The 121,896-nt window shown below is 37.0% G+C and overlaps 1 protein-coding gene across 2 annotated transcripts; it reads right to left on the minus strand.

Annotated features, from left to right (window-relative positions):
* Window positions 1-19,349: 19,349 nt before the first annotated feature.
* LOC101597401 (complement factor H) lies at window positions 19,350-115,538 on the minus strand. Of its 2 annotated transcripts, XM_045154141.1 has the most exons (22): window positions 115,397-115,538; window positions 95,881-96,066; window positions 95,456-95,561; window positions 92,185-92,261; window positions 90,540-90,731; window positions 87,763-87,933; window positions 84,720-84,890; window positions 82,741-82,935; window positions 82,006-82,185; window positions 44,562-44,744; window positions 43,129-43,305; window positions 41,107-41,283; window positions 40,196-40,378; window positions 39,912-40,091; window positions 37,117-37,293; window positions 33,506-33,688; window positions 33,146-33,355; window positions 32,136-32,309; window positions 30,931-31,107; window positions 29,524-29,700; window positions 22,219-22,401; window positions 19,350-19,730 (listed from the first exon to the last, which is right to left on the minus strand). In XM_045154141.1, the coding sequence occupies exons 1-22, from the start codon at window positions 115,452-115,454 to the stop codon at window positions 19,537-19,539; spliced, it is 3,711 nt and encodes a 1,236-aa protein (XP_045010076.1). In that variant the 5' UTR covers window positions 115,455-115,538; the 3' UTR covers window positions 19,350-19,536. The 2 variants fall into 2 exon arrangements, with proteins under 2 accessions (XP_045010076.1, XP_045010086.1); XM_045154151.1 differs by lacking the exon at window positions 43,129-43,305.
* Between the last annotated feature and the right edge of the window lie 6,358 nt (window positions 115,539-121,896).

The following is a 121,896-nucleotide window of genomic DNA, read 5'->3' on the forward strand; positions in this document are numbered from 1 at the left end:
CCTTCCTGAGACCTCCAGGAGAGTCAACTTGTTTTCGGTCCCCCATGAACACTGGCTATTATGTTCTTTAGTCATATTAAACTCTCCCATAGTTGCCATCCCCTCATAGTAGGGTGGTCCTGAGGATAAACAAAGCCAGCAGGCAGAGGTAACGTTGGGGTTGGTGGCATTTATGGCGAGGAAGGCCCCTTGGATAAGGTTAAAAAGTCTCTGTCTTGTCCCGTGTGGGGCTTCCGAGAGTGGGCTAGTCAAAGGGGTTCTAGCAGTCGTTATGCGACGGGTCTTGGCTGCCACTGTGGGTGGGAGCTTGGGTAATGCCACTTTAGGGGGTCCCTGTTCTACTAGAACTTTATTAGGTCCTACTGGTCTTGGGGTGGGAGGCTCTATCTTAAGTTGTATAGTAAAGGTTAGGCCCTTATCCCATCCTGTCATATAAAAGCTGAGTCCCCAAGTTTTTCCTTTTATCCAGTCTTGGGACTCTCGACCTTGGGTGGTGAAAGAGATGCTGAGAGGAACTGCTTTTTTTCCATCTAATCATTCCTACACAGTAATCAGGTCCCAGGAGGAAACTGGGTGCCAGTAGGTATTGCCTGTAGTCTCACAACCCCAGTATTTACAGTAGAACTGTTTTATCTCTCCACAACTTCATTTAGAAGTTCGGGGGCAGACATAAAATGGAGTATGCTGCATCTTACTTTGGGCTGGCCCAGAGCTGCACCCCGGTTGTCTGCCATGTATTGGCCTTGGGAGATGACCCCTTGTGTGAGTGCCTGCTTAGCCACATGAGAGTGGACTTCTCTAGGGACCTCCTCCTGGGTGAGCTCTGGGATATCCCAAAATTCTTCCCTGGCTACCAGGGCACATACATCTGGGGTCAGGACAAGCCACCAAGTCCAGGGGGGTGCTTCCCTAGTTGCAGTCCATATTATATCCCCCGTTTGAGAAAGCACTTGCCAAGTCAACTTTTGGGGGGCATGGGGATTGGAGGCATCACCTAGCTGGAGAAGGAGAAGCCACACGGTGAAGCCTAAGTTTAAGGGGATTGTCTGTCCTCTCGGCTTGCCATTCGGGGCCCGGTGGCGGAGCGGGCTTGACGTGAGATGCATGGATCCAGGCGGGTATTCCTTCAACTTTCATGGCCGTTGGAGTGGTCAGTAGGACGAGGTAGGGGCCCTTCCATCGAGTCTCAAGATTTCCTGCTCGGTGGCGTCTGACATAGACCAAATCTCCCACCTGGAAGTGATGTGGGACCTGTAAGTCTCCTTCTCCTGAGTAAGCCTCCCGGAGTCGCATCCATGCTCGTTGTCTCACCCACTCGAGTGCTTGAGCCTAGAGAACAGAGGCTGGGAAAGCGGCACATCAGTACTATGTATAGAGGTTATTTCTACCAGTGGAGGAGGCCCCCCTTTATAGCAATTCATAGGGGGTCAGTCCAAATTGTCTGGGTGTGTTTCTGACCCTAAGGAGCACAAGGGGTAGGAGAGCTATCCAATCATTAGCGCCGGTCTCTGCGGTCAATTTGGTGAGGGTCTCTTTAATGGTTCTATTCATCCTTTCTACCGGTCCTGAATTTTGGGGTCTGTATGCACAATGTGAAAGACCCAAGAAATCAGAAGCCCAGAAATACTATCACGCTCCAAAGGGAGCTTAAGCGGGCCCCTGCATACCTCAAACTCCAGGCTTTACTCTCTGTTGGAAGCAAGTAAAGAATCCTTCTTCTCATTATATCAGAGCCCGCTCCTAATATAAAACTAGGTAAAAGGGGCATGAGATAGCCCTCAAGGATGGGAAATGAGTAATAAAGTGAACCACTTATTTGGTTTCTGTAAATAGCCTGCACCATAAGCCTTAATAGCCCACACTGTAAGCCTTAGTAGCCCGCACCATAAGCCGTAGCAGCCTGCCTCAGACCACCAAGGTCATAGGAGACTGATACCACACTCTGCTACTCCCACCCAAGGACCTGCGCAAATGCTGACCACCAAGGTCATAGGAGACTGACTGGTCCATGAGGGGCTTGAACAAGTTAAACTAATTGGCTTAGAAAGTATGGAGTGGCACAAACTGACTGGCTTGCACCCCGCGGGCTCCTGATATCAAAAAAAATGATTGGTCTAATGCACAGGCTTTGTTAGAAACCCTATAAAAACAGTCCCATTCCTACATTTGGGGCTCTGCAGTCCTCTACCCCTGTGTGGTGTATGACTGTGGGCCCCAGCGCGCTTGGAATAAAAATCCTCTTGCTGTTTGCATCAAGACCATTTCTCGTGTGTGATTTGGGGTGTCGCCATTTCCGGGCAGAGCGTGGGGTCCTCGTTCTGGGGGTCTTACACTGCTACAGGGGGCCATGTCACTGGGCATGTACTTTAATTCTAACCTATATATATATGGAGAGAAGTTTGACTTTGGGCTGTGCTTCCTTATTGTCTTGGATTTTTGGTGGTGGCTCACTGCTTTTTTTTAATGAATGGGAGTAAGCTTCTTCCACCACTTGATGGAACTTTCCCTGGATCTGTAAGCTTCAAATAAATCCATTCACATAAACCATGTCTCGTTTGGATGTTCATCTCAGCAATGTGCAGCTGAATATAGCACAAAATTAGGACTGAGAAGTGTAGTTGTACTGAGGTAAATATGACCATATGAATTTTTGTCGTTTGGAACTGAAAGGCCCAAGAATTCAGAAGCCCCGAAATACTATCATGCACCAAAGGGTGCTTAAGCGGGCCCCTACATACCTCAAACTTCAGGCTTTACTCTCTGTTGGAAGCAAGTAAAGAATCCTTCTTCTCATTATATCAGAGCCCGCTCCTAATATAAAACTAGGTAAAAAGGGCATGAGATAGCCCTCAAGGATGGGAAATGAGTAATGAAATGAACCACTTATTTGGTTTCTGTAAATAGCCTGCACCATAAGCCTTAATAGCCTGCACCATAAACCTTAATAGCCCACACCGTAAGCCTTAATAGCCCGCACCATAAGCCATAGCAGCCTGCCTCAGACCACCAAGGTCATAGGAGACTGATACCACACACTGCTATCCCCACCCAAGGACCTGTGCAAATGCTGACCACCAAGGTCATAGGAGACTGATTGGTCCATGAGGGGCTTGAACAAATTAAACTAATTGGCTTAGAAACTATGGAGTGGCACAAACTGACTGGCTCACACTCCACGGGCTCCTGATGTTGTAAAAATTATTGGTCTAATGCACAGGCTTTGTTAGAAACCCTATAAAAACTGTCCCATTCCTGCATTCGGGGCTCTGCAGTCCTCTACCCCTGCGTGGTGTACGACTGCGGGCCCCAGTGCGCTTGGAATAAAATCTTCTTGCAGTTTGCATCAAGAACACTTCTCGTGAGTGATTTGGGGTGTCGCCATATCCGGGCAGAGCATGGCGTCCCCACGTTGGGATTCCTTCATTTGGGGCTCGTCCAGGATCTGAAGGCCCCCACACACCCCGAGAACTGACTTGGAGGTAAGGGGGACCCCTCTGGAGTGAATGTGTGCCAGCTGGTGTTATTTGTTCTGAGTATCTGGTTTCTAGGACGCGCGCTTTTGGCTTGGTTTGATTTGCAGCCATCCTCTAGGGCTGTAAAGGACCAGAGGGCCATGATCAGCAGACGTGCTAGGAGGATCACAGGCTGCCACCCTGGGGGACGCCCTGGGAGGTGAGGAGAGCCAGGGACACCTGGTGGTCTCCTACTGTCAGTCAGAGGACCGAGTTCTGTTGTTATAGTGGAAGCTTCCTCCTTCGCGGCCATCCAATTCTTTCACCTGCTTATGGAAGACGCGGATGGGAGTTGGTGTCTGGATTTGTTGGTCTCAGTTGTCTGTGTTGTTGTTCTTTGTGTTTTTGTCTATAGTTCTAAAATGGGACAGACGGTGACAATGCCCCTTAGCTTGACTCTTGACCATTGCACTGAAGTTAAGTCTAGGGCCCATAATTTGTCAGTTGAGGTTAGAAGGAGACCCTGGCAAATGTTTTGTGCCTCTGAGTGGCCAACTTATGAGGTTGGATGGCCATCAGAAGGAACCTTTAATTCCGAGACTATTCTGGCTGTTAAAGATATTATTTTTCAGAATGGACCAGGCTCCCGTCCCAACCAAGAGGCTTATATCCTCACATGGAAGGATTTGGTGGACAACCCCCCGCATTGGGTCAGGCCATGGTTGAATAAACCAAGGAACTCAAGCTCCAGAGTCCTGACTCTCGAAAATGAAAAAAAGCCCTCTCCTGAGGGAGCCAGACCTCCCTCTCACATCTATCCCAAGATTGAGGAGCCCCCGGCATGGCCGGAGACTCAGCCTGCCCCTCCCCACCTTACCTAGTCCCGGAAGCTGAGAGAGGGCCCCTCACCCTTCCTGAAACTCTGCCCTCCTCTCTTCCCAAACCTCCACCCCTCGCCCTTCCCGAAATTCCACCCTCCGCCCTTCCCAAACCTCTGCCCCTCACCCTTCCCGAAACTCTGCCCTCCGTCCTTCCCAAGCCTCCGCCCCCCCACCCTCCCCGAGCCTCTGCCTCCCAGCTTACCCAAGCTTCCTCCCTCTGCCCCTCCCGAGCCCCTGGAAATGGGAGGGCCGGCTGCAAGGGCGTGGAGCCGGAGAGACGCTACCCTGGAGGGAGCAGATGGAATTGTAACACTGCCACTATGCAAGGCAGGTCCTCCCATGCTGGCGGGCCAACTACAACCCCTTCAATATTGGCCTTTTTCCTCTACAGATCTTTATAATTGGAAAGCTAACCACCCCCCTTTTTCAGAGGAACCCCAACACCTCACAGAGCTGATGGAATCTCTTATGTTTTCTCATCAGCCTACTTGGGACGATTGCCAACAGCTGTTGCAGACACTCTTCACAACCGAGGAATGAGAGAGAATTTTAATAGAGGCCAGAAAAAATGTCCCTGGGGCCGATGGGTGGCCCATGCAGCTGCAGCACGAGATAGACATGGGGTTCTCTCTGACTCGCCCTGTTTGGGACCACAATATGGCTGAAGGTAGGGAGAGCTTAAAAATCTATCGCCAGGCTCTGATGGTGGGTCTCCGAGGTGCCTCCAGAAGGCCCACCAATTTGGCCAAGGTGAGAGAGGTGATGCAGGGGCCAACGGAGTCTCCCTCAATGTTTCTTCAGAGGCTCATGGAAGCATTTAGGAGGTTCACACCCTTTGACCCCACCTCTGAGATTCAAAAAGGCTCAGTAGCATTAGCTTTCATAGGACAGTCAGCTCCTGATATCAGAAAGAAAATTCAGAGATTGGAGGGATTACAGGAAGCTGAGCTGCATGATTTAGTAAAAGAGGCAGAAAAGGTATATTACAAAAGGGAGACAGAAGAGGAAAAGGAGCAAAGGAAAGAAAGAGAGAGTGAAGACACGAGGAGAGACATGAGAAAGAGAGATAGGAAAAGGAGGATAGGCGCAATAGATGACAAGAGAAAAATCTGACTAGGATCCTGGCCACAGTGGTAGAAAAAAAAGGAGAAAGAGAGAGAAATATTCAAAAATTTAGGACAGGCCCTAGGCAGATAGGGAACCTGGGCAACAGGACCCGACTTGATAGAGATCAATGTGCCTGTTGCAAGGAGAAAGGGCACTGGGAAAGAGACTGCCCTAAGAAGAACAGCAAAGGACCTAGGGTCCTAACTCTTGGAGAAGATGAAGACTAGGGAGGACGGGGCTCGGAGCCCCTCCCCGAGCCCAGGATAATTCTGAAGGTGGAGGGGAAACCAGTTGAGTTCCTCATGGACACTGGCACTGAACATTCAGTACTCTTGCAACCACTGGGAGGGCTAAAAGATAAAAATTCCTGGGTGCTGGGTGCTACTGGACAACAGCAATATTCATGGACTACCCAAAGAACCGTCATTCCTGAATGTCCAGCACCCCTCCTTGGTAGGGACCTATTAACCAAGCTGGGTGTTCAAATTTCCTTCAAATCAGAAAAACCAGAAATGTCTGCTGGAGGTCGACCCATCACCGTGTTGACGCTCCAACTAGAGGATGAGTATCGATTATACTCTCCCCCGGTAGAGCCTAATCAAGACCTAAAGCCCTAGTTAGAACAATTTCCCCAAGCCTGGGCAGAAACTGCGGGCATGGGCTTGGTGAAACAAGTACCCCCACAGGTCATTCAACTCAAAGCCAGTGCTACACCAGTATCAGTCAAACAATATCCCATGAGCCGAGAGGCCCAAGAAGGAATTCGGCCCCGTATCCTAAGACTGATTCAACAAGGTATTCTGGTACTTGTTCAGTCCCCCTGGAACACACCCTTACTGCCAGTTAGAAAACCAGGAACCAATGATTACCGCCCAGAACAGGACTTGAGAGAAGTCAATAAAAGAGTACAGGACATACATTCAACTGTCCCAAACCCTTACAACCTCCTTAGTGCCCTCCCACCTGAATGGATTTGGTATAAAGTGTTGGATCTAAAAGACGCTTTCTTCTGCCTAAGATTACATTTGGACAGCCAACCTCTTTTTGCCTTCGAATGGAGAGACCCAGACACAGGAAGGACTGGGCAGCTCACCTGGACTGTTTGCCCCAGGGATTCAAGAACTCCCCAACCATCTTTGATGAAGCCTTACACAGGGACCTAGCCAATTTTAGAGTTCAACACCCCAGGTAACCCTCCTTCAATATGTTGATAACTTACTCCTGGCAGGAGCTACCCAGCATGATTGTCTAAAAGGTACAAAAGCGTTACTACTGGAGCTGACTGACCTTGGTAGTCATTTATGTATAGGATCATGTCATCTGCAAATAGCACTACTTTGATTTCTTATTGTGTGGACTAGGATGTCTAATACTATGTTGAAGAGCAGTGGTGATAATGGGCACCTCTGTCTTGTTCCCAATATTAATTGAACCTTCCTGAGTCTTTCCTCATTACATATAATTTTGGGTTTAGGTGCTTTGCATATAGCCATTATTATGTTGTGATATAACCCCTCCATTGCTAGTCTCTCCAGTGCTTTTATCATGAAGTGGTACTGAAGTTTGTTGGAGGCCTTCTGCACTTCAATTGAAATGATCACATGATTTGGTGTTTAAGATTATTTATGTGATGTATTTATTGTGTTAATCACATTTTTACATGTTGAAATATCACTGCATGTCTGGGTATGAAGCTTGTATGATCCAGGTAGATAATGCGTTTGATCTGTTCTTGACTTCAGTTTGCAACGATTTTTGCATCTCAGTTCGTCAGACATATAGGACTATAGTTTTCTTGCTGATTTCTCTGGTTTTGCTATTAGTGTGATGCTAGCGTCATAGAAGGAGCACGTGGACCCACTGGCAGGTGGTTGCCAGAAATTCCTGTGCTCCCAGTGTGGGGCATGAATGATGTCCCAAGGGGGCACAGGCAGGTGGATACCATGAGTTGGGGGATGGGAGTAGGGTAGTGAGGGGAAAGGGAGCTGGGCACCAGGCTCCACAGACTAGGCTGGAGGTCAGGTAAAAAGAGTTAGCTGGTGTACAGATATTGGTGAGAGGAGGCAACCAGCAGTCGGCTTGGCCAGATCAGATGAGCTGGCCTAGTCCGAAAAGATCTGCTGATGCAGGAGGCTCAGGGTGGGCAGCGGGACCTGCTGGGGTACTGGTGGCACGGATTGGACACAGAGACCCCAAACATTCTGGGTCAATTACTGTCCTGAGCACACAGGCCCCTAACACGTTGTGCCCACCGCTCCCCCAAGCAGCCCACAGGCTCCAAACACTCTGGTATCAGACAGCCAGGCCCCAAACACATGCCACAGCCCTCACGCTCCAGAAGCTCACAGGCCTCAAAGACGCAGGCCCTACACATACAAAGAACCTCACCCACCTGGAACTTACAGGCCCCAGGGACACCCCACTCTCACTAACGCGGAGTAAAGAAACTGGTGCCCTGAACCCATAGTCCCCAAACATGCCGCACCCCCTTACCAGTCTGGAATGCACAAGCTGCGGCCACCTCGTTGGTGTCCCACACTCCCAGTTCTTCTGTGTATTTGGTGCTGTCCCATCGCCCACCCCCCAAGCTAGACTCGTGGGTGCCCCTGTGGCACGGCAAAGATAGGTAAACAGAGCAGCAGAGCCAGAAAAGCAGAGTGGAGCTGAGTGGGGTTGGGTGGAGCTAGTGATATAGAAGGAAGAGCCGCAGCCTTTACAAGCTAGGGGAAGACCAGGTTGCTTTGTAGATTTGGAGGCCAGATTCCAAAGCCAGCAACATAGGCTGTGGACAGCAGGGGGCACTATAGTCTTGATCAAATGTGAATTCCACTTCTGCCAAGAGTTCTAGTGCCAGGGCAACATGTTATGTGGGGTGGCAGCTTCTAGTTCTCCCTGGGCCTCAATATCTAACTAAAACTGCCTTTAGAAAGCTAGGTTTCTTCTTCTTATTCAATTTCAATGGGGACTTCCATTGTGAAAGTAGGAAACTTGGGTGGACATCTCTGTTGCCTTCTGTTTTTGTGGTTTTTTTTTTTTTTTTTTTTTTTTTTTTTTTTTTTTGCATTGGGTTCTGTCCATCTCCGGTAAGAATCTTACTTTGTAAAGGAGGAAACAGGTATTGGTCCTTGTAGGCACTTCAGAGTGTGCTCGGTTTTGAGCCAGATTGGAGTGGTATGGCGTTGTGTCCATGGATGCATATGTTGTGGAGGTTGCAAGTGCACTGGCAACTCTGGGTTGGTGGCTGACACAAAAGCCGTAGTAGGAGGTCAGGAATCCTTTGGCCTGGATCACAGTAGTGTCCTGCCTGTGGGGCTAAAGGGCAGTAGCAGTTGCCCCTGCTTCATACTGTACTCAGCACAGCAGGTTGCGGAGCACCCAATGGTTCCTCTGGGTGATTGCCAAATATTCCTGTGCTCCCCTGCTGTGGCAGAAGCAAGGCCCCAAGTAGTAGCTAGGATGGAGGGAGGGAGATACGGGGTGGGGGTTGTTGCCAGGCACTAAGGGCAAGGTACAACCTTTCCCGGTAGTTTGCCAGTGTGGGACACTTGATGTGCAGAGGCACCAGGAGTCAGTGGAGGAGGCCAAGGCCAGCACAATCTGCTAAGGCTATCATCAGGTTGGAGCTGGAAGGAGACTTATGAGGCACATGAGAAGTTAGGTCAGCACCTGCCAGAGAGGCCCAGGTTGGGGCAGAAGCATGGATCTTGGCTCCTGTTCTGTGTGTATCTGCTTTGTGGGTTGGTTTCTTATTTCCATTCAGGAACTGTTGGGAAAGTTGTTGGAAGCTCCCGGTATGTAGCCCCAAACATTCCTGTCATCAGCACCTCCTCTCCAACCCAGGGCTAGGCTCCAAACACTCTGACCATCCTCCTCAGGTCTGAGTTCACATGCCCCAAACAAGCCAGCTCCTCACTCAGTCAGAATGTGTATGCCCCAAACATGCCAGCACCTTTCCAGCCCTGAGGGCATAGGCACACTGACATCTCACCTGGTCTGGGCTCAGACCCCAAACACGCAGGCACCTCCTGTTCTGTATTTTCTTCAAAATGAATTTGTATTCTCAGTTACTTTTGTCTGGGTAGACTGCATGCACATCTGTCAGTTTTATGTTTTCAGAAGATCTATTCTTTTTGTATCCTTTGCCCTTTGTGTTGTGTCGGGAGCCATAGAGCAAAAGCCTCTCCATTTTGCCTGGGCCAGCTCATAGACTCATTACTCAGAAAGCTGGTCCATCCAGCTTTCTGTTAGGTACTTCTGGAACTGGTCAGCAGACTGCTTACAGAATCTTATCTTTTGCAAAAGGCCAGTTTATGGTCAGGATGTGAAACCTGGTGCAGTCAGGATGTTAAGCCAGTGAGGCAAGATTAGATGAACACCTAATTACACCCCCTCTAGGTTTCCTGACAACTCCTTTCCCTGGCCACGTCCCCTTCCCCCTACAAGTCCTTGCCCTGACCACGTCCCTTTCCCCCTACAACCCTATATAAACCTACATGTAAGAATAAACTCTCGAGGCCGTGGCAAACATCTAGCATGGTCTTCTTGTTTCTGTTTGCCTTTTTTCATTCAGGTTAATTTTCACCTCGCTTCCTTGTTCGCTTCCCCGCTGGCTGGGGCAGTGTTGTTATTTTGGTTTCTAGGTCTTTAAATTTAGTTCTGACCTTTATTATTTCTTTCATTCTACTAGTTTTAGGTTTGGCTAATGCATGTATGGGACTCTCTCATATACTCTTGTTTTGAATGCTTGGTCTTCTGCTGTGTCAGTTTGGAAAGTGGAGCCTTGCTGGAGAAGGTATGTTGTCAGGTAGGCTTTGGGGTGTTCTCGCCAGCTCCCCCTTAGCTCACTATCCTGTTGTAGTTTTCCACCTGCTGTTGTCCGGCTTCTTCTCTACCAACTTTTGACTGCCATCATGAAGCTCCCCCTTCTACCTGTAAGCCAAAATAAATCCATTCCTCCCATTAGCTGCTTCAGTTCACGTGCTTTGTTCCAGAAATGAGACAGTAACTATAGCATCATGTTTCTTTTAGAACTTGTGGGACATTATTAAGCTATTTATTTATGATGTCTCTGATTTTTTTACATTGGCATTCATAGCTCAAAACTTCCCTCTGTATACTTCGTATTTACTATAGGTTATGGTATGCTGTGCTTTTGCAGGGGGGGATATTTAACTTATGAATTGATTTTTTCAATGAATAAAGTAATTGTGCAAAACTCTATTATTCATGTCTATGAATCTGTATATTGTCTATGTTTTTTTCTTGGTTCTCCTTTCTAGTTTCATTCTCTTAGGATTTCATAACTTATATGAAATTAATTCAGTTACTTTGTGTTTGTTAATACCTAATTCATGACATAATGCCTGGTGTAATTTTGAGAAAGTTCCACACTGCTGAGATAAATGTGTATTCCATATGTAGTTGCTGCATGGTATTTCCCTCTGTTTTATGTTGAAATTTAACTCTGTACTGTCTTATTTTTTTCTTGGATGATGTGTCTATTGATTACTATGGAGTAAGAAAGTCTTTTATATTGTAGCTGGACACGTTTGTCCCTTTGTTACCAGTAGTCTTTGTTTTATGAAGTTATTTTCAACAATGTCTTTTGTGTATTATGCATCTTTACCTCTTCTGCATAATTTTTCCTTGAATTCTGCTTCATGAAGACAGCTACTCCCTGCTTTGAGGATCTATTGTTTAATATCACTTTTCATCTATTCGTTTTCAGGTTATGTGATCTTGCCAGTAAGTAGAATTGCTTGCAGAAAATAATCAGTTGAATCTTATTTTTAATCCAATCAGGCACACTTTTCATTGGATCATTAAAGTCTTTTAATTGGGAAGTTAAAGTTTTTTAATCTAGGTTTATTATTGAAATTGTTTATTATTTTCTCTTAATTGTGGTGGTTCACTATAAGTTTATTCTTCTTTTTCTCCCTGTATTGTTTACTGATTCAATGACAATTTGTTCTTATTTCTCGTATTCATCTATTTTATAGTGAGATTTTTTTCTCCAAGCTGTTGTGCTCATGTATATTTCCTCATTATTTATGTAGCAGTCTTTTAAATATCAATGGAAATGTTTGCTTAGTGAGAACAAATTACTTTAATTTTTCCTTATTTACCAGTTGACTTGAAGGACAGTTTTGTGGAATATAAAAATATTACTAAGAATTTAGATGCTTTCAAGGTTGAAAACAGTTAATTCTAACATCTATGTGAGCTTGTGGTTTCTGCTGTTTCAAAGATGTTTCTATCTTTTAAAAAATATTTATTTATCTATTAAATATTTTGAGAGGGCTGGAGAGATGGCTTAGTGGTTAAGTGCTTGCCTATGAAGCCTAAGGACCCCGGTTCGAGGCTCAGCTCCCCAGGTCCCATGTTAGCCAGATGCACAAGGGGGCACACGTGTCTGGAGTTCGTTTGCAGAGGCTGGAAGCCCTGGCGTGCCCATTCTCTCTCTCCCTCTATCTTTCTTTCTCTCTGTGTCTGTTGCTCTCAAATAAATAAATAAAAATAAAAAAAAAATATTTTGAGAGATAGAGATATGGGGTGGGGGAGAGAGAGAGAGAGAAAAGGAGGGAAGTAGAGGGAGAGAGACTGGGTATACCAAGGCCTGTACCTGCTGCAAATGAACTCCAGATACATGCACCACCTTGTGCACCTGGCTTACATGAGTTCTGGTGAATTGAACCTGGGTCCTTTGGCTTTGCAAGCAAGTGACTTAATTGCTAACCCGTTTCTTTAGCCCAAAGATGTTTTTATCTTTGTGAGTAAATTGGTACTTCTCTTAAATATTCTCTGCTTATTCTGTACTCTTGTCATTCTATCATATGTGGAGACATTATTTTCTGATCAAATATTTGGAAGACATTGAAAACGATCAATGTTAATTTTTTACTTAATATCCAGTTTTTATGAAACTTTTAAAAACATTCTCACATTTTTTATATTGAAGACTGAGTGTTTAAAAACAGGATATTTTAGGGCTGGAGAGATGGCTTAGTGGTTAGGCGCTTGCCTGTGAAGCCTAAGGACCCCAGTTCGAGGCTCGGTTCCCCAGGTCCCATGTTAGCCAGATGCACAAGGGGTGCACGCGTCTGGAGTTCGTTTGCAGAGGCTGGAAGCCCTGGCGCGCCCATTCTCTCTCTCTCCCTCTATCTGTCTTTCTCTCTGTGTCTGTCACTCTCAAATAAATAAAAGTAAATCTTTGGAAAGAAAAAACAGGATATTTTAAAACATCATTGATTGTATAAAAAACCTAAGTGAAATGGTGAACTGAAGGAGGTGAAGACCGTGAGTAAGAGGTCAATGGGAAGAAGTGATACTGGGTACAAGATAACACTTGGGACATAAGCATAGCTACACGAACTGATTGTGTATCCAGGATTCTTCTACTCTTCTTCTCTTTTTATTACACTTAAGTATCCTGCTGAAAGATACAGTTCAGGGAGGAGACGGAGGCCTGAGAGCTTGTTGAGAAGACACAATGACATACATTCAAACATCCATTATAGAAAATTTAGGAAATTCAGAAAAATACATAGAAAAATGACCACAGAAACATAGCACCACTTCTCCCAGCATAAATCTTTATGCTTTTATCTATAGATAGCCCTTTCATTTATTTTTTTCAAACTTTTTTTTTTTTTTTTTTGGTTTTTCGAGGTAAGGTTTCACTCTAGCCCAGGCTGACCTGGAATTCACTATGGAGTCTCAGGGTGGCCTCGAACTCACGGCAATCCTCTTACCTCTGCCTCCCAAATGCTGGGATTAAAGGCGTGCGCCACCACACCTGGCTATACTTATATTTGTCTATTTTTAAAATATTTTATTTATTAATTTATGAGACAGACAGGCACACAGAGAAAGAATGGGTACTCTAGGGCCTCTATCTATTGTAAACAAACCCCAGATGCATGAGCCACTTTTTGCATCTGTCTTATGTGGGACCTGGGCTGTTGAACCTGGGTCTTTTGTCATTGCAGGCAAGTGCCTTAAGTGCTAAGCCATCTCTCCAGCTCTTGTTACTTTTTAAAATATTATTTATTTATTTGAGAGATATGGAGGGAGGAGAGGAGAGAGAGAGAGAGAGAGGGAGAGAGAGAGAGAGAGACAGAATGAGGATACCAGGCCCTTCAGGAACTGCAAATGACCTCCAGATGCATGTACAGCCTTCTGCATCTGGCTTTATGTGGGTACTGGAGAATTGAATTTGGGCCATTTAACTTTGCAGGCAAGTGCCTTAACCAATAAACTAACTTTCCAGCCCATTCTTTAATATTTTTAAACATTAAAAATTATCATTGTAAAAGCATTTAAAATTTCTTGTTCATTTTTATTTATTTAGTTGAGAGTGATAGAGAGAGAAAGAGGCAGAGAGAGAGAGAGAGAGAGAGAGAATGGGCACTCCAGGCCTTGAGCCACTGCAAACGAACTCCAGACGCGTGCGCCCCCTTGCGCATCTGGCTAATGTGAGTCCTGGGGAATCAAGCCTCAAACTGGGGTCCTTAGGCTTCGCAGGCAAGTGCTTAACCACTAAGCCATCTCTCCAGCCCGTAAGAGCATTTAAGAAAAAATATTTTTCTTATATAGTAACACACAAAAATTTTAAGTTTACATCTTGGGTAAATTTTCATAAATTAAATCTTAGCTATTTTTTACACTATTTTGTAACATTTTATCTTTTGAAAAGAATCAGATATCCTTTGCTCTATATCTCTCCTTAGCAATGTGGTAAAGAGGATTTGTTCCTCCATTGTAACAATATTATGGCTACTGATAGGGTTTGAGGATGAGGGAGGGCCTCTGTCACAGAACCTCGCCTGGCAAAGCAGTACTCCCTTGAAAGAGAAGAGCAAGGAGCCATCAGAGTCTTCTCTAGGAATTCTTTGCCTATGCCTGGTACTTCACCTTGTGAGTCCTGCGTGTTTCATTTCGTTAGCTTTATTTATTACATTGTTTGATTTCATGATACTTTTGCAAATTCCTTAGGAATTATAGATAATTTTCACTCATTCTACAGGCTGTCTCTTGACTCAGTTGTTTCATTTGCTGTGCAGAGGATTTTCATTCTATGCATTCCCACCAATCAAAATTTTTTGGTTTTCAACAGACCCAGTTATACCCTTACTGAGCATCTACCCTAAAACCTTCAAAACACAGGGCAGAGAGATTTGCTCAATATGTTTGTAGCAGCTCAATTCATAATAGCTAAAAGCTGGAATCAACCCAGATGTCCATCATTAGAAGAATGGATAACAAAGATGTAGTATATCTACACAATGGAATTCTATACAGCAGTAAGAAAAAACGACACAAAGAAATTTGAGGAAAACTGGTTGAACCTGGAACAGATCATTCTCAGCCAACTTACCCAATCACAGAGAAAAAATCGACACATAGTCTCACTCATCTACAACACCTAACCTGAATCTACCCAAGATATCTTACATACCCAGCAAGCACCTCATAGACTAGACCATAGGATGGATGGGAGGGCGGGGAGGGCATCAAAGGGTGGAAAACAGTAATCTGGACTCAAACTGCAATGGTACCATAAAATTCTACTTCCTAAAAGACAGACCAAATGGCTGAACCTTCACTAGACCCTTACAGGAAACACCTGAACCACCAGACACTGGAGACGGTAGGATCAAGACTAACCTAAATCTTCTACATCTTCCCTCCCTCCCTCTCTCCCTCCCTCCCACCCCCCTCTCTCCTCTCTAACTCTTGTATATTACTTATGTTTTTCCTCAATTTCTCAGTGGACACTGACCTGTAACCCCCACTTCCAGCTTGGGGCTACCATCCACAATGAGCCTTTGATCAGAGAAACCTACAGGGTTTCCCAAAACAATGACAGACTTCTGTCAGAGTACTTGATGACCCACCAAAGGCCAGTGGTAAGACCCTATTGCTGAAGACTCCATACACAGCTGACGCGTAAAATGGAATGGCATGGCTGGAAGCCAGGAGAGAGTCAGTCCCCAGACAGTCAGCGTGTCTAGTGCCAGAAGGTGCTACATAGGCAACTGGGGGAAATGACCAATATCTGTCCAAGCAACTCATTGTCTAACCTAATTAGCAACAAATAACCTGATGTGATGCCCACACAAGTGCAATAGTGGCACACAGCCATGGTGAGGAACCAACTGCTCTTGATTTGGCTAACTGACCCACTCAGTGGTACTAAACCCATAGCTGGAGCTGGGAAACAAGTCAGAACCATACCCAAACACAAGCCCACTCTCCAATATCAAGCTACCATCAATCATGGGCTACAAGAGGGCCTACACCTATCAAACTGTCTATCAAAAAAGTAAGTGTTATCTCAATTTTCCGGGTGCTAACTTACTCTCCATTGGAGAATCTGCTTCTCTTTTTCAGATAGATGCAGATCCTAAGGCGAGAGCTGCCCCAACATACCTCAAAAGGGGCCCAACTGAAACTAAGGACAATTGGCGAAACAAGCAAGGGTGATGTTTTCCTGTGAACTGGATACCAGCACAAAGGGGAAGGAGACCAACACAGAGAAAAATCAACTCCTACCAAATCAGAGAGCCAGAGCCTCAGAGGCCCCCAACACCTCAGCATTGAAGCAGACCAAAAATGAACCCAACATGGTTCAGGGAAATTTTGTGGAAGAGGGGGCGGAAAGAATGTCAGAGTCACATGTTGGGTCATGATTTGCAGAGACATTTATCATACCAAAAACTGTGGGCTAACTCCACAATGCACGACCCATTTACATCAACAAGGGGGGGTCCAATGGGAGGGGGTAGATCATAGATGAGCCTAAACAATGGTACCAAACTGCCTGTATTTGCTGAAAAGAAAACTAGTAAATTAAATAAAAAAAAAATAAAAAAAAATAAAAAAATTTTTTTGGGGTTTTATTTCTCAAGCTATTGGAACGTTTTCAGGAAATCCTCACTAGGTCTATATCTTGAAGTGTTTTCTCCATGTATTTTTCTAACACTTTCAGAGTTTCTGGTCCTTTATTTAGAGTTTTGGTTAATTTTTAACAGTATTTGTTGCTATTTAGCAGAGAAGCCATCAAATCTTTGGCATTTCTTCCATGATAGATTTTTAGCTGTATATTTTCATGAGATTTTATATTTACTTATAATTCAGTATTGATAGGTTGAATGTGTTTATGAATAGTTCTAATATGCTATCCCAATCACTGGAATATGATTAATTATTTTGTATTTCTTGTTTATTAGTGTGTCTGTGCATGTGTGTGAGTATGGGCAAACTCTGGCCATCGCACATGTGTGGAGGTCAAAGTTCAGGTGTTGTTCTCGTTTTCCACATAGTTTGACTCAGAGTCTTTTGTTGTTCATCAACGTGTTTTCTAGGTGAGCTGGTCTGCTTGCTTTACCTCTACCTTTCTTCTCCTTATAGGTGTCATAGGATTAAGGGTACTCTTGCTTCATTGGCTAACTATTTTGTAGGTTTTGGGGATCCAAAGTCATGGACTCATGCTTGCAAAGAAAGTGCTTTTTGTATAGTGCCATTTCTCCAGCCCTGTCTTTTATATTTCTGTGCTATCAGCTAGATTGTCTCTCCTTTCATTTCCCATTTTTTAATCTCTCTTTTGAAAAGTTTAGTTAATGGTTTACCAATTTTGATTACCTGTTAAAATCATCTGCTTCTTTGATTGTTTTCTATTTCATATCTACTATGAGCTATTGCATAGCTTTTTTTTTTTTTTTTTTGATGGTCTCACTCTAGTTCAGGCTGTCCTGGAATTCACTATGTAGTCTCAGGGTGGCCTTGAACTCTCAGCGATCCTTCTACCTCTCTCTCCTGAGTGCTGGAGATTAAAGGCTTGTGCCACCATGTCTGGTCTTGCACTGCTATTTTTGTTTTACCTTGTTCTTTATTTCCTGGTACTTTGAGATATACAGTTAACTTGCTTATTTCTGATTTTTCTTTGTACTTTGTAGACTTTTGGAGGTATAAGCTTCCCTCTCAGGTCCACTTGTTCTAAATCTTGTAATTTTATTTTGTTTATTTTCTTTTATTTATGAGAGAGAGATAAGGAGAGTGCATATTGGTGCTTCAGTACCTCCAGCCACTGCAGACAGACTCCAGATGTGTGATCCACCTTGTGCGCATGTGCAAACTTGAGCACATGTGTCACCTTCTGCAGATGGCTTATGTGGGTTCTGAGTTGAACCTGGTCCTTAGGATTTGCAGGGAAGTGCCCTAACCCCTAAGCCATCTCTCTAACCCAAATACAGTAATGTTAAACAAGTCAAGGTTCAATATTTACTCAAAAAACTTTTAGTTTACTCATTAGCCTGTTTATTTTTCAGCAGTATGATGTTCAGTTTCCTTGAACTTGGGAGTATTTCATAGTTAGTACTAACATTTTATGCAGTTTCACATAATTACACTTATAAAATATAGCTAATCTTTCATTATTATGAAAAACAAAATGTCACTAATTTTTTTAAAATTTTATTTATTTATTTATTTGAAAGTGACAGAGAGATAAAAAGGCAGATAGAGACAGAGAGAGAATAGGCACACCAGGGCCTCCAGCCACTGCAAATGAACTCCAGATACGTACGCCCCCTTGTGCATCTGGCTAACGTGGGTCCTGGGGAATTGAGCCTTGAACCAGGGTCCTTAGGCTTCACAGGCAAGTGCTTAACCACTAAGCCATCTCTCCAGCCCAATGTCACTAATTTTTAAACTCAAAAATCATTTATATGTTATTTGACATGAATATCATTACCAATGAAGTCTTTACAATTCTTCACAGGTATTGCTGTGAAATTTTAGACATGTTTTGAAATAGATTATTGTTATTTATTTTTATTTTATTTTATTTTTTTTTTCAAGGTAGATTCTTACTCTAGTCCAGGCTGACCTGGTATTCACTATGAAGTCTCAGGGTGGTCCTGAACTCATGGTGATCCTCCTACCTCTGCCTTCCGAGTGCTGGGATTAAAGGATATGTCACCACATCTGGCTGAAATAGATTATTTTTATGATTCAAAGCTGATTATACTAAAAAATTGGTAACACATTCATGTATCAATATTCTTCAATTTACAACGGGGTTACCTTCTGATTAACCTTAATACAATGAAAATTGTCAGTTTTAAGCTCATTAAATATACCTATCATATCACTTTGGCAACACAGTACTTTTTAAGTATTGCCTGTTTCACTTTGTTTCCCTAGGACTCTTGGAAGTTGAGGTTAGTTGCTATTCCACATTTTCCCAAGGATACCATATCACTTATTTCTGCCCTCAAGAAAGTATGAAAATAAAGATACAGTTTTTGTATAATGCATTATGCTAAAATTAAAATATAACTGGAATGGCCATGAATAATAAAATCTCTTTAAATGAATTAACACTCCATAACAAATATATACAAATATTTTATTGCAGTTATTATGAACCTTTTAAAATATAACTACTACTTCGGGGCTCATAAACTTGTGACTTTCTGTTTGTGTTTATAACATATAGAAAATTTTTATCATAGGTTTTAATTTTAATAATATACTAGCAATAAAATTATTGCTCAACTGTACTTTGATACTTTTTATTATAGTTTATGAAATGTTATATTGACATATAAAAATTCACATTCAATATATTTTTATATTTATTATTATAAAACAAGTAGCATTTACTCATACTAATTTCTAATGTGTAGTATAATTTTGATTTTACATTTGTGAAAAATAAAATTTCAAAGATGGAGTTAAGATCTTTTTATTCTATGGGGAAACAGAGATTTGAGTTGGTTCAGGAACTGTTGACAGAGCTTTGAGAGAGATAAGCAAGTGAACAAAAGATATACTCACTGAAGTGGTTATCTCTAATTTTTTGGTATGGATTACCATGCTAAAAATTATATTGTAGTTGATCATGTTGGAATGAAGTGCATTTTTATTTGTACTGGCATTTTCCCATATTCCAATTTCATCATCAAACATCAACTCAGGTTTGTATTTACTAATACAAATGAGTGCTTCAAACAAAGTTGAGACATTGATTAATAATAAATTCTTAAAAAGATGTACACATTTAAATTATGCTAATAATTTTAGCCCCTTGATTATGTGCAAGTGGGATAGTTGAGTTGACCATCAGTACACCTTACTCGTAATGAGCTTCTTTTTTGTGTAGAATACCCATATTTACATGAAAATTCTACCCAATCTCCTGAAGGAGAATAAAGCTTTTGATCATTTACCCATGCTAACCTTATGTTATGTTTGTCCATAATTTGTTTTGATATTACACATGCATCTGAAATGAAAAGAAAATAGTAAATAGTTCATAGTACTTACACAAAGATTGTCAATATTGATTTAGAACATTTAACAACATACGAATATGAAGAATCAAACAACATGTTTCCTCCAAAAGTCTATCACCCCAGTAATAGATTCCCATTATACTCATGTGGATGAAATGCCAGAGGAAGAATTAAAAGGTATGATTTTTAAAGTATCAAGACATATGAAAAGAACAGTTAAAAATTAAAAATGAAAAGTGGAGTTTGTAAATGAAAATTTATGTAAGAGGTGGAGTGTGAAAATAAATCAAAGAGAAGCTTTAGAAAGAACAGATCCACAACTCAATGGAAAATCTGTGAAAATGTCAATATCAAAATAAAGAATTTAAGAACTTAAAAATAAGCACTTTGGATTATGCTAGTTGAGAGCAAAAGAGGAGGACAGGGAAAGACTATGAAGATAGGTTTCATGACTTCAGGTTGTTGGTAAACCTTTAAATAAACAAATGTGTGAATTTTTGATCTACCCTCAGAGATGAGAAAATATTTAAAGTAAAAAGTAGTAATAGAGTGACTTGTCAATGAAATAATAGCAAAAATTTTCCCAAAAGTTTAAAGTAATGTGGAATTACAGGTGTAAAAGTCTTATAGTACTGCAAATAGACATGCCAGAAATACTTTCACCATCCCTTGCTATAGTCAACTGTGAAAAGTAAGAAAACAAGGAAACAATATCGAAAGAAAAAAAAAAAACTAATCTGAAATAGTTTCTCAGTAAATATATATTTCAGAAATGAAGAAGAAATAAAAGATGAAGGGAGGGGGATGGAGGAATGGCTTAGTAGTTAAGGTACTGGCCTGAAAGCCAAAAGACCCAGGTTGAATTCCTTAGTATCCATGCAAAGCCAGTGTACAAGGTGGCACATGCGTCTAGAGTATGCTTGCTGTGGATAGAGGATCTGGTGTACCCATTTTTCTCTCTATTTCATGAATAAATAAATAAATAATTTTTTTTTTTTGAGATAGGGTTTCACTCTAGCTCAGGCTGACCTGGAATTCACTATGTAGTCTCAGGGTGGCCTGGAATTCATGGCGATCCTCCTACCTCTACCTCCCGAGTGCTGGGATTAAAGGCGTGCGCCACCATGCCCGGAAGTACTTTTTAAAAATCAGAGTGGTATGGATTACCCCAGTAATCTGAGCAATTGTACTGTGAAGGAAGATGTGAGTATGAATCCAGTCTGGGCTATACCACAAGACATTATCTAAATAACAAAGCATAGAAAAGAATAGAGAATAAGCCTGAGAAAATGAATCTCCAACAAACCAGTTTATATGAAGATGCTGTTAAGGGAGTCCTAATTTAGAAATGAAAGAAAACCAGCATCATTTTAAAAAATGTTTTATTTATTTATTTGAGAACAACAGAGAGAGAGAAAGAGGCAGAGAAAAAGAGAGAGAGAGATGGGTGAGCCAGGGCTTCCAAACACTGCAAATGAACTCTAGACATATGCACCCCTTTGTGCATCTGGCTAAAGTGGGTCCTGGGGAATTGAACCTTGAACCGGGGTCCTTAGGTTTCACAGACGAACATACAAATTGCACTGAACAAAAGATATAGAAAATAAGCACAGAGGAAATCATTTAACCAGAATGAGAGTAGAAGAACAAACAAACAAACAAACAAAATGTTAGGAACAGCTGAAAATAACAAAAAATATAACAGAGGCAGATACTTGCATCTTAATAATTACATTGAAGGGAAACTCATTAAATTCTTCAATTAAAAAATTCCGGGTGGGCTCTGCATAGTGATGTTATCTTTAGTTTTAGCATTTGGGGAGACATATGTAGGAGGATCTCTGTGTGTCGGCCTGGGTCTACAGCATGAGTTACAGGTCAGCCTGGGCTAGAGTGAGACCCCACATAGAAAAAAAACAAATAGGGGCTGGGGGGATGGCTTAGCAGTTAAGGCGTTTGCCTGCAAAGCCAAAGGACCCTGGTTCAATTCCCCAGGACCCATGTAAGCCAGATGCACAAGGGGGCACATGCATCTGGATTTTTTTTGCAGTGGCTGGAAGCCCTGGTGCACCCATTCTCTCTCTGTTTCTCTTTCTCTGATAAATAAATAAATAGAAGAAAACAAATAGAGCAGAAGGAAAAGAGTTCATGAGAGAGATCAGATTAATGCAAGGTGTGTATGTGTATGAAACTTTAACACTGACTTCCATATATATGAATACTTAATGTATGTTTATCAAGACATAAAAGAGTAACCATATAAAAATTTCACATTGTTACACAATGAATATGTATAATTTTTTTCAGTTAAAAATCTTTTCATCTGAAAATAATTCACTCATCCATTTCTTAATGTTATACTTAGCAGTCAGATATTCAGCAAAACATATTGGTTAATCTCTATAAGCTCTATTATAAGTTTAAAAATTTCTAATCCTTAACAGGATTTTCTAAGATACTTGAGAGTAAGGTACTTACTTAAACATTTGGGAGGTTCTGTCCACTCTCCATTTCTACATACTATTCGCTGGCTCCCCAGGAGTAAATACAAGGACTGACATTGGTATTCAACTGATGCACCTGGTGCGTACACTGGCTTTGGATATGAAGTGATGTCTCCATTATCAATTGGTGGAGGAGGCCCACATTTTCCTGTAACATCTACAAAATATCATTTAATTATTTTTAACACACTGGGTAATGTAAAACCAAAACAGAGAGTACTATTTGCAGTAGCAAGACTTTTGTAATTTTTAGCTTTAGAAAGAATTACTGGGCTTCCCCCATTCCTTTATCCTTACCATTTCTTACTACCCTTTCTTAGCTACCTTCCCAGATTTTAGGCTATGTATAAATAACACAATCCAGGTTCTGAAAATGAGGGACAAAGTTGTTTGAGCTTTCTGAATTCATCTTACCTAACTTAACATAGTTTTTCAGATTCACTTATTTTCTTGTAAATGTCACCATTTCAATTTTTTTGCTGATGAGTTAAATTCCAGTGTTGACATGTTCCACATTTTTGTTATGTGTTTATCTCTTATGGGCACTAGGATGTTTCTATTTCCTAGCTATTGTAAACAGTAAACCAATAAATATAGATATGCAAGTATCTGTGGTAAGGTATGGAATCTTAGGAGTGGAATATCTTAGTCACATGGCAAAACACCTGGGCAAAAGCAGCTTATGGGAGGAAAGGATTTATTTTGGTTTACAGTCTCTAGAGGAAGATTCATGATGGTAGGGGAAAGGAGAGCATGTGCAGAGGCAGTACATCACCTCTGCTACAGCAGGCAGAAAACAGCAGCAGGAGAGAGAGCCCAACCCTAATGAAGAGCTGCTGGCTATAAAACCTCAGTGAAACCTCCCAACAACATAACTCCTCCAGCAATGCAGCAAGGCTCCACCTCGCAAATTGTCACAAGCTGATGGATACCTAATTCAAAGCACTACTCTTGGGGTGGTTCCATTTTTTGTTTATTGTATATAGTGCAGAAATATGAATATACAAATATCTATAATAGGATATGGAGTGTTCTGGAGTAGAATATTTGGGTCATATGTTAATTTAATTTGTACGTTTTGAACATACTTCCCTATTGATTTGCATAATGCCTGTACTACTTTGCACTCATATTAACAGTGAATAAGACTTTCTTCTTCCTCACACCTACACTGCCATTTGTTTTCAATATTATGATTGCCATTCAGAGTGAGATGAGATCCCATTTCAAAGTGGCTTGCATTTTTCATTTTTCTGGTGGTTATGTATGTTGAACATATTTTAAAATAGTAAATTTTACATCTTCACAAATTTCACCATGTAAGTTTGCTACCCAGCATTTAAATGACTTATGTAAGTATTAGAGATAGCTAAGGAAAACAGAAAATTTACTGATTTTATAATATCCAATTGTGTTTATTTGGTTTCTAAACATTTGCGGTCAATTTTGTTTACTCTACAAAAGACCTATTTACTTGCTGAAAAAAAAGATCATAGTTGTATAGAAGATGAAGGGAAATTATGGGCTTTCCAATCTTATCAAGATAAGCAAAAATAAATTTCTACTTTTTCCTTTTGCTAAGTACAGCCTAAAACTCTACACAGTCTATTATGCAAAAACAACACAGAAAGAGAGCTCAGTCTGTCTAGGACCTTCATGACTTAAGAAGCAGCATGGTGTCACACTTTTGAGTTTTCTTGTGAACTTCTATTTATTCTTGAGAAAGTTCTGGAGATAACTACAACTGGAAATGTTATCAGATTACTGGTTTTTTAAGTATGATGATTATGTAAAAATAAAGCTATATAACTTAAGTTAGAATAAGACAAAACAGTCTGAAAATTGAGTGAAACCCTAACACTCAATGGAGCTCCAAAGTCTTTCAGATGAAAAACAAAGAGTTTAATACCTTGGGGGAACAAAGAAAGAAAACAGTGCCTTTGAAAAGAAAGATGAATCCCACCTGATCAAGGTGGATAATGCTTTTGATGTGTTGTTGGATTCAGTTTGCGAGGATTTTGTTCAATCTTTGCATCTAAGTTCATCAGGGAAATAGGTCTGTAGTTTTCTTGTGATATCTCTGCCTGGTTTTGGAATTAGGGTGATACTAGCTTCATAGAAGGAGTTGGGGAGCTTTCCCTGTTCTTCAAATGTGTGGCACAGTTTGAGAAAGATTGGTTGGAGTTCTTTCACTAAGGTTTGATAGAATTCAGCTGAATTTGGCCCTGGACTCTTCTTTTGGGGGAGGGTTTTTTTTTATTATTACTTTTTCAATCTCAATGAGTGTAATAAACTTGTTTAGGAGATTAATCTGCTTTGAGTTTAGCTTTGATAGATGGTATGTGTCCAGGAATTTATCCATCTCCTCCACATTATCCAGTTTTGTGGAGTAGAGGTTTTTGAAATAAGTCCTGATGATTCTCCCAATTTCACTTATGTCTGTTGTGATCTCCCCTTTTTCATTTTGAATTTTGTTAATTTGAAGCATCTTTTTTTTTTTTTTGCTTAATCAAATTGGCCAGGGGTTGTCAATCTTGTTTATTTTTCAAAGAACTAGCTCTTTGTTTTGTCAATTTTCTTGTTTTCTTAGTTTCCAATACATTAATTTCTGCTCTGATCTTAATTATTTCGTGCCTTCTGGAGCTTTCTGGGTTGGATTTTTCTTGCTTTTCCAGTGCCTTCAGGTGGATGGTTAGGTTATTGATTTGGGATCTCTCTGTCTTTATTATAAAGGCATTTAGTGCTATGAATTTTCCCCTGGGGACTGCCTTCACTGTCACCCATAAGTTTTGGTACAATGTGTTCTCATCGTCCTTCATTTCTAGAAATTTCACAATTCCATGTTTTATTTCATCCACTATCCATTTATTGTTTAAAAGTATGCTGCTCAGTTTCCAGACACCGATGGGATTATTGGTGGATCTTTTGTTGCTAATTTCTAGCAATATAGCATTGTAATCTGATATCATGCAGGGAACTATGTCAATCTTCCTAAATATGTGGAGGCAGGCTTTGTGACCCAGTATATGGTCTATTTTAGAGAATGTTCCATGGGCTGATGAGAAGAATGAGTAGTCTGTGGATTTGGGATGGAATGATCTGTAGATGTCCATTAGATCTAAGTGATATATAGTTTTGTTGAGCTCTCTTACTGCCCTGTTGAGTTTCTGTCTGGATGATCTGTCTATTACTGATAATGGTGTATTGAAGTCCCCAACTATGATGGTGTTGGTAGTTATTTATGTTTTGTTTTCAAGTAGGTTTTGTTTTATGAACTGTGTTGCCCCTGTGTTTGGTGCATACAGATTTATGATTGTAATATCCTCTTGATGGATCATTCCCTTGATAAGTAGGAAGTGGCCTTTTTTGTCTTTGATTATTTTTGATTTGAAGTCTATTTTATCCAATATTAATATAGCTATGCCTGCATGTTTGTTATTTCCATTTGCTTGGAATATTGTTTTCCACCCTTTCACCCTGAGGAGGTGTCTGTCTTTAGTGGTGAGATGGGTTTCTTTAAGACAACAGATTGAGGGGTCTAATTTTCTGATCCATCCTGTTAGCTTGTGTCTCTTGATGGGTGAATTAAGGCCATTAATATTTAGGGTTATGACTGTGAGATTTGATTTGATCCCTGCCATATTGTGTTGGTATATGTGGTTCAGTATTTTCATGGACTTTGAAGTTTTTTTTTTTTTTTTTAATTAACAGACACAGAGAGAAAGACAGATAGAGGGAGAGAGAGAGAATGGGCGCACCAGGGCTTCCAGCCTCCGCAAACGAACTCCAGACGCGTGTGCCCCCTTGTGCATCTGGCTAACGTGGGACCTGGGGAACCAAGCCTCGAACTGGGGTCCTTAGGCTTCACAGGCAAGCACTTAACCGCTAAGCCATCTCTCCAGCCTGACTTTGAAGTTTTTTTGTGCCTTCTCTGAGTTTGGTTATTGGGATCTGCTTCTTGTAGATACTTGAGGTTGATTATTTGATTCTTCTGTGAGGAGAATTTACTGAGATACTCTCTTGACATAATTTCAAAAATATGTATTGAATAAGGTGAGTGAACTCACAGAATATAGCTAAAGAAACTCTTCTTAAAACATGTTACAATGAAAGTGCTTTAAAAACACATTTTGAATAGTGTGGAATAGAAACAGTGCTTTAGCAACTGTGGACCAAGAGTAAACGAAAGTGGTCTCAACTTTCTCCCACTTTGAAAGCCATAGGAAGCCAAGGGAACTAAGTGTCAAACTCAGATTCTATATCCAGTCATGCTGTTCTTTAGGGTTCTTTATCTTTAGGATATCTTTAGTGTTCTTTATCTTTAGGATAAAGGCATAAAGGGAGACATTATAACACAAAGAAGGGAAATGAAGGCAGGCTATTTTCAACAAATATTAAGCACAAAGAAATAATAAGAAAATGAATTCTTTATATAGAAGGGAAAAAACACAAATTGAGACTTTAGGAATGAAAAAACACAATGTAACTGAGAAGAGAAGGTATACACAGTAGATAGCATTTCTGCTCATGGATCTGCTCCATTATGTTCTTTTTTTTTTTTTTAAATTTTTTATTTATTTATTTGAGAGCGACAGACACAGAGAGAAAGACAGATAGAGGGAGAGAGAGAGAATGGGCGCGCCAGGGCTTCCAGCCTCTGCAAACGAACTCCAGACACGTGCGCCCCCTTGTGCATCTGACTAACGTGGGACCTGGGGAACTGAGCCTCGAACCGGGGTCCTTAGGCTTCACAGGCAAGTGCTTAACCACTAAGCCATCTCTCCAGCCCTCCATTATGTTCTTGTTTGCAGTCAAATCACACCATTGAGTAATGCTTCTCCATGTTTGTAAAAAGAAATGGTACAGTTACTTTTATTTCAAATGTGGAAAAGCTAAATTAAGCTAAGGGAGTTTTCTATTTCAATTAAAATATAGCATATAATACTAGTAAAATACTAGTAAATGTGCAGTGATTATTTATACACATGTAGTCATACACATAATTAGTATACAGTGTGAGGTATATAATATAGTATTTAGATATATGTAATACAGAGTAATTACAGCAAAAGGGGATTGGGAACCTCTCAGAAATGTACACTACATTATATGGGCATACGAGGCATTTTCTGAATAGGATTACAGTTTCTCAGTAAATAACATCAAGAAATCAGACCACTTGAAATTGGAAGGCTTTGCCAACTGTGTGAGAGGCAGTGTACAGGAAGGGAAGGATCTTTGCCAGCTGTATATGTGACATAAGATTAATATCTTAAATAAACTAAGAACTCAATAAACTAACGGACAACCAATGCAAAAAATGGGCTATGGGGTAAACAAAGTGCTCAAAAGAAGAAATACAAATGGATAATAGATATATAAAAATGTTCATTATACTTAACTGACAGAGAAAATGAAAATTTAAACCACTCTGAGAGTTTTATCTCACTTTTGTAATGGTTAGCTTCAAAATTAAACAAGAGCAAAGAACAAATGATAGTGGTGATATTGGTATAAATGTGTTCATTCACTGTTGATGGGACTGCAAACTGGTATAGCCATTATGGAAATCAGTGTAGAGCTTTCTCCAAAAGCTAAAAACAGATCTACCAAATGGCCTAGATATACCATTAGGACATATAACCTAATGTCTTATACTCTACTTTAGAAATGCTTGCTCAGCCATACTTATTGCTGCTCTACTTACAAGAGCTAGGAAATAAAATCAGCCAAGGTACCTATCAATACATGAATGAATTAGAAAAATGTTGTACATTTTAAAAGTGGAGTTTTATTCTGCTACAAAGGAAAATGAAATCTGAAGGAAAATGGATGGTACTGACAAAGATCACAGTCCACAAGATAACCAATACTCAGAAATACACCATATTCTCTCTCAATTCAAGATCTTATCATCAAAATTAAAGATTACTTTATATAAGTCAAAATGAGTCTGTGTAGATGCCAAGAAGCTAGAAAAGCACCATGTGGTAGTTTTAATATATGTTTCCCATAGACTCAGGTGTTTTATTAAAGCTTGTAACTCAGTCTCCAGCCACCTGGCTGGAAGAGGTGTCACAGGGGGTGGGTCCTGGGGTCCAGTCCTAAGGTGTTACTGGGGGTTGATCAGAATTCCAGCCTAAAGGTAAGCAGAGCAATCTGAGCTTTCTTGGTCCCTGCTGCTTGCTGCAGTTCCCTACTGGTTTGCTAATGGTTTTGCACGTGTTTGTGGTGCTGACTGGTGGTGCCCCTCTGCTTGGATTTATGAATGGGAGCTTTCTCCAGCATTTGGTAAAACTCTCTTGGATATTCAAGTTTAAAAATAAACAAAAAACAACAACCTCCCTTCCATAAACTGTGTTTGGTTTGGCTGTTCATCCCAGCAAGATGGAGCTGTCTACAACAGACCATGAGGGTTTTATGTAGAGGGATAGTAGAGTATGCAGGGCACATCCGCAAAGGCAGGTAATCATGGGAGGGAATGTTCTACATAGAGATACGAGTGAAGTGATAAGGGAGGGATGGGTGGTAGGAAGATGCCATTATTTGCCTCCTTATAACTAGATAATTAGTCCTTATTGCTTAATCAGGATATAAAGAAAGAAATCAAGGTTGAATTGAGGGGCAGGTGAAATTTCTTCCTTGCAGGCTAGCTTTCTTTGTTCCAGAAATCCTATGCAAGCCTTTAGGGAAGAAAAAGTCATCAACAAGTGACTTGCAAGGCAGATGTGTTCAGTGGTGCAAGAGTGGTATGAAAAATATTGGAGTTACAAAATGTTCTGTATTTGGATTTGAGACTTGCTCCATAGGAGGAAAATCCTGCCTGGTACTTTAATTCTGGCCCAAGTCTGTGGCTAGGGCCTTATCTTCTAGGGGTGAACCAACTACTACGGTGATATTATTCAGACAACATATCAAATTATCTTCTAAATTATATACATTTGTTATTAAAATTTGTTCAGTTCTTACTTAGCCTTGGACATATGTAGACTCCTTATGAAAAGGGCAGAGGTTATATCAGAATGTCTAGAAAGCAAGGCACTAAGAATAAGCAAATAACTCAGCCATATTCTCCAAGTCTCAGAGAACTTTGCAGAAGAAGGGCAGGAAGAATATACTATATTTCTTCATCAAATTCACCTAAAGAATTAAATTTTTAGCTATATCAGCTCACTTGCATTTGAAAAAAATGCCCACAAGAGTTATTTCAGCTTACTTTTACTAATATATTTTATGCAAGAAATTTTCTCCAACAAAAATTGGGAGAATGATATACTACCTTTGCACTGAGGTGGTTCTGTCCAAGTTCCATTCAGACACATCACTTCTACTTCCCCAAACATTTCAAAAGGTTTGACACATTCATAACGTACTCTGTGACCAGATGGATACTTATCCAACTTCATTGATATCACAGTGGCATTTGTCACTTTTGGTGGATTCACACAGGAATTATCTAAATAGAAAGCAGGAGAAAGTATTTTATCTGGTGTTCGTTTTCAGTAGTCAATCAACAAAGTTTCAAATATATTTCAAAGAACTTGGAAATCAATATATAATCTCTCATAAAAGTATTTGCTAATATCAATTAATTCAAATGTAATATTGAATAAAAAGATATAAAAACATTATTTTAAAATAAATGTTCATGTCCCTCCCTAAATATCTTTGTCATTCTTTACTTGGAAACAAATAAACACTTTTTTTTTTTCATTTTGCTACCCAGGAGAAATGTGTTTTCCTTGAAATTATTTTGGATTTAGTAGTGTTAGTATAAAATCCTTAAATGCAACATAAAATAAAAATTAAAAATAGGGCTGGAGTGATTGCTTAAATGTTAAGGCACTTGCCAGTGAAGCCTAAGGACTCAGGTTCAATTCCCCAGTACCCATATATGCCAGATGCACAAGGTGGCATGTACGTCTATAGTATGCAGTGGCTAGAGGCCCTGGTATGCCCATTCTCTCTCTCTCTCTCTCAAATAAATAAAATAACATATTAAAACATAAGAATAAAGTGCATGGCATCAGTCTTTGCTTTGCAATCATTTTACTTTATAATTGTAAGTTTGCACTCATAAGAATAAATAAAGTGGAACACTTCCTTAGAGAAAAATTCCAGGTTTAAGAGCAGTTTTAAGAATAACATAACTATAATAAGTGATCATATCTTATATTCTAGTTGAAGATGTGAGAAAATAATGCATAGGTCAATAATTGAAAATCAGTTTAGTAATGTATTTATAGACGTTCAAAGATACTATGGTCAATAATCTGTAGTATATCAAACTGTAGATACACAGGTAGAAATGATAGGCATGACCATGTGCTTGAAACTGAAGTGTGCTAAAAACAAAAACTCCACTGAGGAACTTTATAAAGGGTTTCAAGGTCTTGCCTCTAGATTTTTTTCTATGTACTTGCTACAGCATGAGCTCTGCCTTTTTAATTTACATTTGTAAAACTTTGTTTATAAATATTAATGATGCCAATCCTAGGATCACACTCAGAGGACCACTGGGCTACAAGATGTACCATTAAATATTAAATTCCACTCTTTAAAAGAAAATACAATCCTACTTTATTTGTGGATTAGAAATTAATCTATCCCCCCTTTTAAGTGATGCTATAAAATCTTATATATCTATGGCACTTTAATAAACACATATCAAAAGTCTATCAATTACCTCTGCATACTGGTTTTCCAATCCACTTGCCATTAACGCATGTCACAGCATTGGGCCCATCCAATTGGTAGGATGCTGTACATTCGTAAGTCACTTGTTCTCCCGTTCTGTAGGAATGTTGTATTATTCCCATGGGTATGGCATGATCAAAGCTGGGTAAGTTGTCACAATCTGTTCCTGAAAGAAAAAGAATATGTCATTTTCAGTAAATCTTAAAATACTTATCTAAGATAATAGTTTGCTATGTATAGAGTCAATGAATACTGTACAATGTATTTCTTATAATTGTGCAGTATGTGTTCTCAGCTTTGATTTAAGTTATGTTGAGTTGTTCTAAGTTTATAAAACTATGCTGTAAGGGAATGTCAATTGATTCCTGGATACTAATGATGGTTGTTCCCAAGGCTACACATTTTTTAATTCAAATTATTTTCCTTCACATTTGCCACTTAGATAATATTTGTGTCATTGAATGTAAATAATTTGTGATGATTATTTCATTTTTGAACGTATATAGAAAGATTTATGATAGACTACATGGAAGATGAGCCATAAAGAGACTGAGAAGTGTCAGTGTGTCCCAGGAATGGAGATGAGAAGCCTGAGAAGGTGTAGCAGAAGACGTTGATAGTTCACACAGGTGATGTGAAAGTGAAGTTATCTGGCTAATAATGTCAAGTATATTTATAACTAAGAGTATACTTTTCCACCAAAATCATGGAAACCTAAAGAAATAATCTGTGCAATTCTAAAAGGATAGTTTAGGTTTGGCATTTTAATTTTTTACTACGTATACATGTATTTTGTGTATGACATGTGTGCAGGGACATGTGTGTCAGCCACAGAGTATTCATGGAGCTCTAAAGACATCCTCAGGGTGTTTTTGCTGTCATTCAACTGGCTTGAGACAGTCTCCCTTGTGTTACATATTGTGTATACTGACCCAGCCATTTCCATGGGATTCCCCTTGTTCCACTTCTCATTGCCACAGGTGTATTGGTTTTAGAGATGCATTGCTACTTTTTCTTTGCATTTTAAAGCACTTTCAAGTGAGTGCTAGGAAACTGGTTTCAGACTGGTAAGCTTGCAAGAAATCACTTTTAACTGCCAGGACATTTCCTTAGCAAATAACTTACTATCTTATTTGTACTAAATACAGCCTGAATTACATTATCATGTAAAGAATAAAACCAAATACACTATACTTATGCATTCTGGTGGGTGGGACCATCTTCCTCCTGTACATTTGATGAATGCAGGTCCATCAATTCCAAGACCTTCAGAGCAACTGTATGTAACTTCTTCTCCATGTTGATAACTGTCTCTCTCCTGAGACACAACACCATCAGGAATTGAAGGAGGAGCATCACAAGGCAGTCCTAAAAGTCATATGAGTGTCACATTGTGAAATGAATCTATGCTTTATAAACTTAGAAATCCATTTTTATGCCAGTTTTTTGTTAAAGCTTTTTAAAAGAAAGCACACAAAAGATATTCTACAGAATATTGAAGAGATATTGTGTTGAGGATACATGGATGCTTCTTGAGTCCAATCTGTCACCTTACATCTCTTACACTCTGACATTCTGAGAAAGAACTTGACTTGAAATAACAAATTAAGCTTCCTTCACCAATCATTAAAGATAAGGAGAAAAAAATATACCCAAGGATTAATAATCTCCAGATATATACCATATGTTTTAAAAAATCAGAAAGCATATTGTGGTGGTTTGAATCAGTTGTCCCCATATGCTCATGTGCTTTTAATGCTTGGACGCCAGGTGATGGCAATCTGTGACGGGAAGCCTAGCTGGAGTAGGGGTGCTGCCAGGCATGGCCTTTGAGGTTTATTAGCCCTAGCTTGCCAGTGTTAGTTGGGCTCACTGCCCTGGTGCTGTTGTCCACCTGCAGTTGGCAGGTTGATGATATCCAGCCTCTACTTGACCATACTTTCCCCTGGCATTATGAAGCTTCCCCTGGAGACTGTAAGCCAAAGTAAAAAACCTTTCCTGGCATCAGTGATTTTATAATGAAATAATAAAACTAAATTTTGACAGAAAAAAAAAGTGCAAAAAGAGCTTTACTCATGAAATATGTAAATGATTATATATAGTAAGTAATACAAATTATTTTTTTCTCCTAATTTTAGTAACAAATTATTTTTATTTGTAAGGACTTGTTCTAAGGCCAGACTGTTTTTTCGTAACATTCTTACCTATACATTGAGGTGGCGAACTCCATTTTCCCATGTGGCACATTGTCCCATGCGCATGAGATAGTGTGAAACCATGTTCACAAATATAACCAAGTTTTGTGCCATGTTCATAAATTCTAGAGCCAGTTGCATCTTTTTGTTCTTCTGGTGGTGAAGCTGATACAATGGTTCCATGGTCTATTTCAGGTGGCTGAGAGCATGCAATTTTTTCTACATTAAGAACAGAAATGAAATAGTCAACCTTAAATGAAACATTTAAATTGAAAAAAAAATCCATGAGGGTTCATGAGAGTTCTAATCATCATGTGGAGTAAAATATCCAATTGAAGTATGTTATAATGCATGTTATACACTACTGACCTATACAACGTGGTACTGTTTGCCATCTTTCATTTTGGCACACAAGTTCTTCTGTGTCTTGAGTTAGGTAGTTTTTCTGGCAAAGAACAGATATTTTTTCTCCATCCTGGTATTTCACAGTGGTTCTCATATCCTGAGCATTGGGAATCTGAGGTGGAGGTGGGCAGAATTTTTTTTCTATTTCTAGAAAATATTAAAAATTAGGCTTATTATTGATGAAAACAACAACTCAAAATAATCTGAGTAATTTTCAATATGTAGAGGATCATGAATTGCGACCATATTGTACTATTCCACTTATAATTACAATTTTTAACTTGAATAACAATTTTATTATGTATTAGTCTTTATAGGTTGTTCCATTTATTCTTTCTTTAAGCAGCCTTCAATAATGAATCAAATTAATTTTAGTTATTTCTGGCCTTTAAGCTATTTTAGCTGAAGCATACACTTCAAAAATCGTATTCTCAGACAGTACAATTAAATTTTAATCCAGTACTAATAAGTTATCTCCCAAATTTAAATATATGGAAATTATTCAACAAAATTATAAATAATTAATAATTGATGAGTTAAGGAAAGGGGTAAACATATTTCAAGTGGAATCAAATGAATTGTTTTCTGTGCAGGGTATTATATAGTCCAGTTTTGCCTCAAATTCAGTATTAACCAAGGATGACCTTGAATTTCTTATTCTCCTAACTTTACTTCCCAAAATATGGAAATTATATAGATATGACACACATTGCCTTGAAGTATTTATACATAGATATAAAATACATGTAATATATATATATATATACATAATTTTACTTTTAAGATTGAAACATAAATACCTGTGTATACATATAGCTTGGCAGGACAGAGTTCAAAATCAACTTTAATTTTTTTATTTTAAAAGTCTAATGATTTAAATCCACACTTTAGTTTTATACCTTAAGAAGTAGATTAGTAGGCAGTGGTGTAGCTTACTGGTAAGGAGTTTACCTATCAAGTGTCAAAGCCTCAATTTAATTTTGAGAATCAACACAAAAAAAAAGGTAAAGGGTAAAAAGAAAGAAAAAGTGTATTAAAATAAGCCCCAAAGCTTTACAAGGAAGAGATTAGTACAATTAAAGGAAAGTGAATTTTTCTTTTCTTTTCTTTTCTTTTCTTTTCTTTTCTTTTCTTTTCTTTTCTTTTCTTTTCTTTTCTTTTCTTTTCTTTTCTTTTCTTTTCTTCTCTTTTTTTCCTTCCTTCCTTCCTTCCTTCCTTCCTTCCTTCCTTCCTTTCTTTCTTTCTTTCTTTTTTTTTTTTTTTTTTTGAGGTAGGGTCTCACTCTAGCCCAGGCTGACCTGGAATTCACCATGTAGTCTCAGGGTGGCCTTGAACTCATGGCGATCCTCCTACCTCTGCCTCCCAAGTGCTGGGATTAAAGTAGTGCGCCACCATGCCTGGCTTGGAAAGTGAATTTTTATAATGAAAACAGAAGTAAAAGTGTAGTACCTTAAGAATGCTGAAAGTTATGAAACTTTATAAAGAAGAAAGGAAACAAGAGAGAAATATGGTGCCTTTTTAATAGAACAATGCAGCGTGAAAAATAATGGACAAAAAACCCCCTAGCACTTTTGTGAAAACAGTGACCAAAAGTAAGTTGAAAGCCTTAAGTGTAGAAGACACAATAGACTTGAAAACAACCAAATTCCTTTTCAATAACAACGAATTTACTCTAGAAATCAGTAACAGAAAGAACATTGTGAAATTCATAAATAAGTCTGTTAAAGAGAATACTTGCAAACTGCAACTATGCCAAAGCAGAGATCAGAGGAGTAATCAGAAAGCACCTTTCGCCAAATGGAAGGAAAAAATACTTACCAGAAATTATTGTATGTGGCCAGGTTATAGTTATTGGTAAGAAAGATTTACATAGTGAAAATAATCTACATAGAAAGAAACCATTCCAATAAATAGCCTTACTTTATGCCTCAAACCAGTTATAAAAAGAATACATTGAACACAGGGATAACAGAAGACACAGCAAAGAGCAGAAATAAATATGTTAAAAAACCAGAAAAACAAAAATAATCAATGAAGCTCAAGTAACTCTTTGAAAAGATGAATAAAATTGACAAATTATTACTATAAGAATTTGGAAAACTCATGTAAATACAATCAGAAAATAAAAATAATGAGACAGCACAAAATGTCAATGATTATAAAGTAACCATTATACACCAGGAAATTTAATAACCCAGAAGGGACAAATCCTTCCAAACAATTTGACTACCTCATAAAGAGCAGTTAATTTGAGCAGATCTAAGATTAGTAAGGAAATGGAAATAATGAGACAATTATTCAAGAAAGAAAAATCCCAGGAACAAATACTTTCAATGGTATATTCTGTTAAACATTTAAAATAATAATGGGGTTAGAGAGATGTCTCAGTGGTTAAGGTATGTCCCTGCAAAGCCTAACGACCTGTGTTCAATTCCCTAGTACTCGTGTAAAGGCACACGTACAAGGTGGTGTATGCATCTCGAGTTTGTTTCTAGGGGCTGGAGGCCCTGGCATGCTCAGTTTTTTCAGTCTGTATCTCTTCCCTCTATTTATCTTTACTTGCAAATAAATAAATAAATAAAAATTTAAAAACATAATGACATCCCCTTTAAAATTTTTATAGAATTTTTATAAAGGGATACAATTTATAATTTATAATAAAAACTACAACATGAAAATAAAATTATAAGCCCAAATGGCTGATGACTATAGATGTAGAGATAGTCAACATGGCAAACATACCTGAACTTCTTACTTTATGAACAGTTACATGGATCCCAGGCATGTAAAATTGTTCAATACATGCAAATCAGTATTATGCACTAACCATCATAACAAAGAGAAGGGTAAAATCACAAAATGATATCATCAATAGCTGCAAAGACTTTTGGCAATATTCAACATATTTTCTTTTGTAGGAGAACCCAACAAAGGAAATTGTTTCAATATCTTAAAGAATACATATGCAAAGCCCACAGCTGTCATCACAAACCAGTGTTAAAATATGGAAAACTTCTGATTTGAGATCAGGAAGGAACATAATAATTATGCCTATATCCACCATGTCTATCAAAATACTACTGAAATCCTAGCCAAAGCAATTATATAGAAAAGAGAAACAAAACATTAGCAGAAATATATAAAAAGTTATCTCCTTTCATGGATGATATTTAAAACAAATTGAAGTAATAAATTGAGGAAGGACAAGAAAGAGAAATACACAAGAGATTAAAGTCCAAGGTGGGGGGGACATTGGGGACAAACAGGAGTGTGGAAGGGTTCAGGGATATGGGATGGTGGGGGAGGAGCAAACAAAATAAGGCATTATGAAAAGGCCAAAAGGAAACATTATTTTGTATTTTATAATAGAAAATACTTTTAGGCACAACCAACTGAGAGAATAAAATATGTGTACACTGAAAACTATAAAACTTTACTGAAATTAGAGAACACAAATAAATGGAAAAATACATCATATTTACAAAAATGAAAAATGTCATTTTGTTAGAATGTCCAAACTATGCAAAGGAAATTCTGAGAAGAACCTTAAGAAAACCCTGTACTCTAGCACTTACTTTTGCAGGTTGGCTCAGGAATCCATGTCCCATGGATGCAGGTGGAGTGTTCATAGTCTGAGTTTCCTTTGCATTTGTAACTTATGTTAAGATTATGAGTGAATTCATTCCTATCAGACTGATTTGGCTTGTATGTACTTAACTTTGGGGCTTGGCACCCCTCAAGTTGATCTGTTGCTATAAAAAGAAAATATTTTTTTCATGAAAAGACCAAATACAAGAAGCAAGACAGCAGCTTTTACATTAAAATACGTGCAGTCAATGAATAATGAAACTGTGTAGTCAACTGGTCTTTGGTTGTGTGAGGTCCACTCTGTGGGAGGGAATTCATGTCTGCTACTGAAAACGAAGACAGAATCGCACCATCAAGAAAGAGTGGGCTGGCATACGAAAGGTCTCCTCAACAACTTTGCATTCACCCTTTAGCCCAAAATGTTGTCATGCTTGGTTGGTGGATCTGTTTTATTTTACAGATGGCAGGGAAAACAGAAGAGAGCCTAGTTCCATTTCTAAGACAAGAAGATAGCAATCTTCACTGCCAAACAATGAGACTATACATGTCTACCACATCTGCCAGAAAAAGGAAGCAACTTCATGAACACTGCTCTTACTGTTAGCATGACAACTAATGCCAGGTTGATGGTTACAAACATGTAGAATAATTAAAACCTATGAAAGCAGCAATCTTGAGACTACAAATAACTCCACACTAAATCAGACCACCAACAGACCTGCCATGGCTCAGGAAATATTGTGCAGAAGGGTTCAGAAAGATTGTAAAAGCCACAGAATGGGTAGGAATACACTGAGGTATGGTCCTCAATTACCCATAGGGATTTACTGAGGCTTTCATGACCCCACAGTGATTACCATAACCCCACTGAGGAAGTCCCCCAGGGTAATGGGAGTTGTGGCAAGGGGATAATAGTATATACCCTGTTATAATATATATAGAATATTTTAAAAAACTGATTATAAAATCTGTCAACCATTGAGATCATAATCTCAATGCATGAAATATATTATCATCTCTGAGCACAATTCTCACATGCAGTCTTTGACAATCAGAGAAAATATCTAGCATAAAGATATTTTGAGCTTTGAGAACTGGAAGATAAGAAGAGTCAATTTTAATGATCTGTGTAAGAGTCATCACATGACCACAATTGGTCATATACTTGAAGTCTTTCTAAATGTTTACATTTGTCTTCCCTCTATATTGTTTTGAACTCACCATCTTCAAATACTAAAGCTCCAGGCATTGTTGCACACACTTGTGATTCCCAACACTCAAGAGGCAGAGGGGCAGGAGGATAAAAAGTTTTAGGTAAATCTTGGCTACATAGTGAATTCAAAGCCGGGCGTGGTGGCGCGCGCCTTTAATCCCAGCACTCGGGAGGCAGACGTAGGAGGATTGCCATGAGTTCGAGGCCACCCTGAGACTCCATAGTGAATTCCAGGTCAGCCTGGGCTAGAGTGAGACCCTACCTCAAAAAAAAAAAAAAAAATAGTGAATTCAAAGTCAACCTGGACTATGAGGAATATTGATTCAAAAATAAAATGACCAAAAGTATTAAAACAAATATCTGTTGGAATAAAATATGAGTTATCTAGTTTAATTTACATTTTTGAGACATGCGATACAAAGAAATGCAGCTAAGATATATTGCGTAAAATTTAAGCATTTTTTTTTTGTGACAGCAGGGAGAAAGAAAAGCTGAAATAAGAAATTGAGTATTTCCAATCATGATCTGTGTTCTTTTTGAGTTAAAAATACTCTATTAAAGCTCTTTAAATATCACATCATCCTATAAACATATTATTTCACAGATAAGTATTGACTGTAGGAGTTTTTTTGTATGTTGTATATCTCAATTAATCACCCAGTGATGATGAAAATTCCCCGTGTTTCTCTCTCCCTCGTGTGTGTGTGTGTGTGGGGGGGTGTATGCACATGGATGTGCCCTAGTGGTATCCTTGAAGTTATCACTGCAGGGAGTGGAGGGTACTTTTGGCCATGGTGCTGTTTGAGCTCCCTTCAGAGGAGCTCTGTTTCTGCTGAGATTAATCAGTTTCTAAAAATGAGATGAATAAGTAAGACTGTATACCCAGAACTGTCTCTAAATAAAAAATAACTTCAGGAAGGAACTCAGGCTCAGGGAAATGTGAATGAAGGCTTTCCAAGATCCCTCCAGTTAGCCAACAAAAACTGTCACCAGACAGAGTAAGACACTCGTAAAGTCACTCACAAGATTTAGTTTTCAGACTACTTCTAGAGTTCCTGATGTCAGTGGGTTCTACAGTTGATGGGGAAGGTCAGTGCCCCTGCCCTCAGGACTCTGATTTCAATAGGTACCTTTGGAACAGACTGAGAAGTTACCTGGATAGAAGTATTGAGGAGGGTAGTTTGTTAGAGGAGAGTATGAAATGACAAATTTGACTACATTATTTCTTTGCTTATCAGCACATTGCAGGAAGGGTCCTAATAATGAAATTTATGTAAAATATTCATATTTTCTTGGTTAGTGCTATTCATATTTCAATCATGTGACAACTTTTAAGTACAATATAACTTTATAATTAAAGGTAATTATTAGAAACATTAATAAAATTGTATGAATACCTTTGTACTTACTTAGATAAAATTGAATTATAAACAATAAAAGTTTACATTCTTTGTATTTAAGACTAAACAGTTTTTAAAAGTCACTAAATTTAAAATTTTATACTTGAAAATATTTCTGCAATAGAAGTATTATAATTCATTTAATGTCAAGCTCAGAAAATGTTCTCACCAACACACTGAGGAAGTTGGGTCCACCTCCCACTAACACATGTGATTGATCTGTGTCCAATAATCGTGAAGGTGTCTGTGCAGTTGAACTCCACTGAATATCCATGGTGGTACGGAGGGGGAGATGGCTGAGCATAGCCATTGTGGAGCTCAGGAATATCTCCACATGTTCTCTCCTCCTCTGTGTAAATTTCACAAAAAATATATTTATATAATTAAGTCATCATATATATGTTTAAATGAATGTAAAACATTTTAAATTTAAATAATGCTGTTTTTAATTACCAAAGCACACTGGCAAGGTTGTCCAGTTCCCATCAATACACTGAATTTTATTTGGCCCCTTCAGCAGAAATCTAGGATTGCAATTATACTCCACCATCTCATCGTGTCCATATTCTTCTTTGCTTGTGCCCTTAACTTCCCCATTGAGGAGCTCAGGAGGTTGACCACATGACTGTACATGTTCTATAGCAGAAATACTGTGTAAATAGTGTTTGAAATATCTATTTTATAATTTAAAAATATCATGAAATAAAGCAGATTTTAAAATTTAAGTTATTATAGCACAATAGGATTATTATATCATAGTTAAAATGTTTACTTTAAATTCATACCTCACAGTTGTATCATTGTCATTGCAATTGCATTGGAAGTATATTTAAAGCTGTGAACATGTTTGGTAATATACTCTAAAAGTGCATGCAAATCCATGAGCAAATATGGTTGTGTGAATTATATTAATTTTCTTATATTTGGCAACATTTTATCATGACTTTTTAAAAAATGTCATCACTGAAGCAAGCATGTGATCTATATGTTTTAATTTGATTAAGTAATATATATTATTGAAATAACTTCAAACTGCCACTCTCAGTGAAAGTTAAGGAGAGCCCATTCCATGCAAAATGCCCTGCATTAATGGCAGTGTTGGCTAGTTGAAAAGAAACAAAGGAAATCTCATAGGTTTTGGTCATCATGTCTTTATGTGTAAATGTCTCCACTACATGTTTCAATACTTAAGCAAATTAATGTTTGCTATTTATCATACAACTCATGTCCCACATCCATGTGTCCATGATTTTATATATCAGATTATACACACAAAGGAAGACCACAGCAAGCAAAGAGGAGATACAGGAGTCTGCAGTCAAATTTTTAATTGAAATCTCATCAACTGCAAACAAAACACTTACTTTTACATATTGGCACATCAGGAGACCATCCAAAATCATAGCATTGTGTTGAATCTGGTCCAACTCTTGTAAATCCTAACTGGCAAGTGAATTTCAACACATCACCAACTCTATAATTATTTTTCTTGGGATCAACATTTAATCCTATTGGTATTTCTGGAGTGCTGCATTTTCTTTCTATAAAAATAAAAAAAAATAATTCATTACAGTATTGTATCAATAATTGTCAAGGTAAAATTTATATTAGTTGTATAATGACAAGGCAGGTACTGGGTGATACAGACAATTGGGAGCTTTAGAAAAGCCTCATCCGTGAAAAATGTTACTGGGTTTTACATACCCTCTAAATTTACATGGGACTGTCTGAAAAATGTTTTAGTATGGAGCAGTATGCTTGCTTTAAAAACTAATTTGTTAGTTCAGCATATTCTCCTTGGATCAGGTTTGCTGTGGACACTTCCCAAAGTTAATGTCATAATTTTCATATACTCAAATTTTGAAGGGAGTCTTATATTAAGAAAATTATTGCTATACAATTAATAAATTTTTCATTTATATAGTTCGTATTTTTAAAACAATGGAGACTACAAAACACATAGAAGCCTTTCTGATGCATTTGCAGTTACAATATTATTACAGATATATAAACTTAGAAAATTACATATTGCATGATTAATGTTTTATAAATAAAGAAAAATAACTGATTTAAGGCTACAACAATAGCTATAGTCTATGGTTTTGAATATTTCCATTAACATTAAACTAATTAATAGCATACATAAATTATTATTAATAATTAACTTATTTTTCTGAATTAAATGAATAATGGATATCATTCTCTCTAATATTTGAATTTTTAAATTTGTGATATTGCTAAGTATTTCTTACAAAAATGTATTTTTATTTTCTTTTTGAAACCTTCCTCTCTAAATGTTAGATTTAGATCACAAGTGTCAAACATAATGTTCAAAAAATCAAACAAGCATTTGATTTGAAATTGTTGACAGACATCAGTGGCATAGGACAACCCCAGAATCACTTTTGTTTTACAGTTGGATTTTCACAATAGTTTGAGAAGATCTCCCTTGAATGGGAATCACTAGGACTCTTCTAAAATTGCATTGCAATCTTTCAAGGTCATACTTTTATTTGTATATGCTAATTATTTTGTTTTATTTCATATATACTCTCTTCTTGTCACTTCATAAAACTCTCTGCCTCAAAAATAAAATAGCAATCTTTTTGGTGGACCTGGTCCAATTACTGCATGCATATGCTCACATGTGACTTAAAGAATAGTGTTAAGTCACATATCATGAAATAAGAAATGTTTCTCTTCGTCTAAAACATTAACTCCTAAACCATAGTACTGAGTTTTCAAAATGTTAGTATGCTGTCTTTGCTCTGAAGTTACAGTTATTTAAGATTGCTGTAAATACCATGTGACAAAAGTGGCTTGTGATAACACTTTGGAAATATTTCTCCAAAGGAAAGAGCTCCAAAGTTTTTTTTAAATAAGCCAGGGTATTAGCAAATTCTCAAAATCATTGATATAAGAACATTTGAATATTAGCTATAATTTGTTCATCCGGTGTTGGAAACTTAAACTGTGCCAAGAGATACGGTGTGTTCACATACTGATTAGTCTACTGAATTTACAATGCAATACTGCTCTCACCACATCAGTCTATGCTACTTTCTGTCACTTCTACTTTCTCCATTTTGCTTAACATTTTCTTGTCATGCCTGGTGATCCTGTAGAGTCAATGGGAATATCAGTAAAGATTTCATACATTCTTTTTTATTTTATTTTTTAGTGCTGGGAATTGGGACCAGGTCTATGAGCTGGCCAAACACTATCACTGAACATAATCCCTCACATTCTATTTTCAATGACACCATTTTCTTAAAAGCTCTGACTAGTAAATACTGGATCTGTTGGTTTTAGGGTTGTTTTTGATTATTTTGCAAAAAGCTCTTTATATGCTTCCCATTAAGGAATTCCTGAGGAACAGTACTTACCATAACATGAGGGGATATCAGACCATCCAGCATAATTACATTGTATAGTATCTCTGATACGTTTGTATTTGTTTTCATATCCAACAAGGCATTCATAGTCCAACTTGTCATTCACTTTAAACCACGTGGCATTATTTTTAGTTTTTGCTTTCTCAAATACTGGCATATCACAAGACTCTAATGCATAAAAAATGAAGATTTCCTTTCTAATTTAAAAATAAATGAATTGTGCAATTCTCACACCAAGCACAACAGGCTTTATTTATTAGTATGCACTAACAAATTAGATACTATATAAAAATAACACAAGAAAATGAACAATCAATTATTTTCCTGAAATACTTATTAAAATGCAAAGTATATTCCTAAATAACATTTTTCCTTATCACTTAAGACTTCTTCAAATTTAATTTAAAAACATTTTCCTCAGTTCAATTTACTTGTTTATCTGAGACTAGTAATAAATTAGCCATGACATATTCTTACTACTTTTCATGTAAAGGTGTAATAACATTTTGTGAAGTAAGGAACAATACTTTTTGGTTGTTGTGATATAGAAAATATTTTAATTGAGTGTAAAAAGAGGAACTTATTATGTGAGATTTCTTTTTATTAATAAAGTCTCAATATTATGGATTATAATTAAATATTAAAAGATTTTTATATAGTAGTAACTTTAATAATAAAGTAATAACCTTAATAAAATTTTCTTTAGTCAGAACCTATCACAATCATGAAAATTAAAGAAATAGAAATAAAAAAAAATGGCTATCTCAAATAGCTACCTAATTCATGATATATTAAATATCAGCAGACAAATACATGTTGAATGTCTTTCTAATAAGTGTGATAAACAAAACTACTCATACTTAGAAAATCATCACAGGAAAATTTGCTACTACCTGGAAAACTCTGTAACATTTAGGATAGTGATGTAGCTTTGCTAAGGGGGAGGAGATTTAGAAATAGTTTATTTCATGCTATCAAATATATATATTAAGAATCTTAAATTCCTCTTAGTTTATAAATCATGGATACATATTGTCACTAAAATTTTCTATTTCATCTAAAATTTTTGATATAAAAGGCAGAATACCAAAAAATCAGTAGATATTACAGTCAGAAAGGCCTCTGTTGAAAACATACAAAAAGCTTCAAGGCTAGCTTCCAAATCATAGAACGCTTTAAAATTAAAAAAAGAGGAAGATATACTTGACCTTTACCATATGAGGAATGGAATGAGTTTTATAATCAAAGTGTACTTTTTCTCTTTCATTTTTTTATTGTCCGCCTTTTGAATTGACTTTTTATTGACCACTTCATACATATAGACAATACAACATGATCATACCAAATCAGCCCCCTTAAGAGAAAATAAGTTAAAACATTTATATATAGCCAGTATAGTGATAGCAAAGTAATACCCTACTCACTTATGCATGTGGGTTGAACTGACCATCCACTTTGGAGACATGTAATTGATCCTGAGGTTTTGCCATCAGCTGTTACATATCCAGGTTTGCATTTATATTGTGTTGTTTTATGTACAACATATCTTTGGTCAGACTCAGAAAGAAATCCATTCTCAATTTCTATATCGAATTTTGAACATGTTTCTAAAATGAAGACATGATGACAATAAGGAAGAGATGAGCCTTTATCCATAGCATTAGGACCCATACAACATCACAACATAAAAAGAAGAAGGAGGAGGAGGAGCAGGAGGAGAAAAAGAAGAAGAATCCAAGTCATTTGTACATAAAACCTGAAGTAATTATAATCATTCAGGTTACTTTGACAAAGAAAACAACTTACAGGTTTCCAAAAACAATATCACGGTCCTTGGTAATTAAACAAGATACAAAGGATTCATAATTACTCTTAAGAGGTATTAAAAATTAACTTGTCTGGATGGATCCAGGCTCCTACCACATGCCTGAACTCTGTAAATAATCTTTGACCTTGGACTTGCTTTCAATATATGATAAGTTTGGATCTCCTAGGCACCTAGAGTTCATTTAATCATCCTGTGTTCTTGGGATCAGGTGATGGTTTTGGAGAATCAATCAACAGAGTTTCTATAGAGTTTGGCAAGCATTGGAAATATCATAATTGTGTGTCTAAAAATATGGATGTATGATATTAAAAGAAGGTAAGAAGGAGCAATTCATCTGTTTATCTTCTTATGACACAATGTTGACTCCTCTAATTACATACAATTTAACTTGAAATTGGACACGCAGACTTCTGTCAGATCTGAGCTTTCTCCCAGAGCGCAGCTTTGTGTGTGGAAACAACAAAACATGGTGAGGTGACACAAAAGTACTGTGGAGAAGGAAATATGTAAGCAAACATCTGTAATAAAAGAATGAAGAATAAAATTAAATAATCGTGATCTCTCCTTTTATTTCTGCACATGTACACAGAATCCTCCATCTTTGCTGGCTAAATGCTGACACAGTGGGGCTTCGCACAGAATTCTGTGATTTCCAAATAAGACCTGGAAAGGAAACAGCCACCAGAAGAAGATTAGATCAGGATTTTCCAGAGCACCAACCATGAGGTATATTAATTATTCTCTTGCCAAATACTTGACAGGAAGCAACTTCAGCATGGAAGCTTTTTTTATTTTTTTATTTTTTTATTTTAGTAGGAAAGGAATCTTTATTAGCCGGCTGGCAACTACATCCAGGTCTCAGAAGCCTGAATGCAGTGCCAAGCTGTATTTCAGGGTTTTTATAGGAAAAATCGGTAAGATTGCACATCTTAGTTTTACAGTTCAGAAGTTCAATAATCATATATTTACAAAACCAAGAGTTAATTTCAGCTGATTTTACTTTATAATTTTTTTAATTTAATTTTTATTAACATTTTTCCATGATTATTAAAAAAAATCCCATGGTAATACACTCAATCCCCTCCCACACTTTCCCCTTTGACATTCCATTCTTCATCATACTACCTCCCCATCATAATCATTGTACTTACATATATACAATACAAACCTATTAAGTACTCTCCTCCCTTCCTTTCTCTTCCCTTTATATCTCCTTTTTAACTTACTGGCCTCTGTTACTAAGTATTTTACTTCTCACGCAGAAGCCCAATCATCTGTAGCTAGAATCCACATATGAAGGAGAACATGTGATGCTTGGCTTTCTGGGCTTGAGTTACCTCACTTAGTATAATCCTTTCCAGATCCATCCATTTTCCTGCAAATTTTATAACTTCATTTTTCTTTACCACTGAGTCGAACTCCATTGTATAAATGTGCTACATCTTCATTATCCACTCACCAGTTGAGGGACATCTAGGCTGGTTCCATTTCCCAGCTATTATAAATTGAGCAGCAATAAACATGGTTGAGCACATACTTCTAAGGAAATGAGATGAGTCCTTAGGATATATACCTAGGAGTGCTATAGCTGGGTCATATGGTAGATCAATCTTTAGCTGTTTTAGGAACCTCCACAATGGCTGGACCAGATTGCATTCCCACCAGCAGTGTAGAAGGGTTCCTCTTTTTCCACATCCCCGCCAACATTTATGATCATTTGTTTTCAAGATGGTGGCCAATCTGACAGGAGTGAGATGGAATCTCAATGTAGTTTTAACCTGCATTTCCCTGGTGAGTAGTGACGTAGAACATTTTTTTAGATGCTTATATGCCATTCGTATTTCTTCCTTTGAGAATGCTCTATTTAGCTCCAAAGCCCATGTTTTGATTGGCTTGTTTGATTCCTTATTATTTAACTTTTTGAGTTCTTTGTTCTTTCCTAGATATTAATCCTCTATCAAATACATAGCCGGCAAAGATTTTTTCCCATTCTGTAGCTTGCCTCTTTGCTTTTTTCACTTTGTCCTTTGCAGTGCAAAATCTTTGTAATTTCATGAGGTCCCAGTGATTAATCTGTGGTTTAATTGCCTGAGCAATTGGGGTTGTATTCAGAAAGTCTTTGCCAAGACCACCAAGTTGAAGGGTTTCCCCTCCATTTTCCTCTAGCAATTTCAGAGTTTCAGGTCTGATGTTAAGGTCTTTAACCCATTTGGACTTAATTCATGTGCATGGCAAGAGAGAAGAATCTATTTGCATCCTTCTGCAGATATATATCCAGTTTTCCCAACACAATTTGCTGAAGAGGCTATCTTTTCTCCAATGAGTATTTTTGGCATTTTTATCGAATATCAGGTGGCTATATCTACCTGGGCTTACATCTGGGTCCTCTATTCTGTTCCACTGATCTACATGTCTGTTTTTGTGCCAGTACCACACTGTTTTTGTTACTGTGGCTCTGTAGTATAGGTTAAAATCAGCTATGGTGATACTACCAGCCTTATTTTTGTTGCTCAGTATTATTTTAGGTATTCGAGGATTTTTGTGATTCCAAATGAATTTTTGGATTGTTTGTTCTATTTCCATGAAGAATGCCTTTGGATTTTTGATAGGGATTGCATTAAATGTGTAGATTGCTTTAGGTAAGATTGCCATTTTCACAATATTGATTCTTCCAATCCAGGAACAAGGGATTGTTCTCCACTTTCTAGCATCTTCTGCAATTTCTCACTTGAGTGATTTAAAGTTCTCATTGTGGAGATTCTTTACATCCTTAGTTAGGTTTATTCCAAAGTACTTTATTTATTTATTTATTTTTTTGATGCAATTGTGAATGGGAGTGATTCTCTGATTTCATCCTCTGTGTGTTTGTTGTTAGCATATATGAAGGCTACTGATTTCTGTGTATTTATTTTGTATCCTGCTACATGGCTGTAGGTTTTGATCAGCTCTAACAGTTTGATAGTAGAGTCTTTATGGTCCTTTTGTATAGAATCATGTCATATGCAAATAATGATAACGATCTCTTCCTTTCCAATTTGTATCCATTTTATGTGTGTCTCTTGCCTTATTGCTATGGCTAAGACTTCCAAAACTATGTTAAATAAAAGTGGGGACAGTGGACACCCTTGTCTTGTTCCTGATTTTAGTGGAAAAGCTTCCAGTTTTTCCCCATTTAGTAATATGTTGGCTGTAGGCTTGTCATAAATAGCTTTTATTATATTGAGATATGTTCCTTCTATTCCCAGTCCCTGAAGGGCTTTTATTATGAAGGGATGTTGGATTTTGCCAAATGCTTTCTCTGCATCTAATGAGATGATCGTGTGATTTTTGTCCTTCAACCCATTTATATAATGTATTACATTTATAGAATTGCGTACATTGAACCATGCCTCCATCTCTGGGATAAAGCCTACTTGGTCAGGGTGAATGATCTTTCTGATATACTCTTGTATTCTGTTTGCCAATAGTTTGTTGAGAATTTTTGCATCTACATTCATTAGGGAGATTGGTCTGTAGGTTTCTTTTTTTGTTCTGTCTTTGCCTGGTTTTGGTATCAGGGTGATGCTGGCCTCATAGAAGGAGTTTGGTAGAATTCCTTCTCTTTCATTTCCCTAGAAAAGCTTAAGAAACTATGGTGTTAGCTCTTCCTTAAAGGTCAGGTAAAATTCAGCAGTGAATCCATCTGGGCCAGGGCTTTTTTAGTTGGGATATTATTGATAACTGTTCAGATCTCCATGTTTGTTATAGGTCTATTTAAGTGATTAATCTCATTTTGATTTAATTTAGTTAGGTCATATAAATCAAGGAAATAATCCATTTCTTTCAGATTTTCATACTTTGTGGAGTATATGCTTTTATAGTATGTCCCTATGAATTTTTGAATTTCTCTGGAATCTGTTGTGATGTTCACTTTTTCATCTCTGATTTTATTAATTTGTGTCTCTTCTCTCTTTCTTTTGGTCAGATTTGTTAAGGGTTTATCAATCTTGTTTATCCTTTCAAAGAACCAACTCTTTGTTTCATTAATTCTTTGGAATTTTTTTCTATTTCATTTATTTCTGCCCTAATCTTTATTATTTCTTCCTGTCTACTGGGTTTTGGTTTCCCTTGTTCTTCTTTTTCCAAGGCTTTAAGGTGAAGCATTAGGTCGTTTACTTGCGACCTTTCTAATTTCTTTTTTTTTTTTTTTGTATTGTTTTTTTTATTTTTTAATTTTTATTAACATTTTCCATGATTATAAAATATATCCCATGGTAATCCCCTCCCTCCCCACCCCCACATTTTCCCATTTGAAATTCCATTCTTAATATAGGCACTTAAGGTTATAAATTTCTTAATATAGGCACTTAAGGCTATAAATTTATCTCTTAGAACTGCCTTCATTGTGTCCCAGAGATTTTGGTATGTTGTGTTCTCATTATCATTTGACTCTTTAAATTTTTTGATTTCCTTCTTGATTTCTTCATTGACTCATTCATCATTTAGTAGTGTATTGTTTAGTTTCCATAATTTTGTGTATGCTCTATAGCCTTTCTTGCTACTGATTTGTAGTTTAATTCCATTGTGGTCAGATAGAATGCAAGGAATTATTTCAATTTTCCTGAATTTGTTAAGATTTGCTTTGTGTGCTAATATATGGTGTATTTTAGAGAATGTTCCATGTGTTGCTGAAAAGAATGTATATTGTGCAGTATTTGGATGAAAAGTCCTGTATATATCTGTTAGGTCCTTTCCTTCTATGACCTCATTTAGTCCAGATGCCTCTCTTTTGTTTTTTCCCGGGATGACCTGTCAATTGGTGAGTATGGGGTGTTAAAGTCACCCACCACCACTGTTTGGTGTTATCTGTGACCTTTGTTCATAGTGTTTGTTTGATGAATTTGGGACCCCCCATGTTAGGTGCATATATGTTTAGGACTGTAATGTCTTCCTGTTGGAGTGTGCCCTTAATCAATATAAAGTGACCTTCCTTATCTTTGTTGACCAATGTTGGACTGAAGTCTACCTTGTCAGATATTAGGATAGCAACCCCTGCTTGTTTTCTAGGCTCATTTGCTTGAAACACCATTTTCAAACTTTCACCCTAAGATAATGTCCATCCTTTGTGGAAAGGTGAGTTTCTTTGAGACAACAAATTGTAAGATCCTTCTTTTTAACCCAGTCTACAAACCTATGTCTTTTGGTTGGGCATTAAGGCCGTTGATATTAAGAGATATTATTGAAAGGTGTGTATTTATGTTTGCCTCTTTTTTTTTTTTGTGGTTCTGGTTCTAACTTTGCTTTCTTTTGTTAACTAGTATTTGAGTATTGCTTGTTTTTTCCAGGTTCCTTATATGTGTGATTTTCCTTTTCTTCAGCATGGATGATCCTATCAAGTATTTTCTGTAGAGCTGGTTTTGTCTTCAAATACTCCTTTAACCTGCTTTTGTCATGGAATGACCTTATTTCTTTGTCTATTTAAATGGATAGCTTTGCAGGATATATTAACCTTGGTTGACAGTTGTTATCTTTCAGAACTTGGAATACATCACTCCAAGCCCTTCTGGCTTTTAAAGTTTGTGTTGAATAATCTGCTATAATCCTGATGGTCTTGCCTCTGTAGGTAAGTTGATTTTTCTAACTGCTTTCAATATTTTTTCTTTGGTGTGTGTGTTTGGAAGTTTGATTATAATATGGCGAGGAGAGGTTCTTTCCAGGTTTGTCTTGCTGGGGTTCTAAAGGCTTCCTGTATCTGCATTGGTACCTCTTTCCCAATTTGGGGGAAGTTTTCTTCTATGATTTTATTGAAGACACTTACTCTGCCTTTGGAGTGGAATTCTCCTACTATGCCCTGAATTCTTATATTTGATCTTTTCATAGTGTCCCGAATATCTTGAAATTCACACTCATACTTTTCTATAAGTTTGTCTTTCTCTTTGTTCGACTGTATTAGATCTGCCACCTGGTCTTCTAGCTTAGATATTCTGACCTCATCTTCGTCCATTCTACTGGTGAGATTTTCTACAGAATTTTTTATTTCCTTAACTGTGTTCGTCATTGCTAGTAATTCTGACTGGTTATTCTTTATTATTTCTATTTCCTTATTTATGTCTTGTATTGCCTTCTTTATTTCATGGAATTGGTGTCCTGCATGTTCTTCGATTCCTTTGATTTCCTCTTTGAGTTCCTCTTTGACTCCTTTGATTTGTTCTCTGACTTCTTTGAAGATGTTTACAATCATTCTTTTGAAATCTTTCCACGCATTTTCTCTAACTCATTTTTACTGGAGGTCATTTCTGATGCATTAATACTGTTAGGTGGATTTATATTGTCTTGCTTTTTAGTATTTCTTGTGTTGTAATGTATTTTTTTTTTTTTGCATATTGGATTAAGTTAATGCTTGGATTTTCCTGCTAGCTGGGTATTCTTAGCTGTATCAGTTGATTTGATGTTATATATTTTCAGGATAGGAGCTTAAGTTGTTAGGTGTGGCTCTTAAGGCTCTCAGAGTACCTACAAAGGTGTTCCTAGGGGTTGAGTTTCCCTGCTATGGGAGTATTCAAGTAGGCTGAGTGGAATAAAATACAGGTAGATTCTAAAATTTAACTAAACACCGTACACATTCATGTAAATCCAGCACTGAATATTTATGCAAGAGTAGTTATTATAACCACCACATCCTCTAGCAACAAAGAGGTTAAGATTTCTGTCTGTTGAGGGATCCAAGCCAGCTTGTGACCAAGTAAGACCCTTCCCTGGTACAATCAATCCCAGTTGCCTTCTTGAATGATTTTGGTCTCAGTCAAGTTGCTGGCTGGGTTGTTGGGCTGCTGTTCTGATTTCTGGAGCTGAGCTCTAGGCTTCCTGCAGGGCAAACTGAGCCTGGCAACTGTGGCCCTGCAGATTGGCACCCCTGCTGCTGGAACTGCCACTGCTGCTCAAGCTGCTGATGCTGGGTCTGTCACCTCTGCTGGGTCCACCACTCCTGCTGCCCCTGCTGCTGCTGCTTTGGCTGCCACTGCTGAATCCTCTGCTGCTGCTGCTGGATCTGCAACTGCTGCTTCTGAAGATGCTGCTGCTGGTTCTGCTAGTGCATCTGCCACTGCTGGGGCCACTGTTGCTGGTGCTGGAGCCGTTGATGTTGCTGCAGGACCCTGCTCCTGCTTGGTTCCCGCTGTTCGCTCAAGTTGGCATGGCCATCCTGGGACCACTGCTCTGTTTGCTGGAGCTGTGCTCAGGCGGTGGGGGAGGGGAGGGAGCTGCAGTTGCTCTAGTTCTCTCACTGTTCCACATGTTCTTCTTCCTTGTGGTCTGCTCCTCTGTTGTTCACTGCTGCTCTCCCTTCACATTTCTTGAGTTGCGGAGAGCACCGGTGTAAGTGGACCTCCCCGCACCTGGCTTTTCCTGCGGCTGGAGCTGAGCCTGGAGGCTTTCCGGTGCTCTGCCACCACCGCGGTGGGCAGACCTCGGAAGCATTTATTTTAACTTATTATTAAATAAAGCCCATCATGGTGGGGAAGGAGGTGGCAGGTGGCTGAGGTAACTGATCACATTCAGTCCACCCTGAGGTACCAAAGTGTGCTGATGATGGCTGGTGCTTAGCCAGCTCTCTTCATTTTTTATAGTCCAGCGACACAGACTATGTAAGGGTGTTGCCCATGGTTAAGGTGTGTCTTCACACCTCAACCTAATCAAGAGAGCTCCTCATAAGCATTCTCAGAGGTTTACCTAAGGTAAATAATTCCCCATAAGCATGACCATTTGCTAGTTTTCTAGATCATAGTAGGTCCTATCAAGTTGCCAATCAATGTATACCATCAAAGGGATATATTTAAAGAATTAAAAGAGCAACTTCAGTCACTTCAGTTGGAATAGAACCCCCAAATGCCTTATTAATATACCAAATAAACTTCTAGAATGAAAGCTCCCCAAACCAGCCTAGTAACATTTTAAATGGTAAAAAAAAAAAAAAAATCATCAAATGGATGAAGACTTCCTAAACTAAATTTAAAATCCTTCCAGACTCCAATCCAAAACCACAAAAGGTAGAAATCAAATAGCTCAGAATGGGCTGTTGGCTCAGTCAAAAGGTAGAAAGAAAAAAAAAAAGTTGGCAATATCTTATTAAGCACTCCCCCCCAAAGAAAGAACACAGGAAATAATCTTGATATGCCCCCTACTCCAACCAAATATCAGTGGATAAACCATATATCTGAGTCTGGCAGGATTACAAGGCACATGGATTGAGTTAATTTCTTTAAACATATGGATAAGAAAAGAACAGGCTCCACAGCAGTTATATTAGCCTCTCCCTTAACATACTAGGAAAAGTAGAGTTATTTAAATTCAAAGAGGCTAGATGAAATAATTTGAGCTGACATAACAAAATAGAAGAGCAGAAGATTCTGCAGACATAATATACAAACTCAAACATATATCAATATATAATATGTAAACATAAAACCTTGTTATTATTGAAGACCTCTAAGGTTGATAAATTTTAAGACTTACTAGAGAAAAATAGAAATGAAACAAATTACCAACATGTGGTAAATCACTATATTTTTCATGTATATTAAAAGGGCAAATTAGGAATACTATGAACAATGTGATCAATAAACTAAATAACTTAAAAGTTAACAGATTCATTGAATTCTATGAATGACCACAATTCATTTAAGAAAAGCACAGTTATATTATATCAATTCTCTTCACAGGGATGTATAAGTATATCTCATACTCTATCAAGAACTCATCACAGGGCTGAAGAGATGGCTTAGCAGTTAAGGCACTTACCTATGAAGCCTAAGGACCCAGGTTCAATTCCCCAGTACTCATGTAAGCCAGATGCACAAGGGGTACATACACCTAGAGTTTGTTTGCAGTGTCTAGAGGCCTTGGCACCCCCATTCTCTATCTGCCTTTTTCTCTAAGCAAAACATTTTAAAAATAAATAAAAGCACTCAGCACAGGGTTTCATACAAATAAACAAATTTATTCTAAAGTCACTGGCAAGACAAAGTGACTACAATAACAGGACAAGTTTTGAAAGTGAGGAGATAGATAAGTTAAATCTAATGTAAATATTTCATAATCTATACATTTACAGAAATATCACTTTTCATTAATATGTATTATTTATACAGTTTTCTGTGTCTGTTAAATTTTTTAATTTAATTTTAAAATAAAAAATTGGGGGACTCATATTATAAGATGTTCATTCTAAGGAAGTGTAATTGAACATACCTGTGCTATTGGTGAAAAGGAAACATACAGAACAGTGGAAAGAGAGTCAGAGCTAGACCCTATCTGTCAGTAGCTGCTTAACAACCATTAAAATGTATCATTGCAGAAAGAATAGTCTTTTCACAAATAGAACTTGGCCGGCCATTTGAATTTAAACGATATGCCTCAACATACTTTTCACACAGCATACAAAATTTATATACTATTGCATTTATATTACATGTACTTCTAAAGGTAACATTCAAAAATTTAATAAATGTAATAATGCATAACTTTAATACAAACCTTCAAAGTTGTGCACGCATCTAAACATGAAATGTAAACTAATATAGTCTTCGTTTAGGCAAAGATACTATATATGACATAAAAGGCATAATCCACAAATGAAACTTTTAACACAATGAATGCCATAAAATTAATCACATGATCTTAAATGATGGTAATAATGAAAACAAAGTGTGTGTAAATTGGAGGAAAATATTTGAAGTACAGCTATCTGTCAAGAAAACCTGACTAGTCAGGAGATATTAAGTATCAAAATCCAGTTAAAAACAAACAATTCATGGGAAAGTGGGCAAAGGTTTGGAAGTTTTCACCAAAGAGTATGTGCAGATGGCAAATTAGTACAGTAAAATGTTACAGCATTATCCTCTAAGAACTGAGATGCCACCACACATTTGAATGAGTATTCAAACACCCAAACCGTGCCATCTCTAGTGGTGGCGTAGCTGTGGAAAATCTAGAGCTTTTGATGTTTTGAATATGTTTACATGGAAGGTATGGTCAATAAACTTCAACTCATGCTTTCCATGGGCCCAGCAAACCCACTCCTAGTAATGGACCGACATAGATTTAAAACTGTGTGTGAATATGTTTGATTAGAAAAATGTCCTTCAATGAGTGAATATTGAGAGTCTGTGGTACAGAATACAATGGCTTAATACTCACCAATGACAAGAAATAAACTGTTGGTAAACTGGACAGAAGTTGTGTTCATTGAAAGTCATGGTCTATAGATTACATTCTGCATGTTTGTATGTATACCACTCAGGATGGTATCTGGTTTCTGGGGTATTGATGATGACTAGAGAGACAAAGTTCATTATTTTGTTTTAAGCATCATAAAGCTGTGCAATAAAATAATTATAGCTTCCATGTGCAACTTTAAAGAGCTATTAGCTGTAAGATTATATATTTCAGATTAACTTACTATACTAGGTATAAGTTTATTAACATGGATTATTTACTTAATAATCAAATATGGTCAAGGAATCATTTCATAACAATATAAAAGAAATAATTGTCCCACAATCCATTTGGACTATAATTAATTCTATCATCTATAATTAGCTGCTTAATATGTGATCCTACCCCACCTGAAAATAGCCTATAGAAGCTTGTCTATATTGATCATGTATATACAGATTTACAGTGTGCACATGGTTTAATCAAGCAGATTAGTTTTAAATATTACATTAAAGGTATGTATACCTACAAAATACCACAAATCCAGTAGCAAATTAATAAGAGTGAAGTTTAATATATTAAAGGATACTTTATTTGTAATATATTAATTTAAAATTAAAATATAATTAGTAATCATAAATTGTAATATTTTTAAATTTTTTATTTATTTATTTGAGAGCAACAGACACAGAGAGAAAGACAGATAGAGGAAGAGAGAGAGAATGGGCGCGCCAGGGCTTCCAGCCTCTGCAAACGAACTCCAGATGCGTGCGCCCCCTTGTGCATCTGGCTACCGTGGGACCTGGGGAACCGAGCCTCGAACCAGGGTCCTTAGGCTTCACAGGCAAGCGTTTAATCGCTAAGCCATCTATCCAGCCCCCAAGTTGTAATATTTTTAAAGGCATGTGCATCTAAAGGTAACATTAAAATATTTTATAAGCACATCAACTACATTGTCAAGATTACAAAACTTGGGGCTGGAGAGATGGCTCAGTTGTTAAAGATATTTGCCTGCAAAGCATGATGCCCTGGATTTGATTCCCCAGTACCCATGTAAAACCAGATGCACAAAGTGCTCTGTATGTCTGGGGTTCATTTGCAGGGACAAGAGGCCTTGGCTTACCCACTCTCTTTCTCTATCTGTCTCTTTCTTTCAAATAAATGAATAAAAGTATTTTTAAAAATTATAAAATTTTCCTGAAAGAATTGAAAAAGAGTTAAGTAACTGGAGAATCATGCCATGTTCATGAATGGAAGAATTAATAATTTTACAATATCAATCCTTTCCTAGATGACATAAAGATTCAACTCAATCTAGATCAAAATCTTAGTTGATTTTCTGCAAAAATTGACAAGGTGAGACCAAAAGTCAAACAAAATGGGAAATTGTTAGGTAAGTCAAATGATTTCAAAAATATCAAACTGATTTTTATTGCTTCTATAATAAATTACACAAGGTTATCAAATTAAACAACACTAAATTAAATTACTGTCTTACAAGTCCAAAGAAAGAAAAGTAGCATAGCTACCACTGACCTAAAACCAACATGAGGTCAGGGAGGCTGCTTCCTTGCCCTGTGCAGGTACGGAGGTAATTTCCACGGCCTCCTGCTTCAACACCAGCAGGATCCACTTTCTGTCTGACCTCTTCTCTACACTTCCTCTCTCCTCCTTCTTCCCACATATTATTCTGAGCCCACATAAATGACCCAGAATACTCTCCCCATTTCCTAGCCTTAATAATGTCTGTAAAGTCCCTTTAACATGCAAAGGGTCCAAGGATGGTAGCAAAGACTTCCTTGGGGCGATCATTGTTCTACATACAACAATGGAAAACAAAGTTGAAGAACTCACATTATTATAAGTAAGAAATAATATTTTATTTTAAGAACATATGCTTGTGAAAATGAATAAATATCCCAGATACAGATACTGACATATACATGTAAGTGTGCATTCAATATTTTTTAAGAAAAATGAGGTAATTTATTCCAAATAATAAGCGCATAACAGTCCCAATGAGGCAACAATAGTTTTATAAATTCAAATTGTAGTTCAGCCCTACAATCACACAGATTGAAGTGTTGTGGACAAGGCATGCTTTCTTTGTTGTACTGAGATCAGTATCGCATATAAAACACATACACAGGAGACAGAATTTGACTTACAGTGTAGCCTAATTCAGATTATAGCACAGTGCTGCTACATAAGTGACAATAAACAAAATGTGATAATGTGCCAAATTTCTCAAGGAACAAAGGAGAATCATTTTTTTAATTGGGCTTGAACTAGAGCCATTTAAAAATAAATATAATTATATCATTTCATATGTAAGTGGAAGTCAATCAGAGACATGACTGCAAAAGTAAATATATAAACTTCCCAAGAAAAGATGTATTATGTGAAATTTTGGGCACTAGGATTTATAAAAACATCCTAATGGATGCCTTTCAGTCATTCATTGCTTCTAAAACAAACTAAATCAGAAAAAATATTATTTTGTACTTCATTAAAATTAAAATATGCACTCTGGAAATATAATGCTAAAAATTCAGAAGATAGGGCTGGAGAGATGACTTAGCAGTTAAGGTGCTTGCCTGGGAATCCTAAGGAACTAAATTCAATTATCCAGAACTTAGGTAAACCAAATGCACATGGTGGCACAGATATCTGGAGTTCGTTTGCAATGGCTAGAGGCCCTGGCAATCCTATTCTCTCTCTCTCTCTCTCTCTTTTTTAGGTAGGGTCTCACTCTGGTCCAGGCTGAACTGGAATTAACTCGGTAGTCTCAGGGTGGCCTTGAACTCACAGTGATCCTCCTACCTCTGCCTCCAGAGTGCTGGGATTAAAGGCGTGCGCCACCACGCCCGGCTCTCTCTCTCTCTCTCTTTTAATTATCTTTCTCTATATCTCAAATAAATAAAAATATTTAAAAACAACTCAGAATAGATAATATAATTGAAAAAATACACAAAATACATGTTATTTGACAATGGAGCTGCATATCAGATATTTAAAGAAGAATTAAGGATAAATAAAGATTTTTTTTGTTTTTTTCAACTATTTTTATTGGCAACTTCCATAATTACCATCAAATAATTCCTTTCTCTCCCCCATTTTCCCCTTCACAACTCCTCTCCCACTCTCCATTAGTCTCTCTTTTATTTTGATGTCATCATCTTTTCCTCCTATTATGAGAGTCTTGTGAAGGTAGCACTAGGCACTGTGAGGTCATGGATATTGAGGCCAATTTATGTCTCAATGATTGCATTGTAAGCAATCCTACCCTTCCTTTGGCTCTGATATTCTTTCTGCTAAACCTTCTGCAATGGACCCTGAGCCTTGGAAGATGTGATAGAGATATTTTAGTGCAGAATATTCCTCTGTCACTTCTTCTAAGCACTATGTTGCCTTTGGGTCATCCCAGTGATCACTGCCATCTGAAAGGAGACATTTTTCTAGCAAAAAGAGTAGCATTAACATATGAGTATGAACATTAAGTGCTACATGGCAGTTTGGTGAGCATAATATATGCATTTAGCCAGACAAGAGCAGTGTTACACTCCTAGGACTCATGACCTGCCCCGCCTTAGAATTTTGATTAGGTTTTCAGTACTAGGCATATATTCCCTCCAATTGAGCAGACCTCCAGTCCAATTAGAAAGCAGTTGGTTTCCCCCATAACAGATTATTGCACCCATTTGAGCATTTGGCCTGGTTGGCCAAATTTAGAGCTTGCAATGTCCACTGTTTTCACCACTGATGACCCTTGTCTCCCATAGGGCTGCTTGCAGTGCAGCTTTTTCCAGCTTTCTGCCAGCTCGATTTCTCAGTGTTGTTGCAGCCCATGCAGTGCTTGGCTTTCTGGGCCCGGGTTACTTATGCATAATCCTTTCTAGATCTATCTATTTTTTTGCAAGTTCCATTTTTCTTTACTACTGAATACACACCATTGTATAAATGAACTGCATCTTCATTATCATTAGTTAGTTGAGGGACTTCTAGACTGCCCATTTCCTAGCTATGAATAAAGCATCAATAAAGATTGTTGATCCAGTATCTCTAAGGTAGTGAGAGATGTCCTTAGGATATATGCCCAAGATTGGTATAGCTGGATCATATAGTAAATGTATTTTTAGTTCTCTCAGGAACTTCCACACCAATTTCCACAATGGCTACTAAATTACATTCCTACCCACAGTATAGAAGGGGTCCTCTTTTTCTGCATTGTCACCAGCATTTACTGTTATTTGTTTTCTTTATGATAGCCAATCTGACAGGAGTGAGATGAAATCTATGCCAATATGTTGAAGGGTTTCTCCTACTGTTTCTTCTACCAGTTTCAGAGTTTCAGGTATGATATTAAGGTCTGTGATCCATTTGGACTTGATTCTTGTGCATAGAGAGAGCAAAGGATCACTTTTCATCCTTATATGTATAGATATCTGGTTTTCCCAGCACCATTTGTTAAAGAAGCCATCTTTTCCTCCACTGATTTTTTTTTTTTTTGGCATTTTTGTCGAAAATCAGATGATTGTACCTGGCTGGATATATATATCTCGATTCTCTCTTCTGTTTCATTATTCTATGTATCTATCTTTGTGCCAATGAATTCCAGACACATGTCCCACCTTGCACATCTGGCATACATGGGTCCTGAGGAATCAAACCTGTGTCCTTTAGGGTATAAGCAGGCACCTTAACCACTAAGCCATTTTTCCAGCCCCTGTTTGCCAATAATTTGTTGGAAACTTTTGCATCTATGTTCATGAGTAAGATTGCTCTGTAATTTTCTTTCTTTTTGTTCTGTCTTTGCCTGGTTTTGGTATCAGAGTGATGCTGGTTTCATATAAGGTATTTGGTCGTATTTCCTTTTCTATTCTATGGAAAAGTGTGAGAAGTATTGGTGTGAGTACTCCTGAGAAGGTCTCCTCAAATTCACAAGTGAATCCACCTGTGCCTATACTTATTTTTGTTGGGAGATATTTTTTATTTTATATATATATATATATATTATATATATTATATATTATATATATTATATATATGTTTTATATATATAAAACATATGTATATGTATATATATATACACACACATATATATATATATATATATGCTATATATCTATTTAAATGGTTTATCCATATTGATTTAATTTTGGTAGGTCATATAAATCTAGGAAATCATCCATTTCTTTCATTTTTCAAACTTAGTGGCATATATGTTCTTAAAGTATGTCCTTGAAATTTTCATAATTTCTTTGGTATCTGTTGTAATGGTGCCTTTTCCATCTCCAATTTTATTAATTTTTGTCTCTTCTGTCTGTCTTTCTTCTGATCAGATTTACTAAGGGTTTATCAATGTTGTTTATTCTTTCAAGAACCAACTCTTTGTTTTATTGATTCTTTGTAATTTTTTGTTTCTATTTCATTAATTTCATCCCATCGACTGATTTTTGGTTTTCTTTGTTCTTCTTTTCCCAAAGACTTAAGGTGAAACCTTAAGTTGTTTACTTGTGACCTTTCTAATTTCTTAGTATAAGCAGTTAAAGTATAAATTTCCCTCTTAGGACTGCCTTCATTATGTCCAAAAGGTTTTGGTATGTTGTATTATGTGATACTATGAATATTTTGATGTCCTTTTTTTGTGGTAGGGTTTCACAGGCTGACCTGGAATTCACTATGTAGTCTCAGGGTGGCCTCAAACTCATGGCAATCCTCCTACCTCTGCCTCCTGAGTGCTGGGATCAAAGACATGTGCCACCAGGCCTGGATGATTTCTTTTTTTATTTCTTCAATTATCCATTCCCCATTCAGTAGTGTACTGTTTGGTTTCCATGATTTTTTTGTATGCTCTGTAGTTTTTCTTGTTGCCGTTTTTTTTTTTTTTTTTTTTTTTTTTTTTGTTTAATCCCAATGTCATAAAATAGAGTTCAAGAAATTATTTAAATTTTCCTGGATTTGTTAAGATTATCTTTGTGTCTTAGTAATGATCTATTTTAGAGGATGATCCATGTGCTGCTGAAAAGAGTGTGTATTCTGCCCCATTTGTATGGAACATTCTGTAGATATCTGTTAGGTCCATTTGTTCTGTGACATCATTTAATCCAGATTTCTCTTTCTTTTTTTGCCAGGATTACCTGTCAATTTATGATAGAAAGATATTGAAGTCATCCATTACAATCGTACTTGGTGTTATCTATGACCTTAAGTCTAATACTGTTTGATGAAACTGAGAGGACCAATGTTAGGTGCATGTAAGTTTAGAATAATGTCTTCCTGTTGGATTGTTACTTTAATCAATATAAAATCACCTTCTTTATCTTTCCTCACTAATGTGGGTTTGAAGTCTAACCTGTCAGATATTAGGGTAGCAACATCTATTTGTTTCCTAGGCCCTTTTGCTTGAAATACCATTTTCCATACTCTCACCCTAAGATAGTATGTGTCTTTTATGGAGATGTGGGTTTCTTGGAGACAACAAAAAAGGTATGCATTTATTCTCACCATTCTTGTTTTGTAGTGCTTCCTGTTTTCCCTTTACTCTCTTCTGTTAACTATTATTTGAGTATGGATTATTTTTTCCTGTTTCCACATGTATGAACTTTCTTTTCTCTTCAGCGTGAAGGATCCCTTCAAGTATTTTCTGTAGAGCTGGCTTAGTGGTCATATATTCCTTTAACCTGTATTTTCATGGAATGTCTTTATTTCTCCATCAAGTTGGATGGATACATTTGCTGGATAAAGTATTCTTGCTTGACAGTTCTTATCTTTCAGAACTAGGACTACATAATTCCAAGCCCTCCTGGATTTTTTTTTTTGTTTGTTTGTTTTTTCAATATAAGGTCTCCCTTTAGCCCAGGCTGACCTGGAATTCACTATGTAGTCTCAGGGTGGCCTCAAACTCTCAGCAATCCTCCTACCTCTGCCTCTGGAGTTCTGGAATTAAAGGTGTTGTGCCACTATGCCCAGCTCCTTCTGGCTTTTAAAGTTTGTGGTGAGTAATATGCTGTTATCTTGAGGAGCTTGCCTTTATAAATGACATGTTTTTTTTCTCCCTAACTGCTTTCAATATATTTTATTTGCTTTGCATATTTAGTAGTTTAATTATAATATGGCAAGGAGAGGTTCTTTCCATGGTGTGTCTGTTTGATGCTCCAAATGATTCCTGTATCTTCATTGGCATTTCTTTTCCAATTTGGGGGAAATTTTCTACCATGATTTTGTTGAAAACACCTTCTATGCCTTTGGACTGAAATTATTCTCCTTCTACTATACCCTGATTTCCTATGCTTGATCTTTTCATAGTGTCCTGAAGATCTTGAAATTCCCCTTCATACCTTCCTATTAGCTTGCCTTTCTCTTTGTTGGAATGTGTCATATCTGCCACATGGTATTCTAATTTAGATATTCTCTTCTCTCCTTCCTCCATTCTATTAGTGAGACTTTCTGGTTTTGTTTTTGTTTTTTTTTTTTTTTGACTTACTGTGCTTTCCATTACTAGTATTTCTGATTGGTTTTTTTTTAACTGTTTCTATTCATTAATCATGCCTTGCATTGGCCTCCTTCTTTCATTAAATTGGTTTCCTGTATTCTCCTTTAGGAGTATGTTTTCTTCTTTGATTCCTTTGAACATAGTTATAATCATTCTTTTGAAATCTCTCTCATGCATTTCATCTAAATCATTATCACTGGAGATCATTTCTGATGAGTTTATCATTTTTGGTGGCATTATATTGTCATGATTTCTTTTTGTGTTTCTTATATTATAATGTAGAGATTTTGTAGCAGACAGCTTCAGGTTTGCTGAGATGAACTTCAAGACCAGGCACAGCTATGGAGGAAGGGATAGTTATTGAAGCTTACAGATCCAGGGAAAGGTCCATAAATGGCAGAAGAAGCTGGCCTGCCTTCACAGGACCAAACAGAGAGAGAGAGAGAAGCACAAGCCTAAAAGCCTAAAGCTACAACACACTTCAGGAACACTAGTTAGGCACACTTTGCATATCTTTAGATTGAAATCTGAAACCCACCACCACACCTTAAGATCCGCTCAGTGACACTGCCTCCAGCCAGGTGGCTGCAGAAGCAAACTACAAACAATGAAAAAACTGAATATACTGAGGACCATCTTTTCAAACCACCACATTCTGCCCCTGGACCCCAAAGGATTTATAACCATTACACATTGTAAATTGTACTCTGTTCAATTTTAAAGGTCCTCATAGTCTTGACCAATTTAAGATCAAACAAGTTAAATACTTGCAACATATAAAGGCACAGAGTAAACATTTTCAACTGGTATAAGGCATAACAGAGAGACTGAACCAATACAGACTCAAGCACCATCAAATAAACATCAAACTTCTGAAGTTAATTCAATACAACCAGAGACTGTCAGTCTCCAGATTTTTCCAATTTTGCCCCTCCAGCTGGGCGGAGTAGCCAGGGAACACTTCCATCTTAGGCCAACAGTGCACTGTATGATAGCCCTTGCTTAGTCCTGGTATATACAAAATGTCTTCAGTTCTTCATACAAACCATGGTCCATCTTCCAAAAGCTCTTTCAGCCTATCAGGGCATCAGGCCCTGCCTCATGCCGCATCTCAGCAGCAGCTCCTGGAACCATGTACAATTCACAACCATTCCATGCGTTTTTCATGCTTCTGAAACCAATGCCAGGTGTGCAGGGCACAGCCATATTCTTAAGTCAGGGAAGAACTAAATCATAACCTTGAAATTCAGGTTCCTTCTCCAGTGGACTCTTTTCAAGACTTTGCATTTTTTTAAAATTTTTATTAACATTTTCCATGATTATAAAATATATTCCATGGTAATTCCCTCCCTCCCCACCCCCACACTTTCCCATGTGAAATTCCATTCTCCATCATATTACCTCCCCATTACAATCATTGTAATTACATATATACAATATCAACCTATTAAGTATCTCTTCCCTTCCTTTCTCTACTCTTTATGTCTCCTTTTTACCTTACTGGCTTCTGCTACTAAGTATTTTCATTCTCACGCAGAAGCCCAATCACCTGTAGCTAGGATCCACAGATGAGAGAGAACATGTGGCGCTTGGTTTTCTGGGCCTGGGTTACCTCACTTAGTATAATACTTTCCAGGTCCATCCATTTTTCTGCAAATTTCATAACTTCATTTTTCTTTACTGCTGAGTAGAACTCCATTCTATAAATGTGCCACATCTTCATTATCCACTCATCTGTTGAGGGACATCTAGGCTGGTTCCATTTCCCAGCTATTATAAATTGAGCAGCAATAAACATGGTTGAGCATGTACTTCTAAGGAAATGAGATGCGTCCTTTGGATATATGCCTAGGAGTGCTATAGCTGGGTCATATGGTAGATCAATCTTTAGCTGTTTTAGGAACCTCCACACTGTTTTCCACAATGGCTGGACCAGATTGCATTCCCACCAGCAGTGTAGAAGGGTTCCTTGTTTTCCACATCCCCACCAACATTAATGATCATTTGTTTTCATGATGGTGGCCAATCTGACAGGAGTGAGATGGAATCTCAATGTAGTTTTAACCTGCATTTCCCTGGTGACTAGTGACGTAGAACATTTTTTTAGATGCTTATATGCCATTCGTATTTCTTCCTTTGAGAACTCTCTATTTAGCTCCACAGCCCATTTTTTGATTGGCTTGTTTGATTCCTTATTATTTAACTTTTTGAGTTCTTTGTATATCCTAGATATTAATCCTCTATCAGATATATAGCTGGCAAAGATTTTTACCCATTCTGTAGGTTGCCTCTTTACTTTTTTCACTTTGTCCTTTGCAGTGCAAAATCTTTGTAATTTCATGAGGTCCCAGTGATTAATCTGTGGTTTTATTGCCTGAGCAATTGGGGTTGTATTCAGAAAGTCTTTGCCAAGACCAATATGTTGAAGGGTTTCCCCTACGTTTTCCTCTAGCAGTTTCAGTTTCAGGTCTGATGTTAAGGTCTTTAATCCATTTGGACTTAATTCTTGTGCATGGTGAGAGAGAAGAATCTATTTGCATCCTTCTGCAGATATATATCCACTTTTCCCAACACCATTTGCTGAAGAGGCTGTCTCTTCTCCAATGAGTATTTTTGGCATTTTTATCGAATATCAGGTGGCTATAGCTACCTGGGCTTACATCTGGGTCCTCTATTCTGTTCCACTGATCTACATGTCTGTTTTTGTGCCAGTACCACACTGTTTTTGTTACTGTGGCTCTGTAGTATAGGTTAAAATCAGCTATGGTGATACCACCAGCCTTATTTTTGTTGCTCAGTATTAGTTTAGATATTCGAGGATTTTTGTGATTCCAAATGAATTTTTGCATTGTTTTTTCTACTTCCATGAAGAAAGCCTTTGGAATTTTGATAGGGATTGCATTAAATGTATAGATTGCTTTAGGTAAGATTGCCATTTTCACAATAGTGATTCTTCCAATTCAGGAACAAGGGAAGATTCTCCACTTTCTAGTGTCTTCTGTAATTTCTTGCTTGAGTGTTTTAAAGTTCTCATTGTAGAGATTCTTTACTTCCTTGGTTAGGTTTATTCCAAGGAACTTTATTTTTTTTTGATGCAATTGTGAACGGGAGTGATTCTCTGATTTCATCCTCTGTGTGTTTGTTGTTAGCATATATGAAGGCTACTGATTTCTGTGTATTTATTTTGTATCCTGCTACATTGCTGTAGGTTTTGATCAGCTCTAACAGTTTGCTAGTAGAGTCTTTAGGGTCCTTTATGTATAGAATCATGTCATCTGCAAATAATAACTTGATCTCTTCCTTTCCAATTTGTATCCCTTTTATGTGTGTCTCTTGCCTTATTGCTATGGCTAAGACTTCCAAAACTATATTAAATAAAAGTGGGGACAGTGGACACCCTTGTCTTGTTCCTGATTTTAGTGGAAAAGCTTCCAGTTTTTCCCCATTTAGTAATATGTTGGCTGTAGGCTTGTCATAAATAGCCTTTATTATATTAAGATATGTTCCTTCTATTCCCAGTCTCTGTAGGACTTTTATCATGAAGGGATGTTGGATTTTGCCAAATGCTTTCTCTGTGTCTAATGAGATGATCATGTGATTTTTGTCCTTCAACCCGTTTATGTAATGTATTACATTTATAGATTTGCGTATGTTGAACCATCCCTGAATCTCTGGGATAAAGCCTACTTGGTCTGGGTGAATGATCTTTTTGATATATTCTTGTATTCTGCTTTCCAATATTTTGTTGAGAATTTTTGCATCTATGTTCATGAGGGAGATTGGTCTGTAATTTTCTTTTTTTGTTCTATCTGTGCCTGGTTTTGGTATCAGGGTGATGCTGGCCTCATAGAAGGAGTTTGGTAGAATTCCTTCTTTTTCTATTTCTTGGAAAAGTTTAAGAAGCAATGGTGTTAGCTCTTCCTTAAAAGTCTGGTAAAATTCAGCAGTGAATCCATCTGGACCTGGGCTTTTTTTAGTTGGGAGATTATTGATAACTCTTCGGATCTCCATGTTTGTTATAGACCTATTTAAGTTATTAATCTCATTTTGATTTAATTTAGGTAGGTCATATAGATCAAGAAAATCATCCATTTCTTTCAGATTTTCATACTTTGTGGAGTATATGCTTTTATAGTATATCCCTATGATTTTTTGAATTTCTCTGGAATCTGTTGTGATGTTACCTTGTTCATCCCTGATTTTATTAATATGTGTCTCTTCTATCTTTCTTTTGGTCAGATTTGCTAAGCGTTTATCAATCTTGTTTATCCTTTCAAAGAACCAACTCTTTGTTTCATTAATTCTTTGGATTGTTCTTTTTGTTTCTATTTCATTAATTTCTGCCCTAATCTTTATTATTTCTTCCCGTCTACTGATTTTTGGTTTGCCTTGTTCTTCTTTTTCCAAGGCTTTAAGTTGAAGCATTAGGTCATTTACTTGCAGCCTTTCGAATTTCTTAATATAGGCACTTAAGGCTATAAATTTACCTCTTAGGACTGCCTTCATTGTGTCCCAGAGATTTTGGTATGTTGTGTTCTCATTATCATTTGACTCTATAAAGTTTTTGATTTCCTTTTTGATTTCTTCATTGACCCATTCATCATTTAGTAGTGTATTGTTTAGTTTCCATGATTTTGTGTATGCTCTATAGCCTTTCTTGCTACTGATTTGTAGTTTAATTCCATTGTGGTCAGATAGAATGAAAGGAATTATTTCAATTTTCCTGAATTTGTTAAGATTTGCTTTGTGTCCTAATATATGGTCTATTTTAGAGAATGTTCCATGTGCTGCTGAAAAGAATGTATATTCTGCAGCCTTTGGATGAAAAGTCCTGTATATATCTGTTAAGTCCATTCCTTCTATGACCTCATTTAGTCCAGATGCCTCTCTGTTTATTTTTTCCCGGGATGACCTGTCAATTGATGAGAGTGGGGTGTTAAAGTCACCCACCACCACTGTGTTTGGTGTTAATTGTGACCTTAGTTCTAATAGTGTTTGTTTGACGAATTTGGGAGCCCCCATGTTAGGTGCATATATGTTTAGTATTGTAATGTCCTCCTGTTGGAGTGTGCCCTTAATCAATATAAAGTGACCTTCCTTATCTTTCTTGACTAACGTTAGACTAAAGTCTACCCTGTCCAATATTAGGATAGCAACCCCTGCTTCTTTTCTAGGCCCATTTTCTTGAAACACCGTCTTCCAACCTTTCACCCTAAGGTAATGTCTATCCTTTGTAGAAAGGTGAGTTTCTTGGAGACAACAAATTGTAGGATCCTGCTTTTTAACCCTGTCTGCGAATCTATGTCTTTTCGTTGGGGCATTGAGGCCATTGATATTAAGAGATATTATTGAAAGGTGTGTATTTATGTTTGCCTTTTTTTTTTTTTTTTGTGGTTCTGGTTCTACCTGTGCTCTCTTCTATTAACTAGTATTTGAGTATTGCCTGTTTTTTCTAGGTTCCTTATATGAGTGCTTTTCCTTTTCTTCAGCATGGAGGATTCTATCAAGTATTTTCTGTAGAGCTGGTTTTGTCTTCAAATACTCCTTTAACCTGCTTTTGTCATGGAATATCCTTATTTCTCCGTCTATTAGAATGGATAACTTTGCAGGATAAAGTAACCTTGGTTGACAGTTGTTATCTTTTAGAACTTGGTATATATCACCCCAAGCCCTTCTAGTTTTAAAAGTTTGTGTTGAATAATCTGCTGTAATCCTGTTGGGCTTACTTTTGTAGGCAATTTGATTTTTTTCTCTAACTGCTTTCAATATTTTTTCTTTGGTGTGTGTGTTTGGAAGTTTGATTATAATATGGCGAGGAGAGTTTCTTTCCAGGTTTTGTCTGGCTGCGGTTCTAAAGGCTTCCTGTATCTGTATTGGCACCTCTTTCCCAATGTGGGGGAAATTTTTTTCTATGATTTTGTTGAAGACACCTACTATGCCCTTGGATTGGAATTCTTCTCCTTCTACTATGCCCTGAATTCTAATATTTGATCTTTTCATAGTGTCCCGAATATCTTTAAATTTCCATGCATACTTTTCTATAAGTTTGTCTTTCTCTTTGTTGGCCTGTATTAGATCTGCCACCTGGTCTTCTAGCTTAGATATTCTGTCCTCTCCTTCATCCATTCTACTGGTGAGATTTTCTACAGAGTTTTTTATTTCATTAACTGTGTTCTTCATTGCTAGTAATTCTGACGGGTTTTTCTTTATTATTTCTATTTCCTTATTTATGTCTTGTATTGCCTTCTTTATTTCATGAAATTGGTGTCCTGCATCTTCTTTGATTCCTTTGATTTCCTCTTTAAGTTCCTCTTTGACTCCTTTGATTTGTTCTCTGACTTCTTTGAACATATTTACAATCATTGTTTTGAAATCTTTTTCAGGCATTTCCTCTAACTCATTTTTACTGGAGGTCATTTCTGATGCATTAATACTTTTAGGTGGATTTATATTGTCTTGCTTTTTAGTGTTTCTTGTGTTATAATGTATATATTTTTGCATCTTGGAATAAGTTAATGCTTGGATTTTCCTGCTAGCTGGGTATTCTTAGCTGTATCAATTGATTTGATGTTATCTATTTTCAGGGTAGGAGTGTTAGATGTGGCTCTTAAGACTCTGAGAGTATCTACAAAGGTGCTCCTTGGGGTTGAGTTTCCCTGCTATGGGAGTATTCAAGTAGGCTGAGTGGAATAAAACACCGGTAGATTCTAAAAGTTAACTAAACACTGTACCCATTCAGTCAAAAACAGCCCCAAGTATGTTTGCCAGAGTAGATATTATAACAACCAGATCCTCTATCAACACAGAGGTTATGATTTCTGGTCTGATGAGGGATCCCAGTCAGCTTGTGACCAAGTGAGACCCTTCCCTGGTGCAATCCCAGTTACCTTGGATGATTTTGGTCTCAGTCAAGTTGCTGCCTGGGTCGTCGGGCTGCTGATCTGATTTCTGGAGCTGGGCACTGGCTTTTCCTGTGGGGCAAACCAAGCCTGGCAACTGTGGCCCTGCAGATCAGCACCCCCACTGCTGGAACTGCTGCTGCTTCTGGGTCTGCTGTTGTTGCCGCTCCTGGGTCCGCCGCTGCTGACGCTCCTGGGTCTGCTGCTGCTGGGGCTGCTGGTACCGGTTCCAGAGCTGCCGATGTTGCTGCCGAACTCTGCTCCTGCTTGGGTCCCGCTGTCAGCTCAAGTTGGCGTGGCTGGGTCCCCGGATGCTGCTCTGTTTGCTGGAGCTGGGCTCAGGCGGTGGGGGAGGGGAGGGAGCCACAGCTGCTCTGGATGTCTCGCTGCTCCATGTGTTCTTCTACCTCGCGGTCTGCTCCTCCGTTGCTTGCTGCCGCTCTCCCTTCACATTTCCTGAGTTGCGGAGAGCGCGGTGTGAGGGGAAGCTCCCGCACATGGCTTTTCCTGTGGCTAAAGCTGAGTCTGGCGGCTTTCTGGTGCACCCCACTGCCGCAGCGTTTGGCGGAGCTGCCGGAGCTGCTTTTGCTGGCCTGTGCAGTCTCTGGATGCTCTGGATCTCTCCTACTTCTCCGCTGCCGCTTCAGTTTCCTATACACCTCACTTTTTAGTAAAAGTGTGTATTTTGCTGAGGTTTTTTGGATTTTTTCCCCCCCCAGGCTGCTTTGGTGTGGTACCTATGCCACCATCTTAACCAGAAGTCCAAGACTTTGCATTTTTATGATAGTCTTTCCTCAGGCATCCTTTCCATTGTCTTAATGTAAAGCAATTGGACCATCTTCCTTAAGACTGCTAATGTGTTGACAATAGCAGCTTCAGTAACCTAAAACCAGTCTCTGTGCCAGTAAATTTAACTTGCTTGAAGTTTTCTACCTTAAAAATCTTAAATCTTAAATCTCACAATCCAATATCTTTAGCCAAGCACATCAGTCCATTACTCATGTAACCTTGATCAATCTCTCTGGGCTTGGGCAGCAGGATGCAACCAGCCCTTATGCCAGTAGCCCAGTTCCAACAAAGTCCTCTGCAGTCTTTCCTTCCCCTTAGAAAACTCATAAGCCATGCCTCAAAGTTCAATATTGTCTGCATTTAGAATTCTCAAACTCTCATCAGAATAGTCCATAAAACTTGGCTTACCACTCCAGAAGGCATCTTCATTTGCAAGCACCAAGTCCATGCCCATTTCTCCAAAACAAAGTTTCCAAAAGATCAACATCCACATGGTCAGGTTCATCTCAGTCCACTCCTTAGTACCAACTTCTGTAGCAGACAGCTTCAGGTTCACTGAGATGAACTTCCAGACCAGGCACAGTTATGGAGGAAGGGATATTTATTGAAGCTTATAGATCCAGGGGAAGTTCCACAAATGGCAGAAGAAACTGGCCTGCCTTCATAGGACCAAGCACAGAGAGAGAGAGAGAAGCACAAGCCTAAAAGCCTAAAGCCATAACACACTTCAGGAATTCCAGTTAGGCACACTTTGCATATCTTTAGATTGAAATCTGAAAGCCACCACCACAGATTTATTTGATGCTTGGGTTTTCTAATTATCTGCAGTATTCTTAGATGTATAAATCTTACATTACCTATCTTCAGGGTAGGAGCTTAAGGTGCCAGATGTGGCTCTTAAATGACTCCTTGAGTAACAGCAGAAGTGACCTTAGGTGTTGGGTTTGTCTGCTATGCAAGTATTCTACTAGACTGGATGGGACAAAATACATGTAAATTCTAACATTCCAATGAACAATATACACATTCATCAAAACTAGCAGGAAGTATTTATAGAAGAGTGGGTATTAAAACAAACAGATAATATGACAAAGTTAAAGTCCCTAAGGGTGTGTGTTGCCCTACACCCTTATTCCTGTCAACTGGGAGGCTGGGATTTCTTGTCTGTAAAGGATTACAGATTAGCCTGGGTCTGAGTGAGACCCTACCCCCACAAATGAAAGAAAAGGACAATGGTAGTATATCAAGAAACTACAAAGGACAACTACAAAATATAGGTTAAGAATGGCAAAGCTGACCATCAGACAGATCTAACACATAACTTGCTCTGATATTGAAGGTACAATTAGCTTTTCCAGTGCAGACTTATATAACAAAGGCTTTTTTTTTTTTTTTTTTTTTTGTCAGGTATTGACTTAATGTAAGTAAGCTCTGTTACCTTTTGGGATGCCTGTATTCTCAGCTATGCTGTGTGCCTACTTCTATCCCTCTTTACTGCACTTTGGGCTCAGCTAAGCTGGCTGGGTCAGTGAGTCTGCTGTTCTAATTGCCAGTGGTGGGTGCTGTGTAGCTAGCTGATCTCCTTTCCCCAGGCCTCCAATGGTTGTCATCACTGAATGCTGTGGGGAGGGAAGGCTGTGGAGGGTGCCTGAAGTTGTACTGGAGCTGTGTATCTGGTCCCCACAATCTGATTCTTCCCAAGCCCCTTGGCTGGTTCCTGCTTTCTTCTCCTTCAGGACTGTTGATATTGCAAGGAGGTCGGTGTGAGTGGAAAATCCCTTCACCTGGATTCTCCTTCAGCTCATGCAGAGCCTGATGGCTACATGGATTTGCACCTCTGCAGAAGCCACTTCTGCCTGCTTCTGTGGTCTCTAGAATCTTTGGATCTCTCCTACTTTTCTGCTGAGATTGATAATTTCTTATATACTTCTACTTTTCAGTAGGAGACTATAGTTTTCTCTTTTTCTGCTTATTTCCTCCCTAGACTGCTTTGGTGTGGCTACTACTCCATCATAATACTCAGAAATCCCCAAAGAAATATTTTAATAAAAATTTGAAGAAATTAAATTTCACAAAGTATAACAATCTCTAACAGAAAAAAGAGTGCTTTCTAGTATTAACTGACCAGGAAGGTAAAGCACCATGATATATTCTGTGCTAATGTGGCTAAAATCTTAAAGCTGACCTGTTTGTCAAAGTGAAGCAAGTCAGTGGGAACCCTTGCACACTCTACATATGACTGTAAAGTGGTCCAACAATCCCCAAAAGTTCATATGGTATTATAGTTTGAATCACACACAATCTACAATACACATAACTTGACTTTTAGATGGTTAGCCAAGAAATGCTATTTAAATGTTTATCCATAAACTCACCTTCAAATGTTAATAAGCACCTCAAATACTTATCAAAATGTAAAATAGTCCCAATATGCATCACAAATCAAATAAATGAATTATGACTTATCCATTCAGTGATATATTATTATTGTACAATTAATAAGAGGGGGTGCTGGGAGACAGATCAGTAAAAGGCTTGTCTTGCAAACACGGAGGCCTGAATTCAATCCCAGTTCCCATATAAACATGCTGAGCCTGTTGATACAAATCTATACTGCAAGTGACTAGGAGTCAGAGACAAGGAGGCACCTAGGGCTTGCTGGCTAGCCAGGTTAGCCTAATTGGTGAGCTTCATGCCAATGAGGGACCTTGTCATAACACAAGATGGGGAGAGCATATCTGAGATAACCCACACACAGGCATACACATATACACATATTCTATAGCAATTTCCTCTGAATTAAAACATACCATATTGGAGGAAGGAAGGAAGTTCAGGAGACCCAGGAAGTCATCGTGCCTTGGGAAAAGGTGGCAAGATCAAAGTTTTATAAAGCTAAATAGGTGCTTGGAAAGACACTCTCTGACTGAGCTGCCTTCAAGGCATGCGGTGTGCTGGAGACTCACTGACGATCCCAGTTGCTGGCAGGTTGTGCAGTGTGCTCCAGGTAGGCAGCTTCTGTCAGTTGTTACTCATGCTGGGGTGGACTTTGAGGTGATGCAGCTGCCTTTGAATGCTCCACTGATCCTGTAAACAACTCCCTGCTGTGTAAGTAGCCTCAATAAAATAATTGGTTCACCAAAATGGGTTTTATCCAATCATACTTTGGATTGGATTGTCATCTGTATCCTAGCTAGGGTGAACAGTCATGTGTTTGTGCCTTTCCAGGCAAAATGCTTCCCATGGCAATGTGTACTCACACAGATGTGCCCTCACCCATACATAAACAAGCATACACACATATGACATGCATAAACATGCAAAGGAATAGTTGATAATACAAGACATAACATAAATGAAGGATAGATATTTTTCTAAATAATGAAAAGATCCATTATAGAAAACATGATGTATAAATCTATGCATATGAAGTACAAACAGGGAATTATGGTAACAGAAATAACAGTGATTATATAGGGTGGTGGAGTTGAAGCTAGATTACCTAGAAAGAGAACAGATGAACTTTCTCAGAAGCTCCAGTTTGATTGAGTATGTAGTCATACAAACACACTTACTTGCCAGTCATCAGATTCTGCACTAAATATGTGGAAATTTATTCTTAGTAAATGCTGCTTTCAAAAACAAACCCTTAGACACAGAATATATAGTTATGAGTATGATTTATATGTAGAAATACTAGAAAAACAGTATGTTCAAAGCAGACCAGACCAAATAACAGTGATCCTAGAGAGAAAAGGTGCAGAAAATTAAGAATGAGGACAAAACAGCAAGGAAGACCCTCTGTAAAAAACTAATGAAACTTTAATATAGATAGATAATATGAACCTTGTAAGTTTTCTCATTAGTGAAGTTAAAAAATATTCTTAGGCCAATAAAGGCAAAAGTTTCTTATCAGCAAAATATATGCAATAGAAAGCAACCCGATAAGCATTCAGAAATCGCTTAAAATTAAGGAAATATATCACATTCATAGATAGGAAAGCAATAGTATTGAGCTGTGAATTTGTTGTGAATTATTCTGGTAATCCATAATAATCTCAAACAAAATCCAAACAGAAGCTTGATTATCTGAATTAAATTAAGGGCATATTTGTAATATACATGTGAAGATTAATAAATACGAAAGGCAAATTAGATAAAATTCCAAATGTATTTCTTAAAATAATAAATTACTAAATTATTTATCACAGTATTTTTTTTGCTTCTCTGTGTGTGCGTGTGGTTATGCATATGTGTGTGTCCTTGTCTTGCCCCCTGTACTCGTTAGGTGGGGGTCACTTGCAAATGGTGACATATCAGGTGTCCCACTCCATTGCTCTTCCACCTGACCTTATTTTGGGCCAGAGTCTCATTTTACTGTTTCTGGAGCTTGTTGAGCTCTGATGATTCTCTGGTGGGTCACTGCTCCCCTGTGGGACTGATGTCAGTGGCACTTAGCCATTCTTAGCTCTGTATTTTGGATGTGGAGATTTGAACTAGGGCAGTCTCAGGCCCTCATGCTGGAGTAGGAAGTACATTTAACCTCTGAGTCCTCTCTCTAGCTCATATGATAGTATCGTTCAACCCAATTGATAATGAAAGTAATGCATAGACATGCTATGATTAGAAAATATTATATAGACATTTATTTTGTCAATATTAAAATATGACATTACATAATCATTAGAAAGATATAGAAGAAGAAACTTCTGACTTGAACAGATATTTTTACAATAACTGTAGAAAACCCAAAGCTGTTAATATCCTATAGATTCCAATCTTACTTACACATTCCAGAGAAAAAGTGCAGCTCTAAAATGGCATGTTACTTGAATACATGAATGACATTTTAGCTGTTATATTTATTTATTTATTTTAAATTTTTATTAATATTTTCCATGATTATAAAAAAAATACCCCATGGTAATACCCTCTCTCGCTCCCCCACACTTTCCCATTTGAAATTCCATTCTGTACCATATTACCTCCCCATCTCAATAATTGTACTTACATATATACAATACCAACCTATTAAGTACCCTCCTCCCTTCCTTTCTCTTCCCTTTATATCTCCTTTTTAACTTAATGGCCTCTGCTACTAAGTATTTTCCTTCTCACACAGAAGCCCAATCATCTGTAGCTAGGATCCACATATGAGTGAGAACATGTGACACTTGGCTTTCTGGGCCTGGGTTACCTCACTTAGTATAATCCTTTCCAGATCCATCCATTTTTCTACAAATTTCATAACTTCCTTTTTCTTTACTGCTGAGTATAACTCCATTGTAAAAATGTGCCACATCTTCATTATCCACTCATCAGTTGAGGGACATCTAGGCTGGTTCCATTTCCCAGCTATTATAAATTGAGCAGCAAAAAACATGGTTGAGCATGAACTTCTAAGGAAATGAGATGCGGCCTTAGGATATATGCCTAGGAGTGCTATAGCTGGGTCATATGGTAGATCAATCTTTAGCTGTCTTAGAAACCTCCACACTGATTTCCACAATGGCTGGACCAGACTGGATTCCCACCAGCAGTGCAGAAGGGTTCCTTTTTTTCCACATGCCTGCCAACATTTATGATCATTTGCTTTCATGATGGTGGCCAATCTGACAGGAGTGAGATGGAATCTCAATGTAGTTTTAACCGGCATTTTCCTGATGACTGGTGACGTAGAACATTTTTTTAGATGCTTATATGCCATTCGTATTTCTTCCTTTGAGAATGCTCTATTTAGCTCCAAAGCCCATGTTTTGAATGGCTTGTTTGATTCCTTATTATTTAACTTTTTGAGTTCTTTGTATATCCTAGATATTAATCCTCTATCAGATACATAGCTGGCAAAGATTTTTTTCCCATTCTGTAGCTTGCCTCTTTGCTTTTTTCACTGAGTCCTTTGCAGTGCAAAATCTTTGTAATTTCATGAGGTCCCAGTGATTAATCTGTGGTTTTATTGCCTGAGCAATTGGGGTTGTATTCAGAAAGTCTTTGCCAAGACCAATATGTTGAAGGGTTTCCCCTACGTTTTCCTCTAGCAGTTTCAGTTTCAGGTCTGATGTTAAGGTCTTTAATCCATTTGGACTTAATTCTTGTGCATGGTGAGAGAGAAGAATCTATTTGCATCCTTCTGCAGATATATATCCACTTTTCCCAACACCATTTGCTGAAGAGGCTGTCTCTTCTCCAATGAGTATTTTTGGCATTTTTATCGAATATCAGGTGGCTATAGCTACTTGGGCTTACATCTGGGTCCTCTACTCTGTTCCACTGATCTACATGTCTGTTTTTGTGCCAGTACCACACTGTTTTTGTTACTATGGCTCTGTAGTATAGGTTAAAATCAGGTATGGTGATACCACCAGCCTTATTTTTGTTGCTCAGTATTAGTTTAGATATTCGAGGATTTTTGTGATTCCAAATGAATTTTTGGATTGTTTTTTCTACTTCCATGAAGAAAGCCTTTGGAATTTTGATAGGGATTGCATTAAATGTGTAGATTGCTTTAGGTAAGATTGCCATTTTCACAATATTGATTCTTCCAATTCAGGAACAAGGGATGATTCTCCACTTCCTAGTGTCTTCTGTAATTTCTTGCTTGAGTGTTTTAAAGTTCTCATTGTAGAGATTCTTTACTTCCTTGGTTAGGTTTATTCCAAGGAACTTTATTTTTTTTGATGCAATTGTGAACGGGAGTGATTCTCTGATTTCATCCTCTGTGTGTTTGTTGTTAGCATATATGAAGGCTACTGATTTCTGTGTATTTATTTTGTATCCTGCTACATGGCTGTAGGTTTTGATCAGCTCTAACAGTTTGATAGTAGAATCTTTAGGGTCCTTTATGTATAGAATCATGTCATCTGCAAATAATGATAAAAATCTCTTCCTTTCCAGTTTGTATCCCTTTTATGTGTGTCTCTTCCCTTATTGCTATGGCTAAGACTTCCAAAACTATGTTAAATAAAAGGGGGGATAGTGGACACCCTTGTCTTGTTCCTGATTTTAGTGGAAAAGCTTCCAGTTTTTCCCCATTTAGTAATATTTTGGCTGTAGGCTTGTCATAAATAGCTTTTATTATATTGAGATATGTTCCTTCTATTCCCAGTCCCTGTCAGACTTTTATTATGAAGGGATTTTGGATTTTGCCAAATGCTTTCTCTGTGTCTAGTGAAATGATCATGTGATTTTTCTCCTTCAACCAATTTATAGAATGTATTACATTTGTGGACTTGCGTATATTGAACCATCCCTGCATCTCTGGGATAAAGCCTAATTGGTCAGTGTGAATGATCTTTCTGTTATATTCTTGTATTCTGTTTGCCAATATTTTGTTGAGAATTTTTGCATCTATGTTCATAATGGAGATTGGTCTGTAATTTTCTTTTTTTGTTCTGTCTTTGCCTGGTTTTGGTAGCAGGGTGATGCTGGCCTCTTGGAAGGAGTTTGGTAGATCTCCTTTTTCTATTTCCTGGAAATGCTTAAGAAGCTATGGTGTTAGCTCTTCCTTAAAGGTCTGGTAAAATTCAGCTGTGAATCCATCTGGGCCTGGGCTTTTTTTAGTTGGGATATTATTGATAACTGTTCAGATCTCCATGTTTGTTATAGGTCTATTTAAGTGATTAATCTCATTTTGATTTAATTTACATGGGTCATATAAATCAAGGAAATCATCCATTTCTTTCAGATTTTCATACTTTGTGGAGTATATGCTTTTATAGTATGTCCCTATGAATTTTTGAATTTCTGTGGAATCTGTTGTGATGTTACCTTTTTCATCTCTGATTTTATTAATTTGTGTCTCTTCTCTCTCTTTTGGTCAGATTTTCTAAAGGTTTATCTATCTTTTTTATCTTTTCAAAGAACCAACTCTTTGTTTCATTAATTCTTTGGATTGTTTTTTTTTTTTTTAGTTTGTTTGTTTCTATTTCATTAATTTCTGCCCTAGTCTTTATTATTTCTTCCCATACAGGTTTTTGGTTTGTCTTGTTCTTCTTTTTCCAAGGCTTTAAGTTGAAGCATTAGGTCATTTACTTGCAGCCTTTCGAATTTCTTAATATAGGCACTTAAGGCTATAAATTTACCTCTTAGGACTGCCTTCATTGTGTCCCAGAGATTTTGGCATGTTGTGTTCTCATTATCATTTGACTCTTTAAATTTTTTGATTTCCTTCTTGATTTCTTCATTGACTCATTCATCATTTAGTAGTGTGTTGTTTAGTTTCCATAATTTTGTGTATGCTCTATAGCCTTTCTTGCTACTGATTTGTAGTTTAATTCCATTGTGGTCAGATAGAATGCAAGGAATTATTTCAATTTTCCTGAATTTGTTAAGATTTGCTTTGTGTCCTAATATATGGTGTATTTTAGAGAATGTTCCATGTGCTGCTGAAAAGAATGTTTATTCTGCAGCCTTTAGATAAAATGTCCTGTATATATCTGTTAGGTCCTTTCCTTCTATGACCTCATTTAGTCCAGATGCCTCTCTTTTATTTTTTCCTGGGATGACCTGTCAATTGATGAGAGTGGGATGTTAAAGTCACCCACTACCACTGTGTTTGGTGTTACCTGTGAACTTAGTTCTAATAGTGTTTGTTTGACGAATTTGGGAGCCCCCATGTTAGGTGCATATATGTGTAGGATTGTAATGTCCTCCTGTTGGAGTGTGCCCTTAATCAATATAAGTGATTTTCCTTATCTTTCTTGACCAACATTGGACTGAAGTCTACCTTGTTAGATATTAGGATAGCAACCCCTGCTTGCTTTCTATGCCCATTTGCTTGATACACCGTTTTCCAACCTTTCACCCTAAGAAAATGTCCATCCTTTGTAGAATGGTGAGTTTTTTGGAGAGAACAAATTGTAGGATCGTTCTTTTTAACCCAGTCTGCAAACCTATGTCTTTTGGTTGGGGCATTGAGTCCATTGATATTAAGAGATAATATTGAAAGTTGTGTATTTATGTTTGCCTTTTTTTTTTTTTTTTGTGGTTTCAGTTATACCTTTGCTTTCTTGTGTTAACTAGCATTTGAGTATCACTTGTTTTATCCAGGTTCCTTATATGTGTCCTTTTCCTTTTCTTCAGCATTGAGGATCCTATCAAATATTTTCTGTACAGCTGGTTTTGTCTTCAAATACTCCTTTAACCTGCTTTTGTCATGGAATGTCCGTCCTTATTTCTCCATCTATTTGAATGGATAGATTTGCAGGATAAAGTAACCTTGGTTGACAGTTGTTATCTTTCAGAACTTGGAATACATCACTCCAAGCCCTTCTGACTTTTAAAGTTTGTGTTGAATAATCTGATGGTCTTTCCTCTGTAGGTAAATTGATTTTTCTCTCTAACTGCTTTCAATATTTTTTCCTTGGTTTGTGTGTTTGGTAGTTTGATTATAATATCTCAAGGAGAGGTTCTTTCCAGGTTTTGTCTTTCTGGGGTTCCAAAGGCTTCCTGTATCTGCATTGGCACCTCTTTCCCAATTTGCAGGAAGTTTTCTTTTATGATTTTGTTGAAGACGCCTTCTATGCCTTTGGAGTGGAATTCTTCTCCTTCTACTATGCCCTGAAGTCTTATATTTGATCTTTCCATAGTGTCCCGAATATCTGGAAATTCCCACTCATACTTTTCTATAAGTTTGTCTTTCTCTTTGTTGGACTGTATTATATCTACCACCTTCTGGTCTTCTAGCTTAGATAGTCTGTCCTCTCCTTCATCCATTCTTCTGGTTAGATTTTCTATGGAGTTTTTTATTTCATCATCTGTGTTCTTTATTGCTAGTAATTCTGACTGTTTCTTTTTATTATATCTATTTCCTTATTTGTGTCTTGTATTGCCTTCTTTATTTCATTAAATTGGTGTCCTGCATCTTCTTTGATTTCCTCTTTGATTCCTTTGATTTCTTCTTTGATTCCTTTGATTTGTTCTTTGACTTCTTTGAAGATGTTTACAATCATTCTTTTGAAATCTCAAGCATTTCCTCTAACTTGTTCTCACTGTTGGTCATTTCTGATGCATTAATACTTTTAGGTGGATTTATATTGTCTTGCTTTTTAGTGTTTCTTTTGTTATAATGTATATATTTTTGCATCTTGGATTAAGTTAATGCTTGGATTTTCCTGCTAGCTGGGTATTCTTAGCTGTATCAATTGATTTGTTATTATATATCTTCAGGATAGCAGCTTTAGTTGTTAGGTGTGGCTCTTAAGGCTCTCAGAGTATCATAAAGGTGTTCCTAGGGGTTGAGTTTCCCTGCTATGGGAGTATTCAAGTAGGCTGAGTGGAATAAAATACAGGTAGATTCTAAAATTTAACTAAATACTGTATACATTCAATCAAAACCAGCACTGAATATTTATGCAAGAGTAGTTATTATAATCACCAGATCCTGTAGCAACAAAGAGGTTAAGATTTCTGGTCTGTTGAGGGATCCAAGCCAGCTTGTGACCAAGTGAGACCCTTCCCTGGTGCAATCAATCCCAGTTACCTTTTTGGATGATTTTGGTCTCAGCCAAGTTGCTGGCTGGGTTGTTGGGCTGCTGTTCTGGTTTCTGGAGCTGGGCATTTTCCTGTGGGGCAAACTGAGCCTTGCAACTGTGGCCCTGCAGATTGGCACCCCTACTGCTGGAACTGCCACTGCTGCTTCTGAAGCTGCCGCTGCTGGATCTGTCGCTGCTTCTACTAAAGCTGCTGCTGCTGGGTCTCTTGCCTCTGCTGGGTCTACCGCTGCTGCTGCTGCTTTAGCTGCCACTGCTGGATCCTCCACTGTTTCTGGTGGCTCTGCAACTGCTGCCTCTGAAACTGATGCTGCTGCCACTACTGGATCTGCCGCTGCTGGGCAACTGCTGTTGGTGCCGGAGCCACTGATGTTGCTGCTGGACTCTGCTGCTTGGGTCCCGCTGTCGGTTAAAGTTGGTGTGGCCGGGTCCCGGGACCACTGCTCTGTTCACTGGAGCTGGGCACAGGTGGTGGGGAAGGGGGGGGGGAGCCACAGCTGCTCTGGTTCTCTCGCTGCTCCATGTGTCCTTCTACTTTGTGATTTGCTCATCCATTGTTTACTCACGCTCTCCCTTTACATTTCTAGAGTTGCAGGGAGCGCCAGTGTGAGTGGAAGCTCCCCTCACCTGGCTTTTCCTTCATCTGGAGCTGAGCCTGGCAGCTTTCTGGTGTGCTGCCGCCTCCGCGGTCTGTGGACCTGCTGGGGCAACTTTTGAGAGCCTGTGCGGGCTCTGGATCTCTTCTACTTCTCCACTGCCGTTTTGATTTCCTATACATGTCACTTTTTAGTAAAAGTGTGTATTCTGCTGAGTTTTTTCGGTTTTCTTCCCCCCTTGGATGCTTTGGCATGGTACCTAGGCTGCTATCTTAACCGGAAGTCCTATTATATTTATTTTTAACTATGCTATAATTTTATAGTCATTTTGAATCAGATGATTGCATAAATTCAAAGTACAAGCTAATATGAATTAATCAAAAATTATATTAAAAGTATGCTGTAGTATTAACTAGTATCTAATAGGTGGGTTTATATTGCTATAAACTTGTCAAGGTCTTTTAAGTTATTTTATGTATACATAAACAAACCTGTGACAATGAAGTTAATTGATACAAGCCTTAATACAGATGAGTCTGAGGGACTCAAGAACATCTTGGAATCTCAGAAGTTTACTTACTGACACGGACGCATTCAGGTGGAGAGGACCAGCCATTCTCTGTACATGTAATTGTGTTCTGGCCATTTGGAAGACTGTAGCCAGAGTAGCATTCAACTTTCACAGTCTGGTTCTCTATATATGGTCTTTCATATGATGAATAATACTTCCCATTTGGCACATAGTAGACATCACATTGCCCTGGGCACCATAAAAATGATAAATTTTTTAAGAAAGAATTATTAGGTCAAAATACTCAATTAAAATTATCATTGTAACATTTAAGTAAGATTATTGAAAATAATGAGAAATTAAGAAAAACTAATGCAAATATCAACTGTTAATTTAAGAAAGCAATTTATTAATTTTCATAATTAGAATATGTAAATGACAAGGATATTTTTATCTATTTTTCATGTGACTTTCATGAAGAGATATTTTTTTTTTTGTTTTTTTCGAGGTAGGGTCTCACTCTGGCTCAGGCTGACCTGGAATTCACTATGTAGTCTCAGGGTGGCCTCGAACTCACGGCGATCCTCCTACCTCTGCCTCCCGAGTGCTGGGATTAAAGGCGTGCGCCACCACACCCGGCTAAGAGATATTTATAAAAGAGAACACCTGAGTCTTTTTTTCACAAAACTCTTCTGCTGGCCTTGTTTCTATCATGTAGAACTCCATTATATTACTTGTGTGCTCTTCCTTTACACTCTTAGAAAGAATTAAGCATAATTTATAATTGTAGAGACAATTACTTACTGAGGCATGGTACTTTTGGCTCCCAGCCATCTGCTGTGCAACGAATAGTATGCCAGTAGGACTTTGAAGGAGTCAAAAAGCCACGTAAACAAAAATAGTCGTATGTTTTGCCTATGGTTACTGGAAAGTATGGCCTTTGTCTCTCTGCTTCATATATATTCCCATGTTTTATTTGTGGAAAGTCACAAGGTTTCACTTGCAGCAACAAAAACAACAACAAAAAAATAGCATAAGTGACATTTCATCTTAATGAAAAATCATATCAGAGATAAATTGTTTGATAAATTAATTATCTTCTACTAATATGACTATATGCTTAGACTAGACTACTTTTATCCCAAACCATTAATCTATGTAGTGACACAAATGAATAATTAAACACTTGTAAGACAAAGTACTATACATATCAAGCAGGCCAGTTAAATAATGAAATTAAAGGCATATGAGCCATATAAATGACTAGTTTCTGTAGCTTGTCCACAAGAATATGAGACATTTCATTGTGAAATAATTTTGTTAAAACCTATATACAGTTGGGATACAGCTAGTCCAGTTGTAAATAGGTAGATCTATATTGTGAAGTCAACCAATAAATGATAACTTATCTTCATTATAATTCTTATATGTATGAAAATTATTTCATATTGATAATATTCTCTTCCATTATCACATGGAAATAGCACTAGGATTTACATAAATTTCTGGTTAGGATTTTAACTCTTCAAAAGCTCACATATAATGGGTTTAGAACACTGCTGATGGTGCTACTCAGCAATGATAGAATCTACAGGAGGTAGGTCTATTTGGGGGAAGTTAGGTAACTGGGGATATGCTTTGGAACACTATATTGGGATGCAGTCATATCATGTTCAGCTCTGCTTCCTGCATGTCACAAGGTCATGTAGTTTTGCCTTGCTACAGGCCCCACACCATGGGATTAATAGTCTATTGACTGAAGCCATGAGACAAAATAAATCTTTCCTCCTCTAACATTGTTTATTCTTAGTGGTTTGGTCACAGAAACAGAAAGATGAGTTACAAAAGGCCATTGCTCAATCATTTTTATTATTACATTGTCATTTATGAAGGATTTAATTAAGTGTGATATACCATTATAATGTACTTACTGCCAAAGACAAGAATGGGTTTTTAGACACACAGAAGCCTGGACAGGTCAAAGGAAGCATGCCAGAAATAGAATAAACTTGACCCTAGTTGCAGTTTGCTGCGTGTGTTCTAGAAAACACACACACAAAAAAAATCCTTCCACACTACTGTCTTCAAGTAGTGATGTGCTTTGGACTTAGCATCTGAAGAATAGACATGGTAAAAGTCACAGTTTATGAACACATCATAAATGTATCCCAGGCCTCCTCTTTTATCTCTCTGACCAGTAACTCTGGAGGCAGCTGTCGAAAAGCAACATATGAAGAGGGCCGTATGATAAGGAACTGGGGCTTCTTGTCAGAATCCATATGAGTGTGCCATATTGGATGTACTGCCTGCAACCCAGAGGAGCCTTTTGATTAATGCAGCCAGTGGTGATGTTCTGAATGTTCGCTGGTGATGTAAAACTTCCCAGCCAACTCAGTCCCCGAAACTTGCCCATGGAGAATGGGATATCTAAGGTTTTTTGATATAAATATGTGGAAGTTTGTCATAATGCATTAATAACTAATATAGTAAAGATATTTGTCAATATTCTTAACCAATAATTAAGGTCTTAGAATACTTTTCTAACTATTAAAATGTACATTTATGCATAGATATCATTAAATTTTAGTGTAAAAAGAATAAGAGATTTAGTTTTCCAAAATGTGGCTTTCATGTTACTTATACTCAGCTACTTGTAAACAAGGAACCCTTTAAAGTTTCCATATACAAAAGAGAAATAATTGCTTTTATTGTAGCTTCAATTTTACGTTTTGAAGAGAAAACATTTTCAGAATTAAGGACTTTAAAAAGTGAGTGAAACTCACAGCTACATCTTGGAGCAGGTACCCAGCCAGTACTTGTACATTGTGAAATCTGTTCCTGTGATGGATAAAAACCATGTTTGCATTTGTATCTGATTTCATCTCCACTTCTGTGCTTAATCCTGTGAGGTAAGTAACTACCATTTGGAATATAAGGAACATTGCAATTCTTTTCTGAAAAGAAGCATATATGAATAGTATAGAAATCAGTTGTCATTAAAACAAAATAACATTAAAATGAGCACATCTTCATATTCTGGATATATCAATGGTGTTTCCATTTACTATGCTTTCCATTTGATACATGTGTACCTCTTCGATTATTAATTATCTTTTTATCAAATCCATCACATACTTCCTGATATCATATCTGGCAATGACCTCCTCATATATAACCCGAACTTTTCTTTCTTCTTTGATTACCATTGTTCTCTTTGTATGCAGTAGGTATGATTATGAAGAGTCTTCCTTCAGGATAATTGTCAGTCTTTTTATATCCCTTTCTGTTTGAAGCAAATGTCACCAATTTGCTTTTATTTATACATCCAGAAACTCATGTTAATTCTTTGATTGCAGTAGTTGCAGCATATTTTGAGTTTCTTAACTGTTGAACTGAAGAAGTCAAAGATGAGATAACTGCCTCTCTAGACCACAGGCTTCTGGAGTTCTCTAACATATTATGCTTGTATGCTCTCCTATTCCTCCTCATATAATTTTATTTTATAATCTATCTCATTTTTATTTCTTGTTGGATCTTCATCCTCTGCTTTGCTGTACTTTATTTAGGTCATTGTCTTAATTTTCACTCTCTGGAACATTTCTGACCTTTGCACATACCTATGCCTTCTATACTTTATCTCCCAAAGTGTCTCTCAACGCTGCCCTAGATTTTCACAGTTGTACTTACTACTATCTTAGAAAATTCTATCTTGCAGACTTATAGGTGTTGTATTAAGTGAATATGTATGCCTCACAGCTGGATCATATGAGTGTGTGCCCTCCAACTGTTGTCTTTTATATTCTTGATGGCATTCAAAAATACCTCCAAGTTTAAAAGTTACCATAATATGTTAATAACATATTCAGTAGAAACAAATACATATATGTGCCTTTGTATTTATATTCAACTGTTAATGGTTTTGTGAGAGTGTCTTTTGAGTTAACCCTGTCCCTAGGGGAGGAAGGATCGTCAAGAATACATTCTTGAACTTTTAAGAGTTGGCTTGTGATAGAGAATTTTCTTAAAGTGTGACTAAATTACAAAGTAAAAGAAATTAAAGTCATAGATATGTTCAAACAAGCATGTTATTAAATTATATATCTAAATGAAATGAGTTCTCAATTTCTTACATTGAGTACACTCAATTTTGAAGAAAGATTTTTCCATAGAGCTATTTATAGGCCAAAGTCAAAATATATTTAAAAGTATAAAATCAAAATGAACTCATTTAGCAGGGCATGGTGGCACATACCTTTGATCCCAGCACTCGGGAGGCAGAGGTAGGAGAATCACTGTGAGTTCAAGGGCACCCTGAGACTACATAGTGAATTCCAGGCTAGCTGGGACTAGAGTGAGACCCTACTTTGAAAAAATAACAACAAAAAGAACTTACTAAAGGCATACATAAAACATAATTAATTCATAATTATAAATCATAATTTAAGGTTCAACGCACTATTAAAAGTTCAACACTTATCAACCCTCCCCCCACACACATTGTGTCAAAATCTGTAAAAAGCACATTTTTAAGTATTGCTCCGTATATGATAGCACCTTTCCTGGTTGCAAACATTATATGCAATCATTATAATAGCTTTCATTGAAATTATATCATTACTCTTTGAAAGTGTGTGAAAATCTCTCTGGACTGTTCCCGACATCATTATCTCCTTGCTGTTCATATGGTATGATTTTTTAAACTGTTTACCTATCTAAATTCTCTTCTAGGTCATAAGAGTTTGAAAACATACATTTTAAAACAAAGTAGGCTTAAGAGAACATGACTCTGCAAATTCGTTTTGAGAAGACAAAGTGCACAGCTGAGATGAACTCTTCCAGTCTGTTTCACAATCTTCAATAACAAAGCCCAGGGAAATTCAGATTTTCTTTTGGTCATTATTGATTCATATCAGGCCAGTTCTAGACACATATCTAGACTTTGTTCCCCTTAACTCAATTGTAAATACAGAGTTCCCTTATCTGCTATTAATATAACTTATTAAAACTAAATGCTAGGTTTTAGGTTAAAGAATTGTAAATTATTGGGAATGAAAAAGTGTATGGTAGCTGTAGCTCAGCTTGAGAAGTGGTTTGTGACCATGGACTAGTGAATGAGTAAGACATTTAACCCTCACGTCCTGTTTATTTCTATCCTAGGAATGAAATGCTTGTGCCAAATAAACTGAAAATGGACTCTGTCTTATGTACATATAATCTTCCTAATAGTTAGATGTTATAAAAATGGAACTATATTGTTTAGAAAATAAATTGCTTAGTTAAAATGATTATGCTAGGCTAGAGAGATTGCTTAGTGGTTAGTGGTTAAGGCCCTTGCCAGCAAAGCCAAAGGAACCAGGTTCAATTCTGCAGTACCCACATAAAGTCAGATGCACAAGGTGGCATATGCAACTGGAGTTGGTTTGAAGTGGCTAGAGGCCCTCATACACCCATTCTCTATCTCTCTATCTGCCTCTTTCTCATATATATAATAATTTGAAATATATATTACATTTAATATATAAAAAGATATATAAATATATACTTACATATATTTATATATGTTATATATTAATATACATAAATATATATTTTAAAATATGTGTTATATATTACATTTAATATAGATTATATATTATTACATATAAAAGATATTAATATATAATATATTTTAAAAGAATTGCACTAATGGTTGTAGGCCAATGTAAAAGGAATTATTTAACAAATGCAAGACTCTTGCTTTGAGTTCAAGCAACACAAAAAGAAGATTCATGATTAAATTAATGATAATTTTGTAGTAAAATGTAGAGAAGATGAAAGTAACATTACCTTCACAGGAAGGATGAGGACTCCACCCAGAAACAGTGCATATGGCATCTCCTTTCTCACTATATTCATAACCTGGATTACATTGATACTGAAATCTTTCATGCTCCTTATAACTTCTCTTCTGTGACATAGCAAGTCCATTTTTAAGTTCTGGTTTTGTACAGGAAATTTCTGAATGCAAGAAATTAATTCTAAGATATTCACTATGAACAAAACAATTTTGAACAAGTCATATTTTATGTAAACACAGATATCTTGTTTCTATTAGACAAGTGAGTCAACCAAACAAAAGTTGATTTGACTTGACTGGCTGCAGAATAATTTATTTGTTGTTTTAAACATTTATTTTAAAAGAAGTCAAAATTCATATTAAAATTATGCTTTGAATTATGTTCAATATGAGGCAGGTTAACATCGAAATAAATGGCAACCAGTAACAGTTATCAAATCTTCATGTGAAACTGAATATATAGGCTTATATGGTAAGTAGTTTCACTGAATACTGATGAGGAATTATTAGGAGAATATCTTTTTAAGAAAATTGTTCCAAGTAATGGGCTTCTGCTTTTGCATCTTCTCTGTACATGTAGGTTTTCAGTCAAAACACAGATCATCAGAAAAATAAACAAATGAAACACTAGCCATCATCTTTAATAGTACTTCTCTCAACTATCATTCACTGGGATTGTTACAATGGTGATGATTTCCAAATTCTCTTTGCATCTTCCAAATCCATTTTTCTTACATATACCTCAATGGAAATTCAAATGGTCATTTGAAATCTTTCTCATCTGTCAAGTCAGTCTGAAGAAAAACCAAGTTAATTAAGCCTAACACACCACCTGTCAGGACTGGTAGAGACTTATATCACCTGTCTGCATCCTGCACTAAGGCTTTCCAGCATGAAAGCAGCTTTATGTCATGGACACCTCACTGTCTTTCCATGTTCCTCTCCAGGGCTTTCCTGGGGCTACTGTGCTTTTCCCTCCTTATTTTCATCTGAGAATACAGCATGGTCCCTTTAAGATTCATGTTAAGCACCAGAAATTCAGGAAGCCTTCAATATATAATTAACTGAGGTATGGAAATCCCATCTTTTAATGAATATGATATTTGCCTCAACGAATATAAATACTGGATCATCACTTTTGCAAAGAACCAGTTTGTTACAAAGAGTTCTTAAGGAAGCAAATTATATATATATTTCTATAGTATAGATTAGAATAGAAAAGTATAAACATTGTGGGAATTTTGAATCTCTTAAAAATTACTATGGTCCAGGCATGTGGCATATGCCTGTAATCTTAGCATTTAGGAGAGAGATACAAGTTGAAGGCTAGCCTGGTCTACATGTCAAGTTCCAGGCCAACCACAGCTATGTAGGGAGAGCCTATCTCTGAAAAAGAAAAGCAGAAATATTTTTCCAAAGACAATTGGTAAAATAAAATGTGGTACTGTTAAGTTCACCACCATAAGGTTTGTCAAGTTTTATTACAAAAACTAAAACCATCAATTGGTATGGAGACCAAAATCATGGACTACAGCAAGAAGCTCACACTAGTCTTTAGCTAAAAGTGAGGACACACCATCAAAATATCTTTCAATTAATAATGCTTATCCTATTAAATCTATGCTGATCTCAGCATCATTTGGAGAATCTGTGGGTTTTTTTTTTCTTCAGAAGTCAGCTAGAGCAAGGAGATAAACTCCTCCTCTCACATCAGCCAGGACCCAGGTGAAAACAGAATTGGCGAGATGATCGAGCATACTGCTCTAACAGCGAGCCTGTCAACCAGCGCAGGGGCATGGAGACACAAACTGAGGATACTCAAAACACACCACAACAGAAATCCAGAACCTGCTGAGGGCACAGCACAAAAGTAGAATTACAACATGCCCACCATGGCTCAGGGAAATTTGTGGGAGGTGCTGCAGAAAGATTGTAAGAGCAACAGAGTGCAAGAGAATGTCCAGAGGCACTGCCCCCCTACCCCGCCCCACCCCATGCTTGCAATGACTGCTGTTCTCACATCCCGTAACCAGCAGCCCTAGGGTAAATACCAGCAATCCCACCATGGAGGTCCCTCAGTGTAAATAGAGGCAGGGAAGATGGAAATGATGGTACATTAGATGTGTCCATACAAGTTTTACTTAATAAAAAAAGTTAAGTCATAAGTATCATGACTAAAGAAATGAATGAAATGTTTGCTAACAATTTATTATAGAGCTTCACCTAAAATGCAAGAGTCTGTTTAGTGGGTTCAATTAAAGTCAGTAACCGTCATAGTAACATTGCAGCACATATATAAACAAATAACCTCTTCTTAATATTACTAAAATTACATTGTCATGATATAGCAGTGGAAATAAATCTTTGGCTGTCCAAAACAGCTGTTTATTTGGGAGGCCAATATTATGACATGCAGAGTAAATACTGAGTATTGTACCATGAACTTAGACTGAATTTGATGACAAATAATAATTTAAGTTTAAATCATAAATTTTATTCCATAGAAATCTAAGCAAGTATGGTTTCTTTAATTATAAAGTAGAGATGATAAGGAGATATAAATCATATGACAACTCTGAGGGTAAAATAAGATGACTCAAGTTTTGATCAATTATAGGGAAATAGTGCATGTTTCATAAATATTAGCAATAATTATAATTATTTACAAACAAATAATTATATAATAATTATAATGCAATGGGTACTGTTTTGCAATGTATGGTTTTTGTTGAAAAAATCATTCAAACATCAAACAAGTGAATCTTACCCACACAGCTTGGGCTTTCATTACTCCAAAGGCCATTGTTTGAACAATGCAATTCTGTAGGTCCTTCAAGTTTGAAACCTGCATTACATTCAAACTGCACAACTTGTCCAAAATAATATTCTTTGTCTAGTTCTTCTGTACCACGGATAATTCTCCCATTCTCTGGTTCTCTCACTGGCAAACACTTAACAACTGAAAAAAATATAACTTTTACTAATCAAATTTGAAACATACTTCATGATAAATGTGCTTGTGTATAAAATAATCAGAGCAAGGTAAGACTAGGAAAAATATTCTAAATACTTTAGAAACATTTGGTAGGCTTGTTTGTAAAACATAAAGCCCAAATAACATGAGTCATATGTTTCTGTTTCTGTAGGAGTATACAAAGGATGTTCATTTGTATTTTCAAATACTTGGTAAAACTTTCCCTAAATACTTAATAAGCGTAACTAAATACAAAATATATACTTATCCCCATAATAATATTTCAAAGGAATATAAGAGCAAACCTGATGATATTTACTCCAAAAGGGAAATTGTCCTTGATTTTCATTTCTAATTCATCTCAGTGTTTAAAATTATTTGAATACTTATTTTAATTTTAAACTAACATTTTAAATTTTCCTATGGTGATGGTATTCAAATTTCATTTTCCTGTAGAAGATTCTGGATGCAATGGACTTCTACAGAAACTTTTCATCCCTATCACCCACAATATTGATTCAGCAGACTCTTTTAGTGACCCTAAAGTCAGTATTTAATAAAACCTTATGAATTTGAAGTAAGTGTCCCTTTGAACATCTTTTTCTCATTTCTCTGGATGAAAATCCTCCCTTGTGTTGTAGTTATAGGATTCAGTGACCATCACAATCTCTCTCACTCCTCACTTTCCTTCCTATCTACACCCTTCTGCTTTTCATTAATTGCATACCAAAGACATAGGACACACTATTAGGGTTGATCCGTTTATGTCCATGATGACTTTAGGGTTGGACTGTTATCCCTAAATTTAGAAACGTGTTCTTCATGTTTTCATCCCCACTGCTTACTCCACATATAAGGAAGAAGTGACAGAGGTGTTTCCTAATTTTTCCTTTTGATTTTATAGCACAACCTCCCTGAGTGATGAATTGTGGTTAGGTATTTGAATCACATTTGCTGCTGTTATGATTAACATGCATCACTGAAATTCGGTTATTACTAGAGAAGAACTTCATTAACAAAGTGGAAAATTTTGCTCTTAATGAGGTTAGTGATGCTCATATGTATTTTAATCTTAAAAGAACAAAAATGAGCTTTAGCTGCACTTACATTCAATATTTTGATTATTATATCATGTCAGGTTACATCCTAATTGCTCTGTTTATATGAGGTAAATTTTTGATATGCTGGGAAGAATATGCTCAGGGCTAAATCCAGGGTCTCAGACATGTTATATTAGCTATCTGACACTGAAGTAGAGCCCCAGAATTCTTACTTAGTTGGTTAGAAATCTGAAATAATGTTATAACAAAACAAATATATGTTATTTTCTTTAATAGACACTATAAAACAATTTGCTTAAAATTAGGTAATTTTAGGAATATTTTTATGCTAGAACTTTTGGTAATTTAGTATACATATAAATCAGATATTCATTTACCTTCACATATAGGAACATCATTAGTCCATCCTTCTGCACCACATTCACGGTAATCAATCTCACCTAACAATTGATACCTGGAAACCCAACAATACAATAGGAGTGAGATGTCATGTGTTCTTATGCAATTTTAAGCTTGCCATCATTTTGATTTCCTCCATAAACTGCATGTCACTGGGAATTAACAGAATGTTCATTTCTTTCCTTTCTTCATTTCCCTCCCTTCTTCTTTCTTTCCCTTTGTTCCTCTCTCTCTTCCTCCTTCCATTCTTTCTCTCTTTCCTTTTATCCTGCCTCCTTCCTTCTTAAATCGTCTCTTTCTTCTCTTGTTCTCCCTTCCTTCTTCTGCTCCTCCCTCTTCTCCCCCTTCTCTTATTTTCTACATAATTCCAAGTGGACATTGGTTTCCTTCATGTGAAAATAATGGTTGTTCTAGTCATCACACAAGTAAAAATCCCTATTAGAAATGTCTTGTGTTTCTTTTGCCATTTTTGACTTGCTCCTGGTTGTTAACTGAAGAAAAAAAAAAAAAACAAAACAGTTGAATAGACTGTTGGAAAGAGTCTTAAGTCAGTACTTTGTGTACTAGCTCGTATATCTAATCTTTGATTTCTCTGGGCCACACTGGATGAAGAACTGTCCTGAGATATCCAGGGGTATCCAACCACTTGCCCACAGGTTGTGAGAACATGCATTTCTACTTGACATTGTGATACAATGCTGTCATCCACATAGTTCATGCACCAGAACAATGCAATTAAGTTAGAAAAAAATGGAAAAGAAGAACCTCATAATATTTAATTGACTTCTCAATTTTGTGTTGGGCCACATACATAGCTATCTAGGGGCACATGTTGAACACTCTTCATAAACTAAACAAAATAATCTATATGAAAATCATTTTCTACCTTTCTAGGTAGAATGAACTCTTTTTGAATAGAAATGGAAAATTTCCTCATTAATATTTTGCATCTACTCCAAAGACCTATCCATTCTCCAAAGAATCTTCAGACATTTTTTAAAATTTAAAAACCATAGACACAGAAGGAGTGGAAAAGGAAGAGAAAAAGAGTGCCCATGTTGGTTGTTGGGAAATGTAATAACTCATATCTCTACCATCTAGACAAGCAGAACATCAGAAAAGGAGAACCTCTGTAACCTTTTCAGTCACCCATCTGTAAGAAGACTGATACCTTATAAGGAATCACCTTGTCAAATAATCCTTAACTAAATGTATACTCAGCAGAGGAAACAAATAGAAGCAAGAGGTCAAAAACAAATATTTCTCACCATTGCTCTCTACCACTGGGTCAAAAGACTTATATTTCTTGGGGCTATAGAAATGGTTCAATGACAAAAGGCTTGCATAGCCCACAAGCCTGGATTTAAATCCCCAACACATACATAAAGTTGTATGCAAAATGGTGTGCATTCATCTGTGATCCCAAAGAAGATATAACAATGAAGGTGGGAAGAGGAGAATAAGAAAGCTCATGGGGCAGCTTGCTTAACAGTCCTTTACTGCTTAGCACTTCCTCTGCATTGGGAAGCGACTGTCTAGAAGAAGTGGAGCACAGATACCTTGAGATTGTTCTCACATGATCTCACATGATCTTCACCATGGCATGCGTGCACACACACACACATGCACACATTTTTTTGAAAATACTTAAAAAGTTTGTATTTATTTAAACATGAAAACTTCCCTTAATAAAGATTTACATTAACATGAGTTACTTCTGTTTACTCATCTTAGATCACTTCAGGAATTTATTTCACTGAGGAATATCAGTGATTTTATTGAAAAAGTTCAGTTGTAAATTCTAATACTGAGTTTTGGTCATTGGGCTATATCAGAGTTACTCTTAATTTACATAACATGAGGGAGCAAAGATAAGTTAAAGAGAGCCATAAGTAATTTATTTATTCACCAAATTATAAACATTATGTTATGAGATTGAGGGAGTAAAATGACAGACAAACTTGAGTTCTGATTTCCTTTGCCATAGTAAGGGTGATATCTAAAAAGACGAGAAGCTAGCCTGGAGCAGAGAAGATTGTAAAACACTGGTCAAAGTAGTATTAGCCTGTTTGTCTCTATGTAATAAGATCAACTATAGAGATTGAATGTTAGCCTAAAAACATGTTTGGCAATCTCAATCAGGAATCAGGTTAAATTGTAAACCCTTATAACTTAGGATATTTTCTTTTCTTTTCTTTTTTTAGTTTTTCAAGGTAGGGTCTCACTGTAGCCCAGGCTGACCTGGAATTCACTATGCAGTCTTAGGGTGGCCTTGAACTCACAGCGATCCTCCTACCTCTGCTTCTCAAGTACTGGGATTAAAGGCTTGTGCCACCATGCCCAGCTAGGATATTTTCTTTATCCCAAGATTTCTTTGAAAACCTTTAAATGTTCTTTATATTTATATCTCCCATCAATTCCACATACACAAAAAAAGTTTCTACTTTTGTAAGAGACGATTGAAGTGAAGTGATTCTTTAAGGAATACATACAGAAATGGAATGTTGGGTTGGTAATTTGGAATTCTTTGGAATTTTCTCCAAAGCCTTTAAACTCTTATGATTTGTTGTCTTGAATCAGGGAATAAATCAAGGGAAAGTAAAGTTTCCATTTGCAATTTCTTGATTCTATTTATATTTATGTAGTAAAGATCTTATCCTATCTTTATTATCTATGAAATTTCCTGTGAAAATAACTTGTAAACTAGAGAAAAACCATAGGGAATGAAGGGCACAGGGATGGAGTTTTTCCATGACAACTCAGGGGTTGACCAAAGGACCAAGTGTTAAAGATACATCGGGCGAGAGTAATTTGCATATCATATAAACCTTAATAATTACACACATAAGTGGTATTAAGACTCAAATATAAATTATGCTACCCCTAAATTTTATAAAGTTTTTCCAATATATTTACCAAAAACTAATTTCCATTGTCCTTAACACATGAAGCAAATATTTGCAAATCATAGACTATTGTAAAGACTTGTTGGTTGAGTTAAAATATATTTACATGCTGTTTTAACACCCTCATAACCACACTGTTTCATAGTAGTTATAACTTGTCAAAATTTTTCAGTGTTACAGAGACTATGATGACATCCAAATATAAACATTTAACTCACAGATTAATTTGTCAAGGTACTTGTATATTATTTTTAAACATTCATAGAAAAATACAGTCATACTAAAGTGTCAAGTAGTACAGTTATTATTTATAACTTCAATATTTTTAATATTGATGACATACCCATCATTACATGTATAGACTACTTTTGCACCAAATTCAAACTGCTGTCCAACTGTAAGCTTAAAGGAACCAAAAGGCGTATCTCCAGGATGTCCACAAGGTTTCTCTAATGCACAGAAAGAAGACACAGTTTAGTATGTGACACATAGAAACCAACCTTAGTAGGAGTCAAGGGTAAGGATATTTGGACAGTATTAGATACAAAACAAACTGAAAATAATCACACTACATTTAACTGAAGATAGTTATGATTCATTTTTTTAAAATTTTGTCAAATTCTAAAAACAGTGATGTTCCATGTTTAAATGACAGTAGTGATATGATTCTGCCTTGTTACAATATGAGATTCTGTATTATTAGAATAGAAGATGTTCAGTATGTCAACATTAAAGTTTTTGTAATTTTAACAGACATAGAATACTTACTCCGACATGTCCTGGCAGGATTAAGAGCCACCCATTCTCCATTCCTGCATGCCTTTACAATAGTTCCAAGAGTTCTGTATCCGGGACGGCATTTGAAGTAAGCCTGAGTGCCTTCTGGATAGGTTTGGTCAAGCCAAGAACCTGTGAGAATTTCTGCACTTTGTTTTGGAGGAGGTCCTTTACACTCTGCAAGTTGTAAAAACAAAACAATACTTAAAATATCTATTGAAATGCATCTATGGCATGCAGGGAGGCAGATAAATTTATTATTCTTTGAGGATGGAGTGAGAAGAGTCAAACTGGGTTATATGTTTAAACACATACACATGCATGCATACACACACGCACACATACACCTCTTCTTTAAAACACTTGAAACCTGAAGTGGACTGACTCAAATGCAAGCATGAGCAGGGATGAACTGAGTTAGGTGCATGGCTGGATTAAAAAGAACAATGCTCTTGCATAAATTACATTGACTTTAGTCACTTCATTTACTTTCTACAAAATGTATGACTTTAAATGAAAATTAAAACACATGCTAAGAGGTAGAAAAATATAACCATGCAGGGAAAATGAATAGCAAATAGCTGGTAAAATCAAAATCTCAGGTTAGGTGTTAGAGTTAAGATCGGTATCTTTGGACTAGATGTTTTAAGTATTTTAAGGGAACTGTAGGGAAAATGAGTAAAATTACAAAAATATTCAAAATAGAATAACTTTAAAACATGGTATCCTAAAATTACAAACTCCTATCTGACTTAATGATTCATGACCTGGTCTTAATGGTCAAGTGGATGTAGTAGGAAATTTATTATACTTGAAGAAAGTTTACTATAGAAATATCAAAACCAAAGTCCAGAAAATGCATAAATAGAAAGAAACAGTAAAGAAATGGCTATGTAGAGCCAAGTGGACAGTATATGCCCAACTGAAGTCCCGTGCATAGAAGAGAGAAGGGATAGAAGCAGCCACTATGGAAAGAATGGCTCAGTTGCCCAAGTTTGAAGAAATGAACTCAGATTTGAATCTAAATCTTCAATCTGTACTTGCCAAAGAAAACCTTTATTTGGGTTCTTCTAAAATGAAAAATAGCAGAAAAGTCTTGAAAACACAGTGAGAAAACATATTTCTTTCAGGAAAATAGTAAATATAACAACTAAGTCTGTAACAGAAAATTTTGATGTCTGAAATCAAGTTGAGGCTTTGATATTTTTAATGCTTAAAATTGTATGTCAATAGAGAAGTCTGTAAACCAGTGTAAACAGACTACAGAACTGTAAGAGATTAAAACCCACAAACATGCCACTAAAAACAAAACAGAACAAATAAAAACCCCTCAAATTTCTTTGGAATAAATTTTCAGCCTATTTGAAGAGCAAGGTCAAATAATAAAAATTAACCAACCCAAAAGATGACATGATCATAAAGGGGAATCAAATACAGATATACTTTTTGAACTTTGGATTTTAACTCAATTGCATTTTTAATTTTGTTGTATGGAAATGGATCAAATTAAGGTGCTTGCCTGTGAAGCCTAAGGACCTAGGTGTGATTCCTCAGCACCAATATAAGGGAGTTGCACATGGTGGCTCATGCATCTGGACTTCATGGAGACCCTGGATTGCATAATATCTCTATCTGTCCCTCTCTGTGTATTTCAAAAATATATAAATAAAATATTTTGTAAAGAGTCAGATATTTTCAAACTAGGTATATAAAACAGTAATAAATGCTATTTACAGATGATGTCCAACAAAAGATTGGAAAACGAGAATATTTAAAATATTATAAAAATAAAGTGAGTATTGTTATAATGTAGCCAAGTGAAATATAATTCAAGGCACAGAAACATCATCACATATTTTTAAAACATCACTTCATAATGGCAAAAAGTTCAACTAGTAGAAAAGATAGATTCCCTTAATCATGGAACATATGCTAAAGAAAGTCTCAAATACATAGAGTGGGTGAATCCAAATTATAGTTATGGGCTGATATTTCCTCACTTGACAGTTGAGGAAAATTTCATAAGGATATGACATTTTGAGAAATTATGTAGAAAATGTTACTGATATACAGAGAATGCTGCACTAAATATTTCATAAATAAATAAAATCTTTATGGATATAAATTATATGGTACTGCAAGTTAAAATAAGTTTCAAGACACTGAAATCCAACAATTTTATAAGAAAAACATTCCCCCCAAATAAAAAGAAACATCCCTATGATGCATTAAAAAGAAAAATAATTCCAGAAAATAGCAAGAAAAATAATAAAGGGTATAAAAATTAACAAATCCCTTTCAGTGAGTGAGTCAGTGAAACCATCACAAAAAATGTTATGGAATATTTTGAAATGAATAATAAAATTCTCCATTTACAAAATTTCCATAAAATATTTAGATGAAACTGTATATGTGTGTGTGTGTATGTGTGTGTGTGTGTGTGTGTGTGTGTGTGTGTGTGTGTATGTATGTATATATCACATAAAATATTCTAATGAAACTATAGGAGAAGTGTTAAAACTAGGAAAGTAATGGCATTCTCAAAAAGTTAGAAAAGTAGTTTTAATGAAACTAGTAAATAATAAACAGTTAAAAAATTAATGAAAAAATAATTGATATATAAAGTATCAATTAAGTTAAAAGATGTGTTTTAAACAATATCAATAAAATTATTATAATCCTGGCAAGACTGATTAAGATGGAGAGAGAGTGGGGGGAGGAGAAAACAAATAAGTGATTATCTGTGATGGGTCAGAAGTACACAGCTGTGATAGAGGAAGCTTGCCCCAGAAGTCATTGATATTTGAAGACTCTATCAGTGCTAGGGGAAGGGCACTCCTAGAGTTCCTGGGGAGGCTCACGATCACCTCCCTCACCCCCAGAGAACAATACAGGCCATTTCCAGTGCACTTGATTACTCACCAGAAGTAGATGATAAGATCCTATTACTGAAGACAGAACACTGAGAAATCAAGCTGGACCTGAGCTGGAAGCCTCCTCCCTCCCTGTTGACTAACTGGCAGAGTGATGGGAAATGCTATGCATGCTATTGAGGGAGAATGAGCACCTTCACCAGCAGAGGATCCAGCAAGCTATACAGCTGACCAGCCAAGCAAGTTGTACCCACTAGTATGTTAGTGCCAAGTTAATCTGGGGTGTAATCAAATTCTTATTAGATTTGAGACCTGGTACATGGAGAGAATTTATACCTGATAGTGGAAACTAAGTCAAAATCTACAGATTAAAAAGTCACAGGCTGTAGGTGGGAAGTCCCAGTGCTCTTGGGCTAAATGTATACGTTATACATCAAAGAATTCTCCTAAGAATTCTCTAAATATTTAAGTGTATAGCAGGAGATTAGTATTGTCCATACTTTCGGATAGAAAACTTTGTTTCACAGATGATGGTGACAACTGGGGAGGCTCAAGATTCAGCAAGGTGATAAATAGTAAGAGATGAGGCATTACCATCACCAGGCACCATGGAGCAGAGGAAGTGACAGAAGGAATATTAGTGTCACTGTCACTACTGGCCAGTATAGAAGTACTTGGTTTCACCAGACAATTCTAACAGGACCCACGTAAGAAAACTACCCATGCTATTGAAGCTTTACCAGTCTAGAAAAGTGTGGGGCAGGAGAAAATGGACAAAGGATCTGATCAAATACCAAAGAGAAAAATTGTGTGCCCAAACACTTGTGGGAAACTAGTCAAACTAAAAATTAAAATCATAAAATTTATGCATATAAAAATGGCATTGATAATTGATGAAAAGATTAAAAAATCTCCACCTTTGTAGGGAAAGATTGAGCATGAAGACCTGACGGTGGGAAGAAAACCGGGAAGCTGCACACCAGAATAAGCCCAGCGAGGGCAGCAGCTCCCAGAGAGGCTGCAGGTCGGCTGCTGTCTTAGCTAGGGTCAATCCCACCCCATTAGTGATTAGGGATTCAGTCTATCAGTTTGGAAGTGAGACAAATGTACTACTCATATCAACTCTCTATCGCCCAGCCATTCTATCACTAGAAGTATATCCTCATGCACGTGTGAATCAGATTCCACGTATGGTTACAATCATAGCAACATTGCTAGTAGTCAAAAGTAAAAACCGAAACATCAATAGTTAAAAGAATAAATATTCATATTAAAGGCATGCAATGGTATATTACATCAAGATACAAAATAAGCATGAAAATATTAATGGAATACACACAAAGTTGCATTAAATGTCATAGGAATAATGCATCAATATTAAATTTACGAATGTATGTTAAGTGTCTTAGGCAGGTGTCTAAGTTATTTTTCTCACTGTTGTGGCCAAATACCTGCAAGAATCAGCCTAAGGGAGGAAGGGTTTATTTTCATTTACAGTGTGAGAAGACACAGTCCATCATGTGGGGAAGTCATGGTAGCAGAAGGCGGCTGGGTGTAGTGATCCGCAGTCCAGAGCAGGGAAAGGAGAACAGGAAATGAGGCTGGGCTATAACATCCCCAGGCCTACCTCCAGTGACCCACTACTTCCACGGAGGTTCTATCTCCTAAAGTTTCCATAACCTTCCAAAACAGTGCCACTAGCTGGGGACCAGTGTTCAAACAATAAGCCTATAAGAATTTCTCTCATTCAAATCACTAATAACAGGCATAGATAGGCTGTGAATATTAAACTATAATTACCATGGCTATGAGGATATTATATGTTCCTTTCCCTAAAGAAAATGTACAAGCTATTGATTTGGAAGAGATCTGTAGAAATTTTCTGGGATGCTGAAAAGGTACTTTCTGGCATGGATGAATGTGATGATTTGTGATAATACCCTATGTTCACAATTTATTCTTTTCCATGTATCATATTTGTAAAAAGTACAAATTAATGATATTTGTTCATGCAATATTACATTTTTCAAAAGAATAATGGTGACATATAACATTTAGCACAAAACTAATAATTTCATGTTGTTGAATTTATTTATTTATAATTTAGTTGTTTATTTATTTATTTCTGTGATGGGGTTTGATGTGCAGCCAGTTTAATTTCCACCTCACAATCTTCCTGCCTCAGACTCCCAAGTGTTTTAACACAGCTATACGTCACAATTTCTGCCTATCATTACTACTGATTTTAATTGATAATGTTTTGATATTGTCTTCTGTTTAATTGAGATATAACTATTCTGATATTTGAATGATTGAATTAGTAAAATTTAACACATTAGATTTTTAAAGTTCTAAATATTTATTATTATTAATATTTTAAGTTACTGCATTAATTGATAAAATACTTTTATTATTTGGTTTTGTAACAAGTTAATACTTTGTTCTAATTTATTTTTTTAAATAAGGGAATCATACACACCCACATCCCACTGTGGAATATTTTTATATAATAAGATTATACAATATTTAATAACACAAACTCCTATATACAGCTACATTTCATGGATGAAAATACTTACATTTGCTGTCAGATGAGTTTATTTTCCTTTGCACATTTTGCTAATTTTTACCTCATTTGTATTAGTGAATTTGTTAAATAAATAAGCACTGTAATTTTGATCATTGTAATTTTAGTAACCATTTTTTCCACTAGATGGTGCTCATACCATATCACAAAGGAACACACCACCCCTACCACTGATAAACTCTGATGTTTTGGTCTTGCTTTTTGCTTGTCTGGTTGGTTGATTTTGTTGTAGTTTCACATCCACATTTTGCATGGATAGTTTCAGATCAATTACAGGCTGGCTGACATACATACTTCTCATTTACAAAATTCAGATCTGCTTAAAGGTGTTATGGGTTGCTGGAAACATACATTAGATATATTTCAAATGTAGATATTAACATAGAGAGGTAGCTCCACAACCTTAACGTTTTGATAAATCTTATAAAATTTCTTTGATTTTATTAAAATAAGTTTAAAAATATAAATGGTAAATTTTCCATTCAATTTTTTTATTGAAATTATTTCTCAGTAATTATTTTACTTTTTTATTTTACCCAAAGAGTAAAGTAACTCACATACAGAATTCTGCTTTCTGACTTTGCAGAGATTATTTCTTATTTTTCCTGAGCACTATCATATGTGCAAATATCACATTTATTTTTCTAATTCCTAATTTCTCAAGTTGAAGTTAATTAATTTAAAACCAGATATAAAGACAAAGGAAGAAAGAGCTCTCTTTACCAGGGCTTCTCACAATATTTATTCTCTGTATAAATGTTTGCCATAAATAAAGTATACTCTGGTTTCAGAGTTGGCTCAGTTGGTCAATTGTTTGTCTCATATGGGTGAGGACCTGACCTAGAAGCCAGAATCCACATGGACATACATTCCTTAATCCCAGTGCTCTGCAGGCAGAGATAGGAGGACCTCTAGGGTTTGCTGGCTAGGTAGACTACCCAAATTGGTGAGCCTCAGATACAGTGAGAAATCTTAGGTTAAAAAAAAAACATAAAACAAAAAACAAACAACAAAAAAAATCAAGGTGGGCTGGGCATAGCAGTACATGCCTTTAATCCCAGCACTCGGGAGGCAGAGGTAGGAGGATCACCCTGACACTATATAGTGAAGTCCATGTTAGCCTGGGCTAGAATGAGACCCTACCTTGAAAAAAAAAACCCAAAATAATAATAATAATAATAATAATAACAATAACAATAATAATAAAAATAATGTGAAAGTTGATTTAGGAAGACACCAATATCAGCCTCTGACTTCCACATGCATGCGAACACACACAAATGTGCACCAATACACATGTCTGTTCACACACAAGCAAAGAAAATAAATAATTATCATATTAATTATCTTTTTGACTTTAAAGTGTAGTAAAACTCATAGTGCCTTCTCATGTATTTTAAATAGCATCTGTGGTAGTTTGAATGTATGTCCTTCACACTCAGGTGTTTTATTAAAACTTGTAATTCTAGTTTCCAGCCACCTGGCTGGACAAAGTGTCACTGGGGGGTAAATTCTGGAGTCCAGACCTAAAATGTCAGCAAAATGGTATGCAAAGCAGTCTAAGCTCTGGCAGGTTCCCTGCTGATTATGTTGGTTTGTGTTTTGCTGCTGCTTTGTTTTTGCTGGAAGTTTGAAAGTGTCTCTCTGCTTGGATGCATGGAAGCAGGTTGTTCTGCCATTGATGGAGCTGCCCCTAAATTTGTAAGATAAGATAAACCCCTTCCTTCCATAAACTGTATCCGATTTGGATGGTCACCCCAGCAATGTGGAACTGACTACAACAGCATCTCTTGATTATGTTTGTAAGAAATAAAAACTATCTACCCTATTCTATTTCTCTATTTTAAAATGATTTTTATTTTATCTTATTTATTTATGAGAGAGAGAGAGAGAGAGAGAGAGAAAGAGAGAGAGAGAGAGAAAATAGGTATGCCAGATCTCCAGCCACTGCAAACAAACTCTGGACGCATGTGCCACCTTGTGCCTCTGGCTTACATGAGTCCTAAGGAAGTGAACCTGGGTCTTTTAGGCTTCACAGGAAATGCCTTGATCACTAAGCATCTCTTGAGCACAAATTTTTCTACTTTGCTTAAAAACCTTTGTTCACCACATGATCATCTGTCATTATAACCCGGAACTAACCCACTACCTAGTCTCCCATCCTGTCTTCTGTTCTTCCAGCTCATTCTGATGTTGATACCTCGTGGTTAAAACTTTCCGACATTTCCTTCATTAAAAAGTGCTAAGTCATCACCAGAGCCTGGGAGGGAAGATCTCTGGCTCACTGTGCTAGAGCCACCTGGAGTATTTATAAGTTGTTGAGTATCTCAGAATGTTTTTTCTTGGATCTTTTGCTCCCATTGTTTTGTCCTTCAGGAACAATTTAATTACAGATCATTGATTTACTTGTAAGGGCTTTTCTGCTCTCCTCTTCAAAATATAAGCTATCTGAACAAAAAATGAGCACTATTTCTGTTTTTCATTTAGTTGATTAATTTTTCCATAATATTCAGGACTTCTCCCTTTAAATATACCTTCTTTACTATTTTCATTTAAATCTCTAATACATTGAGTTCCATCAGCTCACAGCAAAATATTTAATGATTCATAGTATTGAGTTATAACAATGAAAACTGCCTTGTGACAAAATGTCATTTACCTGAATTGGAAAACAACTGAATTTTCAAGATCAGTTTAACTATATTCTCAAAAAGTTTTAATTAGACAATAAATTATTTTTGTCTCATAGTCAAACTGCCAAGACATATATGTAACAGAAATTTTTAATAGAATTGAATTAGCAAACCTTGAAGAAAACAGGAAACATAAAAATATTTTGAAAAGTATAAAAACATTCCTTGAAGGATGAGTCATTACAAAATATTAAGGGTGGAAAAGTCTTCTAGGTTCCTGAACGAACTCATCTTTCTTTTTTATTTTTTTCTTTGTTTTTATCAAGAGAAAATAGGCACACCAGGGCCTCCAGCCACTGCAAATGAACTTCAGAAGCATGCACCACCTTGTGCAGCTGACTTACATGGGTCCTGGGGAGTCAATTCTGAGTCTTTAGGCTTTGCAAGCAAGCATCTTAACCACTAAGCCTTCTCTCCAGTCTGGTACTCATCCTTCTTCAATGTAAGCAAATACCTCTGATTTAAACAAGGAATGCATTGTCTTATGTTCTTTTAGTCTTTTAATTGCCAATTTATTTTGTTAAATTCTTATTTACTTTGTTTTATTTGCCAATTTAAAATATTTTTCAGACAAAGACTAAGGAGTATGAATAGGTTTGAGTAATAACAATAGGAAACTTACATTTGCTTGAAGGATGTATGTTATATGAGTTTGGTTGAACAGAAGTGCAAACATTTGATATATAATAGTCACTATTCACCAGTTTTTCCATGTTCAAATTTTAAGTGGATATCTTACACACAAATGCAAATATAATTACTTATTTCCAATGCCACTACGTCTCTGAGCTATTTGAAGTGTTTTTATTCAATGAAATAAATCTTGATGAATTTATAAATTTGTCAAAACTTGAGCCAATTTGAACCATATTGTGCTAGTAGAAGAAAAATAGTTTCTTTGTTTAGTTACTCTATGTTCCTAAAAGTATTTTGGGAAATTATAGAAAGTATTTATATTTTAATTTACTTCTTAAATTAGTAGAGAGTAGACTATACTGTAAGCCAAACCTACAAAATTAATTTAGGAAACAAGCAAATGAATGAAATAGGAACAGCAAAAAATAGATATCTTCATTGAATTTCTCCTCTACCTTTTAATTGGTATGTATGTGAATATTAATTATACGCATCTATATAGTCCAATTTTTAAAATTTTTTTTAATTAAGCTTTTAAAAATATTTTATTTCTTTATTTATGTGAGTGAGAGTAAAAGAGAGAGAGAGAGAGAGAGGAAAAGGCAGAAAGAAGAAAGATAGAATTGGCACAGCAGGGCCTCTAGCCACTACAAATGAACTCCAGGCACATGCACACCCTTGGGCATCTGGCTTATGTGGGTACTGGGGAATTGAACCAGGGTCCTTAGGCTTTGCAGGCAAATGTCTTAAGCACTATGCCATTTTCCCAGCCACAAATAGCTTTTTAAAATATTCAGATTGTTTTGTAAATAACACAAGAATAAAGATATATTTTGGAAAAGTTACATAAAGAAAATATCAGTTACAATGAAAAAAATAAACTCAGGGATGGAAAGATGGCTCAGAAATTAAAGACACTTGTAAAGTCTGCCAACCCAGGTTCAATTGCCAAACTTCCCATGAAAGATGGATATAAAAATGGCATACACATCTGGTATTCAGTTTCATAGGCAACAGGCCCTGGCATGAGCATGAGCATGCTTGTGCGTACACACACACAAATAAGCAAATATAATTTAAAAACTAAACAGCAAAAAATTAAGTTCATGTTGTGGTTAGTGAGCATTTGAAGAATAGTGTATCTCTTAAATTTAATGTGATGCTTGTACAGTTTCTGTTTTTTTAATGCTGATGGTATACAAGAGGAAGTACCAAAGGGTAAGTGGGAGGAAAGGTAACACTCAGAAAACATTGGGCAGAACAATAGTTATTTTTACTAGTAACAGAACACAGCTTGAAATTCCTCTGGTATCAAGATTCATGAAATGTATAGTTTTGGATAGCTATTTCCTGATAGCCATTCATACTCCAGGCACAATGCTAGCTTCTCAAAGTAAATTGTTAGTACATGTAGAACAGGGGATCTAAGACAAGGAAAGAAGTAGAGAACATCAAAGCCCTGTTATATCAAGCAGGTTTGGCTGCCACACAAAATGCCTTAGTCACAGGGTGACATTAAAATGAGCACCTGAGATTCTATAGTAGAAGTGATTTAGCTTTGGAGTAGTTATTGGTGGAATCCCAAGGACAAGAATTAAAAGGGAAAAACAATTTGTTATACCAAATGTTATCAGCCATCCTTGGAGAAGTTAAATAGATGGGTGAATTGGAAATACTGATATGAGCAATCCAGTTCTGCATAACTGCATTTTGTTCTTTGAATAGAACTTGATGCTTTCCCAGTCTTAACCTCCTTTTTGACCTCATCTAGCTAAATCCTGTTAAAACTTCAAAACCTTCCCAAGAGGGCTGGGCATGGTGGTACATGCTTGTAGTTCCAACATTCTTCAAAAGTTTGAGGAGGGAAGATGTTAGCAGAGGCCAGCCTGGGCTTACATGCACAGCCAAACCTTTCATACAGGGCGCCATCATAGTCCTACCAAGCTGCCACCTCAAACTTGACATAGTTCTCTCTTTGTTCTGTCTTATAAGCCAGCTGCCCAACTACCCTATTCTATTCACTTACCTGTTTTAGAATTCTGCTTTATAAAAATGCTCCTCTTTCATAACTTTTATTATCCCAGTCACCTGCTTTCTCTGATATAATGAGTAAATATACTTGTAGCAGACAGCTTCAGGTTCACTGAGATGAACTTCCAGACCAGGCACAGTTATGGAGGAAGGGATTTATTGCAGCTTACATATCCAGGGGAAGTTCTATAATGGCAGAAGAAGCTGGCCTGCCTTCACAGGACCAAGCAGAGAAGCACAGGCCAAAAAGTCCAAAAGCCAAAAGCCATACACACTTCAGGAACTCCAGCTAGGCACACTTTGCATATCTTTAGATTGAAATCGGAAACCCACCACCACACCTTAAGATCACCCAGTGACATTGCCTCCAGCAGGTGGCTACAGATGCAAACTACAAACAAACAACTGGATATATTGGGGGCCACCTATTCTATTCAAACCACCACAATACTTAAATACAGAATTCTTACCTTTTCTTTTCCCCACTAAGGACAAATGTCTGGAATGTTTTCTTAGGACTTAGAAGTCACTCAAAAGTGATCCTGAATGAGTGAAAGAATGAGTGAATGAACCTGAACTGGTCCAGGAACCTGTTTATGGCAGTTGCGACTAGCAGTGAATATGGAGAATCTGTACCAGATACTGGCAACTGAGGGATTAAGAGAAAGCCACAAGTTGTGGATGTCAAAGCTCTGTTACACGAACCCACAATCTCCATGTAATTCTACTCTACATGTGGTCTATATATCTCACGTCTGAATTTAGGTTGTCATTTTGGAAGTCGGAAATCAATTTAATTTAGCTCAAAAGAAAATGAAAACTTGGGCTAGAGAGATGACTTAGCAGTTAAGCCACTTGCCTACAAAGCTTAACCACCCAGACTTGACTCCCCAGTGCCCACCTAGAGCCACCTGCATAAAGTTGCACACACATCTGGAGTTCACTTGCAGCAGCTAGCAACCCTGATGTGTCCACTTTTCTCTCTCTCTCTCTCTCTCTCTCTTCTTGCAAATAAATTAATTAAAAAATAAAGAAAAAGAAAACTTTTAGGTTTCTTTTTTGAAGAAACACTGCTATAATCATTTTATCAAATTTCCAGTTAACAATATCTCTGAGACACTTGACTCTGAGACACAAATCCTCTGACAGTGTTTTATGTTCCTTTCCTGTTAGTGTTCCATTTTTTTTTCTGTTTAGTTATTTTACTTTCTGTGACATATTTTTCCCTTTAGTTTTAACTCAAAATGGAATACTTTTCTCCAAATTATAACTATTTGTTTCTCATCTACTATGTTCTGAGAATTATTGAAGTTAAGAATTGGGTAAGTTAGCCATCAGTTTGCTGAGCACAGGAGAGCTTTATTGGCAGACTCTCAAAGGGTTAGACAGATGAGGGCAGGGGAATGTGTGCAGATGAGGTAAGGCTGGAGACAAAAAATAAATAAACAAATAAATAAAATAAAATAAAAAAGGAGCAAACACTAAAATAGTCAGATGGAACAAGTAAAAATTGAGCCACTCATGCTTTGGGTTGGACCTTAGCAAGCATAGCCCCTGCTAAAAACTGCATCCTCACTTGCCTGTGAATGTATGCATGGCAACTTCTCTCTGTGAATGGTTTCAGCTTGGGACATGTTCGTGTGGTAATTGCAGTGGCTGTACCACACAGGAAGAAGAGTATCTGGCACGGTGCAGGACTACGCCCCAGCTTAGGAAGAGCAAGCCGTGCCTTAACATAGCCTCCCTCATTTGCACCATTCCTGTGGCTGCTCTGCCCGTTGTCCTCCACTACACCATTTGTTTCCATCGGTTCCACTCTGCTAGGGAAGACCTCCTGTCCCAGAACATTTATTCCTGTTTCTTATGCTTATCATCCACCATTCCATCCTTTACCGGTAAAATCAATGCAGGGAAATCATCAGATTATTAAAATGCACAGTAAGTTATGGAGAATACTACTAAATGTAACCCTATCAATATATTTGTTCAAAATATCTGTCCTTCCATGTAAATTACTGATTGGTTCAATTTGTCATGATTTCTACATGTAAAGCACTTTAAGAGAAAGAAGAGATTGTTTATAGATTGAAGTACTATTGTGAGCATTCTTATCTTACCTAAAGCAATTTACAAATAGATTCACTGCAATTCTAATTGAAATTATAATAGCATTCATCATGGAAGGAAAGAAAAAGCTTAAAATTCATATGGAAGCAAAAGAACTCAGATAGTCATTGCACATCTGAGGAAAAATAATAATGATAAAGGTGTCACCATACCTAAGAGCCATGGTGTGGTGTTCTGATTCACATGTCCCCCATGAACTTCCGAAGGCTAGTTTCCCAGATGATGGAGATTGGGAATTAAGGCCTCTTGAAGGCAGTTGTATTGTTGGGAGTGGGCTTATAGGTATTATAGCTAGTTCCCCTTGCCAGTGTTTGGCACACACTCCTGCTGATATTGTCCATCTGATGTTGGCCAGGAGGGGATATACACCCTCTGCTCATGCCATCCTTTTCCCCTGCCATCATGGAGCTTCTCCTCGAATCTGTAAGCCAAAATGGACCTTTCTTCCCTCAGGCTGCTCTTGGTCAGGTGATTTTTGACAGCAATGCCAACCTGACTACAATAGTAAGGTTGATACTGAGAGTGGGATTGTTGCTGCTAGAAACCTGACTCTGTGGCTTTGGCCTTTTGGAACTGCTTTGCAGGAGGATATGGATGAATTTGAAATCATGGCATAAGAAATGCCTTGCAGTGCTGTAAGTGCAGCTTGATGAACTATTCTGGTCAGAGTTAAAAGACCTGAATGTAGTAAGAACTAAGGGCTGTGAGGTTTGGCTAATAAGGGCAAGAAAGAGCTTTGCCTGGACTGGGCTAGAAGTAGTTTGTATGAGAGGCTTGCTGTTATGCCTGTGTCCTGAGAATTGGTGCATGGTTGCATTGCATAGAAATGGACTGGTGTGACCAGAGGGATGTGGCACAGAAAGAAATCTTTGGCCTGAAACTTCTGCCTGCTCAGCTGCAATTATATGAGAGATTATAATCAAACCATTGAGATTGGGCCACCAGACCTGCATTGGGGCAACAGGAAGAATGTAGACTCTTTCAAAGATGCCTGAATGCTGAAGGAGTGTCCTGTTCTTCAAAGTCTACTTTATCCCCCTGCCCCAGATTAACAAATTGGCACCCCACCTCATATTATGGAACATAAGAAATTCAGGAAAGAGAGGGTCATTGAATTTGCAACATGGTCTTGTGTTTTGGAACTGGCCATAGTCAGTGTGAAGCAGGATTGCCTGCATGGAGACCTGAGGGAGTGGTGATGATGCACTGTGGGTTGCAGTGGAGACCCAGTGGAGATTCTGGGACCATGAGATTGCTACTAAGGAGAGTTGCCAGTTCTGGATGAAGTTTTCCAAGACTGAGTAGCCTAGCTGGAAGGATAGAATTGGAACTCTAGAGACTTGTTGCTGGTTAGAATTATTGACTTGGAGATTTGTCAGTGACTAGAGTTGTTGGACTTGGAGCTATAGAGTTTGATGTTTGCCCTGTTTAAATCTTGTATTGGTAGACTATTTCTTTGCTATGTTCAATGTCATCTTTTTCAGCATGAGTGTTATTTTATGCCATTATGGGTTTTGGGGGGATTTTTTTTTTTTTTTTGGTTTTATGACTCAGTTAAAAGGTCTTGTAGGGCTGGAGAGATGGCTTAGCGGTTAAGCGCTTGCTTGTGAAGCCTAAGGACCCCGGTTTGAGGCTCGGTTCCCCAGGTCCCACGTTAGCCAGATGCACAAGGGGGCGCACGTGTCTGGAGTTCGTTTGCAGAGGCTGGAAGCCCTGGCGCGCCCATTCTCTCTCTCTCCCTCTATCTGTCTTTCTCTCTGTGTCTGTCGCTCTCAAATAAATAAATAAAATTTTTTTTTTTTAAAAAAAGGTCTTGTATTATGGGGATGTTGGAACATCATTAGGATTGATTAAAAGCTATGGAGCCTTTTAAAGTTGGATTGAATGCATTGCAGTTTATCATGGATAGTTATCAGTTTATGGGGGCCAATGGCAGAATGTGGTGGTTTGATTCAGGTGTCCCCTACAAACTTAGATGTTCTGAATGCTAGGTTCTCATCTGATGAAGATTTGGGAATTAATGTCTGTTAGAGGCAATTGTATTGTTGGTGGTGGGCTTATGGGTATTAAAGCCAGTTTCCCCTTGCCAGTGTTTGGCACACTCCTGATGATGTCTGTCTGATGTTGGCCAGGAGCTAAGATACACCCTGTGCTCATGCCATTGTTATCCCCTGTCATCTTGGAGCTTCCCCTTGAGACTGTAAGCCAAAATGGACCTTTTATTCCCACAGGCTGCTCTTGGTTGGGTGATTTCTGCCAGCAATGCCAACCTGACTGCAACACATGGTAACAAAATCAGAATGGTAGGAGCACACAAACTGACACATAATTCACTGGAATTTAACAGACTATCCAGATATAAACTCATAATACCACCACCACCTAAGTTTTGACAATGATAGAAACACACATTGGTAAAAACACAGCCCCTTCAATCAACAAATGGTGCGAGAAAAGTGGGTATCTTAGGAGAATGAAACTAGATCCTTATCTCTCATCCTGAAAAAAAAAAAAAAAAACTTTATTGAATTAAAACCCTGAATAGAAGCCCTAAAACTTTGAAGCATTAAGAGAAAAAGAAGGGAAAACACTTCAAGATATAGGTAGGCATAGGCTAGGACTTTCCAAATAGAACCTGGTTGCTCAAGAAGTAGGGCCACCAATCCACAAATAGGACCTCATTAAATTAAAAGCTTCTATATGCAAGGTAAATTGTCAATTGAGTGAAGAGACAGGCTATAGAAACAGAGAAAAGCCTTGCTCACTATCCATCATACAGAGCATTATATCTAGAATATTCAAAGAACTCAACTATAGTTAACAAAGAAATCAAACAACATAAGCAATAAGTGGATTAATGAAATGAACAGTTCACTATGGTGAAATTTAGCCAATGAATATATTCAGCATCACCAGCCACAAAGAAATGTAAATCAAAGCTACATTATGATTCCATCTCACCTTGTTAGGATGGTAGTCATTAAGAAAAGAGCCAATGAAGGTGAGGATGTGGACAAAAAGGAACCCTTATACACCACTGATGGAGGTGTAAACTAGTCCAGCCACTATGGTTATCAGATAGAAGTTTCTCAAAAAACTACAAACAAGGACTGGGGAAATGGCTTAGCAGTTATAGGCATTTGCTTACAAAGCCTGCTGGCCCAGATTCAATTGCCTAGGCACTGACGTAACGCTAGATACAATAACTGTAGCACAAGTATCTGTCATTCTTTTGCAATGGCAAACACAATAGATAAGTTATGGTACTCACCTATGTGCCAAACAACAGGGAATGGATAAAGAAAATGTATTGTAATGTAAAAAAGCAAAACAAAAAAAAATCTTGTACAAAATGGATATCTTCCAGTCATCAAGAAAAACAGTTATGCCATTAGCAGGAAAATGGATACAGCTAAAGATAATCATATTAAGTGAATTAAGGCAGTCTCAGAAAGACAAGTATCATGTTTCCTCTCATTTTTGGTTTCTACATTTTATAAAGATACAAAAAAATCACATATGCAAATGTGGCATGAAAGTAGAAGTAAAAGTGTCTTAGGGGAACAAAGGGATTTCATGGGACAAGAAGGGACAAGAAAAGTGAGCTGGACGTTTAGGGGAGAACTTGTTTAACATATAATATGTGCATGTACAAAAGCCTTAAAACTAAAAAAATATATATATCTAAAATGAAACACTGAAGATAGTTGGGAAATTGACAGGTCCAATCCCTACTCCCTACTAGATAGGTAAAAACTCAAACTACTCTCTCTGAAAATGTGACAGGAGTATTTTATTTATCCCACTGAAATGAAAATAGCCTTTTGGATTTTGGTAGTAAGTCCCCAGCACCTGTTTTATGGATTAAGCAATGATCCATAACAGTCATATGTATCATTAACAATTATAATTTAGTTACAGTTAATTTTTACAAAACATAATATCAATGTTTTTCAATATCTTAGTTATCCCAAGGTTGAAAGCATCATGTACTAGAAATAGCATAATATATATCTCTGATTAAAATAGAATTCCTTAATCTTTGATCTATACCAGTCTTGTTAAACCTGAAAGAATATTTTTTTGTCCTCAAAAACCTCCATGATTAGAAAACTCTTATCTCCCAAAACAGCATAGCTGGTAGTTGTCTGGAATGGTTTCAATACAGTTTTAATTTGTTCGCTTTAGCCATTCTGGAATTTCTGGGCTGTGGCCTAATTTTATACTATAGTCAATTGTTAGATTAAAATTCTACTTGGAAAGCTTGTTTACAATACATTTCCTAAACCTGAACTATGGCCTGATTGAGGGACTCTTATTTGTATACTTTGTCCTGTAAATCTGACCCAGTTCTTAGCAGCTTGCAGCTACATGGAGAGTGAAGGCCTATTGCAAGAGGAAGCAGTGAATGTTCTCACAGATCTCAGAGTGTGAAGACAGATACTGCATCACTATCTTGGTCCTCAATAAATACAAGAGACAAACAAATAGAAAGCTAGGTTTCTATGTTCTTCCTTTGGGTCACAATTATTTGGTAATGATTTTTTCAAGGAGTGTTCATTTTTAGCAGGGAGAAAGAAATTATGTTATTCTCAGTTTAATAAAGCAAGTTATCCTTGTATGCAAAATCATCTTTTCTCAGTTTGCATATCAGGCCATCCTTGTCTCACCAATAATTTTCCACAAGAATCAAACATGAGTCTTATATTCATTAAATCCATGGAACATGTCTTTTCTGGCTTGTTCACTGTATATGTTCCTGGAACTGTTATGAGACTGATCTGTGCAATTCTTTACTACAGTCATGTGTCATCTGTGAGGGAATGGCCAGTTATACAGTCATTTTCACTATAATGCATAGTGCTATTGTTCAGTTCAATAGCAAAAATTGGAACAAACTGATGAACAATCAAGCTCAAAAATCAAAACAAGTCATCTGGAAAAGATTATTTAGGAGAGGAATCTAAAGTACTGTACTAATTTTTCACAAACTTTAAAGTACTGTATTTTAATAACATTGGAATTCCACTTTATAATTACTTAAATGGCTTAATTTAACATGGATCAAATCTTAATGTTGAAAATTAGTTAGAAATAAAACTATCCTCCCGACATGACATAAACCTTAGCAAACAGTATGTAAATCGTGGAACATTAATAGTATCACCATGAAATGAAACAAATACATTGACTTATGAAAAAAAAACATTGTTTACTATGCTTAGCTATTTTAACATTGTTTTAGAACCATTTCTCAAAATAGTAATATTTCACTTTTAAATACTAACTATAATATTTACATGTTAAGGAAATGACTATCTAGTCTAAAAAGGGTCTGCATATAGGATATAAGCTAAAACTCACCAAGCAATAACACTAAAAAAAAAAAAAAGGCCAATGTTTCAAAAAGTATTAAACATACTTAAATTTTTTCTTTTTAAGTTTAGTAAAACATATAACAGAAAAACTGTATCTGCTTTTCTTTTTTGGACTGGAACATTTTCAGCTTCAGGGGTTTTATGTTATTTGCTAGATTCTACTGTGCCTACAAGCTAGATGACAGACATTCAATCAAAATGTGTCAGCTAAAAGAAAAGTATCAATGTTAATAAGCCAGAAATGAGAGCTCAAAGCTATAATCCCAGCACTCAAGAGTCTGAGGCAGGAGAATTGCAACACAGAGTGACGGTGAGACCCTGTCTCAAAAAAAAAGTTGAATCAAATACCTATCACATAACTAGGAAAGTAATGAATAAATTTTTAACTGTTGAGCAACATTGGTAGAGTTCAACATAATCATAAACTCAGGATTTGTTTTACTGGCATCTGAAATGAAAGTTCAGCACTCATATTATGAATCTAAAAACAAAACAAAATACTTCCTACCAAAAACATCTTAAAATACAGCTTTCAGAAGAGGATATATATATATATTCTCTTATATATCTACAGGAAAAAGAAGCTAAGCAAATTACATGCTAAAAATCATGTATATTCAATTACAGTTCAAAGTTTTATGATCTTTTCATTTGAACACAAATCATACCTATTTTCATGACTTTAATGGCCATAGAAATATTGGTGATAAATGATACATGATGCTTTTAGGAAGTTGAAAATATATGTTAAATAAATCCAATCATCATATGATGTACAGGCTTTTATTGAATATAGATATTTACCCATTTCTTATTTCTTTGCATAAAAATATTTTAATGAAACTTGTGATAAAAATGGATTATATTTTGTGATAGTTACAAGGTAATTGATTAAGTCTAATTACAGGTTTGGAAATGTTTATTAAAGCACTTTCTTGAAATTTGCATTAAAGAGTTACAGTGAATTATGCCAGTGGGGGGGGGGGAGTAACTACTTGATTTTTCAATTTACTATCAAAAGCTACTAAGCTACAGACAACTATTTAAATGATCACCTTTTCTAGACAAAATTTTGATTATCATAATTGTGAAAAATACCTTCTACAAATGTTTTATAATATAGCTATGAAGTTAAATATTTTTTTCTAAAAAAAACACGTTTATTTTCTGCTTTAATCTTACCTTCTGCTACACAAACAGTCCAGAATATCAACAAAATAATCTTCGCTGGCAACCCCATGTTTTGGTTTTGTTAGAGGTGCATTGACTCGCAGAGCTCACCTCCACTTCTCTGCTCAAAATTATGATTAGTGCAGCGAAAGCACTTGGCTCAAGAGGAAGTTGAAACATAGTTTAGGAAGTGAGGAATTACTAGATGCTCCGCCCATGACTTCTGCAAAGTAAATAAAAAAATTTAACCACAAGCCCCAGCTTTTGATCTTGGTTCTCACTGCTGGCTCTGAATGTTAAGGCTATGACCTGCCCTGGCTGTTCTTGTAAAGCTCAGCTTGTTCTGTCTGGAAACAAGTTCAGGTTTCTGGGAATGTTGGAACCCAGCAGCAGCTGGTGATAACCTCTGGATTTCATTAACCCTCCAGTTATTCAAACTAGGCTCTACTGTCAGAGCCACAGAACAGAAAATAATGAAAGCTCTTAAGTCATTTTACAAAACTCCCAGTTAGGCAATATTTTCTCAACACCAGACACCAGTAAGCAAACTTTGCCAAGAATGTAGGGCTAGGTAATTGGGGGCAGGGAGAGATTTGCTTGTCTAGCAGCTCATAGATTAGTCTTCTGAGGACTTTATTTTTTAAGTGTGTAAAATACTGGCTTGGGTCTCGTTTGATATAAATGAATGATTCAAAAATCGAGAATTGCTCTGTCTCTCTATCTAATAAATAAATAGCATATATATTTTTTTTAAGTGGGCCGTAGAGAGGACTTGGCAGATAGGGCTCTTGCCTGTGAAGCCTAAGGACCCAGGTACAATTTCCCCAGAACCAGATACACATGGTGTCACATGTGTTTGGAGTTTGTTTACAGTGGCTAGAGGCTCTGGCTAGCCTATTCTTTCCTCCCTCTCTCTCTCTCTCTCTTTAATAAATAAAATATTTAAATAAAATAAAATATTTAAAAAAAATTAAGAATTGGAGATGCTGACATTTTTTAAACATTACAATGCAGTAATACTTACAGAGACTGTAAGCAAAACATTTGCTGAGAATTAAGAAGCCAAAAACATCATTATCTCCTGGAAACTTACCGCTGTCTTCAGTCCACCATGTCCTGCTCCACCCCACACACAGGCTGACCACTAGCTGCATCTCTGAGCACATGGACCATATTTGTCTGACTTTTTTTTTTTTTGCTTCCTATAAATTGAAAAGAAGCCACTTACTTTTTTGTTCAGCATCCCCGAAAAATTATTTTATTTTATTTTTTTTTATTTTTCTAGCCCAGGCTGACCTGGAATTCTCTATGTAGTCTCAGTGTGGCCTTGAACTCATGGCAATCCTCCTACTTCTGCCTCCCGAGTGCTGGGATTAAAGGCGTGTGCCACCATGCCCGGCAGCAAAAAATTGTGTTTGAGAAATTTGACTTAGTTAGAGATTGTTAACTTTGTTTCTTTATTTTATACCATACTACATTATTTGATTACAGCACATTTTGATCTGTGGGCTTGCTAATGTGCATTTCATTAGATTCCATTTTGGAAGTAAGACTAGTCATGTTTCTTTTCCCAACCTTTTTGGTGAGTACACAACTAGACATGCAAAGAAACTATAACTTCTGTTTGCGTTAATGAAGAACATCAAATGGTTCTCCAGGTGGATTATGCCTCCTGACATCCTCATTAGCACTGACTGAATTGCTGCGTATATTCACAAATTTTAATCCTTTCAATCTTTGTAATTTTAGTCTTTGTGGTGGGCATGAAGCAACAATGTGAATTTATTTTCCTGCTGACTAAGTTAAATAGCTTTTAAAATCGGTCATTTAGAAACCTCTTATGGATAAAGAGGGCAGGGAGCCTAAGGAGCTGGTTCAGTGGATAAAGGTGTTTGCTTGCAAAGCTTGGCAGACCAAACTCCCTAATGTCCACGTATTACATCTGGAGTTCATTTGCAGTGGCAAGAGGCCATGAGATGCCCATTCTCATTGCTCTTTCTTCTCTCTTATAAGTAAACAAATACGATTTTTTTTTTAAAAGAAAACCTTATTGTGATGAGCCTTCTCAAGTCTTCTGCTTTTCTGTTACCCATTTCATTGTGGGAATTCTTTATACATGCTAGTTATGGAAATATTTTCTGATATGTGTAGTACAAATGACTTTTCCTCATCTATTAGTTGTGTTTTCACTCAGTGTTACACATCTCAATGAAGAAGTTGTACTAATTTTAAAATGGTGTGCTTTTTCAAGTTTTCTTCTAATTAGTGTGTGTCGTGTTCTTCATAAGAAACCCTTACTGCCAGGATTCAATGCTTTTCTTCCAAAAGAATTATTTTCTCTTCTGCATTTACATCTTTCACTCTAGTTGTAATTGACTTTTGTGTATACTGTAGTAAGAAGCCTCAGAAACATTTGTAAAATCTGAATATCAAATTAATTGTTCTTACACTCTTCAGAAAGTATTGCTTGTACTGTAACTTTTATCAGCTAACTGTTGACTTTTAAGTCTGTATTGTAAGCCACTACAATGGAGTAGCCTGTGTCTCTACTCTGAAAAGTCTTCTGGAATGTCCAGTTTCTGAAAACTATCACTTCTAATTATCTTTTCAATTTACTTTTACATTAATTTTGTGATCAGAAGACATGCTTTAGAAAAGTATAGTATTTTAAAATTTGGTAAGACTTTCTTTATGCCCATTATGTGGTCATTATCTACCATGTAAATAGGCCAAGTTTATAATTTCTGTGCTCAGATATATTTTGTGATTATCAAATAGTAAAAGGACATATTAAATTTCCCGTAATGATTATCTACTCTCTGTTTAGATCGGTCAATTTTTTTTATAGCTCTGGTGATTTATTTTATTTTATTTTTATTTGAAACAGAGAGAGGGAGAGAGAGAGAATGGTTGCACCAGGGCCTTTAGCCACTTGCAAACGATCTCCAGATACATGTGCTAACCTATGCATCTGGCTTATGTGGGACCTGGAGAATCAAATATGAGTCCTTAGGCTTCACAGGCCAGTACCTTAACTGCTAAGCCATCTCTCCAGCCCACTCTGGTGATTTTTACATACACATTTAAAATTTTGTCAACCTCTTCTTGATTGTTCATTTCATCATATGAAATATCTTTCTTGTCTTTCCTTCTAGTCTGATTTTATACAGGTTTAATTTTTCTTTTGGCTTATGTATTCAAAATCATAAAGGTTAAAGAGATTAGCTGAATTTTTTTATTCTGTGGAAAATAAGAAATGAAAATTAGGTGTGGCAAATCCAGCAGTTGTGAATTTTCAGCCTTTATTATGAGGTTAACTTTCAAGTCCACGGCAACACAGGGGTTGATACAACAGAACGTGTATGCTTTCTCTCCATGTTTGTGTCAAGTTTATCTCTTTCAGGATCAATTCAACTATATTCTATGATTTAAATTCCTAACACTGGTTTTATGCCTAGTAGCAATACTTAAGTATTGTTTGAAGGATATCTAGTTTGTTATAAAGGTTAATATTATTGAGGGTTGATTTTATACCAATAAGAGATTTAAACTCATAAACAATGTTTGTGCAGCACAGTAGGAAGGAAGCTATTTGTATCTCAAAGACAGAGGAATGAACTGAGCTCCGAACACTAAAGCAGCTCCCTCAAGGCTACCAAAAATGCCGGAGCTGAATGTTAAACCCAATAGATCTCAAAAATCATACTTTTAATCTTCACAGGTCTGCCTTTCAAATAGTTTGCTTCTTACACTGTTAAATATATATAAATCCAACAATATATAACACATATTCATAAGCACAGTAAAATGTCCACAAATAAGCTCAGTGTATACTTCACATTTATCTATATTCCATTTTAAAATTAAAGGCATTACTATAAAGGTTTCCAATGTATGAATACATAAATAAATAAAATATTTAAAGTATAGGGACAGGTGATTTATGATACAAATTTTTACCATATACACAGGTATTGATTTTAAAATTCAACTTTTGATATTCAAGTTGAGAATTTCAAACAATGTATTTTAGATGTTTTAATTTATTGAGTTTTTCTCTGCTATTTGATTTTAAATAGACTGATGGCAAAGGTGTCAGTGACATCCTTTTGTCTTTTTATGTTTTAGTAGTTTTATTATTTTTTTCATGGTATATATTCTCCTAGGCAGTTTTACTTCTATTTTTTATTTATGATTTTATGTATTTATGTATACTCTAGGATGCACAAATGACAGAACACATGAGATATTTGTTTTTGGTACTGACTTGATTTGCTTAATATAATTTTCCTGCAAATGACATACCCTCATTCTTCTTTTAAAAATATCTTATTTATTTATTTGCAAGGGAAGACAGAGAGAAAGAGAGAGAGAGAGAGAGAGAGGAAATGAATGAGCATGTGCTAGGGTCTCTTGCCACAGCAAATGAACTCCACTTTGTATATCTAGCTTTATGTGGGTACTGAGGAATTGAACCTTGGCCAGAAAGCTTTGCAGACAAAAACCTTTAACCCAGGAACCATCTCCTCAGCCCAACTTCATTCTTTATCGCTGAAAAAACTTTCATTGTGTACATGTGCCATGTCACACACACTAGTTGTGAAAAATGCTGCAATAAGCATTGAGGTGTATCTCTGTGATATATTGACTTGGAATATTTTGGATAAATATACTAAGTGGTTTTTCTCAGTCATATTGGAAATCTACGTTAGTATGCTTTAATATACTTAAAAACTAAAATGATTTTTACAGAAATCTTTAGAATACATGCATACACCACTATGCACTGACTTCTTAAATGGGTGTTGGGGAATAAAACCTAGTGGATAAGTTTTGGAAACATGTTCCTTTAATTGCTGATCCATCTTCCCAGCCCTTGACTTTTAACCATTTTGTTAGAGATAAAAAGAACATTAACACAGCACAGAACTGGACAATAATGAACATGCCAATATGTTACTTATTACATCCAGCTTTGCATTTTCAATTGTTCCATGTCAGTAGAAGCTTTTGCTTCAGTTTTAAAACTTCCTTTAGCAATTATGTAAGACAGGCTCAGGAGGATATGAATTCCCTTAGCTTTGTTTGTTGAGGAAAATTACTTCTCTCTGAAGCATTTTAAAATACTGACAACTAAACACTATCAAAGTAGAAACATATTGAGAAAACAAACCTCTGTAAATAAGAAGGCTTAAAGGCATTTTTCTCATAAATAAAGGAGTTAACCAGCAGCACATTCACACTGCAAAAATGATATAGAAGTACTTTGGACCGAAAGGGAATAATGCCACATAGAAATGTAGATTGACACAAGGGAATAAAGAACCTTGGAAACAGAATTTCTAGTTCCACTATTTACTGTATTTTATTTTATTTTTTCAGAGAGAGCACGAGAGTGAGAGAGAGAGAGAGGGGGGGGAGGGAGAGAGGGAGAGGGGGAGAAAGAGATTGGCATGCTAGGGCCTAAGCCATGGCAAACCACCCCCAGACACTTGCACTATCTAGTGGACATGTGTGCCCTTGCACTTGACTTACCTTTGTGCATCTGGTTTACATGGTATCTGGACAGTAGAACATGGGTCCTTAGACTTCACAGGCAAGTGCCTCAACTGCTAAGCCATCTCTCTAGCCCAGTAAAAACTTTATAGTGACTACACATGGGGCCACTTTCAAGTGGCTCCCAGGAGTTGAGAAGAATGTGAAAATGCAACACACAACATAGTAGCAGATATCTGAATCTTTACTTCCTTAGGAGCTAGTACTTTCATTCTGTTTTTCTTTTTTTTTCATTTTTATTATTATGCATAGGAAAGCAAAAGTTCAAAGCAGCTTAAATGCTAGCTTCAGTGAGTAGTGGACTTAAGACCTGATCCCAGGCTGGTTAGTGCCACTTGCTACGGTTTGAGTATGTATGAAATGCCCCCATCAGAACATATGCTTAAAGGTCCCCAGCCATCTGCACTGTTTTTGGAGGCCTCAGAACCTCGAGGAAATGTAACTTTGTTAGAGGAAGTGGGTCACTGCATGTAGGCCTTCTGGTTTTAAAGCCTGGCCCCATTTCCTGTCTACTCTTTCATCAACCAGCCACTTCACACTCCAATTGCCTTCTGTGCTGTGATGGGGTGTTTTCCTTCCATGTGTGAGTTAAAATAAACCCTTCCTTGCTTCAGGACCTTCTCACTAGATATTTGGTCTCAGAAGTGAGAAAAGTAACTAATAGGGTACCTTTAAATTTCCAGTGTATACTCTCCTCACACCTGTTAGCAATTCTGTCTCTAGGCAGGTGGCAGCCTTAAAGCTAATCTTAAAACTAGTGTTTTGTTTATAAAGATTCATATATACAAATTTAGCATTTTGCATATTGATGCTGTCTTAATAGAATATAATTTCATTTTGTAAGTTATTTTTCTTATAATATCTAATAAATTATATATGGTAATGTATCAGGTAGAAGTAAACATTTCTGGGGAAACACAAAATGTCTTGCCTATGACATATGATTAGTGAGTAGC

The sequence above is a fragment of the Jaculus jaculus genome, chromosome 1 (genome assembly GCF_020740685.1).
Source record: "Jaculus jaculus isolate mJacJac1 chromosome 1, mJacJac1.mat.Y.cur, whole genome shotgun sequence".
In the NCBI taxonomy this organism is placed as follows: Eukaryota; Metazoa; Chordata; class Mammalia; order Rodentia; family Dipodidae; genus Jaculus; species Jaculus jaculus.

Bases quoted from the DNA above. Each gene is read 5' to 3' on its own strand.
- LOC101597401 (XM_045154141.1), bottom strand. From the start codon at position 115,454: ATGGGGTTGCCAGCGAAGATTATTTTGTTGATATTCTGGACTGTTTGT. The intron at 90,732-92,184 runs GTAAATGAATAT...TATTTTTTTCAG, and splicing joins TGATGTTCCTATATGTGAAG to TTGTTAAGTGTTTGCCAGTG. The intron at 33,356-33,505 runs GTCAGTAGTGTA...TTCTTAATGTAG, and splicing joins AACAGTACCACGTTGTATAG to AAAAAATTGCATGCTCTCAG.